Source organism: Electrona antarctica, assembly GCF_951216825.1.
Source record: "Electrona antarctica genome assembly, contig: scaffold_89, whole genome shotgun sequence".
Taxonomy (NCBI): domain Eukaryota; kingdom Metazoa; phylum Chordata; class Actinopteri; order Myctophiformes; family Myctophidae; genus Electrona; species Electrona antarctica.
In genome coordinates, this window is record NW_027638359.1 from 17,690 (window position 1) to 161,868 (window position 144,179).

Below are 144,179 nucleotides of genomic sequence, written 5' to 3' on the forward strand. Positions count from 1 at the left end.
AACACCTAGAAGGCAAAAGTTAGTTTTGTGGTATCTGAGCCAGAGACCTGATCATGTACTGTACTGTATGTCTTAAAGTGCATGACAAGTGCACATAAAAGATATCTGCCTGATACAAGTGATTGCATTTATCGAGGATAACATGTTAGCCTTTAAGAACCTTCTTTAGGCCTAACACAGGCTAACAAGCAGTCACTGTTTGGCAAATAGGAATAGTGTGACGATGTTCGATTTGGTGACATCTTTTGCGAGGATCTGAGAAATTCAGATTAATTGAAATATGGACAATTTAGGCATTTAGCAGATGCTCTTAATCCAGGGCGATTTACATTAAGTAAGAACAAAAAAGCATGGAAATATATCACATATATGAATATAATTATTAGAGTAATAGCAGCTATAATTGTGATAATTTAGAATAGTTGTTTGCGGTTGTGCAAAACATATGCATCAGTCAAAGTAAGCCTACTCTTGATCCGTTACCTTGAGAGAGGGGTACAGGCTACAAGCCACAAGCCACATATACTGGGTTGATTTTTTTCCAGTGTGGCCGCGGGCACCACTGTGGGAAGTGTGGATGATGCAATGAACTTTGGGACACTTATTGACACTGAACTGTACGGAGACGCGACTGCGTGATGGGGCTGGGCACCCCATGTTACTGGCAGCGTGAAAAGGAACTGTGTTCAATACAAGGCGTGGCTGTTCCTGACTTCTGTAACGAAATGGAGTATATGTTTGGACATCTGATTTTGTGACTACACCGTGGAAACTATGCAGATTTTTGTGGCTAGCAAGAAGCTGTATTTTCTCTCTCTGTAGTGATGGAGAGAGGTGTTGGTAAAAATTGACAGATGCATATTGACAAAAAAATAGAAAATTATAGCTGCTATGTAAAGAAATGGGTGGTTGGTCTAGTAAACCTAAAATGGGTTTTGACTTGTGCCCCAGGATCTGATCTTATCTCGACCTTATCTTGACAAAGCTAAGGAAAACAGCTGGCCTAGTGCTATTTGAATGTTTATGACTTTACGACATGGTAAAGGCATAACAAAACCCCCTTGTCTTTCTGAGGAGATCGCATTCTGTTTACCTCAGAACAGAATGCACCTAAAGTGAATAGTTTATTTAGGCTGTGCTACAGGTGTTAGCCACATGGGCTGAATGTAAATACATACTATGATCAGCTGCTCGGGTCAGATACTACAATACTAATAAATTGGTGGAGTTCAATAGTAGGCCTATAGTACTAGATAAGTGAGATAGATCATTGAATCACTTCAGCATGTGTGTGCAGTAATTACGCTCACTCAAATAAGAAGGACAGTTAAGATAGAATAATTCTTAAAGAATGTCCTGTAGTCATGAAGGTCATGATGCAAGTACAGTATATTGCAGGCATAGTTTTGTTAAATAACAATTGATTTGAGTAGTATTTGTAATGATGCATGACAGTTTGGTTGACACTATATTGTGCTATAGTCTTCAAGACTGAATTTATATTGATAAATGGAATGTGTGTCACAGATGAGATGAGATGAGATTCAATGTATTGTCAGTGTACAATACAAGTAAAGTACAGCGGAAAGTATTTTCGCATCTCACCAATAGTGCGAACATATCAGTAGGGTGATACATTAATAAATAGGCTACAGTAGTAAGAGCAGGTATGAGCTGAGCAGTCGTCATTTAAATATTAAATAAATAAGGATTTGAGCAGGAAGAGGAAGACCCATTGACAACTTTGAGTAACATGTTAACAAAAGTGTCTATTGTTTAAATGGCTGCTATTATTTTATTGGCTGTATGAGTTACGTTATTAAGACATACTGTAGATGGATTAGATGGTAATACCCCAAGCTGGAGTAGCCTGGGCTTACTACATAAAGGAGACGGATGGATCATATTGATGAGTCATCACACATTGTTCAATGATCTAAAAATCTGGTAAGAGGCTGTACACCGATGGTGGAATGGAACATAGGACAGGGATTTTTTTTTTGTACACTTATATGACAGCTTTGTTTGATACAGAAATAGAAGTATATGGTGTATTTTAAATCAGGACAAAGAATGGGGTTTGTTTTCGAGGGACGCCTTGAAACAAACAAAAGTATGTAAGAGTGTACTAAAATTGTTATGTTTCCTGTATGAATATTCTGATCCAAGTTTTCTTAGGTTCATGGTGGAGCGATCCAGATTTGCATGGTGTTACTAACGAAATTGACTAATCTCTGACGGAAATTGAAATTGTGCATGTGTGCATGTGCGCCGAATATCTTGCTGTGTTTGCAGAAGTCATTGGATTTGGAAGTCAAAATCTGTGAGTATTACGTGGGTAAGTTATGCAACAACTTGATGTTTCCTGGTGGAATAATTGAGCATAGGAGGATGTTCTAAATCATGTTCTGTTGCAGTTATGCGATTAGTTCTGAACAACGGTATTGTTTGATGATGCCATACTAAAGAGACATATAAGAATGTGTTCAGAGATAAGATATCTGTGCAATAGATAGTTGCACAAACACACATATGCTTACTGAGAGTTAGAGTTGTACGTTAGAGCTGAGCATAGCTGCCTGGTTGAGTCAGAAAGGGCATTGAGAAGTGGTGGACTAGCAGTAAATGAAATTCGATAATACATGTTTATTGCTGCTGTAGCTACGTAGTATTGAGTCCACCATCAACATTCAAATTAGTAGTAATGTGACTGTATCTGAGCTGGATATGACATAGCGAAGGAAATGTGATCCAGGTAGAATAGGGTTTTTTTCAATGGTGTTGTAGTTTTTTCTTTCAGCTCCATAATAATGAGAAGAGTCGTGTTGGAATAACATGACGAATGATGAAGTGGATCTGATGATATGGCTAAGTATCGTTTGGGGATGATATGGAATATGTGTTGATGAGAAGTTGTCAACTAAGTCAACTAACTAAGGTCAACTTAGATGCGGAGTCGGGTTGAATGAATGATAGTATGTATAGACTGGTTTATGAATGAATAGTTAATTTTGGTACTTACATTCCCGTGTTTAAAAGACAGTTGTGTTACATGATCAAGCCAGAGCTTATTATGCCTATCCATGTTGAGATAACACAAGGTAATAATGTGCCAGCTGATTGTTGTGGACAGGAGATAAGTACGATTGATTAATGCAGGTTGGGTTCAAGACCCGACTTAAACTACCCATAATATAATTGACGAAATAGACCAGGGGTTGCTGTGACTGCTCCTGCAGGCTGGGTGCTTAAATGCAGGCATGCCCACGGAGCGGGACCCGTGATTTATATAAGGTCAGGGGCCATCTCGAATGAATGCCCGGCTCCGGTTAGGTGTGGTTAATGGCATATTACTCACATTGGTTTTCTTTCCTTTTCAGAAATGAGTGGTTAGTCTGCTGTCCGCGACGCTCTGGACTCTGAATCCTGCGATCATGTGCTCGGGAGCCGTTTCTGAATGATGTTGCATCACCTGTGCGGTGACAATTTCTGGTCTTTGGAAAGCTGTGACGTGTGCAGCTGTTTTGTCAAAATGGCCAATCTGCAAGCTCACAACATATCTGGAGCTTGTGGATGAGATGCACGGTAGTGCTTTGTGCTTGGCTCTGTGCAGGTGCTAAAGAGACTTCCGGTTATTGCTCTGTGCAGTTTTAACCACGTGATACCTGCGGTACACTGTCGAGTGTGCAAGTGGACAGTTCTGAACGGACATTTTCTGGTGCTGTTATTTTTTTTTTCTCGAGTCTGATGACTGCGATGTTTGATGTATGTTATTTTGGCTTTGCCTTGTTATGGTTGTGACGCTGTGTAACGTAGGCCCGAGGGCGGTTGCTCTGAAAGACTTACAGAGAGCCATGTGGGAATTTTTTACCTGATTGTGAATTCAGGGTCGTTTTGCCTACTTCTACGTTCAGTGGGGTGTGATATGGGTGTTTGTGTTCTTAAATGAATAAATGGGGGAAATGTCGAGGAAATGTGAAATACACTGAGTTATACATTTAAGAGATCATTTCACCCATGGGAAACTAAGCTATGGGAAGCTGTTAACTATCTATTATTATCTTTTATTACTTGACCTATGACTTGTGGTCTGAGGGAAGGGTCTTCCCATTGTCTCAGCTGTTAAGACCCACCTACTCCTGAGGGGGGGTCGGACATGTATATAAGCTGAAATCTGACTGAGTTGCTGGAAGTCAGGATGGACGTTCCTTTGCTAATGCTTAATCTGACTCCGTATTCGAATACAAGATTCTAATACTGTTAAACTCTGAATTGTGTCTGTCTCATTATTTTGTTTAACTGTTATGAGTGCTCTCCAAACAGATTTCTATGACACATTACCTTGAAGTGGCATCACTTCACTGACGTCTCACTGTTAATGACCTTGAAGTGTCACTTCACTGACGCCTCACTGTTAATGACCTTGAAGTGGCATCACTTCACTGACGTCTCACTGTTGATGACCTTGAAGTGGCATCACTTCACTGACGTCTCACTGTTGATGACCTTGAAGTGGCATCTCTTCACTGACGTCTCAATGTTAATGACCTTGAAGTGTCGTCACTTCACTGACGCCTCACTGTTAATGACCTTGAAGTATCACATCACTGACGTCTCACTGTTTCGCAACAAACAGTGTTTGGTTCTCAAACTCTTTAAACACCTTTTTGATGTTTTTTATACGTTTGTACTTTTACTCAAGTTAACTTAGAATCCCGGACTTTTATTTGTAACATAATATTTATACATTGCAGTATTGATACTTTTACTATTTCCACCACTGCTTGTTGGCTTTGTGTGGCTCCGGCGGTAGACTGGAACTCACCTATGCTTTCTATGGCATAGGCAGGTCCCGGCAGGATCCGAAACTAGACACAGCTGCAGGACATGAGACTAATTAATTAGAGTGACAGAGAGAGAGAGGAGTATGTGTGTGTACGTATGTGCGTGTCTGCGTCAATTTAACACCCCTATCACCCAGGACTAAGTTATTTGTCCTTTCTATTAGTAACGCCCGACGCCCAAGACGACGTTTGATCCAAAAGACGAAGTTTATTGATATGAAAACGGATCACATCGCTCCACAGCCTGGAAGCGCCTGTTGTGCAATCCTCGATGTTGCGCAACAGTGAGACGTCATCGAAAATGTCCCTCCCGTTTAGCCGACGACAACGAAAATCTTAATAACTCGCAATCTAAATCATCCCGTTTAATTATTAAAAAAAACATCCTGTGTTAGACGGCCCTCCGCTGAGGAGGCTACTCCGGTGGAAGCTTGTGTTGAAAAACACAACAGTCATACACACGTCGCGTAGCGTTTCAGAATCGTCACAGCCTGATCGTAACATCTTTGCAAACTCTGCTGCTCCATGTGTGTAGGTTTAGCTCAACTACAGCTTAACCTACACTTAGCCATCAGAATGGAATATGGGAAATGGTGCAGATCTGTGTTGATCACATGAATATGGAGATAGGGTATACTGAATTGCGTGATGTATGGATAAAATGTATACGAGTAATCTACAGAAATGTGTTTAGCCAAAATTGGCCTCATGGTGGCGCTATAACAGGCTGTTGTGGAATATTTGGGGCAGAGGTTCGTTGTTGGCATCCAGGGAGTGTGTGTGTGCACAGTTTGGCATGGATAGGGACAACCGTGCCATGGACCATGGCAAATTAGGCTACCAATAATCGCCTCCCGCTGGCGCGGATTGTTTTATTGAATAGCACTTTATTAAGAGTTTGCAACTTTGCACGAACACGCTGTGTGGATTAAATATTGCCAATGCAGAATTGCCGATGTCAAATCAATCATCAATGCTGGTAAGACTGTACGTGTGTGTGTGTGTGTGTGTGTGTGTGTGTGTGTGTGTGTGTGTGTGTGTGTGTGTGTGTGTGTGTGTGTGTGTGTGTGTGTGTGTGTGTGTGTGTGTGTGTGTGTGTGTGTGTATGTAAAGTCCCTGTATGGTCCACAAAGGCAAAACATTGTTCCAGTAAGATCTGCAGACGGTTCTGTGCTGCTCAAGGACAAACAGCAGATACTTGAGCGCTGGGCTGAGCATTTCGACTCCCTGTTGAACAAAATAAACCCTTCTGATCCATCTGTCCTTGATGCCCTCCCAGAATTCCACCAGTTCCCTCCCTCGATGAACCTCCTACGTTCACCGAGGTCAGCTCCGCAGTCAGGAGTCTTAAAAATAACAAAAGCGCTGGTCTTAATGCGACAGCTATTCCATCTCATCTGCAACATCTGGCAAAATGAGACACTTCCTCAAGAATGGAAAGACAGCAACATTGTCACCATCTATAAAGGAAAGGGAGACAAGTCATCCTGTGGCAATAGCCGTGGCATCTCTCTGCTCTCTGTTGCTGGCAAGGTTCTTGCAAAGGTAATGCTGTTTCGCCTAACAGCGCACATTACAGAGGATATCCTCCCAGAGACACAGTGTGGCTTCAGGAAGGACCGAAGCACTCTGGATATGATCTTTGCTGCACGTCTAGTCCAGGAGAAATGCAGGGAACAAAACAAGGACCTCTACATCACCTTCATCGACCTCACTAAGGCCTTTGATACAGTCGACCGGGAAATCCTTTGGAATGTGCTGCAGAAGTTTCGCGTCCCGCCCAAATTTCTCAACATCCTCAAGCAGTTCCACAGTGGCATGAATGCATCTGTACTTGCTGGTGGCCAGCAATCTCCTCCTTTCCCTGTGAAAGTTGGAGTGAAACAGGGTTGTGTACTGGCTTCGGTGATATTTAATCTTTTCCTGACGGCAGCCACACTCCTCTTCCACAAATCCATCCAGGAAGACGGTGTGCAAATACAGTTCCGCCTTGATGGGAGCTTGTTCAACATCAGACGCCTACAGGCCAAGACTAAAACCCTGGTCAAAAACATCCACAAGCTACAATATGCAGATGATTGTGCTCTCCTGGCCCACAGCCCAGCTGCTATGCAACATGCCCTGGACATCATGTCCTCTGTGTACCACTCATTAGGTCTTGTGATCAACATCCACAAAACAGAGGTCATGACGCAAGAGAGATCTCCACCCCTCGCGTTCTACATCAGCGGCACTCCCCTCAAGGTCGTCCAGCAGTTCAGCTACCTCGGCAGCATACTGACACCCTCCTGCCAGATTGATGATGACATCCAGGCCCGTATCAACAAATTCTCCTATGCCTTTGGTAGACTGCGCTCCCGTGTGTTTGAAAACAACCACCTAAGAAAACTAACGAAAGTTGCAGTCTACAGGGCAGTGTGCGTGTCTACACTGCTATATGGGTCAGAAGCGTGGACCGTCTATCGACGCCACATCAGACGCCTTGATGCATTTAACATCAGATGCCTCCAACGCATTCTTGGCATCACCTGGCAGGACCGTGTCCCACACACTGACATTCTCCAACGCACTGATTCCATCAGCATCGAGGCAACGTTAGCACAGAGGCAACTCCGGTGGGTTGGCCATGTCATCCGGATGCCCGGCTGCCGCTTGCCTCGTCAGGTGTTTTATGGGCAGATATTGTCAGCCAACAGGAAGCCTGGTGGTCCAAAGCTGCGATATAAAGACCAGTTGAAACAGACGCTGAATAGGTGTAACATCAAACCCAATGATCTGGAGTCAGCCGCAGCAAATCGCCCACTCTGGCGTTCCTTATGCTATGAAGGGGTCACACACCTTGAGGAAAACCGCACGCAGCAAAGGATGGCACGGCGCCAGCAAAGACACCTCCGTGCTGTTCCAGTACCACCTCAGCCTCCTGATCCAAGCCTCACACTGTGGCATGGTGTGTGGCGCCAGAATCGGGCTTCATAGTCATCTACAGTGGCATCGTCGCCAGCAACGATGACCACTGCCAAACCCACAGCACAAGGAAGCTACGTCATCTTCGACAACCAAGGAGGAGGAGGAGGAGGAGGAGGAGGAGGTGTGTGTGTGTGTGTGTGTGTGTGTGTGTGTGTGTGTGTGTGTGTGTGTGTGTGTGTGTGTGTGTGTTGTGAGCGTGTGCGGTGCGACGTGTTATACTATCATAGCAACAGTCATGTAACAGTCAGGCAAGGCAAGCTGTAGCCTACATTATAACAATAACATGCTTGCTGTCAGTGCCTTCCTCAAATAAAAATGAAGGGGAGGGGGGCTCGTTTCGGTTCGGACACAAAGCTGTCGGTGTCGTGCCACAAGGAGCGATCACGAGTCGCGTAAACACATTGATTTGTATCTGCACCGCATAAGCGTCGTTTAGTTTCCCATTGACATACAATGGGTAGGCGACGCGTGACCGTGTCGCGTAACTTTTGACCTACACGACTACGCATAATTGTATGCGTCTGTAGCGAACGCACGCATTAACGCACGCATTAAGGTTTTGGCCACACAACTACACGAGGCGAGCGAGGAGCTCATTGACACTGTGCAATTCATCATTTATCCAGTAGATGGTGTCAGTGAGCCAATACACAATTCAAGGATTAGTCTTTTAATTCTTAATAGTCACCGTGTGTAATTCAATTAGGGGAATATGACCATACTCGTTGGATATAATTAGTCCATTGGTACGATTTTACAATGAATGGTGAATGACCTTTCCTTTGAGTAAAGAGGAGTACAGACGTTGTTATTATACTGTCCGATAAAGAAGTAATAAAGAGAGAATCCTATCCTGTACACTACGTCTCTGCCTCCGGTTCCTGGGATCGCTACACTGGTGTCAGAAGAAAACTAAAAACTAAAGACGGATTGTCGTACGGAGACGTAAGTTGCGTGCATTGTTTACTAGCTAGCTTAGCTTCAGTTAGCGTGTTAGCTAGACCGGCAGGATAACATGGAGAGCTCCGGTGGAATGAAGATAAAGAAAGAGCCGCAGAACGAAGCAGATTATGGGCTGCCTGGACCGTCAGACATGCCCCAGCTAGAGTTGGCCACAAGACAGATGGCTGACCACCGTGTGAGTCGCGCTGCGGGGGACACCACGGACAGCGCAGCCGCCGCCGCCTCCTCCTCCTCCCGCCATTTTCCCGCATCTGCTGCCTCGGTGAAGACGCCCAAATACACTGGTGGCTCGGACTGGGAGGCGTTTCATGCTCAGTTTGAACTGCTGGCAGATGCTAGAAGGTGGGAATCAAGGGACAAGGCACTGCAGTTGGCTTTGTGTCTTGAGGGGGACGCTCTGTCATGTCTCCTGCTGCTGGACCCGGTGCAGCGGCGGTGCTACGATGCCCTTGTGGGGGAGCTCAAGAGGCGGTTTGGAACGTGGTCCCAGCCGGCACTCTTGAAAAATGAACTGAGAGGAAGATGCAGGAAGCCTTCGTTGTAAGGACGGACCACTCAGCTCTCCAGTGGTTAATGACTTTCAAGGAGCCAGAGGGGCAGGTTGCCAGGTGGTTGGAGGAGCTGCAGGAATACGACTTCAAGATAGAGCACCGGCCAGGGGCTCGCCACTCCAACGCAGATGCCCTGTCACGCCGGCCGTGTGCGGAAGGTTGCCGCTACTGCGAGAGGAGAGAAGCACGGGAGCTAGAACGGCGTGCGGAGGGGGAGGAGTGTGCAGCCGTCAGGAGGATCGAGGAGGTCGTCTGCAGGGAGCTGCAAACGGTGACAGACGCCGAATGGAGAGACAAACAGGAGGAAGACCCGGACCTGCAGCCCGTCTTGTGGTGGGTGGAGGCCCATCAGCGCGTGCCATGGGAGGCGGTGGCGCCCCTCGACCAAGGGTCTGTGGACCATGTTCGACACACTGCGGCTGTCCGGAGGAGTACTACAGCGGGCGTTCAAGGCGGTGGCCACCGGGGAGGAGCAGTGGCAAGTGGTGGTTCCTAAGGACCTGCAGGAGGCGGTACTGAAAGCCATGCACAGAGCAGGTGGGTCGGGACACTTTGGGGTCACCAAAACACTTCAAACTTTTTTCCTATGCTACGTAGATACTAATATACACTGAAAAGCTGTTATGCCAACCGCTTCGTAGCGTAATAGTCTAGTGACTCGACTTTCAATCCACACGACCACAACCCCCGTGTTCGAATCCTGCTTGCGCCACCGTTTGTGCCAACCACAAACAACCTTTTTTTGGCAATGAATTATAAAGTTTTAGACCTGAACCCTTTTGGCAATGAATTCGTTTTAGACCTGGACCGTCTGGACACAGTCTGTGAGGTTAGCGTTAGCTCTGGTCCATAGTTCTGATGGACTTTGCAAGAGTGACATGAATCCATTCATGGAGGAGCCTTTGAAATGAGAGCTTCCATGAGAGCTTCCTCTCAAGGGTCTCCCCTGATTAAATAAGGTTAAAAAAGCCACCCATGCTCTCTCTTTTTTAATCCATGTTAAAAAAAGAAACAAATTAACACATTATCATGAAGGAATGAGCCTTTGAAATGCAATACATGTACGTAATGACTACAATGAACCTTGTTTTGGATAAACAATGCCCAGCAGGTGTCAAGTCTGCATTCAAAAAGTTTACACCAGTAACTTTATAACCAATTTAAAATAAAACATCTGCATTGAGGGGGGGTCAGATCAACATGAATGAATTCTGTACTGGACATAAAAGAACATGTCTTGGGTGTACAGGGTTTGATGAGGTCAGAATAACATATGGAATGTCAGGTCAGCTCCATATATGGAGATCTATGGGTGTTAGTGGGGACATTTCTTAAAGGACCACTTCACCACTTTTCAACATCTTTCCATCACATTATCAAATGAAATAGTGTTGTATAAAGTACTGAACTTTATTCCTACAAAATCACGACCGTACGTTCACAGTGAATGAGTTTCTGCCGACCGGAAGCGTTCCGGCGGCCCAAAGCGGAAGTGTTGGCTGCATAGAGCCCATTGGGCCTGTTGAGAACTCTAGTTTTTGCCGGCTGCACTATTGGGGCAGGCCTGTCTAGAATTTGAATGGACAGGCATCTGTAAAAAGGGAGTAATTTGCACCACATTCAATATTTTTTAAATAGCAGATCTACAAGCATGTAGCGTGGCACTCGGTGCCGCGATATGAGCTTGTAGATCTGATTAGACTGTCTCAGAATTATTTAGAACATCAATAAAATTATTTAAAAAAAATCAAATTCTTGCCAGGTCGGGAGGCAACAGGGGGTGCATGGCCAAAACGGTTTGGGAAAGAATCAAGACATGGGGCCTGGATGATTCCAGAAATAATATTGTCACTGAAATTGTCAATTGTCAATTGCAGTGGCAATTTCAGGACAAGGCCACATGTGTTGGCCTCTGGAAACAGCCGTGCTCCGTCATGCAGGAAGTGCAGTGCCGGCCGTGGGTTGAAGCCAAGGGGTGGGATCTTCTCTGTGCCTGTTGAAAAACGTAACACGTCCTCCAACGACACAGAAACTGGCTCCATTTCCTCCACGTTCAGGACTTCCCCATCTGTAAAGGTAAAGATGTGATGTTTTAGTGAACTGAAGTGCCCAAGACAATAAAGGTCATACAAAGTGACACATTGATTGTGAATTATGCTTCAGTAGCCCTTTTGTAAATGCAGTAACCAAAATGTGACACATCCAGACAGCCAGTCCCAAAAATATGCAACCGCCCTCTGCTCTGCAGCTCTTCTGGAGCTCCCTGCCACAGAATATTTCACCCTGAATAGCCGTTTGAGTGACGCTGGGGGGCCTCCACAGAACATTCCTTCTAATGCAGGACTGCCTTGGAGTGCCTTCAAAACACCCAAGTCCTCCATGCCGTCACAGACCCTTAACACATTAGATAAGATCATAGCAGTCATTAATATGTGGGCATACAACAAGTGTCTAATTTGTAAAAGTATTAAATCCCAAACTACAGTCCAATGGAAATGTTAGTATTGCTTTGTGCTACCAATTTATCTATTGCAGGTGAACACGGATCATTAATAGCCACTAGAATCCTAAACAGAATCAATATCAATTAATGTTCCACAGGCACCAGTGTGACACACAAACTTGTTCAAGAGGTTTATGCAGCCTGCCATTAAAATGCCAGTCCAGCACCGACACCACCAGCTCGTCACGGTCACTCATTTTCCTGACCACTCTTCCCAGACCTCCGGTACTATTGGACAGTTCATTGACCGCATCATTGACGTCCACTATTGTCTGTGCCTCTTGTATCTGTAATAAATCCAAAAATGTATTTTCAGAACTAATGTAACACTGCAAAGTAAAAGCAGGATTATAAGCAACTTTTGTCTTGAGGAACACCAAATTGCAAAAATGTTGTGACACTAAGGCCCCTTGTCCACCGGTTCAGTTCCTTTTGGTTCTTAGTCCATGAGCCAGAGCTCCAAAATAGGAAAATTAAGTGTGAAAAACCATACATATATTAAATCGTTATGAAACTTCCCAAGTTGATTACTTACAAATATTCAAAATGTAAATATGCAAGTTAGGCATAATATAGGAAAATATGCAAAAGATACTACTGTTGCAGAGTTATCATATATTAATTTACTTATATTGATCCCATTTAATATGGTATGGTTTTGCCCACTCATTTCATAATTAACGTTCCAATTTAAGGTCTGGCTCATTGACTAAAAACTGGTTCTGAACCGGTTCCCAACCGGTGGAAAGGGGTTCTAAGTGAGGTTGTTCATTTGAAAGCCATTTACCGACTACATTCCTCCAAAATGTGATAATTCTCTGGGTCTCCCGACAGTACGAGCTCAGAATGGTTGTATGTAAAACTCAATAGTTAGCTTAATTAACGTCATAAGGTTTGTCTTAATTTATTAAAGGCACAATTACTACATTTCACAGGAGCAGGTAAAGTATTTCAAGGTAAGTGTTCATTCATTAACCATTTCTTTTTCAGGGGGGTTTGGGGGCCCAGGATGGAGTCATTGACTGTAAACACCAAATTGATGAAGTGCACTGCATAGACAACATAAATAAGCTTTATCAGGTATCAACCATACCAACGTGAATGTCTTTTGACGTCAAGTGAGCATTGTTGATCCCTGTCACAAAGACTGTCATGTCAGCAGGTAGGCCAATACATTAGTTTCTTAGTCAGCAAATTAACTCAATAAATTGCCACATGTTTACGTGCCTATGGGTAAGACGTCTTCCCTAGTTATTTTGTGAAATATACTTCCTCTTATCTTCTATACATTTAGTACAAGTGGGAGAAAATGCATTATGAAACTTGCCTTCTGCAAGCCAGCTTTCAGAGTTTCATCTTGAACCTCTTCCATCTGAACAGGATGCCGCCCAATAAGCTGACAGAGAAGGCGCTCTGAGAACACGTATGGCCCCACTTCCCCATGGACAAGGCACATGGAGAGCATTCTGCCGATGGTTTTGTAGTCACACTTTGTGGTTGCTGAAACGGAAACAGACATTTTTTAGTTTTTACAGGATAAGTTAATGGTACAATACAGTACATGGGGGATACGGGATATGTAGTTGATGCAGACTTAACATAGACATTTCCCAATAAGGACCGCAATGGACACAAGCCCCCAGGGCTTTGTCTTAACATTTGTATCGTCATCTATTGTATGTTAGTACCTTGCTGTAATAATTGCAAAACATTAAGTGTACAATCACATTTCAAAACAGTTTAGTCCCGTCTATGCACACATTTCTTGACAGTGCATCTGCTGCCAAGTTCAGCCTACTAGCTGTTAAAAAAACTGTGTACCGTCTGTACATACCAACTAGGTCCAGGTTAAGGCTCTTGCTCTCCGTAGAACCCATGAAGTAGTGCCTTCATTAATAGGTTCAGAAATTCCCGCGTTGGTCTTCCTGTGTCTACAGAGCCTTCCCCCAAGCCACAGGTGTCCACACATACGACATCCAACTTCTTTTGGGGGTTGAATTTCTTCCTCTTAAATGCTCTTAAAGCACTCCCCAGAACGTCAGTTCTCATCACATGAACACCGTTTGCCGGTGGTGCTGGTGTTATGACATCAACCTGCAATTGCAGTGTCCTCAGGGTGGCTTTAAGTTGGTCCTCTGGAGTAGATGAGGAAGAAGCTGGCACCACAGGGAGAGCAGATGCTGGTGGCGAAGCTGTCCTCAGGGTGGCTTCAGGTTCTTGGGCCTCTGACAATGTGGTAGAAGCTGGCACAGGGAGAGGAGGAGGAGATGCTGGTGGTGAAGGAGAAACTGGTGGAGGATCCGACCTGGGTGACTCTGTATGAAGCCAGGGTAACGCTGTACGAAGCCAATCGGGCCAATCGGATGTATCCTGAAATGGGAGATAAAGATAGTTTTGGGGAATTGATCAACAGACATACGTCATTCATGATTCTTTTGGGATTCCACAGTAAAAGTTAACATTCTGTTAGAAAAAGAGCTACAGGTTTAATAGTATCATTCAGTGAAACCTTAACTCCAAATACACAATTTGTCATTTACTATAATTTAAGTAAACATACGTGGTCAAGCCACTGAACAAACAGCGTTGTTGGCTGAATTAATCCACAGCCCTTTTTTGAAAATAATGCATCTCCATATTTACAGATCATTACATCAATTCTGATTTGAGAGGTTACTTTATCTTGCAGCATACTGTGAATGAGAGTTTGAATTCCCTCTGAAGATTCTCTGACTGGAATAAGTTGTGAGGAAGCCTTTTGAACTCTTGTTCTTTTGCCTTTCTCCCTTTCCCCAGGTCTTCTCATGTCTCCAGAGTTCAGTCCTCTTGAACATTGCGTAACAGTGTTGGCATGGAAGGTAATCCTTCACATCTGCCTTCTTAGAGGGCTGTTTCTATGTTACTATCTCCCCATTTCCTTCTTCTAAGACCTTAAGGTTATGTTGCCAGTCACCCTTATTTTGAAGGGATTCTAACAGGGTCTTCCTTTGTCTGGAGCCAAGTGGTAAACTGAAGGCATGGGCAACATCTGTTTCATCAATGTGCTTTCTTTCTAAATGTCTTGCGATCTTCAAATTTGACTTTTTACAATATAAACAGTAATGGGGTTTGTCCCAAGCCCCTTTGCCATCCTTTTTATTGCTGGTTTTAATAGTAACTTCCGGTTTCTTTGTATTGCCTCCCTTCCTTCCTCCTTTCAATTGGAGGGAGGGCGAAATCCATTCCAGCCGACCGACGCGTCGGTCGGTAGTCCGACGCGGCGGTCGGTAAGTCCGACGGTCGGTCCGTAAGTCCGACGGTCGGTAGTCCGACGGTCGGTCGGCAAATCCGACGGTCGGTCGGCAAGTCCGACGGTCGGTCGGTAAGTCCGACGGTCGGTCGGCAAGTCCGACGGTCGGTCGGCAAGTCCGACGGTCGGTCGGTAAGTCCGACGGTCGGTCGGTAAGTCCGACGGTCGGTCGGTAAGTCCGACGGTCGGTCGGCAAGTCCGACGGTCGGTCGGCAAGTCCGACGGTCGGTCGGCAAGTCCGACGGTCCGTCGCTAAGTCTGACGGTCGGTCGGTAAGTCCGACGGTCGGTGGGTAAGTCCGACGGGCCGTCGGTAAGTCCGACGGGCCGTCGGTAAGTCCGACGGTCCGTCGGGCGGTCGGTAAGTCCGACGGTCGGTCAGTCGGCTATTTCACATCCGTTTTGGACGGGGGTGAGCTCGTTGGAATCGTGCCGCCCCCCTGGGGGCGTTTTTGGGGGTCTCAAGGTTCGGGGACCCCTGGGGACCCCCCAGGGACCCCCCCATGGTAACTCTGTCATTTGTCAACCGTTTTGGATGGAGGTGGGCTCATTGGAAACGTGTCGCCCCCCTGGGGGTGTTTGTGGGGGTCTCAACGTTCCGGGACCCCTGGGGACCCCCCAGGGACCCCCCCATGGTAACTCTCCCATTTCTCAACCGTTTTGTGGGGGTCTCAAGGTTCGGGGACCCGCTCCAATAACATAATAATATAGGCCTACCTGCAATTAACTAATAATATAGGCCTTTAGGCATTTATTTCAGCAGGTGGCACTAAAGTTATTGTTGCTTCCCACTTACATGAAATTGTATTATTTTATACTTCATGGAAGTACATGAACTACATACAATACAATACAACAATTAAAAAGTTCAACAACGGCCACAAACCATTGGATTGTTGTGGATTAACTTCACGTTAACTACAGTTGGTAAGTTTGGCATATTACTACATTAAATACTCAATATATGTCTGCGAATGTAACCGTTAAGTCAGTTATTTGCACACTATTATATTAGAGTAAAATCCTCAATGTACATTTAAATCAGTGTAAAAATGTAACCTTGCATGTCAGTTTGGTTGCATTTGTACAGTAGTTATATTAAAATGGAAGATTTCACTGTGTACTAATCTGACCCTACACTGAATTTTATACCTTACTTTCCTTACCGAGTCCAGTCTGACATTGCAAAACCATAGCTACAGTAACAGTATACATTATGCCTACCTGTTCTTCCATAAAATACATTTAATATACATCGTCTTGGGTGCATTTCTTTTTGTTTCATAATCAGTGATGACATCAGCCCGGGGTTCAGGATGCAGCAGCTTCAGATCAACATCAGATTTGGAGAATTCAACCAATGCTCAAACAAATGTTCTCTGTTGACTGTTTGGTCCATCTCACACACACACATGTAAACCAAGACACTTTCACAATATTTGACTTTACAATAGCCAGGCCTTACATTATTCAATGCCATTTCCCTAAAATACAAGACGCTACATTGAGTACTATACATTCTATTGTTTCCTGGTGACACAATTAACATATTAAAGCCAACATTTACATCTGCAGTTTCGGTAGGCTAATGTGTGGCTATTGTTCTCAGGTTTCACCACCAATAGTTATTCATCCAGTTCACACTTCACCCTTTACATGACTGTCAGTAGTGTGAAAAACTGATTTCAATGAACGACTCATCATTTGAAAGCTTACATTCTGTGAGTAGTTTCATAATCTGCAAAAAGATGAAAAAGACCAATGCCCCTTGTGTCCTAAAGCACTGTAGGCCTACTTTGTCACAAATAAATACATTGCTAATTACACGTGAGATATTTACATGTGAGGTATTACCTGTATTGTCTGAATGTATTAATAAAGATGACAATTGACAGACATTCATGTGTTTTAATTGAAAAGATGAACATTACTGCAGAATATATGTAAAAGTTGAAAACAAATAGCAAAAGCAGCACAATGAATTCGTCTTGATGTACATCCTTGTCCTTGATCTGAAATAGTAAGACAAAGCAGAATGTTATTTTTTTTCCATTGGAAGATTGTGATGAAATATGACTGACATGTTCTGGTATGTTAGCTCTATCATTACCAAGTTTTCTATACCAACAGGAAGAGTGGGCACTTAAACATTGTGGGCACCTCAATGTTAAATTGGCAAAGTGCAAGCTTGACCATTTGACATTTAAGGGGCCAAGGGCTAGACATATTTCTACATTAAATTTGGAAGTTGAGGGAAACATTTAGGTCTGATAATGATGTACTGTGGGTGTTTATATCATAGCCTACTTTATTACTTAAGGCCATTTTCATATATTGACCAGATTCCTAGCTCTCTACAGCACATCCACGTGATTCAGAATAGCCTATTTACTGATTTCCCCCACAGGATAATAAAAGGTATCTATATACAGTATATACACATCTATTGTTAGCTAATATAGACCTTTAAGCCAAGGGTCCATTCGGTTACGTTTTGTACACTAGTTTGTAGTATTATATAGCTACTTGCACTCCTAGTTTGTAGACATTTTTACATTTCATTTGAACGTTAGCCATTTAGAGCCATGTAAGCCTGATTTATAGTATTTATATTACGGTAGTTCCCATGGTTGTGAGGATAATGGGATATGCTATTTTCGGAAAGCAGAATACTGTAAACACAAAAATAAATAAACACTCAAGAGTGACACTCAATGTCACTTAAAAATGCAAATGTCAATAACAGTCGATAGCGCCGCCAAGTGGCCACTCTGTGCCAACACACTCCTTCCTGACTCACCGTACTTTCCTTTTTGACGTTTGATTGATTGATTGAAAATTGTATTAACAGTTTGCAGAATTACAGTACATTTCAAGCACAAACTCAATACAAAGGCTGTTAACTGTGAGTGGACGACCCAATTAAGCATTACAATTGTTTACAACAGGGTCCACCATGTTTAAATCATCAAAACATTTAGAGACGTACAAATAGACACTTCTATATAGACAAAGAACAGTAGGCCAACAGGAATTCATCATCAGGTCTTCTTGTTTACGTTAACGACACTGTGCAACGGCAAAAAAAAGCACTAAATAGCTGGTAGCAATGTTAGCACTTAGCAACTAGTTCTCCTTGATGTTAGCCAGTTAGCCAGAAATGAACAATGTTATCATTCTCAACAATGCAAAGCACAGTCAATGTCACAACACACACACAGTTACTAAAGGATTCGGCTCATGAGAACGTCCGACCCTCTCAAACAATAATGTGTGGTGCGGTTGCAGACGCTCCACTGTGCCACTACGTCCTTCACTCGAGGATGCGGTGTTAGCATCGACGTCCTTCCTCGTTGTTGTCGCCGACCTGTCACTTCTCAGCAAGCGACGAAACGGATTGGTAGCCTCTTGCTTCTGATCTGAAGAGTTGGGAAGTCGTAAAATTACTGTTCAGATATGGACATGTAACCAAGCGATTTCCCTGACAAGGCTCGCTGTTACCCGACAACACTGTGCAATTAGCCTACTCAACTTCAACGCATGTAATTTGACTGTAAACACAAAAAGAAACAGACGAAACACACCATCTACAGCAGAATATAAAAGCGACTAAAATAATCAATATAAAACTAGTACAATAAGGATGTTTCACATCATAATAATAACTTTTACAGGCACATTTGTATACTAACCGACAGACCGTCGAGGTTCACAGTGACACAAATAAAAACAGAAGCACGAACGGACGGAGCCAGCATCCAGTCAGCTAGGATAAGACTTCCGGTTCACTTCCGCGTTGGAGCTAGCTAGGATACGGCCTTCAGAATAAGAGGTTGAGACCTCGTAATTAAATTACATTTATTTGAAAAATGCATGTATGATGTGTCTTTTATAATGACGTATACTACAGTACTTATATGTGCCCTACAAGTTTAAAAAAAATAGCTAATCATTTTTGTTTAATTTAGCGGGTACTTTTATTTTGAGACCACCGAGGTCTTATTTTAGCTGCCTTATCCTAGCTGACTGGACGCAGCTACGAACGGGTCTTCGCTCTTCGCCGATGCGCACATATGTGTGCGTACCATGTTGAATGTACATTCCTCCTTCATCATACACTTAAATATAAATCCCAACAGCTATAGCCTATGTACACCCACGCTCTAAACCCAATAAATCACACCTGCATATACAAATAATTACCCATCATGTTACAAAGCTCTAACACTAAGTATAAGAAAATCAACGTAATTACTTTGCAAGATTACGCAAGAGATGTTGTGATACACTTTCTCACCGCTAGAGAACATCACTGTTCCACTATGGGTTTTGATGTGGTCCTTGGACCTCTTTTTTTGGACCCCCAGCAGCCCTTTGACCGGCCTGAAGCTGGCCATATTTGTGTTGACTATAAAAATCAAGTTGTAAAATCAACAGGAAGTTAACATTTTTATGAAAAAATAAAACCACATGAGTTTGGGTGATGCTCTATATTCAGCGGCGCACACAAGCGGCGCGCCAGTGCGCATGCGTCGTCAAAACGGAAAGAGAAAGTTATGGGCCAGTGCGCATGCATCGTCAAAACGGAAATGGAAAGTTATTGTGAGCTCAACTTGAAACCACGTTAGCGACATAATATGAACACAATAATATGAACACAGTTACACACAATTAAACATGGATCCTGCATTAGGTGCAGCATTATGTGCAGCATTAGGTGCAGCATTAGGTGAGTAATTCATTGTACATGTGGTGGACGTTTGTATGTGATAAACGGACGGCCGTTCCAAGCACCAAGCTCCAAGCACCCCCCCCCCCCCTCCCTGTGCGCACCAAACTAAATTGACAGACAGGTGCTCCTTTGAGTACTAGCCGATCTACAAGCTTCCAGTGTGAGCTTGCATTTTGTGTGTGTCTGCGGCCTATCGTGGTCATAACCAATTACCTCAAATTCTAGTCTAAATAATAACAACAACAATAATAATAATAATAATAATAATATTATAATAATGATGTATTTTAATTAGATGAAGCCAGGGTGTGTGTTACCCTGGAGGAGCTGAAAACTCTTTCAAACGAAGACAAAGATTGTGCATTCTGTGAGTCACTCTCTACTGCAAAGCAGACCGAGGACCACCTCAAGCAGAGACATCTAAAGGAATGCATTGTCTTCAAAGACTGTGCATTAGACGGTAAGTACGAAGGAGAAATTGTTGGCATTTTGCTTTAACAAAATCTGTGCAGCTGTAGGAAATCAACTTTATGACTTTTTGAAGTTATTAGTGTAATTCTAAGACCAGTTTTGATTATAAAATGATTCCTTATAGCTGGGGGCAAACTCGTAAAAAAATCACCACAATTTGGCTTTTGGTGACTAGTTTTTGAATTTTGGCGTGGCAAAAAGCTGTGCAAACACGTTGGGCGCGCCCCCTAGTGGGCTGTTTGCACAGACTCAAATATTAGATACTTACACGTATCCCTTTTCACTGCATACTTACAGAAAAGAGCTGGCAGCAGCTGTTCTTTTTGCAAACTGTAATTTTAGTTACAGTTTCCTCCTGTATTTTATAATTACAATAGATTACTGAAAATAATGTTACAGTTAATGATTGAATTCCTGCTCAAAGTTTTTCAGTAGCTTACTGTATTCCTGCTCAAAGTTGCTCAGTAACTTACTGTATATTTATAGTATTTAAACTCAATCTACAGTATGTGCACTGTTTTCATACTACTAGTACAGATAATAATAATAATAATAATAATAATAATAATATATCTTGAAAACGATACCTTTCTCGTTTTTCCTAAAGTTTAAGTATGATATTTAGCACACCCAATAGAAACAGAATCCAAAAAGCTATTTTATCAATTATTTTGTTTTACAAACATCGCTATACGTATCTAATATTTGAGTCTGTGCAAATGTCAATTTTGGATAGGAAGAATGTCATTGTATTTGTGGATATCTGAAAAGTTAGTTTTGACTAGGAAGAACTGGATTACAGATATCTGTAATACATATCCAGTCTAGCTATTAAATGTTGAAACGGCTTGCAATGTAATTGACCTTATAATTTCCAATATGTTTTGTCTCTACAGGGAAAATACTACTAGCATGTTTTTGTGCAGCCAAATCAGATCGTCAAAGATGCCACTATCACTGTCCTGTCCCGAACTGTGTTTTTGTTAAAAACCGTTATTCAGGGTTTCGTGCGCATCTGACAAACCAGAATTTTGGTAGGTTTAACTATTACATGCAACTCACCTTTAAAGTTTATGTAGTCTGTAATTGTTAGTATGAAAATGACGGTTCTGAGACATGTAGCGCAAATCAAATTATATAATTGAATATGACTGACAACTAATGGTTTTGAATAATTAAAATTACATTAGTACTCACCCTCAACTTGTAATATTTTTTTATCTATCCCCTTTAACCTGTGAAATTTTCATGTTGTCATTTTCTAGTCGAAAATACCCACTTCGCCAAAAAAGGTAAAACTTAATTAAATGTGTTTTCTATTACGATTCTGTAAAGTCTCCTATGAATGCTAATGTACGTACTTTATAATAAAATACGTAAATTATTTTAAGCAAAGCCTATTTTAATTTGAAAGTCAATTATTAACTCTCTTTCAGATTTGAGGAAAGACATTGGAATTCAAGACAGTTCCGACGACGATGGCAACAATCAACCTTGTAGTTCATCCAGTTCCAATGTTACCTCTGCTAGGGCTACCCAAAAATCCAAATCAAAAACCCAGACAGCCACAAATATCAAGACAGGCACGTCAAAAACCCAGACACCCCAATCATTTGACTGTGACAAATGTTCCAAAACATACATCAACCACTCTGGTTTGCACAAACACAGGAAAAAAGAACATGGTGAAGATTTGCCAAAATTTTGTGTAGACAATGTTCGAGGAATTTATGTAACGCCTAGAAACCGGACTGGTGGGCCACTTTTTCCAACACACGTGCAACAAGGCCGTACTGTTTTCCCTGACTGTGAGAATGCAGACTGCAGAGCCTTCATGAACCTAAAAGTGTCATCTAACAATCCAGGGTCTATGTGCGTCCACCTAGCTAGAGAATGCCTACCTTACGTAGAACCAAAGTCACTTGATGTAGACAGTTTGCAACAAATGCACAACTCTGATCTCATGTCAAAAGAGTCCATGACGCTATGTACAACATTACTTAGTTTGGCCGAGGAAAAAGAGATTCCATGTGCTATTTTTCCCATCCTGTACGAGAGACTTGGATATTCCAAAAATCATGTATTCTTCTCCGTGTACACGGGAGTAGAGGAGGATAACTGGTGCAAATTTGGGCGTACATTTGTCACATTCAATTCAGAGGTGGGTACGTGGCACTGTGATTGCAGGTTTAAAGGATCACGCTGTGTACACATGTTATTGTGTGGAGGATGGCTATTTCAGGAACGTCCAGATTTGATCAGAACTCTATACAAAGCAAATGATGGGGAAGACATCGTTGAGGATTTTGATTCAGAAATGCATGTTCAAAACGAAACAAGCTCTGAAAAGACTTCAAATGTAGATGTCTTACTTGCTATGACAGAATACATGTTCAGATGCAAAAGAATCCCACATTTGGACGACTTGCCAGATGATCTGTGTGTAATTGAGAAAGAGATCCCAGTTTCCTTTGTGCCAGCGGAATCAATTTGTCCACACTGTAATTCTGATTTGGCACCTTCGATGGAAATAACGAAGGCTACTGTTTATGGAATTCATGCAGTCCATAAAGGCAAGTATCTTTACAAACATAAAACACATATAAAGGGGTTATAATAGTATAATTTTAAAATGTATATGTTCTGAATCAATGATCAAAGTAATTTAATCTAAGTAACAACAATGCGTTCTGTTCTTAACAGGTATACCTGTTCACACAAAGCTGTGCACGAACCCAGAGTGTGATTTTCAAGTCCGATTCCAGGAGTTCCGGTCAGGCTTTCACAATTACAATAATTCCGTGATTGCAACTTTTCCTCTAATGTGCCTGATGGTCTCGTTTCTGGGGGTAAGTATTATTGTTTAGCAAATAAGATGCAAAAGTATAAACAATATTTCTTTAGTTAATACATTTGATTAAACAATTCCATTGTTGATGTGTTTGTCGAGACATTTAAAAAGGTTTTCATATAGACAACATAACATTCATTATAATTTTTCCGTAGTGTGACACAGCTCCAGGGAGGACACTTATGGCATTGATGGGTTGGAATGCCACGAAAATGCATTTGACGACTATCCGGAAAGCGTTCTACCACTTTATGGCTTTAGTTGAGTTCAAATTTGAATTCACATGTCTACAATGTGGTCATTTTCCTGCTATGCTGTTTGCTGATGGCAATTGGAAATTGTGTTTCAATTGTCCAGGTAGGACATACTGTCTATATCTTAAGTAAAAACACAATACACATAATCTTTATTATGTAAATGCATTGACTATGCCCAAAAGTGTAACGGTTAAGGATTAACCTGTGTTGTCATAATGGCCATAACTTTCTTTCACGATGTTTCCGGCAGAGCAGGCCTCTCATTCTGTGGACCTTAATGACAAAATGAATAAAAAAAACACAAATAAATAGTACGGCATGACATAACATGTCCTGTAAAATGTTGGGCCTGTGGCTATTGTGAATCAATGTATTTTCCAAATTAATTGAAATTGTAATATTGTGATGTAATGTAAAAGACAGTACTCAGAAAGAGAATATTGAAATTTGACCAGTAGAATTGTCATTAATCGATTATATTTAAAAAGAATATATGGTAACACTTTATATTAAGGTCGTCTTTATAATGCATTATTGCACATTTATAATGCATTATAATGTGCTTATATGGCATTATAACACTCGTTATAAATGTTTGTAATCATGTATAACAACTTAGAACCCTGTTTATAACGTATTATAAGTGCTGGTCATAATGCATTATTATGCTCAGTGGAACATCACATTATAACTATTATAATTGTGGTGGTTATAAAGGCACATAGAGAAGTGCTGTAATGTCTGTGTCATAATGCATTATAACCAATGTGTATTACATGGAATAATGTCTTATAAACATCAATAATATATAGCATATTATTGATGTTTATAAGACATTATTCCATTTAATAAACACATTGGTTATAATGCATTATGACACAGACATTACAGCACTTCTCTATGTGCCTTTATAGCCACCTAAGTTATAATAGTTATAATGTGGTGTTCCACTGAGCATAATAATGCATTATGACCAGCACTTATATGTTATAAACGTGGTTATAAGTTTTTATACATGATTACAAACATTTATAACGAGTGTTATAATGCCTTATAAGCACATTATAATGCATTATAAATGTGCTATAATGCATTATAAAGGCGACCTTAATATAAAGTGTTACCGAATATATATATATATATATATATATATATATATATATATATATATATATATTCGGTAACACTTTATAGCGAGAGATTTATGTATTGTTAAAGGTAATTAAATACAGCTATTAGTTCAATTGTATTTCTAATCCCAATGGTTTCTTACATTTACAGTTGACGAATTTCATCGTGACGACATCGTTCAGTTGGTGGAAAATGAACATCTCAGTGTAAACATTGACAAATCTTGGAAAGATTTACACAAGGCGAAGATTGCAGAATCATTTATCAAAAGTTAGTAATAAGTCAAATGTAATAATTATAAAAGACATCTGATGGATATTAATACTAATGCAATTTTTTTTTCTATATCAAAATGGATAGCCAAAAACCAAAAGAATCCATACAAAGAGAATAAGAAATATTCGATTCTGGCACCTTGGATGGGGGAAAAAGTCAGGGACAGCGATGTACTCCCGAAAACAGAACTCCAGAAAGGTCACAAAAAGAAGGGATGTCCTAATAGCCAGCCAAAAAACCCAGTCGACGAAGATTCAATTGTGGAGCTCATTGAAGATCCAAACGTACTTATACAATTTTATTTTTATTTTTTTGTCAATGTTATTATCGTGAAGTAAATTATTAAATATTTCCATTATGCTCCACAGACCAGTTTGGACAAGCTAAGAGATGCCTGCATTCACCTGGGTGTGAATGACACTGGTTCAAGGACTGATCTTGTCCTCAGACTGAATGAGATGTGCAACTTCAAAAAAACATTTCCAAAACTGTTTTTCAATTTGGAGAAGACATCAGGTGGGTGGTTACACATACACAATACTTGTAATTATTATTTCTAATGCCTAATTTCTTAAGCAGATACATTTCATTTTTTGTCAAACTAAATGTAAAAAATAATTCTATTCAACTTTTACCATAAATTAACTTTTTTTTTTGGTCAATAGGTGGAGTTCTCCATTTCAGCTGCGTTCATGGTGTCGTCTACTATCTGAACTTCTTGAGATTCCAGGAATCAGCAAGGGATTATATAGATGGATTGCTTAGTTTGAAGCGTTTTCCAACAGTTTTTGTTTGTGACATAGCGTCTCAAGTTGCACTCCACATGTCAAATCGCACGGGAGGAAATTACTTTCAGGATGACCTTGTTGGTAGGCTTTGCACAGCCACAGATGAGAATGTCAATGCAGCTGTAAACAAAACTTTGAAGGTTCCAGCAGAATGGATCACGTCTTTAAAGGTACAAAACGCATCCGGCAAGGTGGATCAGGATGATGACCGTTTCACCGTGACGCACCCAATCACAAAAACCAACCAGCGTCTTGTATTCTATGACAGATTCCATCAAAGAAATCAAAAAAGACCAGCCGAACGTCTTCGTAGTTTGGATACGTGTCCCACGTTAAGGGCATTAGTTAACTCTTCACTTCCAGAACAGTTTAACAGGCAGTTAAAAAATGTTCTTTATTCCTTTAACGAAATGAAAGAAGATCAATTCAAATTCGTCATGAGAATATATGTTGACCTTCACAACAAAAAAATAAACGATTCTTTCGTGAAGAGAATGCGAGAGGTCTGCGTCCGAGAACTGGCACCTGGACCACTAGGTGTGTTGATGGAGAAAGAAGAAGGTAATGTGGATTTTGAAATTCCTACTATAGACAGCTAGAATAACTCATCTCACTTTAAATGAAGATTTAAATTGTTCATATTGAAAATGTCAATAATTAATATACGTTTTTTAGTTGAAATTGGTCTCGATGTTCAGCCCGGAAGATGGAAAAGTGACCAGAGAACTTTGATTGATGACGTTCCTGTCAAGATTCATTACCGAACTCCTTTTAAATCTGTCCGTGTCGAAGAGTTTGACTTCAGCAGCTACGAAATTGAGCCAATGTTGGAGGTAAGACATAACTAAATAACAGTTATATTTTCGGATTTTATAAAAATTAACACATGAATGGTGTGTATATAATATATATATATATATACACAAACATAATATATTCTTTTAATAGGACCGGCTGAAAGTGTACGCCGCCAACACATCTGATGACAACTTTGTGATAACGGAGCTTGGCCACTTAGTTGTACGCCTTAAGGATCTACAAAGCATCGCTCCAAACTCACTGCTGAATCCTACACCTGGATCATTGGATGTTCGTCCATGGTTGACAACAGAAGTGAGTGTTTGAATTACAACATTATTTTCTTGAACTGTTTATATTCTTATTCAATCATTTCGAAATAATTTAAAATGTCAAAAATAATTTTTGTATTATATTATTTCCAAAAAGATTGTGAACTACAGAACGTGCCAAATCGTTTCTAAACACAAGGATGTAAGTTTATTTAATTACTTCATTTTCTGATCTTTTTAATTGATTACTAAAATTAAAGTTTAAATTATCAATCAATACAGGATATTTATTGGCCCGGTTTCTCAAAGGACACTTCTGCACATGGTCAGTTGCTCCTCTAGGCCGCACAAAGAAGCCTTTTGTCTTGTTTTTTGTTTTGTTATGTTTTGCTTTTGTTTGTTCTTTGTTTGGTTTTTTTCTGTTGTATTTTCATACTTGACCAAAAGGGAATGTTGGCAGAAGCCTCAGTTTATAATCCCTGCCCTTTTAATATTCAAAAAAGCTATAAAGTATGAAAATACAACAGAAAAAAAACAAACAAAGAACAAACAAAGAACAAACAAAAGCAAAACAAGACAAAACATAACAAAACAAAAAACTAAACATACAGACAAATATATATATATATATATGACAGCTGACAGTAGGCTCTCTTTACTCTTAAAAAAATAATATATATATATATATATATATATATATATAAATAATATATATATATATATATATTTTTAAGAGTAAAGAGAGCCTACTGTCAGCTGTCCAGCAGTCCAAATATTATTAAATTAAATTTCAGAATGGTAGACCTGAGGCCCTACCATACCAGGCCTCAAGCCTGAGGCCTGAGGCCTATACCAGGCCTGAGGCCTACCATTGCGTGGCACATCTATGCACGAAATGTCTATGTTCACAGGCTTCTGTGTGCGGCCTAGAGGAGCTACTGAGCATGTGCAGCACCACTTCTTACACCATGGTGTAAGAAGTGTCCTTTGAGAAACCGGGCCATTGACTATTTCATGAGTAATATTTTCTTATGTATTTGACACATCAGTATGAGTGTATCCCAGATCATCAATGGATTGTTTGGAAAAGACAGTTTGACCGTCAGAAGTTTGTCTCAGAGAGAGCTATCGTTCATTTGAAAGTAAGTACACAAAGTAGTGTTCAAAATTATTTATAATTAAATTATAATGGAACAGACACAATTTACTATATTGCATTATTCCATCATCAGGCAGCTAAAAGGTACTACATCTCACTCTTGGTTGGGAGAACGTCTTATGCCGAAAGGGGACACCACTTTGTGCTTTGGGTATGTACTGTTTCTAATACTCTTAATGATTAATACTAATTATTATAATTAAGGGTCCAAGAAGGCAAGAAATCACAAAGTGACTTTTTAAGGGACTTCTTCTCCTTCTTCTTCCGCCAAAAATATCAGTTCTGGCTGAACCGTGCAGTCGGTTTTCGCGAAATGCGGGAATCTGGTATAGGGCCATGCCAAACGGTGACTATGCGAAGCCCATGAACATTGGCCAAAGGGTGGCGCTATAGTACTCAATTGAAAATGCAAACTTTGTACGTGCACAGCTCATGAACCTTTTGGCCGTTGGCAATGACACTTTAATACACATATGTGTCTCCTCATGCAGAACAACTTTCGTGTTTTGACTTTTGACCTCTGACCTTTAGATCCGCCGCCATTTTTAATTATATGAAAAACTGTTAAAATGTATCTCCTACCAGGATCTTTGATGAAAATGCACGAAAACTTCTACACGTGAACTTTGGACCCGTGTGTTCAAATCCGGCTACTGACAACTCAGCCCATGGGTCTTATTTGTGCATATTGTTCTTATTGCGTATTGTCTTGTCTTTCTTGGTCCCGCCTTATCGCTGCCTGCAGCTATATTTATTATTATTATTATTATTGATGCCTACATTTTTTGTATTGGATTAATATTATTTTTGTACACATAGGTTGTGGACTTTGAGAGCGAAGAGATCCGGTTGTATGACTCTATTGGCAATTACCCTGTCAGAAGTCAACAAATGGCCGTACTAGCGTAAGTTTGATTGAGAAATATGTTTAATTTTGTTATTGCTAAAGTAATACAAACTCTCACACACACACACACACACACACACACACACACACACACACACACACACACACACACACACACACACACACACCTGTGTAAAACATGAAGCTAATGTAATTTTGAAACCTAATGAACTTCGAAAATATCTTTAATAGGAGTGCATTCAGGAATTTCACATCAGATCTCCGAACATGGCCTGTAGTCCAACCAATGCAGTGGCGCCAGAGCGATTCCTATAACTGTGGCGTTTTTGTCTGCCAGGTGAGTGAAATAATATTTTGAATTTCAAATTGAAGAAAATGACAGAAAAATTACAATTATACAAAATATGCACCCTACAGGCCGCAATGCATGACGTGCAGGATGAAACCGTCATGGATTTGACCTTGAATGGTCCCCATTTGGACAGTTTGAGGAGGTTCCATGCTAGCAAGGTCATTGACAAAAACGAGAATCATCAAAGGGATTATTTTCACGTCATTGACCTGGTTTGTATTTTGTTCTATAATTATTGCAATGACGTACTATTTAATAATGGCATTAGATATTTATGGCATTAGATATTTATTTAAACCAACCTTTTAATTCCAGGTAAGTGATGAGGAACAGGACAGCAATCCTGATGGAACACCTGCTTTGACAGCCTCATCTCCAGGATCGGAAAATCAGGTAAAAAAAAAAAACTCTGAAAACTGAGGCTGTTAAAAAGATTTTTAATTAGAAATCTAAATTAAATATATAAAAGTGTAAAGCTAAATATGCAATTAACCACACATACCAACAAACCCAAACATGTTATTGTACTTAGACTGCAGCTGGTGAAGAAGAGATGGACATCCTACTAGCTGGAAGTACACAAACAAAAAGAAAGGTAATATACGGTTACAAAATGTTACAGTTGAAATTGTATCAACAGTGTTGTAACTACTGCAGTATTTTGTTTCCATTCATATAAGGTTGTTGGTGTTCGTCATACGCCTGTGCAAACAAGAACTCTGGCAAAACTAGGGGTAAGAATACAATACATTGTAATTGATTCACTGAACAATAGTGCACATTCATTGTTTAATATAACAGTATATAAATAAATGTTTTAAAGGTATAGTTCAGAATTTTTAAACGTAAGCTGTATGAAATAATTCCACTCCACTATTAACATAGTGGATGCAACTGTATTCATTGATTGCCAGAGTCACCTGGTGGGAGTTCTGCTCTGGTTTTGGTCAATATTAAGTAAGGGGGGGGGGGGTAAATTAAGAGTAAATTAATCCACAAAACTAGCGTCATTGTTATTGGTGACTTACTTGTAAATCAACAATACAAATGACATTAGTTTTGTGAATTATGTACTTTAAATATGTGGCCCCCTGTTCCCCAAACATTGACAGGAACTACTTAATATTTCACTAAAACCACAGCAGAACACCCACCACGGGACTCGGGCAATCAATTAATGAAGTTGCAACCACTACATTAATGACAAGTATTTCATACAGCTTTGGTGAAAATATTCGGAAGTATCCCTTTAATCTTTTGAACACCCATCACATTAAAAAAAAGAAACAGGCACAGGCTGCAAAACAGAAGAAAGAAGAGACCATGTCACCTAAAAAGGTGAGAACATTTTAACAAAAGAAATGAAAGAAAAAATTACCTGATGTGCTGAAAACATTGCTGTGGGAATAATACATATATTGTAACGTGTCATGAATTACATTAGGATAATACAGTTGTCTGTAGTGAATATTAGATTTTAATATGTATATATGTATATTAACATTTTCAATTCACTTTTACTTTCAATGAACACTTTAGCAAAAAGTGGACCTCAAATAATCTGACTCCGCAAGATGGGGCAGCAGAGAGTACACTGGGTTCCCCCCTCCTGCTCCCATCTCAGGCAGACTTGATAGAGACACACGGGGACTACAAATGTCACGCCCCCAAATGAGACAGCGGCCCCACTTCTGGTCCGTTTCAACTGTGTACTGCAGCTGCCAATGCAATCCCTATGAGAGGCATCATAAAATGCCCTAATTTCACTGGTTCATTACTGAGGTGATTTCTTTTTGTGTTCTAATAAAGTGTCCCATATGTTTGATTTGTCCTTTTCAATGTCACATACCTGCCATCTCAATATACACCCTACAATGTACTATAATATACTCCATCAGTTTGTGAAAAGTGCTAGCATTGTAAATCTCAAGTCAAAGTGGTCGCACGGTATATACGTCACGGATGCATCCCTTGAGGTTTTCAATACCCAGATATATTTGTTGTATTTCGTTTTATATGCTATGTATTTGTTGAAAATGATCTAAACAGCATCTTGCAAGACTATTATTAATACTCATCTGGAGAATTCACTAGGTAGTTGAAAATGTCAGGATGTCACTCCTCCATTTAGCTGGGTTATTTTCCCATGCAACTATTCAGCAAAGTTAATTATACAACAAGTTGACAGCTGTAAAACACACCGTCGGAGCTCCGTGGTAGGTAGAACATATATGTGACCAGATTCGACTGAGAGCCTGCCATCGCGCAAATTCCAGCTTTTCACCAGAGGAGAAAACCTTTTTTTTGTTTTTTTTCCAAAAATGAGTTAATAGCCCAGGCAGACTCTTCACATACTAGAGCATGTCTGAAATAAGTGTCAGAGCTGAAATCGACATGTAAATATGAAATAAATGCTTAAACATGTAGCTAGGTGTAATGTTAGAGACCACAGAAGTGAACCTTTCAAGCCTGTTTTCTCAACTGGCTGTTTTCTGAAAGACATTACTCTATAAGCCACATCTCCAAAACTGGTGGGTCAAACTGAACAACCAATATGTCAATTTGAAGCTATGATTCCCTGCTTTCATATGACGTGAAAAAACGAAAATACAAAAAAATCCAATGGCAGTCCCTCAGTCAAATTTAGTCACATATAGTAAGCATGTGACTTGCCGACCGACCGTCGGACTTGCCGACCGACCGTCGGACTAACGACCGACCGTCGGACTTACCGACCGACCGTCGGACTTACCGACCGACCGTCGGACTTGCCGACCGACCGTCGGACTAACGACCGACCGTCGGACTAACGACCGACCGTCGGACTAACGACCGACCGTCGGACTTACCGACCGTCGGACTTACCGACCGACCGTCGGACTTACCGACCGACCGTCGGACTTACCGACCGACCGTCGGACTTGCCGCCGACCGACCGTCGGACTAACGACCGACGTCGGACTTACCGACCGTCGGACTTACCGACCGCCGCGTCGGACTTACCGACCGCCGCGTCGGACTACCGACCGACGCGTCGGTCGGCTGGAATGGATATCGTCCTTACTGTTCAATTGCTTGTCAGGCTGAATTGACTTGTCCTTTCTGTGTCCTTTCTCTGGTACACTGTGGCTGGATGACTTAGACTTCTCTGGGAGCATCTCATCTTCACTGGATGATAACTGACAGTGTCCTTTCTCTGGTACACTGTGGCTGGATGACTTAGACTTCTCTGGGAGCATCTCATCTTCACTGGGTGATGGTGTTGCTGAAGGGCAGTAGTCTTTGTCAGATCCACTGTGGCTGGATGACTGACGCCTCTGGGAACACCTCATCTTCACTGGATGAAGAATGGGATACCTCTGACACGACTGCGTCTTGTGTTCGATGGATGATGATGGTCTTGGTGCGGAGTGTTGGTCTTCGTGAGATCCACTCATGAGCACATCATGTGTACCTGTTGAGGGGTGTTGGTCTTTTTTGGATACACAGTTGGATAACTGGATAACACGTTTAATGTCTGCATTTGAATGTATTTTATATAGTGAATGAAGCATCAGCCATCATCATTTAGCGTGTTTTAACCTGGGAAAGAATGTGGGTTTTGTTCACTATTTAGCATTTAATTTATTTTTTAAATAAAGTGCAGCCACAAGCCTATTGAAACTAATTCCACGATTCCCTCAGAGCAACACAAACTGAACAATGACTTGACTTGTTTCCCATGAATATAGGATATGAGTATTATAAGAATGACTTATCCTGATTTATCCTGACTTATCCTGATCAAAAATTAAAACCTTACACAGGCCTACACATTACACAATGGGATTTCACTGTAAATATAGATAAGAAATAAAATGAGAACAATAAAGCAGAGTAGACTTTCGATCGGAAAAGACGGAAAGCAGCCAGAACACATCGAAACTTGAACACAGAGGCGTTTTTTGCATGTCTATGGGAGGGTCGCGAGTCGCGCCACATAATGAACACGCCCGGGCCGTGATGAATGGGCGAGGGGTGAAATGGGTGAATGGACGAACAATTTGGAGCAACACATTGCTCTCAGTTTGGACACGCGAGATTGAGACTTGGACAGGCGGCCGCCTGCCCTCGCCTTATTGTAGATACGCCTCTGTGCGGTAGTATACTTGTTACTTGGATGTGATGGCTTGTGTACTATTTACTGACTGTTTGCAATCCTTTTAGGGGGTGGGGGGCAGTTTGGCCTAACAGTTGTTTTGTGGAATGTGGATAAATCCTCTTAATGCCTCGATCTGCTGCAGTAACAATTAATTAATATCCACTTATTCAATATTGTTGACTGTACATATATTATCCAGATATCAGTCCATACAGTACTTGGATATATATTCATATATTAAATATGAAGCTTACAAAGCAATCTCACAGTAGTTTCTTTCTAGAATGTTGCATAGAGCATGGCCTGGGGGAGGAGCTAGAGAGGGGTGGAATACATGCAGCAGTTTGTTAGGTTGTGATTGGTGGAGAGAATGAAGCATCAGCCATCAGCATTTTAGCCTGTTTACATTTTAACCTGGGGAAAGAATGTGGGGTTTGTTCATTACACCCCTATTGAAACTAATTCCACACACCTGAGTTGTTGAGATGTGATCTTTATTATATTGTATATGCTCTTATTCTGAAGTGACCAATGCTTAACAGGAAGTGCCAATTAACCTGTGTGTATATATTGGCTGAATAAACGCCTCTCGTCAGTTCTGTTGTGTGTCAACAAGCTGACGAGTGGATGTGAACTGACGCTGCTGCCTACTCGTGTGTGTTATTTATTTCCTCTGTATATTCCGACCAGTCTCCATAGCTATCTAGACTCTTCCAATCACTGCAATGGTAGCTCTGCTAACAGGTTATGGGACCCAGCAGGAAGAATATTGGAAGCCGTGGAGTAGGTTATGTTTGTTTGACGGAGACGGATGCCATTTCCAGGTATGGCAGACCAGATTTCTCGCCTACCTGAAGCTGCGAGGGCTGAAGAGCACCATATTGAATGCATATTGAAGTTTGTCTTTGATTGTGCGCGATGCAGCAGATGATGGGAGGAAGGCTTTGAAGATTCTGAACGATCACTATGCTGGTAAGGGAAAACCAAGAGTGGTTAGTTTGTACCCAGAGCTTACGTCGCTCCAGAAAGCTGCTAATGCGAAACAATCACTGACTATTTTATACGAGCAGAAACTGCTATCACAGCACTGAGGAAATTGAAGAATGCGGAAGAGACTATAAGTGACGGCTTATTGACAGCTATGATTCTTAAGGGGCTGCCACAATCATACAAGCCATTTTCTATCCACATTACACAAAGTGATGACAAGATGACCTTCGCTGAGTTTAAAACCAAGCTGAGGAGTTAAGAGCGCTGATAAGTTCAGTGGCAAGTGCAACTCCGTCGGTGAAGACAGCGTGATGAAAGGCAAAGACATGAAACTGTCCTGTTACAACTGCGGCCAGAGGGGGCATAAAGCTTTCGAGTGCGAGGATGCTGCTGGTCAGAGGGAACGGAGACGGTGGTGCAGTTTTTGCAAAAGTTCCACGCACAACGATACCAACTGCAGGCGGAGAAGACGGAGAGACAACGTCAACGTGATGCAGGATGAAGAGGAGCACACGTTCGCCTTCAAGGTGGGCCAGGTGAACCGCGACTTAGAAGGCACCGGGGGACCGAAGCAGAGACTCTGTCAGGGCATTGCTCTGAGCAGAGGGCTGATGGTCGACACCGGGGCTACGTCACACATTGTGACCGACGTGAAGAAGTTCTGAAACTTCGACGAGAGTTTCGAGCCACGGAAGCATGTTCTGGAGTTGGCTGATGGAGTGAGGGCCTCTGGCATAGCGCTGAAGAGAGGTGCTGCAATAGTTTGCCTGAGAGATAACAAGGGTCGTGAGGTGGAAACGATGCTGAAGGGGGCGCTCTACGTTCCATCCTTTCCCCAATACATTTTCTCAGTCAATGCAGCTACAGCTAACGGAGCCACAGTCATATTCAAAGAGGGACAGAACATGGGGCGGCGGTGGTTCAGGGGTAGAGTGTCTGGATGGTAACCGTAAGGTTGCCAGTTCAAACCCGGGCTCCCCCAGAGTTACTGTCGAAGTGTCCTTGAGCAAGACACTGAACCCCTAATTGCTCCCGATGTGCTAGTTGGTGCCTTGCATGGTTTCCGCTGCCATCGGTGTATGAAAGTGTGTTTGAATGGGTGAATGTAATGCACAATCTCTGTAAAGCGCCTTGGACAAAGGCCCTATATAAATGCACCATTTACCATTTACCATTTAACAAGCTCAAAACGGTACGACATTCAACATTAAGGTACATGACAGATTGTTTTATTTAAACACTGTAGAGAGAAATTCTGATGTTGATGAATGTCATGGGTAACCTGACTCCGCCAGATGGGGCAGCAGAGAGTACACTGGGTTCCCCCCTCCTGCTCCCATCTGGGAACTCTCAGGCAGACTTGATGCTCCGGCCACAAAACGGCCTGGCCAATCAGCGGCAGCTAGAGGTGGGATCAACGCATACACAGTGCTGCCTTGATCCCGCCTCTAGCTGCCGCTGATTGGCCAGGCCGTTTTGAACAAAAACTGTGTTTTTTGTGGAATGTGGATAAATCCTCTTAATGGCTCGATCTGCTGCAGTAACAATTAATTAATATCCACTTATTCAATATTGTTGACTGTACATATATTATCCAGATATCAGTCCATACAGTACTTGGATATATATTCATATATTAAATATGAAGCTTACAAAGCAATCTCACAGTTAGTAGTTTCTTTCTAGAATGTTGCATAGAGCATGGCATGTGCAAAAAAAAAAAAAAAAAAAAAATTAAATGGAGTTGGTACAACATATGTTCAGGAGGAAGGCCATGCTTTCAAGCTAAGATCGTTGACCTCCTCTGCCACCATGCCATGCTAATTCTATTCCTAGCCTCAGGTATCTAGCTCACCTCCTTCCCCACAGCTACAATCAACTCCACCACTTACCTGCCATGACTACCGATGCCAGCTCCACCCTCGCCACTCACCGAGGCCCTGCTGCCATGGCAACTGCCTAGCTCTCTGCCCTATCACCACCCTCGCTCCATTAAAGGGAAGAGTATATATGCCAGCCTGTTTCACCAGCCACTCGTGCATCGTATCTCGTACTAGCTCGTACCATACACCGCACAAACCGAACGACACGCTCGTTAAAAGCAACTTCGTTCACTCACGCGTCACCATGGATAGTCTCGACCTCCATCCCCCCGACTCCGATGACGACTTCCAGGACCTTCCTGAAACGCCGCTCGTCCAGAGGATACTGCCGGCCGGCGTGCTGCCTCGGTCCGCTCCCAGCTTCATCAGGGCATCGCAGGCAACCCGGCTGGAACCGAGATCCCCCCGTTTCTCTTCCTCTCGTCGCCGCGTTCTCCCCCCTCTCCCTCCGCCTCTCCAACGCCGGTCACGCATCGACCCCCCACCTCCACCCCCTCCTCATCGCGAGTCCCTGACAGCGTCCGCCACATCGGCTCCGCACTCCTCCGCCGCGCCACCCAGGCCGGCCATTCGTCCTTATAATGAGTGGACCGTCGCCGGGCTCAAAAGGGCGCTCCTCGAGAGGAACGAGCCGCATTGCAGGACCGCAAACAAAGGCCAACTCTTCACGTTGTTGATACAATGCTCCACTCCAGCACGTCCGGCAACAACATCGTCGCGGTCGGATGACGCCATCCCGGGTCCTTCCCCCAGCAGACGACGCAACGCCAGGAGAGAGGGCTCTGCGCTGCCTGTCCAGAACCGCTGAGGTGAGCAAGCCATCCACAACAATAACAATGACCAAAATAATAACAATAATGATAATATCCAACACATTTCAAATGCTCGTCATCATACCATTACTGGTCAACACCTCCTACCTGTACCTCCAGGCCGGTCCATATTAAGCCGCCTCGGACCTCCAGCCACACAGTCCAGACTACCAATGCCTCCCCCTCAGCATACCTCTCACCCCCCTGTGCCTGCTCCCCCCTCCTTCCCCTCTTTCAACCCCCCCCCCCTCCCAAGCCTTCCTCGGAAGGCTTACATCCCAGTCAATGCAGGCTTCACTGTCATCCAACCCCCCTGCACACTCCTCTCACCACCACCCCCCAGCTCTCTCCTTCTCCCCCTCAGTCCCCCAGGCCGCTAGCCAGCCCTACGCTCCCAGGGCCACCGATCCGAGCCGGCTAGCACCTCCCCCACCTCAGGGTGCCCAGTTGCCCCAGAGCACCCTTCCCCCCTTCCTCCCCCTCCCTCCCCTCCTCCCCCATGTCTCTCCCCCACCCCTTTTCTCTCTCCTCCGCAACCGCCGCCGTGATGCCACCGAACGCGCTCGCACTCAACCCACCTCCAGTGTCTACCCACCTCCGCCATCAGATCCTGCAGGGTAACGATATCGATCTCGCCTCCATCCTCAAACCCTCCTCTCACTCATTCCAGCCACGAGCAGTAGACTGCGGAGGGTTCTCAATAACCCTCCGCGACCTCACATCCTCCTCAGCCCACTCCCCCCTCACCCACACAGAATTCACTCTAGCCTTCTCCATATTCACTGATGTCATCTGCGCTCAGTTTCCGCACAGGAGGCAAGAATTAGACCACTATCTTTACATACCTCGCAGCGTGCTTCAGCGGCTCTTTATTCTATGAGTATCACAGGCAATTCGCAGCGAGAGCAGCAGCCCGTCTAGAGCAGTGGAACGTCTCCACCTACTGGGGCGCCCTCGACGTCGAGCTCTACTGCCGGCTCTTCGCCGGCAGTAGAGCTCTCGCCTGCACCATCTGCGGCTGCCCCTCCCACCCCACCACCGAGTGCGTCCTCTCAGCCACGAAACCACCACCCAGACCCGCCGCATCCGCCCCAGCTCCCACGCACACGCCGCACTCCCAACCAGCCCCTGCCAAACAGCAAAAACACAACCGCCCCACTGGCCCGACCACTTTCCCCTCCTCCTCCCAAGCCCTGGACAAGCGGGGCCGAAAAATCATGTTCATCGGTTCCCGCATGTTATGCAACAACTTCAACGACATGGGATGCAGCCAGAACACGTGCAAAATGCTCCACGTCTGCTCCTACTGCGGCGGAGCGCACAACCGGCCCAGCTGCCCCCACAACCGCCCCAAACCAGCCAATGCTGGATCCTCCTTAACACCAACCACATCCCCCACCTAGTCCACCTCCCGGATGATTTCCTCACTATCGACCCGCCATCAGCCCCCCCCGCTCGCAGCCTAACATGCCTCAAGGCATGCGCTGCGCATGCGCAGCGCTCGGCATCCCCCTCGCCAATGAAAAAACCATGGGGCCTCTGACAAAAATAGAGTTCCTGGGCACCAATCTAGACTCAGCCACCTTCCAAGCCTCACTACCCCAGAGAAACTAGACCGCATCTCACTCCTCATCTCCAACTTCCTCGAAATTCCGTCATGAATTGTACCCCGTTATAGTCGCGGCCTCTCTTTGGGGTCACGAATGGACCAGCCGCTCAGTCCTCATCCACTCAGACAACCAAGCCACTGTCCAAATAATCAATAAAGGTCACTCCTCCTCACTACCCCCCATGGCTCTCCTCAGACGCCTCACATGGATTTCGGTCACCCATAACTTCATAATTCAAGCAGCTCACGTCCCCGGCCACCACAACGAAATAGCAGATTCACTCTCACACCTCATCACCTCATCACACTCAACTCCTACATCAGCCTGCCATTCATCACGGGCCATGCTTCCATCCACCATCCGAGTCTACATAGCAGGCTCTCTTCCCGTGCCTCTCCTCTCGATCCTCTGTTTACTACAGATACCGGCACCACAGCCACCAGACACCGGTTCCTCTACCATCTCCGCCAGATCCTGACCAAGGCCGGATACTCAGCATCCGACTTCTCCGGCCACTCATTCCGGATCGGTCCAACTCCTAGGGCGCCGTTCATCTCAAGCGTACCACGCTTACATCCGAACGAGCGTTCAGGACCTCAGAGCCGCTCACGGATCTCTGGTCCAGTAAATGCTCCACGATCGATTCTCGATCATTATCTATCCTTTTGGGGTCTCGGATTGGGGGCGTGTCCTCGTACGATCAGGACGCCCGCTACTCAGACCCCATGACAAAAACTCAGGGTATCCTACTGTTACGACCCCGGGTCTATATGTGTATGGGAGGTTGGAATATCAATATTCCTTACTCCAATATAACCCTCTTTTCCCTGGTATGTGGTGGCTTGATGAGAGAGTGATGTGTGCCAGGTGTGTCTGTGGAGGTGGGCAGAGAGTGAGAGAGTTAAGTGACTGCTTTGGAAAGTAGGTGGCGACTTGGAGCCTGGAGGCGGTGATTGGTCTTCGGCGGGTGGTGGAGGAGGATAAAAGGCCACCTCTGTTCAGTGCCAGGCGTCCTCTCTTCACTCTCATGTGGACTACCAGCAAATGCACTACTCACCCTGTGCTCTATAATGTATTCCTCTAGTGCCACTGTGTATCACCTAATGATAAGATAACCATCACAATGATCTAACCAGTCGGGTATTGCTAAGGGTGGGGGGGGGGTCTTTATTTTGGGGCCCCGTTTTCTGATGTTTTGTTGAGTAGGAGTTAGGGTAGTGATTGTATTTTCCTTTGTTGATTCCGGACAGTTTAGTTAGGGTTAGAATAGTAGTGTTGGGTTTATGTTGTTTTGCTGCTCAGATTCCCCCCTCCCTAAAGACGAAATAAAACCCATGGAAAGACTGTGCTCCTGTTTGCTGGTGGTTCATTCGAGAGGTTTTAAGAGGGGTCCATCGCATTCATGTTGCAGTCCAGTTCCCCTAGGCTGTGGCTGTAACACTACCCCCCCGGAACCCGGCCTTCGTCCAACACCTCCCCCATACAGAGCTTGCTCTCATCCTTCACCTCCCCCAGGGGCCTAGTCTTCACCATCATCCTCCCCCCCCCTCACCCCCTCCCCCCCTATAACGCCAACTCATCCATGTCTCCCTCACCCCTCGACCCTCCCCCCCCCCCCCCTTTCACCATTCACCCAGGCCCCTCGGAACCTCCTACATCCTCACTCCCCCCTCCTTCCCCTATTCCCAACCTATCATCCTCCTCCCCTCCCCCCTCATCCCACACGGACAGTCCAAGGCCATCCCACGCATATCAATATGCACGCATATCAACATGCATCTCATTTCTACCATTCCTTTTCATGTTCCACTTCTCTTCTAAATAAACGCTAAACCATGTCAAACGATGTTCGATTGAATGTGTGGTCTGTACTAGTGAAATGAAATAAAATTAAATGAACTCAGTCTGGCTTTCCTGTTCTACCAGTGGTGAATGAACAAAGAAGCTTGGCTATGCAAAAACACCACTGCTGTGATCAGTGTGGTAAACGCTTCCCTACAATGTCCAAACTTAAAATACACCAGATAATCCACACTGGAGAGAAAGCCTATGGATGTGTTCAGTGTGGACAACATTTCTCTCGAATGGACAGCCTTAAAAGCCACCAGAGAATTCACAATGGAGAGAAACCATATGGATGTGAACAGTGTGGTAAACGCTGCCCTACAATGCCCAGACTTAAAATACACCAGATAATCCACACTGGAGAGAACCCCTATGGATGTGATGAGTGTGGGCAACACTTCTCTCAATTGTCCAACCTTAAAAGCCATCAAAAAAATCATACTGGAGAGAAACCCTATGAATGTGATCAGTGTGGACAACACTTCTCTCAAATTACAAACCTTAAAAGCCACCAGAAGATTCATACTGGAGAGAAACCATATGGATGTGATGAGTGTGGACAACACTTCTCTCAGATGGCACGCCTTAAAACACACCAGATAATTCACACTGGAGTGAAACCGTATGGATGTGATCAGTGTGGAAAACGCTTCTCTGCATTGGGAGACCTTAAAGAACACAAGAGAATTCATACTGGAGAGAAACCCTATGGATGTGATCAGTGTGGACAACATTTCTCTCGAATGGACAGCCTTAAAAAAACACCAGATAATTCACACTGGAGAGAAACCCTATGGATGTGATCAGTGTGGACAACATTTCTCTCGAATGGACAGCCTTAAAAGCCACCAGAGAATTCACACTGGAGAGAAACCATATGGATGTGAACAGTGTGGTAAACTCTTCCCTACAATGCCCAGACTTAAAATACACCAGATAATCCACACTGGAGAGAACCCCTATGGATGTGATGAGTGTGGGCAACACTTCTCTTATTGTCCAACCTTAAAAGCCATCAAATAATTCATACTGGAGAGAAACCCTATGAATGTGATCAGTGTGGACAACACTTCTCTCAAATTACAAACCTTAAAAGCCACCAGAAGATTCATACTGGAGAGAAACCATATGGATGTGATGAGTGTGGACAACACTTCTCTCAGATGGCACGCCTTAAAACACACCAGATAATTCACACTGGAGTGAAACCGTATGGATGTGATCAGTGTGGAAAACGCTTCTCTGCATTGGGAGACCTTAAAAAACACAAGAGAATTCATACTGGTGAGAAAGCCTATGGATGTGATCAGTGTGGTAAACTGTCCCTTCACTAGAACAGCTTGTATTGTTCTGAAGGAATTTGGTAGCTGGGTCCCAATTCGTTATAATCGTGCATGTTCTGTTCCCAATGTGTGTGGATGGTACACAGATAAACAGACAGCTAACAGTTGTCTTGAAGGGACGGTCAGAGGCAGAGTAAAGTTTTGAAGGCGTTTTTACTTACAAAGCACTAATTAAATAATGCCTAATTATACAAAGATTCAAAGAAATAATAAACAGCATGAAAAACATACAATTACGTGTCTACAAGCAGTAAGTGTATTTCACAGTAGGCCTAACTCCTTTTTAAGTGACATGAAATGACTGCATATAAAATGTAAATGGCTTGTAGATATATGTAAATAGTTTTTAACCCTTTTTATAACACTGCACATTATTGAAATATGAATTGGAATTATGAACTGAACCAAGAAATACCAAACAGCATTACTGTCCTAATAATATTGTTGTGAACTGTATCATAAAATGCAATCATGAATTGCTGTACCATACATGAATTGACAAAAAGTCAGAAAGGCTCACAAGAGCTTGAATAAAGCTAATAAAGTTGACCAAACAGTGAAATTGTCACATATCAATGCACAGTGACACACTGAAATTAGCATTAGCTTAGCAAACAACGTGGATGCTAGCATAGGCTCAGCACCAAACACAACTTGCAATGAAGAAATGAAGATAAACCAAAAGGCTACAAAATCACCAAACATGTCAGAAATGGTTGCAATCAAAGTTACTTACAGACAATTCTTTCCAAGGCATGAACATACAGTTAGAAGGAATACTGTTAAGCAGTTGCACAGTGACCGCATGATCTGATGTCTAGCTTGAGAATGGACTAGTTTGCAAGGAAACCTACAGTTACCCAGCGTCCACCAGAGGGCGCAAAAACACAGAAAATAAAGGCAGTTCTGAATAGAACATGACAGTGCACTTGGTGTTTTTGATTTTTGGCATGGTGTTAGGTATGTTTATAAGGTTTTCAAAAAGCATCGCAAACGAGTTGGGCTCGCCCCCTAGTGGTCCGTTTGCAATGAATCTAATATTAAATGGGCCAGTTATGGTTAAAAACCATAATAAGGGATACAATAAAAAGTTAAATCGATTCTATTAGTATTGGGTATGCTAAATAACATACTAAAAATGGTAACACTTTACTTTAAGGGACGAATTCATACACGTAAATAAGGCTTAATTAAGCCTTAATTAAGGCTTAATTAAGGCTTAATCAAGCCTTAATTAACCCTTTGGTGATTCATTAGTTATCATGAACTATCATTAAATCATCATTAATTCCTCGTCTTCTTCAATCAATTAATGTGTAAGTAACCCATTACTTAACCATTACTTAACCTCCGTTAATCTATCAGTAGTTAAGCCTGTTACTTAATGTGGTGTGTTTGTAGATCTGTTATTATCGGTCAGTTCTATGCCCAGGATGAGTGCTCATAGGCGGGTAGGATTAGTGACCTGACTCGGTCTCCGAAACTGGTTCCAAAACTCCCGGGGGTTTCACATGTTGGACTGGCCCACCTGGGGGTCGCAGGATGACCCAGGGGTCATCTTTCATCCATTAACTACCACTTAATTAACGTTTAGTTAAGGTTTAGTTACTAGATGCTTGTCCTCCAAAGTAAAGTCATTTTCATTTTATCATTAACTACCAGTTTATTAATGTTTAGTTAAGGTTTAGTTACTAGATGCTTGTCCTCCAAAGTAAAGTCACATTCATTTCAGCATTAACTACTTGTTAATTAACAATTATGTGATGTTTAGTAAATACTGAAAACACAACAAATCAAGCATATTTTTTTTATTCCAAACTGTCTCAATGCATACCAACAAAACACAAAATGCATGGATGCACACCCACATACACACACACACACACACACACACACACACACACACACACACACACACACACACACACACACACACACACACACACACACACACACACACACTTTAGTTTTGTCGCAAACAGGATTAACTTCTGAAATAGCTGCTTGATTATTTTGTTACTGAACAAGGCTGTAAAAAGGTCTGCTACACACACACATATCCGACCAAATGTTTCAACCACAGTGCTTGTAACAAACCGACATTCAAACAAAAAATGGCACCAAATTTTCACAAAATGCATGGATGCACACCCACATACACACACACAATTTTTTGTTTTGGTCCCAAACCGCTCAGTTTGTAGAAATAGCTGCTTCATTCAATATGGTCTAGACTATTACACTATTACAGGCTACTGTAACACAAAACTATTATTTGTTTTGTTCCTGAACAAGGCTGTAACAAGGCTCAATATGGTCTGTTACACACACACATATATCCGACCAAAGGTCTCTTCAACTCGCTTGTAACAAACTGACATTATTATTGAAAGGAATACAATTAAATAAAATACCTCTGGTTAAAAAAAAAAGGAAAAAAAGGGCACAAAAAATACACAGAATGCATGGATGCACACCCACATACACACACACACACTTGTGTTTTGTTTGTCCCAAAACCGTGCAGTTTGTACATCATTAAGTTCTGAAATAGCTGCATGTTTCAAGGATTGATTAAATATGGTCTAGTCTATTACACACTACTGTAAAACAAAATGATTATTTTTTTGGTTCCTGAACAAGGCTGTAACAAAATGCATGGATGCACACCCACATACACACACACACACACACACACACACACACACACACACACACACATTTGTTTGTTTTGTTCCAAACTGTGCATCTTGAATTAAGCAGCTATTCCAGAATATAATGGTCTATTACACACTACTGTAAAACAATTATAATCTTTGTTCCTGCACAATGCGCGACCAAAGGTTTCTTCAACTACAGTGCTTGCAACAAACTGACAATTATTAAAAGGAATAAAATTAAATAAAAAAGCACATTTGGCTTACTGGCACAAGTTCACAATAACACACAAGAAATTACTTCTTGTTATTACATGGCTTGGTTGAATGCTTGATTCTGATTGGTCAATCGCTTAATTCAGCGGTGAGTTATCTCATGATAATGACCGCTCCGCTGTATAATGACCGCTGCCTAATCAAACCCTCTGAGCACCACCAGCTGCGTGGCTGCGCCCCGTTTGATTTATTGCCGTTTCCAACATAACAGCCATGTAAACACACACACTAGTGACACACAATGTAATTTACAGCTGAACATTGCTCTTAAAAATGTTTTTGAAAACATTTGAGCGAGAAATAGACGAAGCAGGACCCGAAAATGGATTCTATTTGATCAACTCACTTCCTTGTTTTCTGACAGTGTTGGCAGACGCAGCCAGCGCGAACTTATGGAATACTTTTTTTGTTGTGTTTTGGGTCAATGTATTAATTTATGTTAGTTAGCCATGTAATAAGCGGGATAATATCTGGCTAGGTGGTCATTGTCGGGATATAATTCACCTTCAGGGAGTGTAACCACCTCGGCTTCGCCTCGGTGGTTAAATTCCCTGTCGGTGAATTATCTCCCGACAATGACCACCTAGCCAGATATTATCCCTTACTTAATGCCAAGAAGTATATTTTTCTGCTTTAAATGGTAAATGGTGCATTTATATAGCGCCTTTATCCAAGGCACTTTACAGAGATTGTGCATTACATTCACCCATTCACACACACATACATTTAGATCCAAAATACTGCTAGCGTCTGGTTCGAGTACACAGAAAGTGTGGCAGAGCTGAGCAAAGACTTTAAGACTATCATTGGGTTTGAATTTGCTTCTTAAATGATTGTATTTTTCCGGGTTTACCATTTTAAGCTCTGCAATAGCTGCCTGACTCACGATGGTATTGCGATCAACATTTGTTCTCTGGTAAGCCTCTGCCATGTTTCTTCCTTTCTGAACAAGCTCCAACACCGCCCGGTACCGCTCAATGCATGCTTCTGGGGTTTTCACTGTGAAAAGAAAGCACACATTCAGTACATGTACTTGTCGCCAAGCCCTCATGCCTCCAAAGTTTTTGTATCCACAAGTTTCCAGTGTCCCATATGAGCATGAAAGTTGCACATCACATCCAGTTCCTGTGCTGTAACCAGTGTTACAGCACCAGATTTTGTAAGAGAAACAAGTGTCCAAGTCTATGAAAACAAGCCCAAAATAAGCAACTAGGCTGTTTTACCACTTTACATCAGCTATTTGAAAATAGCAGATCTACAAGCTCACAGCGACACAAGGTTGTAGATCTATTATTTAAAACAAAATAAAGTGACATTTATTTATTTATTTAACTTTTTTTCATAAATTTGTTGTATGGGTGGGGTGGGGGGGGGTTCCTAGGAGGCACAAAATCTCAGATGGACACACACACACACACACACACACACACACACACACACACACACACACACACACACACACACACACACACACACACACACACACACACACACACACACACACATACACCTGCAAAGATTTACACTTTACAGAAAAATAACAAACATTGCATATAATAAGCAGACATGGCAACACTGGCTGTGGCACCTGGATTTCGGCATGGTGATTACTTGGAGGAAGTGAACGCATTATTTCGTAAGATCCTTGGGAAACTTTTGGGTACATTTTCTTTCATAACATCATTCTAACCCCATAACCCCGTAATAGATGATAACATCTATTACTTAATCAAATAATATAACATTAGCTAAGGCTCACATGTGGTGGTTTTGTCGATCGTGGCTTCTATGTCCAGGATGAGTGCTCGTAGGGTAGGGTATGAGTATCAAGGAGAGTGGGTCACTGGTAGTAGTTGTTAAAAAGAATCCATGTGGTGCATTGATGTGTGTTAGGTTGACGGGGGTCTCCCAAGTTGGACTGGCTCACTGTTTAGGCTGGGTGGTCCCAAGAAGGCCCCCAGGTTGGTCATGGAATTCATGACCCACAACTAACACCAGAGACTGACTCTACACATAAATAAGACTTAATTAATGATTACCTCATACATTAACTTAATCATTCATTTATCAGGAATTCATTGTTAATAAATGATAATTAACTAGACTTCAGTGCCCTGCCGGGCACAGGTCTCCGCCAGGTCTGGTAGGTTATTGTGGCCTCCTGGTGGCGCTATAATAGGACAATGTGGAAAGTGTGCCATGTCTTCTTCGGCCTTACACAGCAATAGTGACTTAATCATTGATGATCGTTTATTAACAATGAATGAATGATACATTAATGATGTGTTAATGTATAAGTTAATCATTACTTAAGCATTATTATGTGTATCTTTGAGACAGTCTTGGAGACATAATTATCCAAGACTGAGATTTCTTGTAAGCATCGGGCATTCGTGGAAATAGCAGCACATCTAAGCGTGTGGGTAGCGCGCCCCAAAAGAAAATTGCCAAAATGGCCTGCAATGCTGTTCTGGTGGTATTCACCTTTTTTGCTTGGTGCATTCAATTATACATAATATATATTGCAATAAAGAAAATGAAAAACACTTATTGGCCATTTTTAAACTTTGTGAATTTTACACTCTGCAGTGTCAGGGACCTCAGTAGCGAGTGGAAGATTCAGACTCAGCCACAACAGCTTGGCACCTCATGCGATAAAAAAGTTTCCGAACTTTTTGTGGGCAGGTTATATACACAAATGCCATAATCTACGTATCAAATAACTTTGTCTAAGGCTAATACCTCTGTGCTTAGACACCTGTTTTGATGACTTGTGTTTTCTCTTTTTCTTCTTCTTCTTCTTCTTTTCTTCCTCGGATGAGGAGTAAGAAGTTGAAGAGACTGAGGTGGACAAAGTGTAGGAGACTGGAGCTGTCTTTTCAGTCTTCTTTGGTGCTTGATCCGATGTTGAGGGTGCATCGCCAGGTCTCTTACTCAGGGCTGCAATAATAGAATATTTTTATTAAAATAAGTATGCATAGTTGCAGTCCACTGCAAGCATGAAAAACACAATATATACAGATCAATCAGAAAATGTGAATATTGTGGAAAAGTTTATTTTCTTCTGCAATATAATTAAAACAGAGCTAAAACTACCAGTACCTGGTGTACTAACCATTGCATTACTGTGCTTTACTGACCAGCTAAATGGCCTGACCTGAAAACCACAGTTGTATCGTCAAGAGGAAGATGAGCCCTACAATTACTATTTTAATTATTTTGTGTAAAAACTGGTTCCGGTTGGGTTGTTCCAGCCAACACCAATGACTACAACATGACGTAGGTTATTTCCTGACCGGAACTCACACCCGAAAATGATAACTGATTCGAGTCTAATCAGGGCTCAGTATTGGTCTGGTCTAACTAATTGTGTCCAGAGCCATTTTAACCCATGCCTTGGAAAATGAACTTCGGTAGCACTTTATAATAACTATAATAACTATTAACCATTAGTTAAAGGGATAGTTAAGATTTTTTGAACTTAAGTTGTATGAAATACTTGCCATTAATATAGTGGTTGCAACTGTATTAATTGATTGCCAGAGTCCCGTGGTGGGAGTTCTGCTCTGGTTTTGGTCAATATTAAGTAGTTCCGGTCATTTTGTGGGGGGCACTGGGGCCACGCAGTAAAAGTAAATGAATCCACAAAACGAACGTAATTTGTATTGTTGACCTATTTCTAAAATATTAGCGCAACTTTCGTTCAACTTTGACCCCTCTATCACATGGAACTATTTTTTGGGCATAGTGATATGGACACAAAAAACATAGTTCTGTGTGATAGAGGGGTAAAAAAAGAACGGAAGTTGCACTAATATTTTAGAAATAGGTCAACAATACAAATGACGTTAGTTTTGTGGATTCATTTACTTTTACTGCGTGGCCCCCAGTGCCCCCCACAAAATGACCGGAACTACTTGATATTTCACCAAAACCATGTGGGGACCCAGCTAAAGTGAGGACTATCTATGCTTTATAAAGCATGTACAAATGAGAAAGAAGCAAAGTTCTTTGCACAGATTTGATGACATTTTATATTTTATAGGTTTTTCAGCCATGTTTACATGTTTTATTTATTTTTCATTGTTAGATAGTCCTCACTTCTTATTTATAAAGCATTTATTACCCACACATTAACCATGTATAAATCTATGTGTTAACTCATACATAACTGGTTTGTAAATTGATAAAACACTTATTTGTAAAGGGCTGAATCTATCATTTACAAAAATATGAGAATAGAATGATTAAACACATTCACGAGTAGGTTATCAGTGTGCAATACAATGCTTAGTAATGTATGAATAATGCTTTACTAATGATGGCTTAAGTATTCTATTAATGCCTAACAAATGCTTAATAGTGTACAGATGAAATGCTTATAAGTGTGTTCACTAATGCTTAGTAATGTATGAACCATGCTTTACTAATGATGAATTCATGATTAATTAAGCATTAACTAATGGTTAATAATGTATAGTTATTATAAAGTGCTACCGAAACCATATAGAAGTACCAGAAGCATATCCAGGCAGTTATGTAGTCTGGCGACGCAAGGCTACAGCACCATAGGCTGATCACTTTCATGCCACGCCCCATTTATGAAGTAATTTGTTAAAAAGTATTCCATACCAAGTATTACATTTATATAATATATAGGCCTATGGTTATTTTAGGTGGTCTTGTGTAATATTCAAATGTTTATTTATTTATTTTTTTACATGAGCTGTATGCCATAAAAATTATAGAATATACGGAAATCTCACTTTCTGAATTATGTTATTATATTGTATTTTTCTGAGATTGATCTGTATATACAGTATATACTGTATGATATGATGAAGTGAATGATTTTGAGGATCTCCAATTTAAATAAGTTCAGCGTAAGCAAGAGCTTCCTTCGACTTCCTAGCTAGCTTTCTTGAATTCTGATAATGATTATAATGCTTAACAGTAGAACATCTGAATTTGAATTACCACTCTTAAGCTGGTCCTTCAAGTAGTCTTTGTCATCCTTGACTTCTTTCAGCATAGTCTTCAAGTGCTGGATCTGTTGTTCTTGAAGCTGTACAGTCGATCGTGCTTTCTGCAGGGCCATCTCCAAAGTGGGAGCAGCTGGAACAAGCCAAGAAAGTAACAATTAAATTACACATAAGTGTTGACCACTTGCCTGGTCTAAAGCTATTCTACCAAGCATATGCTCTGTATTTTACAAATTACACCTTTATGCATGTTTCACGAACCCAACAGTCTGGTCAGCCAATTGGTAGAGCACATTTTAATTCAAAATTTCTTATTGAAAACATGCTGAATTGAATCTGTACCATTTGGTGTTATTACAAATTGTGTGATGTATGGATAAAATGTGTATGAGTAATCTACAGAAATGTGTTTTGCCTAAATCGGCCTCATGGTGGCGCTATAACAGGCCGTTGTGGAATATTTGGGGCAGAGGTTCGTCGTTGGCATCCAGGGAGTGTGTGTGCAATTTGGCATGGATCGGGCCAACGGTGCCGGAGATTAGCTGGTAACGGACGGACGGAAGGACGGACACACACACACACGGACGGAGTGCAAAACATACTCTCTCCCCATGCTTTCGGCCTGGTGGAGACAATAATGGTCTATTTTTCTAATAACATGCTCTTCCAAACTGTTTACATTATGGTAAAAGTAGTGAATATAAACAAAATGTATCAAAATGTACTATTTGCTAAGGAGAACTCAAGCTTCATCTTATTGGTGCTGACAAATATCTAGAAAAAATATGTGGCTATAAAAATACAGTCGGTAAAATACTACTAGCATTTGTGTAGTTCATGGTTTGCAATTTTCCCTTTTCAAGACTTTCCACTGCTTTTTAATGATCTAATTTATTTTTAAATAAATAAATAAATGTATCATTCAGTAAATCAACACCCCGCTGTTGTGGTCTCAACAGTTGTCTCTGCCATTTCTGCCTCTGATGAGCTGACAGTTTCGTGTTGAACACTTGAGGACTCTGTGACTGAAACACAAATTAGAAGATGCTGGTCACATCAACATACATGTTGAATTCTGTGATGCACAGAGCCTGATGACATATTAGGCTACATGATTGAAGCTTTGTTAATCTTGTCACCTGGAGACTCACCTAATGAAAGTCCACTTTTGAAACTGGTGGAATTCGAGAACCGCACTTCTGCTTGAGAAACAGTCAAAGTGACACATTGTCAATATTGATCTATTTGACTCACTTTAGCTTTGCCTCACACCACAAGTATGTCTTTGCAATAACAGCCTATTCTGTTTAAAGCTACACATTAATCAATAGCTATAAGTTTGTATAAACCATCCAAATTTAAATACATTATAAAGGCTATAACTTCACAGTGATGTTTGAGCAACTCATCAATACATGGAAAAAGTCTACAATTATTTTATTCTATGTAATGTGGCTTGATTTAGTCAACAACTTGGGCAAGCATACCCTTTCGAGTCTTGCCGGAAATATGGGTCCACCCTGTTCGAAATCAGTGTCTGAACCGACAGTCTCTGTAATGAAAACACAAACAAATATGCACTGACAACATTGTTTATCCAACCATTTGTGTGGGCTCCAAAACAAAAATATGCATAATGTCCCATTTTACAATTAACATGCATATGAATTAAATGTAGCTTGTAGATCTGCTAATAAAAAAACCTAATTGTTATAAGTTTCCCCCCAAAAATGATTTAAAAACAAACCATCAAATAGGGGTCCATGGCCTAATGCAGTGGTTCTCAACCTTTTCAGGTCGTGAACCCGCAAAATAAATCATATTTGAACTGGAGACCCCCTACGCTGGCAAGCACTTGAGGCGTTACATTTAGTTTGATTTGGTCCACAGATAAATATTGTGAAAATAGCCTATCTACAAGCTCACAATGCCTCACAATTGTGAGCTACAGTGTATTTGACAATTTGTCCAATGTTTGACCAGTTTCATAGTATAGTTTGTTGATTACTTTTGATGCAGTAAAGGCCTATTTTCATTTAATTTCACCCCCCTCCAAATCATGTGGGGACACACAGGTTGAGAACCCCTGGCCTAATGCATATCAAACTGGTGGTCCTTGAAATTAAAATGGTAGATATGTACTGCTATAGTTGTAAAAGTCTTCTTATATGGGTGTGTCTGCTGCATTAGTAACACCTGTGTGTTAAGGAGATTGACTTGCCTGCACGATGCACCATTAGTGATCCACTATCTGATCCATTATCTTCGCCAGCGATGTCTATGAAGAGAAATACAAAACATATACATTATTATTCTAGATTAGAATATGATAGCTTTTGATTGATTGAATACTTTCTTAGAAGTTTGCATATGAAAAGTACAGGACAGTACAGATCAAAAGCATGATGGCGTGTTTACATTGGGGTCATTAGGTACTGAATTCATACAAACATTAAATGACAGACAAATACAGTAGGCCTACTATGCAAAAAAAAAAGGATAGGCTTTGAATCAAATCCTTACCTCCCCTGACAAAATATGTGTAATTGTTTTTATTTTTACAGCCATTATGCATGGCAATTAAAGATATGTAGAAAAATGCACATACTGTGGCACAAAAGCAAAAATAAATAAGGCAACCTAATTGGTAAAATGCTATTGACTTCATGGTCAGTTCTCCCAGCTGCAGCATTGTCTATAAGAGAAAGATACAAAGCATGCATGCAAAATGTAAAATGTTAATTGTGGCATCTAGTTACATTTCAACAATTATTTGAGCTAGTACAGTGATTAGTAGTACAGGCTTAGTACATTATTAGTACAGGCTGCTAGAGCAGTGTCAATGCCTGTCAAGTCTCCTGCTTTTCGCAGGAGTCTACTTTTGGACCATTTCTCCTGGGGGATTTTCACCCTTTTTGCGTGGCAACTCATGTGTCAAAGGCCCACGTGATAATGCAAATCGCCATGGCAGTATTTAAAGGGACACTTCACCCCCGAGACAACAACATCTTATTTTAATGTTGTTTGCAACACAAGAAACACAATCCTGGGTTGTTTTTAGATATTTTAGTATTTCAAGTGTCCAATGTCATGCTGTGTTCGACTGCATATACTCCAACTACCAGAATGCCTTGATAACAGATCTGCAAACCATATGAAGTAACAGGCTTAACTAGTTTTAACTAGTGATAGATTAACTTACGTTAAATAATGGTTAAGTAATGGTTACTTAAGCATTAATTGATTGAAGAAGACAATTCATTAATGATAAATTAATGATTAGGTGATGCATTAGTTAATCATGAACTAAGCCTTAATTACCTGTATGAAATTACCCCTTAGGATAGTGTTTCTGAATGAATGCTTTGGTCATGTAAACAATTGAGGAATAGGAATACTTGTATTCAGGTTCCATGTAAACAGTTGGGTATGAATCTCTGTTCGGAATGAATTAATTCATTCTGAATACATTTTGTGCATGTAACTGAGGCCACTGATTCTGACCTTTGTTGCCCCACATACTATGTGTATGTATCTATGTAAGTGATAAATAGTAATTAAATGCAATTTTCAATTCAATTCAATTTTATTAAAGTGTCAAATCACAACAAGTTGTCTCAAGACACTTTACAACCAACAAAGATCCACCCAGAGCAAGCAATATTGCGACAATGGTAACGAAAAACTCCCCTTTAGGAAGAAACGTCAGGCAGAACCCGACTCTAGGGTGGGCGGCCATCTGCCTCGACGTGTCGGGGGGGGGGGGGGGGGGGGGGGGGGGAGTAGAGGGGGAATAGGAAGAAAGAATAGAAGAGAGATAGACAGGGTGGGCTCCATGGAGGGGCCTGGTCCACATCTGGTCCAGGTCGTGCACTGTGAGGCCGGGTCCACGGTCACACTTCCGGTGGGCTCCATGAAGTGGCCTGGTCCACGGTCGCACTCGGCAGTCAGTTGGGGGTTAATATTAGAGGTCCACGGAACTGCGAAGTGGAGGACGAAAAGAGACTCCGGGGAGGGATTCCCCAGATGTTGGGTTAGTGGCAGGCCTTACTGGAGCCTATACAGTGTATATTACAAGAACTGCTGGTCCAGGTCGTGCACTGTGAGGCCGGGTCCACGGTCACACTTCTGGTGGGCTCCATGAAGTGGCCTGGTCCACGGTCACAATCGGCAGTCAGTTGGGGGTTAATATTGGAGGTCCACGGAACTGCGAAGTGGAGGACAAAAAGAGACTCCGGGGAGGGATTCCCCGGATGTTGGGTTAGTGGCAGGCCTTACTGGAGCCTATACAGTGTATATTACAAGCACTGCTGGGAGACAAACCCACACAAACAATGTACAATAAGGTATTTAGCAGACACACAACACAGGTGCGGGGTTTGGTGGGAGGTTCCCCTTACTCAGTTCTCACCCTTATGACTTTATCGGGTGAGCGAGTACTGGAGACAAGTCTAGCAATAGGCTTTGTCGTAGAGAAAGGTTTTTAACCTAGTTTTGAATGTGCAGAGCGTGTCAGCCCCACGGACCGAAGCCGGGAGAAGGTTCCACAGCTGAGGTGCCTGGGACCTAAACGCCCTGCCTCCTATTGTAACTTTTGATATTTTTGGGACAGTAAGCATTTTTGCATACTGTAAACGCACTGGTATTCTATTTGGTTTGTAGGGATCGATGAGTTCTTTGAGATATTGTGGTGCCTGACCATTGAGAGCTTAGGTGAGGAGAAGAATTTTGAACTCTATTCTGTATTTAACCGGGAGCCAGTGTAGAGAGGCCAGTGAAGGAGTGATATGGTCTCTTCTTCTGGTACCTGTCAGCACACGTGCCGCAGCATTTTGAACTAGCTGTAGGCTTTTCAGAGACTTACTTGGGCAGCCTGACAATAGCGAGTTGCAGTAGTCCAGCCTTGAGGTAACAAATGCGTGGACAAGTTTTTCTGCGTCATTTTTGGACATGATGTGCCTAACCTTTGCAATATTACGCAGGTGAAAAAAGGCAGTCTTTGAGATTTGTTTGATGTGAGATTTGAAGGACATATCTTGATCAAAGGTAACTCCCAGATTCTTTGCAGTGGCCTTGGAGGCCAAGGTAATGCCATCTAGGGACAAGTTCTCGTCGGATAGTTTGTCTCTTAGGGGCTTAGGGCCAATAACGATAACTTCCGTTTTGTCAGAGTTGAGGAGTAGGTAATTACGGGTCATCCAACTCTTTATGTCTTTAAGACATGCTTGAAGTTTGACTAGTTGGTCCGTTTCGTTCGGTTTCATCGATAGATATAGTTGAGTGTCGTCCGCGTAACAGTGGAAATCTATAGAGTGTTCCCTGATGATGTTACCCAGAGGGAGCATATATAAAGAGTATTGGTCCAATCACAGAGCCTTGTGGAACTCCGTATTTGACCTTTTCAAGTGTTGAGGATCCATCATTGACATTAACAAACTGAAATCGGTCAGACAGATAGGACTCAAACCATTTCAGTGCGACATCCTTGATGCCAACCAGGTGCTCCAGTCTCTGTAGCAGAATGTGGTGGTCAATAGTGTCGAATGCAGCACTAAGGTCCAGCAACACCAGTACAGAGAGGAGGTTATTAACTGCTGCAGTCAGGAGGTCATTTGAAACTCTCAGCAATGCCGTCTCAGTGCTATGGTTAGCTCTGAAGCCCGACTGAAAGCCTTCGAATATATTGTTGTTATGTAGAAAGTCACATAACTGTTTGGCGACTGCTTTCTCGAGGATTTTGGAGAGAAATGGAAGGTTTGATATGGGTCTATAGTTAGCTAGAATGCCTGAGTCAAGAGTAGGCTTTTTGAGGAGAGGTTTGATTACAGCTACCTTAAAGGATTGTGGCACGTAGCCTGTCACCAGGGACAAATTGATCATATTGAGCAGGGATGTACCAGCCAGGGGCAGGACCTCTTTGAGTAATCTAGTTGGAACTGGATCCAGGGGACATGTCGTTGATTTTGAGGAAGTTATCATTGAAGTGAAATCAGAGAGCTCGATTGGGGAGAAACTGTCCATATATATATTTGGATATGCGGCCATCTCTGGGACCACCATATTTGGGGGCAGTCCAGTGGGGGCCGAGAGTAGTTGTAGATCAATTTGATCTCTGATAGTTCCTATTTTGCCATTGAAGAAACTCATGAAATCGTTACTATTGAGAGTTGTAGGGATACGTGGATCAGTGGAATCATTACTTTTTGTCAGTTTTGCCAGAGTGTCAAAAAGGAACTTGGGGTTACTTTTGTTTTCCTCTATTAGGGATGAATAATAGGTGGCTCTGGCATTGTCGAGGGCCTTTTTGTATATTTTGAGGCTATTCTGCCAGACTATACACGATTCTTTCAGTTTGGTTGAGCGCCATATTTTTTAAGTTTGCGAGACGTTCGCTTGAGATTTCTAGTTTCCGAGTTGTACCATGGGGCTAGCCTTTGTTGCTTTATTACTTTCCTTTTCAGGGGAGCGACAGAGTCAAGTGTCATTTGAAATGAGCTTGTGACACTATCAACAAGGTGATCGATTTGAGAAGGACTATAGGTGTGCGGGTCTTCTATTTTGTTGAAATGTACCGAGTTGATGGCTGATGGAATTGTTTCCTTGAACTTATTTACAGCGCTCTCGGATATACTTCTGCCGAGGACATTTTTGTCCAGTGGTGTATAATCCATCAATGTAAAATTGAAAGTTATCAGATAATGGTCAGAGATGTCACGATTTTGTGGGAAAACTATGAGGTGCTCTATTGTAATACCATAGACCAGAATGAGGTCAAGGGTATGGTTGAGAATGTGGGTAGGTTTATCTACACACTGAGAGAAACCGATTGAATCAATCAATGAGATGAATGCTCTATTTAGGCTATCAGTTCCTATGTCCGCGTGAATATTTACATCACCAATTACGATGATTTTATTAGACTCAAGGACTAGACTTGATAAAAATTCAGAGAACTCAGATAGAAATTGTGTGTAGGCGCCGGGAGGGCGGTACACTGTAATGACTATTAGGGGCTGTATTGATTTCCAGCTTGGGTGTGAAAGGTTGAGAATCAAGCTTTCAAATGATTTGTAGGTGGCTTTGGCTCTAGGACTAATTGTTAGGCTTGAATTGAAGATGGCAGCAACTCCACCTCCAATTTTACCATTGTCTCTGGGGGTATGGGCATTGGTGTGACTTGGTGGGGTGGCTGTATTTAAACTGACATATTCTTGCTCACCCAGCCACGTTTCAGTCAGACAAAATAAGTCAAGACAATTGTCTGATATGATTTAATTTACCAGTGTTCCTTTTTTACGTAGAGATCTAATATTTAGAAATCCACATTTGATATTTGTATTTTGTGGTACTACTGTATTGATCTTGATTTGTATCAAGTTTGTATGTACAGCTCCTATTTCCTTTGGTTTGTTCAGCCTATATGGTTTGTTCAGCCTGTACAGAGACTGTATAGTTTGTATAGACTGTATAGTTTGTATAGACTGTATAGTTTGTATAGTTCTATTTTGTATAGTTTGTATAGTTCTATTTTGTAGGATAGGTGGGGTAGGTGGCTGCACTGGAGGAAGCACAGAGAGCTGTGTAGGACTGCAACTCTGCTTCCTGGTCCCAACTCTGGGTGGTCATAAATTATTTATAAAATCGTCCATATTTCTAGAGATGAGCTTTGCACCGTCCCAAGTTGGATGTATGCCGTCTCTCTCTATCAGACCAGTATTCCCCTCAAAGGTTTCCCAATGATTTATAAAGCTCACGTTATTATCTGGACACCACCTAGACAACCAGCGGTTGAATTGTCTCATACGGCTAAACATGTCATCATTAATCATGTTTGGCAGGGGACCAGAGAAAATTACGGAGTCCGACATTGTCTTTGAGTATGTGCAAACTGACTCAACATTTATCTTCGTAATCTCAGATTTCCGAAGTCGTGTGTCGTTGCCTCCGCAGTGAATTACAATCCTATCATAACGATTACATTTACTTTTAGCAATAAGTTTCAGATTTGATTCGATGTCGCCCGCTCTGGCCCCGGGGATGCATTTGACTATGGTTCCTGGAGTCTTTAATTTCACGTTTCTCATTATAGAGCTACCGATAACCAGAGTTGTGTTCTTAATGACACGACGCCGTTGCGTGCCTTCAAGTGGAACTGAAGTCTCACTGTCACACTCAACGGGTGTAGCAGCGAGTGGGGAAAAACTGTTTGAAACGTGAAGTGGTTGGTGTCCCGTGTGCTTTTGTTTACTTCTACGCTTCCGACCAGTAGCAACCACCCAGCCGTCCTGGTCCTGTTTGTGGGAGCCCCGACCAGCCGCGGTCGGTGACCGCGGATGGTGGTGTGCTCCCCGTGGCTGTGTGTGTACACCTTAAAACACACCAGAGAATTCACACTGGAGAGAAACCCTATGGTTGTGATCTGTGTGGACAACACTTCTCTCAAATGTCCAGCCTTAAAAGCCACCAGAGAATTCACACTGGAGAGAAACCCTATGGGTGTGATCATTGTGGGAAACACTTCTCTCAAATGCCAAACCTTAAAAGCCACCAGATAATTCACACTGTAGAGAAACCCAAATAATTGTGATATCTGTGGAAAAGCTTTTAGTAATTCTATTAATTTAGAAGTTCACAGGGTTGTACACACTGGATTTAAACTTCCCTTGTGGTCAGTCTAGGAACAAATTTACTAATTCAAGCCACCAAAAACGTAATGAACTTATGAACGATGTTTAGTGACACAGAATAAACAGAAAATAAGGTCTTTCTTCCATCCTCAGCCAGTATACAGTAGTGTTCAAAGGGCTATTCTCGCTTTCATGATCATGTTTCCAAATGGCCAGTTCTCTGGTTACCATTTCAGATTTGTCTGCATTCCAACTGAGAGAAGAAGAAAAAAGGCACATTTTCTAGTGATATATGTTGTAAGCACACGTGAGAATCTTTCAAATAAAACCTGTTAAATAAATATTGTCTAGACATAATACGTTCTTAAATATTGTAGACCAATGGCCTCTCCTCCTTCATATTACCTTCATATATCAATTGTATTATTAACACATTTCACATTATGAAATCATAATAATGATGTTAGTGAACTAGGTATGGAGACATGGGAAGAATCAATATAGAAATGATTACTAGAGCTATTTTAACAAAACATCCCGTACAACACAACTCATAAACCAACTACTAGGTAGAAAGTCTTGCAGTCATGTTTCATTCCATGTCCTATAATATGAGTCCTATAATTTAAAATAATACATATCTAAATAATATCCAGATAACCTTTATGTGGGTAAAACACACAGGTCTATTGATAAGTAGTCTAATGGAAACATTAGTAATTTACTAATTTTGTTTTGGCTTTTGTATAGGCTTTTTTTTATATCCCATGATTTTCAACCCATTTTTTCACCCAGTGTCAATTATTTAATGTAATCCTGGGTGCTACAACTCCTCTGCCAACCTGGGGGGGCAGCGGACTGACCTCATGCTTCCTTCTATGCATGAGGAGCCCCCTCCCTCCCCCCCCCCCTGCTATGTCCACTTGTTTGTGTTCCAGGCAAATGTCTAATCTCTCTTTTCGGTCTTGACCTGAAAATGTTGGGAACCACCCATTAAAAAGACTGCTATCAATAGTAGAGTGAAGGACATTGATCGTATAATGAACACTTGTGTTTATCTTATGTATAGTTCATATTTTCATATTATATATATATATATATATATATATATATATTGAGGGGTCTCGCTAGCGACCCCCCCGAGATGGTAAGTGCGTTGCCAGGGCAACCAAACACGCTGTCAGACAGAAGACAGAAGCTGTCCGTGGTGTCTGTTCCAAACAAACCAGTCAGATCCGGTCTAGAGCCCGCCCACTACATCCGGTACTGTGAACACTTCCACATTGCACGCGCACACCGTTTCCGTATCCACTCTTCGCAGAGGAGCAGCAGAGTGTAAACATTAACAAACACAGAGTCTAATAAAAGCCATTAGGACAAGTTACAACTAATGGAACCAAAGCATTGACTGATTAGGACAAGTTACAACTAATGGAACCAAAGCATTGACTGATTAGGACAAGTTACAACTAACGGAACCAAAGCATTGACTGCTAGGGAAACAATGGCTGCTCTTCAAACCAGGTGAGGTTCAGTTGACTTTTATCTGTTGTGTGTCTAAAGTTTAGTCACAAACGGATTGATTGTGTCAGCCAGGTGTGTGTTCGTCCCTCGGTGTGTTGTGTTTGTGGCAGAGAGTGAAACACTAACTAAATGGATAGTGACATCCATAGATATGTCTATGGTCAGTATGGTGATCTCAATGCAGCGTTGCTAAACTTCTGTGAAAGTTTTGCCTCCACTGAAAAGTATTTTTGTGTTTTTTACAAACACAAAAAGAGAGACACCTGCGTGTCTTCTTTTAGTGGTGTTGATGATAGTTCACCACTAGGTGGTGGCATTGTAACACCGTGTTTAGTGACAGGTGTGTGTGTGTGTGTGTGTGTGTGTGTGTGTGTGTGTGTGTGTGTGTGTGTGTGTGTGTGTGTGTGTGTGTGTGTGTGTGTGTGTGTGTGAGAGATTGCTCTGCTGTACCAAGTGTCAAGAGGATGGATTGAATATGCAGAAAAAACACAGACTATTTCAAACATTGCTAGTATTTCATATTCAACTTCAACTTCAAACTTCAAATAACTTTATTTTTCCTTTCGGAAACTTCTTTTGTGCAGTGGTAAAGACAACAGAATCTTTCCATATTCATATTCCATATAACAGTCTCATTCTAACTTAAATCCAGATCTACATGGTTATGTTAGTGCTGTACTGTGTGTTTTTCTCAGGTTAGAATCACATTTCATTTCTAATCAGACTTCTAATCATGTTGGGCTCTATTGCTCTATTGCTCTTATTTGCAATGTGTGTAGTTGTAAGCCGGTGGAGTTTTTTCAGGAAATGAAGAAAACCTTATATATTTTTTAAACGATGCAATACTGCCTCTGTTGGTGTTGTGACTTTAGATATATAGTGTAAATTACTTGCATCGGGGCAGCGGTGGCCGAACGGTTTGCGGAGTGGTCTTGTTATCGGAAGGTCGCCAATTCGAATCCCCGGACAGGCACGTTAAAATTACCACCGCTGAAGTGCCCTTGAGCAAGGCATTGAACCCCTACCATGAAATGTTCTATGAGCAGGGTCTGGCTGTAAACACGCATCTCAAGCTTAGTCCATTCACCCTGGGTAAACAAAGAACTTTGCTTTACTTTGCTTTGCATGAGAAGGAGAGGTGGCGGAGTGAGCTGGTTTAGACAGTTTGAGGGTGCAATGGAGTTAAGAGGTTTTGTCCAATGTGTTTTTTATTACTTTCCATTTTATTGAGGTGCGATGTAAGTTGAATTTGTTTCCACTTTAGTATAGAAGACAGTGGTCTGGTTTATCTACAAGACTGGTGAAGACCTATAACAACAAATTAGTATATTGTCAAATCCTCAGTCTCATATCCTATTGTGCTCTATTGTTCTCATTTTATTTCTTATCTATATTCACAGTGAAATCCCATTGTGTAATGTGTAGGCCTGTGTGCAGAAACATGTGTCCGTAGTGTAAGGCATTACGTGCTGCGGCGCGATAGCTTGGCTGACAACACTGCAGATCTCAAGAACCTGATGTTGGATAGGAAATTGGGGAGGGCAGCGATCCAGGAATTCTGAGTTGGTGTTGGCTATAGACCTCACTCTCGCAGTAACTAACTAACTAATAATTCATGATCAGGATAAGTCAGGATAAGTCATTATCCTTATAATACACATATCCTATATTCACAGTTACATTGTCATTAACAACAGAGACACAATAACAGCAACAACTGTATTTGTGTAAACCTGGAAATCTGGACAACTTTAAGTCATTGTTCAGGTTGCTCTGAGGGAATGAGGAGCACTCAGGTGTGTGGAATTAGTTTCAATAGGGTTGTTGTGACTGTACTTTTATTCAATGTTAGTTAACACAGACTTCATTATATTTCTGGCCACAGGTTTCACATTTCAAATTGTGCTACTGCTACTGTTATTGATTACAAATTAGTTATGCACCGAATATTCGGCCGCAGAAAATATTCGGCAGAAAATGGCTTAAGTTTTTATTTGGTTTCGGCCCAAATAGGCAGAACATATATCACCGAATAGTGTATGCAATTAATGCATTCAAAAGAGCTGAATAAATATTTTATGAACCCATAATATTGATTGATGTTTAAGTTACTATTAACATTGAGTGACTGCAGTTTCTTCCAGCTGTGAAATGTCTCTTTAAGGATCACATTATGAATTAACTGAGACTATTTTACACCTCTCTGACTCTGATGAGTTTCAGCAGAACTACAGTGATAGGCCTATCATTACCAACGTATTATTATTATCCCTTGTGAAATCTTAAAGGTGCTGTAGTGTAAGGGATGTTTTGTTAAAATGGCTGTAGTAATCAGTCCTATATTGTTCAGTAAAAGAGGTCTGTAAGGATGTTTTGTTAAAATGGCTGTAGTAATAATAATAATAATAATAATAATAATAATAATGCTTACAACATGTAGCCTATCACTAGAAAATACATACAAAAATATTCTCTCTTAGTTAGAATGCAGACAAATCTGAGATGGTAAAAGAGAACTGGCTATTTGAAACATGATACATGAAAGAGAGACATGTCATTTGAACACTACTGTATACTGGCTGAGGATGGAAGATTTTCTGTGTCACTGACAATATCACAAAACTCACTTCTGCCACAAAACACAAACAAATGTGTTAAGTTTTAATGATATAGGGCCTACTAAGAAACAAACCGTGTCAACAATGCCCATTTTGGACAAGAAAAAACTTCCATACAATTTTAAAAATCCATTGTATGACAAAATAATGGAGTGTTCTCCATAGGGTTTCTCTCCAGTGTGAATTCTCTTGTGTGTTTATTTTGGGATGCAGCTTTTTTCATTTAGTTGGATTATGAGTTATGTTGTAAGGGATATGTTTGGTTAAAATAGCTCTAGTAATTGATATATTTGTTCAGTAACAAATGTCTCCATACCTACTTCACTAACATCATTATTACGCTTTGAAGGAGGAAAGACAATATTGCTTTAACAGGTTTTATTTGTTTTATTTGTTCTCACGTGTGCTTACAACATATATCACTAGAAAATTAATTTTATAGAAAAAACATGTGCTTTTCTTTCTTCTTCTTCTATCTCAGTTGGAATGCAGACAAATCTGAAATGGTAAACAGAGAACTGGCCATTTGAAACATGATCTACATGAAAGTGAGAATAGGCCTACATGTCAATCGAACACTACTGTGTCACTTTCTGTGTCACTAATCATACATCAACAACATTCACTTGTGCCACAATGTTTAATGTTTAATTACCATCATATTCATCTTGATCATCATGCTTGATTGATTGATTGATGAATTTATTAACAGTTTGCAGAATTACAGTACATTTCAAGCACAAACTCAATACAAAGGCTGTTAACTGTGAGTGGACGACCCAATTAAGCATTACACTTGTTTCCAATAGGGTCCACCATGTTCAAATCATCAAAACATTTAGAGACGTACAAATAGACACTTCTATAGACAGAATTCAGGAATTCATCATAAAGGAGGTAAAAAGGGAAAAGAAACATATACAGTGAGGGGGAAAAAAGGGGTGGGCGGTGGGGGGGATTCACGTTCAGCTCCGTTAATTTGTTTTCCTTGGAGGAGCTGCGTTGGGTCCCCAAGTCGGCTCCGTGGCCGTACCTTGAGTTGGCTGTGTGGCCGTGACCGTCTCTTGTGTTGTCCTTGCGTTGGGTCCCCAAGTCGGCTCAGTGGCCATACCTTGAGTTGGCTGTGTGGCCGCGACCGTCTCTTGTGTTGTCCTTGCGTTCGTGTTTGAGGGATTCCGATTTTACAGGGGCCAGTTTCGAATTGCAGCCGTCCGTAGGTGCCCTTTGAGAGTGGTTTTGAAAGAGTCAAGGGATTCGCATGTCTTAATGACAGTTGGTAGGGCGTTCCACATTTTGGTGGCATAGGAGCGAAAATAATTTAGTCCCTTGTTTGTGCCGAATCTGGGTTGTACATGGTTCGTTGCACTCCCTCTGGTGTTGTGGGTGTGGACTTCGTTAACATTAAGGAAGTATCTAGACAGGTACATGGGTATCTTGGTGGTGTATCGAATCTTGTGGACCAGACCCATTGCAAGATGCTGTACTCTGTCGTCGACCCTAAGCCATTCCAGCCTGTCGAAGTGGGCAGGGGTGAGGTGGGTTCGGGGGGCTAGGTCAAGTAGGAGCCTGACCAGTTTGTTTTGGGAAGTTTTGGTTATTCTGATTTGCTGATGTTTCTCATCCGCTCTAATGACATAATGTTCAGACTAAACAGATCCACAAGTTCATGACGTTTTCGGTGGCTTGAATTAGTAAAATTATTCCCACACTGACCACAAGGGAACCGTTTAAATCATCACAATTATTTGGGTTTCTCTCTGGTGTGAATTCTCTGGTGCCTTTTTAGGCTTGACATTTGAGAGAAGTGTTTTCCACAATGATCACATCCATAGGGTTTCTCCCCAGTGTGAATTCTCTGGTGTGTTTTAAGGATGTTCATTTGAGAGAAGTGTTGTCCACACTGATCACATCCATAGAGTTTCTCTCCAGTGTGAATTATATGGTGTGTTTTAAAGCTGGACATTGTAGAGAAGTGGTGGCCACACTGATCACATCCATAGGGTTTCTCTCCAGTGTGAATTCTCTGGTGTGTTTTAAGGATGTTCATTTGAGAGAAGTGTTGTCCACACTGATCACATCCATAGAGTTTCTCTCCAGTGTGAATTATCTGGTGTGTTTTAAGGCTGGACATTGTAGGGAAGCGTTTACCACACTGATCACAGCAGTGGCATTCTTGCTTAGCCAAGCTTCTTTGTTCATTCACCTCTGGTAGAACAGGGAAACCAGACTGATGATGCAACACTGAATTGGAAACAAAGACAAAGGACTTAAAATAGCAAAAACTAGTGTGAAGTTAATGTACCCAATTATCAATTTAGCATCCATTTATATTTCGATTCCACAATCATTTTATATTCTAGAAAAGACAAACAACAGGTAGTCAATGCTAAAATAAATCAAAACAAACAAATGACTAGATAAAAAAACATCCTTATGCCATGCTGTATATCCATATAAGTAAGTAACTTACAAAGGTCTTGATGATCATTGGGTCCTCCCTGTTGAGCAGAATCGTTTGAAGTGGCACTGAGAGAGTCCATCTTCGCTTCGAGCCTGGAGTAGTCAGATGTGATCAGAAAGTATTGATATCCTGGAGGAGTTGTGGAGAACTGACAACTACAAACTCTTCTTATACTAGAGAGTCTGAGGTGGAACCACTAACTGCTTGGTGTTGATTGGCCAAAGAGTGGAACAATAGAATCATCAGCCACCAATCACAACCTAAGAAACTGCTGCATGTCCTCCACCCCTCTGTGACTCCTCCCCCAGGTCGTGCTCTATGCAACATTCTAGAAATAAACTGCTAACTGTGAGATTGCTTTTTAAGCTTCATATTTAATATATGAATATATCCAAGTACTGTATGGACTGAGTATCTGGATAATATATGTACAGTCAACAATATTGAATAAGTGGATATTATTGTTACTGCAGCAGATCAATCATTAAGAGGATTTATCCACATTCCACAAAAAAAAAAAAATCTGGGTCTGGGTTCTGTACAGGACTGGTCAATGCCTGACAATAAATTAGTATATTGTCAAATCCTCAAAGTCTACTGTGCTCTATTGTTCTCATTTTATTTCTTATCTATATTTACAGTAAAATCCCATTATATGGTGGACTTGTCAAAGAAGTGTTGTCCACACTGATCACATCCATATGGTTTCTCTCCAGTATGGACTGTCTGGTGGATTTTCAGGGTGAACTTGTCAGAGAAGTGTTGTCCACACTGATCACATCCATGGGGTTTCTCTCCAGTATGAATTATCTGGTGTCTGGTAAGTGTAGACATTGTAGGGAAGCGTTTACCACACTGATCACAACAGTGGTGTTTTTGCTTAGCCAAGCTTCTTTGTTCATTCACCTCTGGTAGAACAGGAAAACCAGACTGATGATGCAACACTGCATTTGAAACAAAGACAAAGGAAATGTGTTTTAGACTAGAGGACACTATTACTGGAATGAATATAGCAAAAACCAATTAACACAATACATGATACCTTCTTTTTAGACAATTCTAATAATAAAACAAAACAAATAAACATGACTAGAATAAAAAGGCATCCTTATTCCATATGTGACCAGATGGACACTGATGATACTTTTGGAATAAGAACCAAAGTTCATAGACTAGGACTACGCAACACATTCTCACACATGTCATAATGTTACCTCGCCTTCTGACGTTTGGCAAAATACTTAAATTACCTCAATGCTTGACGTATTTCGGAAAAATAATACGTCATGGCGTGACGCATTATTTGTAAAAAGGTCACGCTCTGACGTTTTTTATTTTTCTGTCTAAAATAATCTGAAGCTATATTATTATTCATGTCATGTTAGAGCAGGTCTGAAATAAATGTCAGAGCTGATAGACATATAAATATGAAATAAATGCTTAAACATGTCACCATGTCTAATGCTATAACCATTGGGTTAACCAATGCTAACAGCTTCCCTGCTAAAGTATGCAAATTCCGCTAAAATCCGCCTTTTTGTACACAATCGTTTTGGAAGATAATACTAGTCTTTTACTAACTGGCTAACAGAAATAGCAGATAAAGAAGTATTAACACTGATAGTTTGTAAAAAGTGTTTATTTTGGTCCGCCTAAAGCTAATTCATGCTAATGTTCCAGCTGGGGGCACTGGTGGAAAATGCGGAAATAAGAGGACTTATAATAAGAGGACTTGGCAACCCTCGCAACAGGAAGTTAAGTCATTTGACACTACTCGGTGAATATAAATAATAATAAAAACATGTAGGACCAACTTCCTGTAGCGAGGGTTGCCAAGTCCTCTTATTATAAGCGACTTTGAGCTTATTGGTAGTTGCAGCCTTGCAGGTTGCGTTTTTGGGGGGCTTGGGCTTGTTTTCATATGCCGGGCGGGTTGCTTATTTCTCTCGCAGAAACTGGCAACGCCGCAACGATCGCCGTTAGCTACATTATTTAGGCGGACCAACATAAACACACTTTTTACAAACTATCAGTGTTAATACTTCTTTATCTGCTATTTCTGTTAGCCAGTTAGTAAAAGACTAGTATTATCTTCCAAAACGATTGTGTACAAAAAGGCGGATTTTAGCGGAATTTGAATACTTTAGCAGGGAAGCTGTTAGCATTGGTTAACCCAATGGTTATAACATTAGACATAGTGACATGTTTAAGCATTTATTTCATATTTATATGTCGATATCAGCTCTGACATTTATTTCAGACCTGCTCTAACATGACATGAATAATAATATAGCTTCAGATTATTTTAGACAGAAAAATAAAAAACGTCAGAGCGTGACCTTTTTACACTTAAGTCACGCCATGACGTAATATTTTTCCGAAATACGTCAAGAATTGAGGTAATTGAAGTATTTTGCCAAACGTCAGAAGGTGAGGTAATCATGATGAGACAATGTTGGACTACGCCACTCTCAATGGGTGAGAGACCCTAGTAACCAAAATCCCCATGCAAGGTACTTTATAGACGACAGAGGCTTTTCTGTGTACAATCACTAGATCAACTTTTATTCACAATTTCACATAATACAGATAGCAATTATTATTTCAATTACTTGACCGGAGGGACAATATAGCACTTCTCATAATATAACACTGCAAACTGTTAAGATAAGATATAAATCACTGCAAACTGTTACGAGAATAAGATATAAATCACTGCACCTGTTATGAGAATAAGATATAAATCACTGCAACTATCATGGCACTGCGACTTATGTTGCGCAAACAAAACACTCGCTGACTGTTAGTCAAAAGGTAAAATCACACTAGAAGTGGGGAAGGGGGGTAACAACGGTCATTCAGTAAAAGATACAGTAAAGGGGGTTTCTTTCAATAATGTTGTAAAATACTGGAGGCACTGTAGAGCATGGAAACAATTAAAAACAAAATAAAACTGAGGAAAAGAGCAATGGCTGTCTGCTGACCACTCTGTGTCACCAGTTCAGCCTGCAATATACAACAGAGCAATTAGACACTGAGCACCCATCATAAGAACCAGTTATAATATAACCATATACTGGCAAGCCTAACTTCCTACCTCCTAGGCCCAAGGCACTTATACCCAGTAGGCAGGATTCAGGCTAGCCAGGTCTGGATCCGGTCTGACATTGTTCTACCATGAAATACAGAAACAATATTAATTCCCCCATCACAATACATATGTGAATTAAAAAGCATGACATGGGGTGGTTGCATGCCAAAGGGCTACCTTTGGCATGTCACCATAATCCACATTTAAGTGTGAGACTCATACCTGTGTTCTGTTAATGTGTGTGGACACAGCACCAACAGTTTCTAGAAGCACAACAACAATAAGTATCTACACCTCTAAATAACACTAAATGCAACAGACCACAATATGTAAGCCTTTGTTGTAACATACCTTGGTAAATTGATTGACACGGACACGACGGGTGCTGCTGGGCACTGACGCTACATGCACACGACAGAACGAGAACAAACGTGAGCTTCATGATCTCACGGGAGTCTTAACAGAGGCTCTGTCAAGCTACCGCTCTGCTCTGCTCTGGGCAGGCGGCTCCCAGGTCCTAATGTCCCACCTGTCACACATATAAACACAGTAAGTAACTTACAGAGGTGTTGGTGATCATTGGGTCCTCCCTGTTGAGCAGAATTGTTTGTGCTGTGGTCGAGAGAGTTCATCTTCAGCTGAAGTCTGGAGTCCACAGTCAGATGTGATCAGAAATGATTGATATCCTGGAGGAGTTGTGGAGAACTGACAACAACTACAACTGTTCTTACACTGTTCTTATACTAGAGAGCCTGAGGTGGAACCACTAACTGATTGGCCAAAGCTGAGAACAATAGAATCATCAGCCACCAATTACAACGTAACAAACTGCTGCATGTGCTCCACCCCTCACTGACTCTATGCAACATTCTAGAAATAAACTGGTATTACTGTGATATTGCTTTGTAAGCTTCATATTTAATATTATATTTAGATATTTAATTAATCTAAATAATTTCCAAATTTGTGACCAGGTAGACCTGTTCCTATTGCAGCATCAGCCAGGTGCTCCTTGGTTCAAAGTTTATTGGCAGACAGGTTTTAAAGGGGCTGGGCTACATTAATTAATTAATTCCCTGATGCACTCCCAGGTATTGGTATTGTATTTTGTGTACAGTACATGTTTGACTATGACAACGCCACAAGATGGTGATGTCGGCCAACACTGATCCAGACAGGACACTATGCTACCTAAGACACTTCAGTCAACTGAAACTGAGATCATGTGTGACCCATGGTGTGTACCATTTGTGATCATAGTATTCTTAGTAGTTATACTGTATATTCTTTAAGAACACATGCACTATCACTGACTGTTACTATATGACTATATACTATACACATGTGTGATATTATCTGCTGCTAACAGACTGTGATTCTATATCATGCTGCTGTTCATTTCTGCTGCAAATGTTTCTCTACTTGGAGATGAGGCATTTCTGTCTCCTTTTATTTACATTATTATTGTTTTACACTTTATATTTGACATTGCACTTTGACATCGCAAGATGTATTCTCTCTCTTTCCTACTCAGGTCATGTTCTCAAATGGCCAATTCTCTGGTTACCATTTCAGATTTGTCTGCATTCCAACTGAGAGAAGAAATTAGCACACATATTTGTATATAGGCCTGATGTATTTTATAGTGATAGCCTATGTGGTAAGCACATGTGAGCAGTTTTCAAATAAAACCAGGCCTTTCCTCCTTCATATTACTGTTGATTCATTGTATTATTTTCACATTTCACATTATGAAAGCATAATAATGATGTTAGTGAAGTAGGTATGGAGACATGGGAAGACTTCTGTTACTGAACAAACAACATAGCCTATCAATTAGAGTTCTCAATCTCTGCCCGAACCGGCCCGGCCCGACCCGGCCCGACATTTTCGGGTAGGGCCGGGCCCAAAATGCACGATAATTAGTCGGGCCGGGCCGAGCCTCGGGCTCTGTGATTTTTTTTTTTTTATATATATAATTTTATTATAACAAAAATAACAATTCTGTTGTTTGTGTAATGTATTTATTTAATATGAAGAGGGCTGAGCTGGTGAATGTTGGCGATTAACTTTTACAGTTTAGGCTATTATACTATATACTATAGAATAGAACGGTGGTTGTTGAACTTGTTACCGCTGGCTGGCCTCTGGTTTGCCAACCAAATGAGCTGCTTACTGCTCAGCATCAACTATATAACTTAAGTCAACTTGCCATATGCTTAAATATTTTATAAGACCATCGATTTATCCGCAATAGCTCGTTTTGGAAACGTCGGGGCTTAACGAGACACTGCTGTGCTGTCTCGTTGAACCCAGCTGGGTGAATAAGCTAAATTAGGCTACCTAATCAACGGCAAATACTCCATATAGCTATGAAAGCGCCTGCACGTAATATAGTTACATGATGACCAAGCAATGTTACAGTCACACTGTAACATGCACCATTTACCATATAGGCTACAGCTATTTGGTTTACAAATCGTATCGCAGCGCGCTGTAGCCTACAGCTATTTAATTTCCCCATCGTAGCGCAGCGCGCCTCGTTGTGTGCCCACTGCCCAAAATAAAAGATCTGCAAGCTGTCGACAGACTCGACACGCCATCGAGCGGCATGTTGATGGTTTGTATGTCTGTTCTTTTGGTTAGGCAACGCACATTACGCGTGGTATGTGGGTTTGAGAGGCAATGATTAATGTAAACTATACAGTAACCTAGTAGATTATAGCCAAGTTGACAATTGTCATAATATTGCCAGTAGCCTATTGGACATAATTAACTGCGTCACTTCAGAGGATCGCTGCTACTTTGATTCAGAAGATGTTTACTCACCCCTGGAAATTGCTGGAAACCATTAGAATGTTGAAAATGGAACATTATCAGCCAATTGACGTGAGTTACATAAATCCTTTATTTCGGCGACTAGACTATAAGTGCGTTCTCTCTTTGCGTTCTCTCTTTTTTTTTCACTCAGGCTTTTTCGGGTTTTCGGGCCTGACATTATGGTAATTGTTAGGGTCGGGCCGGGCCTCGGGCGACCCAGTTAGGGTAGGGTAGGGCCGGGCCTTAATTTTCAGGCCCGATGAGAACTCTACTATCAATGATTAATAGAGCTATTTTAACAAAACATATCCCTTACAAAACCATTAACATTTCACAAAGGATAATAATAAGTTACATGTGATGATAGACCTATGTCTGTAGTTCTGTTGAAACTCATCAGAGTCAAAGAGGTGTAAAATGGTCTCAGTTCATCCATAATGTGATCATTAACAGGTGATCTGTCAGACAACCAGTGACCACTAACACGTTTAATATCTGCATTTGAATGCATTGTCTATAGTGAATGAAGCATCAGCCATCATCATTTAGCGTTTTTTAACCTGGGAAAGAATGTGGGTTTTGTTCACTATTTAGGCCACAACCCTATTGAAACTAATTGCTAAGTGCTCAGTTGACTTGTTTCCCATGAATATAGGATATGAGTATTATAAGAATGACTTATGACACACAGGCTTACACATTACACAATGTAATTTCACTGTAAATATAGATAATATATAAAATGAGAACAATAGAGCACAGTAGACTTTGAGGATTTGACAATATACTAATTTCTTGTCAGGCATTGACCAGTCCTGTACAGAACCCAGACCACTGTCTTCTATACTAAAGTGGAAACAAATTGAACTTACATTGCAACCTAATACAATAACAAATAAAACTACAGGGAATGCTGTAGTATACTTGTTACTTAGATGTGAAGGCTTGTGTACTATATGAAGACTGTTTGCAATCATTTTAGGGGGTGGGTGGCAGTTTGTTTTTTTGTGGACTGTGGAGAAATCCTCTTAATGGCTCAATCTGCTGCAGTAACAATTACTTAATATCCACTTGTTCAATATTGTTGATTGTACATATATTATCCAGATACTCAGTCCATACAGTACTTGGATATATATTCATATATTAAATATGATTCATAGTTTAGAGTTAGAGTTAGAGTTTAGATTTAGATTGAGTTTAGATTTAGAATAATTAAATATGAAGCTTACAAGCTCACAGGTAGCAGGTAATAAAAGGTAATACAAATAAAGGTAACTGTGTAATAAAAGGGTGATTGTAATAATAATATCCACACTGATCGTCCACGGTTAAAAGTTAGTTGTATTTAGTTGTGCTTGAAATGTACTGTAATTCTCCAATCTGTTAAATACAAACTTCAATTGTGATGGTAGAATTCAGAGACTTCAGCTATTTCACTATAAGCTATAACACACAGAAAGGTAATATATAGCTAGGTTTGTTTGTTTTAGTCGTCGAGTAACACTAAATTAACTTGTAGTCATATTGTATATTTTTGTATGAAGCACAAACAAACTCTGATTGATTGACATTTTTATTCAGTTTGTAGAATGGGTACATTTCAAGTCAATATAAAAATCTGAATCCTCAAGTCAAATTACAAAGATTAAGATTGAGAATAAATTGATTATTGAGACCGTAGCTGGATATATCCCACAAAGACATCACACTACGATATACCAAAAGGCAGAACTGTACATTTGGTTACACAAGACAAAAGCATATAATCATTTGCCTGAAAACTATTGACTCAGTCAATGAGAAGTACCACTAAATCGCACTGTAAGCGACTGCAGGAGATTAAACTATAAATCGCTGAGAGGCGATCATATTACTTATGACTTGTCAGACGCTCCGCTCCGCAAACAAAAGGAATTTGCTGGGTCCAAGAACTGTGTTTAAGGGGTTTATTAAAGCAGTGTAAAAACTCATAAGGGTGCTCAGACATAGCAAAAGTAACCACAGAATCAACGTAAATAAAATAAAGTGGTGTAAAGCGGTCAACAAAAGGTATGGCGTCCCACACACCCCCTCTCTTTCTGTGTCCACAGCAGGTGAACAGGTGATGTTAAAGGTAACCTTGGGTCCGCCCCTATGCCCATCAATCATCCACATCTCACCCGCTCTAAAAGTTCATGACGTTTACGGTGTCTTGAATTAGTAAAATTCTTCCCACATTGACCACAAGGGCCAGTTTAAATCCAGTGTGTGAATTGATTGAATTACTAAAAGCTTTTCCACACATATCACAATTATTTGGGTTTCTCTCCTGGGTGAATTATCTGGTGTGTTTTAAGGCCCTCCATTCTAGAGAAATGTTGTCCACACTGATCACATCCATAGGGTTTCTCTCCCGTGTGAATTCTCTGGTGTGTTTTAAGGCTGGTCATGTGAGAGAAATGTTGTCCACACTGATCACATCCATAGGGTTTTTCCCCTGTATGAATTCTCTGGTGTGTTTTAAGGTTGGACATTTGAGAGAAGTGTTGTCCACACTGATCACATCCATAGGGTTTCTCTCCAGTGTGAATTACTTGGTGTGTTTTAAGGTTTGCCATTGTAGAGAAGTGTTTTCCACACTGATCACATCCATAGGGTTTCTCTCCAGTGTGAATTCTCTGGTGTGTTTTAAGGCTTACCTTGTGAGAGAAGTGTTGTCCACACTGATCACATCCATATGGTTTCTCCCCAGTATGAATTATCTGGTGTGTTTTAAGGATGAACATTCTAGAGAAGCGTTGTCCACACTGATCACATCCATAGTTTTTTTCTCCAGTGTGAATTATCTGGTGTGTTTTAAGGTTTGCCATTGTAGAGAAGTGTTGTCCACACTGATCACATCCATAGGGTTTCTCTCCAGTGTGAATTCTCTGGTGTGTTTTAAGGTTGGACATTGTAAGGAAGCGTTTACCACACTGATCACATCCATGTTGTTTCTCTCCAGTGTGAATTCTCTGGTGTGTTTTAAGGCTGGACATTTGAGAGAAGTGTTTCCCACACGCTTCACATCCATAGGGTTTCTCTCCAGTGTGAATTCTCTGGTGCGTTTTAAGGTTTCCCATTGTAGAGAAGTGTTGTCCACACTGAACACATCCATAGGGTTTCTCTCCAGTGTGAATTTTCTGGTGGCTTTTAAGGCTGGACATTTGAGAGAAGTGTTTCCCACACTGATCACATCCATAGGGTTTCTCTCCAGTGTGAACTCTCTGGTGGATTTTCAGGGTGGACTTGTCAAAGAAGTGTTGTCCACACTGATCACATCCATAGGGTTTTTCCCCTGTATGAATTCTCTGGTGTGTTTTAAGGTTGGACATTTGAGAGAAGTGTTGTCCACACTGATCACATCCATAGGGTTTCTCTCCAGTGTGAATTACTTGGTGTGTTTTAAGGTTTGCCATTGTAGAGAAGTGTTTTCCACACTGATCACATCCATAGGGTTTCTCTCCAGTGTGAATTCTCTGGTGTGTTTTAAGGCTTACCTTGTGAGAGAAGTGTTGTCCACACTGATCACATCCATATGGTTTCTCCCCAGTATGAATTATCTGGTGTGTTTTAAGGATGAACATTCTAGAGAAGCGTTGTCCACACTGATCACATCCATAGTTTTTTTCTCCAGTGTGAATTATCTGGTGTGTTTTAAGGTTTGCCATTGTAGAGAAGTGTTGTCCACACTGATCACATCCATAGGGTTTCTCTCCAGTGTGAATTCTCTGGTGTGTTTTAAGGTTGGACATTGTAAGGAAGCGTTTACCACACTGATCACATCCATGTTGTTTCTCTCCAGTGTGAATTCTCTGGTGTGTTTTAAGGCTGGACATTTGAGAGAAGTGTTTCCCACACGCTTCACATCCATAGGGTTTCTCTCCAGTGTGAATTCTCTGGTGCGTTTTAAGGTTTCCCATTGTAGAGAAGTGTTGTCCACACTGAACACATCCATAGGGTTTCTCTCCAGTGTGAATTTTCTGGTGGCTTTTAAGGCTGGACATTTGAGAGAAGTGTTTCCCACACTGATCACATCCATAGGGTTTCTCTCCAGTGTGAACTCTCTGGTGGATTTTCAGGGTGGACTTGTCAAAGAAGTGTTGTCCACACTGATCACATCCATATGGTTTCTCTCCAGTATGGACTGTCTGGTGGATTTTCAGGGTGGACTTGTCAGAGAAGTGTTGTCCACACTGATCACATCCATGGGGTTTCTCTCCAGTATGAATTATCTGGTGTCTGGTAAGTGTAGACATTGTAGGGAAGCGTTTACCACACTGATCACAACAGTGGTGTTTTTGCTTAGCCAAGCTTCTTTGTTCATTCACCTCTGGTAGAACAGGAAAACCAGACTGATGATGCAACACTGCATTTGAAACAAAGACAAAGGAAATGTGTTTTAGACTAGAGGACACTATTACTGGAATGAATATAGCAAAAACCAATTAACACAATACATGATACCTTATTTTTAGACAATTCTAATAATAAAACAAAACAAATAAACATGACTAGAATAAAAAGGCATCCTTATTCCATATGTGACCAGATGGACACTGGTGATACTTTTGGAATAAGAACCAAAGTTCATAGACTAGGACTACGCAACACATTCTCACACATAATTTTACCTCGCCTTCTGACGTTTGGCAAAATACTTCAATTACCTCAATTCTTGACGTATTTCGGAAAAATACGTCATGGCGTGACGTATTATTTGTAAAAAGGTCACGCTCTGACGTTTTTTATTTTTCTGTCTAAAATAATCTGAAGCTATATTATTATTCATGTCATGTTAGAGCAGGTCTGAAATAAATATCAGAGCTGATAGACATATAAATATGAAATAAATGCTTAAACATGTCACTATGTCTAATGCTATAACCATTGGGTTAACCAATGCTAACAGCTTCCCTGCTAAAGTATGCAAATTCCGCTAAAATCCGCCTTTTTGTACACAATCGTTTTGGAAGATAATACTAGTCTTTTACTAACTGGCTAACAGAAATAGCAGATAAAGAAGTATTAACACTGATAGTTTGTAAAAAGTGTGTTTATTTTGGTCCGCCTAAAGCTAATTCATGCTAATGTTCCAGCTGGGGGCACTGGTGGAAAATGCGGAAATGGCTTCCTATTTCCAATAGCAGAAGAAGACTTGAACGAATTTAGTGTAAACATTGTAACATTATGTCACCATAACGTGGTTATTATTAGTTGCTTTGGAATGTACCTGCCATGAAAATTAAGGTCATAATAACGCAGATCGCATCGATATGTAATATAGTGCGATAATGCACTTGTTTAGCTACAGGATTGATATCAATATATTAGCTAAATGTAGCTAACGGCTATCGTTGCGGCGTTGCCAGTTTCTGCAAGAGAAATAAGCAACCCGCCCGGTATATGAAAACAAGACCAAAATAAGCGAAAATAGCCGATCTACAAGCAATTAACAACACAAATCTTGTCCAAATCTGATATGGGGTCCCAGTCCCTGGCACAAAATACATTTTTTGATGTAGGGTTCTTGGACAATACATAATTCTGGGGGTCCTTGACATGGAAATGTGTGAAAATCACTGGAAACTTTAGAAACAAGCCCCCCAAAAACGCAACCTGCAAGGCTGCAACTACCAATAAGCTCAAAGTCGCTTATAATAAGAGGACTTGGCAACCCTCGCAACAGGAAGTTAAGTCATTTGACACTACTCGGTGAATATAAATAATAATAAAAACATGTAGGACCAACTTCCTGTAGCGAGGGTTGCCAAGTCCTCTTATTATAAGCGACTTTGAGCTTATTGGTAGTTGCAGCCTTGCAGGTTGCGTTTTTGGGGGGCTTGGGCTTGTTTTCATATGCCGGGCGGGTTGCTTATTTCTCTCGCAGAAACTGGCAACGCCGCAACGATCGCCGTTAGCTACATTATTTAGGCGGACCAACATAAACACACTTTTTACAAACTATCAGTGTTAATACTTCTTTATCTGCCATTTCTGTTAGCCAGTTAGTAAAAGACTAGTATTATCTTCCAAAACGATTGTGTACAAAAAGGCGGATTTTAGCGGAATTTGAATACTTTAGCAGGGAAGCTGTTAGCATTGGTTAACCCAATGGTTATAACATTAGACATAGTGACATGTTTAAGCATTTATTTCATATTTATATGTCGATATCAGCTCTGACATTTATTTCAGACCTGCTCTAACATGACATGAATAATAATATAGCTTCAGATTATTTTAGACAGAAAAATAAAAAACGTCAGAGCGTGACCTTTTTACACTTAAGTCACGCCATGACGTAATATTTTTCCGAAATACGTCAAGAATTGAGGTAATTGAAGTATTTTGCCAAACGTCAGAAGGTGAGGTAATCATGATGAGACAATGTTGGACTACGCCACTCTCAATGGGTGAGAGACCCGTATTCAGTATTTACTCTTGTAACCAAAATCCCCATGCAAGGTACTTTATAGACGACATAGGCTTTTCTGTGTACAATCACTAGATCAACTTTTATTCACAATTTCACATAATACAGATAGCAAAACCTTCATAAGTGTTGTATTTCAATTACTTGACCGGAGGGACAATATAGCACTTCTCATAATATAACACTGCAAACTGTTAAGATAAGATATAAATCACTGCAAACTGTTACGAGAATAAGATATAAATCACTGCAACTGTTATGAGAATAAGATATAAATCACTGCAACTATCATGGCACTGCGACTTATGTTGCGCAAACAAAACACTCGCTGACTCTTAGTCAAAAGGTAAAATCACACTAGAAGTGGGGAAGGGGGGTAACAACGGTCATTCAGTAAAAGATACAGTAAAGGGGGTTTCTTTCAATAATGTTATAAAATACTGGAGGCACTGTAGGCTAGAGCATGGAAACAATTAAAAACAAAATAAAACTGAGGAAAAGAGCAATGGCTGTCTGCTGACCACTCTGTGTCACCAGTTCAGCCTGCAATATACAACAGAGCAATTAGACACTGAGCACCCATCATAAGAACCAGTTATAATATAACCATATACTGGCAAGCCTAACTTCCTACCTCCTAGGCCCAAGGCACTTATACCCAGTAGGCAGGATTCAGGCTAGCCAGGTCTGGATCCGGTCTGACATTGTTCTACCATGAAATACAGAAACAATATTAATTCCCCCATCACAATACATATGTGAATTAAAAAGCATGACATAGGGTGGTTGCATGCCAAAGGGCTACCTTTGGCATGTCACCATAATCCACATTTAAGTGTGAGACTCATACCTGTGTTCTGTTAATGTGTGTGGACACAGCACCAACAGTTTCTAGAAGCACAACAACAATAAGTATCTACACCTCTAAATAACACTAAATGCAACAGACCACAATATGTAAGCCTTTGTTGTAACATACCTTGGTAAATTGATTGACACGGACACGACGGGTGCTGCTGGGCACTGACGCTACATGCACACGACAGAACGAGAACAAACGTGAGCTTCATGATCTCACGGGAGTCTTAACAGAGGCTCTGTCAAGCTACCGCTCTGCTCTGCTCTGGGCAGGCGGCTCCCAGGTCCTAATGTCCCACCTGTCACACATATAAACACAGTAAGTAACTTACAGAGGTGTTGGTGATCATTGGGTCCTCCCTGTTGAGCAGAATTGTTTGTGCTGTGGTCGAGAGAGTTCATCTTCAGCTGAAGTCTGGAGTCCACAGTCAGATGTGATCAGAAATGATTGATATCCTGGAGGAGTTGTGGAGAACTGACAACAACTACAACTGTTCTTACACTGTTCTTATACTAGAGAGCCTGAGGTGGAACCACTAACTGATTGGCCAAAGCTGAGAACAATAGAATCATCAGCCACCAATTACAACGTAACAAACTGCTGCATGTGCTCCACCCCTCACTGACTCTATGCAACATTCTAGAAATAAACTGGTATTACTGTGATATTGCTTTGTAAGCTTCATATTTAATATTATATTTAGATATTTAATTAATCTAAATAATTTCCAAATTTGTGACCAGGTAGACCTGTTCCTATTGCAGCATCAGCCAGGTGCTCCTTGGTTCAAAGTTTATTGGCAGACAGGTTTTAAAGGGGCTGGGCTACATTAATTAATTCATTCCCTGATGCACTCCCAGGTATTGGTATTGTATTTTGTGTACAGTAGGGGTAATGTGAGACACTGGGTAAACTGAGACACCCCCTGTATCACATGACCACAACACATTTGTGCCATGTGACCATTATATGTTGAAGCCCCTCCCATTTCCTACCTGCCATGGAGGAGAGGACCTTATTGTGCTGTGGTAAGCATGTTTTTTCACAAAAAAATGTAAAAGTAAATTTTCTTGTCGTCAACATAATCAGCTGTTGTGTCAAAGCAAATTAATTCAGGTAGAAAAACTTAAATCATACACGTTGATGAACTACCAACATAACATCCATGAGATTGCTGCTAGCTGAAGATTAGCCTGAATTGCTAAAAGAGGTCCTGTTTACCAAAATGTGGGTGTGGGGTAAAGTGAGACAAATGCTTCGGGGTAAAGCGAGACACTGTCTCACATTACCCCACCAGGGACAAATTAGCCATTCCTTCCTTCGGGGGAATTGGACCGTGAGGTACTATGGTTGACGCCTTGAAAAGGGCTCCTGGGGCCCTCCATTGGTCATTGATTTTGTTAAATTTAGGTTAAAAAGATGATAAAAACTCGAAAAAGTTTTTAGTAGGCCTAGTTGTAGCTATAGCTGTTCTAGCTGGTTCTGATGGTGCTGTGTTCTGAGCCCCTACTAGCTGGCTCTAAGGGTCATGTTTTTTCCGAACCCAATTGCTGTCTACTATGCTAAAGTGACACAGATACGTTCCCGGTCTTAATGGGTTAAATGAGGGGGGAACTTCGACCGAGAGAGACGTTTATCTCTTTTTGCAAGTGTTGCTTTTTGTAGAGACGTGAGGTGTGAGCGTGTGTGTAGTTTTCTAATCGTTTGAATGTTAATTAAAATATTTTGAATTACAGAATGTTGTCTTGTTCAGAGTTACTTTCAAGTGTTTAGAAAAAATGTGCTTAATGACCAATTCCCATGATTCTGTTACTAGTCTGACATTAGTTCTGGAATGTGTGGTTGTCAAGCTAGCTGTCAGTATTCTAACTGTTACAACATGTGTTTTTATGGTAGTTTTAAAGTGAAAAAGGTAAGTGGATCAGTTTACCCCTGCCTGGTTCACTTTACCCCATTGATTTTTTCTGGTCTGTCTCAGTTTACCCCTGCCCTGGGGTAAAGTGAGACACCTGACCACTTTTTTTAAAACAACCATATTGTCACTGCCCTTTGTCTTGAATTCATTCTGATAATTTCCATTGTTAGGAAACATCCCAAATGAATGGGAAATGTGTACATTTGACTGATATATAATTTTAGCTCGCCTACAGGGGAGCAAATGTAAAAAGTGTCTCACATTACCCCCGTCTCCCCTACATGTTTGACTATGACAACGCCACAAGATGGTGATGTCGGCCAACACTGATCCAGACAGGACACTATGCTACCTAAGACACTTCAGTCAACTGAAACTGAGATCATGTGTGACCCATGGTGTGTACCATTTGTGATCATAGTATTCTTAGTAGTTATACTGTATATTCTTTAAGAACACATGCACTATCACTGACTGTTACTATATGACTATATACTATACACACGTGTGATATTATCTGCTGCTAACAGACTGTGATTCTATATCATGCTGCTGTTCATTTCTGCTGCAAATGTTTCTCTACTTGGAGATGAGGCATTTCTGTCTCCTTTTATTTACATTATTATTGTTTTACACTTTATATTTGACATTGCACTTTGACATCGCAAGATGTATTCTCTTTCCTACTCAGGTCATGTTCTCAAATGGCCAATTCTCTGGTTACCGTTTCAGATTTGTCTGCATTCCAACCGAGAGAAGAAATTAGCACACATATTTGTATATAGGCCTGATGTATTTTATAGTGATAGCCTATGTGGTAAGCACATGTGAGCAGTTTTCAAATAAAACCAGGCCTTTCCTCCTTCATATTACTGTTGATTCATTGTATTATTTTCACATTTCACATTATGAAAGCATAATAATGATGTTAGTGAAGTAGGTATGGAGACATGGGAAGACTTCTGTTACTGAACAAACAACACAGCCTATCAATTAGAGTTCTCAATCTCTGCCCGAACCCGGCCCGGCCCGACCCGGCCCGACATTTTCGGGTAGGGCCGGGCCCAAAATGCACGATAATTAGTCGGGCCGGGCCGAGCCTCGGGCTCTGTGATTTTTTTTTTTTTATATATATAATTTTATTATAACAAAAATAACAATTCTGTTGTTTGTGTAATGTATTTATTTAATATGAAGAGGGCTGAGCTGGTGAATGTTGGCGATTAACTTTTACAGTTTAGGCTATTATACTATATGTGACTGAAGGAGGAGGCGGCGATGATCAGCAGCAGGCAGCAGCGCACCAAAGTGACAGAATAGAACGGTGGTTGTTGAACTTGTTACCGCTGGCTGGCCTCTGGTTTGCCAACCAAGTGTGTGGAAATATTAAAAAGTCCCCCCATTCTGTGTTTCCTAGAACTGTAATTATGGAAAAAATCATTAACATGGTGAAACACATCTTGATGACATCATCAAGATGTGTTTCACCATGTTAATGATATTTTTCAGACCTCTAGTTCTAGGACACACAGAATGGGGGGACTTTTTTATTATTTCCACACAACAGCTCTAAGGTATATTAATGACATAGTAAAATGTTGAAAATGAGTGGAATGCCCCTTTAAGGATAAATGGGATAAATAATTCAGATTATACAAGGAAATGAGTGGAATCTGAGGTTTAAAGACATTTTCAACAATTTAAGATCTCCATTTGGCAGGAATATGCTTGGAAGATGGAAACAATGTTGCACATTCATCTAATCATATGGGTAGCCTACTGGGTAGCCTACATACAAACAATAATGTTTGTATTTGTAAGGTTTATTAAATGTATGAATTTAATAAACAGGGGGGATAGCACTCATTTTCGACATTTCACTGTGTCATAAATATATTTACATCTGTAGCCTATATTGTGATTGTGCTATCATGCCTTGACTTAATTATACTTATATATTATTGTAGAAATTGTTGTTGTTGTTGTAAAGTTCTGAAAATAGACTACTTCAATATCCAATAGGAATTATGTCACCATTAGTTCTAAATTCACGCCTTTTTTCCATTACTGGATACATTTTTCCCTTTATTTATTTAGTTCTTTATATGATGATTTCCTGTTTTAATTTCATAGAAGTGTATATCTTTACGTCTGTAAATGTTTCGATAAATTGAAACCGAAAGACCCTAATGTAAACAAGTCTTAGTGCTTTTTGGTCTGCTTTTGTTTGAAAGTATTGAAGTATTATTGTGCAATATTCAGTAAAGTATATAAAAGAGCTCAAAGGCTACATATTCAGTCAGACAACTCACCCCGAAAGTGAAGACAACTCACCCCGAAAGTGGCCGAAAGTGAAGACATCTCACCCCCGAAAGTGAAGACATCTCACCCCTGGTGAGTTGTCCGGACGTTCGGGGTGAGTTGTCCTCCTGACAACTCACCAAAAGTGGCAAAAGGGGTGAGTTGTCTTGTTACCCTCTCCATTGGTGTGCAGTGTGACATTCTCTTGGACGAGCAAGATAATGTAATAGAGTTGTATGAGGAGGAGGAGGAGGAGGAGGAGGAATCCATTGACATGGAGGATGAGGAATATCTCCCAGATGAAGATGAAGAGGATATGGAGATGACATTGTCTGGGTCAGTGGCCATGTTGCACTGTAGATGGTATTTTTGCCTTTAAAAAAAAATAGTACTACTACAAATACTACTGCTGCTGCTAGTACTATTACCAATTATAACAATACTTACTAATAGTAATAACTAATAATACTATTTATTATGATTAATCATTGCAAGTGACTTTCACAGATGTGCACCACAATTGCCCACATAACTCGGGCCGGGTAAATTATGTGTAGGCTATGCTGTGTTGACATTCAATTAATATTTCCCACGTTGTAAATGACATGTTCAAGTATAATGAAACCCAGATCAAGGAGTCAACTAAACTAAACTATGTGTGTATTATTTTTTCCAGAGAGCCAGAAATGGCTGACCCAGGTCCTGTGAAGGACAGGAAATATATCGTCTTTCGGTCACAGCTAATGACCCTGTTCCAAAACTGTGTGATGTGTCTTGCCGAAACACCTGGCACAGTCAGAGAATGTGGAACCGCCATGTACGTCACGCAAATCTGTAAGTCCTGTGGACATGTCAGGAAGTGGGAGAGCCAGCTGAAGATTGGGAGTGTAGCTGCTGGGAATTTGCTGTTGTCTGCTGCAATTCTGTCTTCGGGAAGCATGCCAACAAAATCCCTGCGTATGCTCAATATATTGGGAGTGGCGACCATCCACCGCAGCACCTTTTTTAGGCATCAGAGAGCACACCTTGAGCCTGCCATTCAACAGGTCTGGAAAAATGAGCAAAGTGACATCCTGGCGTCACTCAAGGATATGGGTGAACCACTGGTCTTGGCAGCAGATGGAAGGAGTGACAGCCCAGGACACTCTGCTAAATACGGCACGGTCAGTGTTATTGAGCAGAGGATCAACAAGATTCTCCATGTTGAAATCGTTCAGGTATGTGATGCATGTCTTTTTTCCATTTGTTATGACATCTTGTCTATCTTTTACAAGTCAATTGTTTTTTCTTTCTTTTTTTCTTCTTTTTTCATTTTAGAGTAATGAGGTGAAGAGCTCGTCGTGGTGTGAGCTGGAGGGGCTGATAAGGATCAAGAACTTCCTGGATGGTGTTGGACTGGTAGTGGGAACCCTTATCAGCGACAGAAATCGCCAAGTAGCCAAATGGATTCGAGAGCAGTGGCTAGGAGTCAAACATCGTTTTGACATTTGGCATATTGCAAAAGGTATGTCCTAGTGACTAGTGTGCATTTACACTTTGGAATTATTGAAGCAATGCACAGGGGGAACAAAGATTTTATAGACAACTTGATAATGATCAATCTTTTTCTGATTATTTTAATTAGGTAACGAACTGTATAATGTCATAACGTTTAAGATAATTGTTTTGTTAGTAGACTAAGAGAAATATGTATACTTTGACTAGGCATCAGCAAGAAGATCGACTTGCTGGCCTCTAAGAAAGAGACCAGAGCTGTGGGTCTGTGGCGCAAATCCATCACGAACCATCTCTACTGGTGTGCTGGATCGTGCACAGAAGCCAACAGGGAGATGATTCTTGCAAAATGGCAGGTTGTGCTCTTCCATTTGCAAAACCAGCACACAGACCTGCCAATTCCCCTGATGCCTTCATGTCCCCATGGCGAATTGAAAGAGCATGAAAGAAACAGAATGGCTGGCACCATGTAAGTGACCATTTCATTGTGTCTATAGTATAGACAAAATGAAAGTATATAGTAAATTATATTTTAGAATGTTGTATATCTTTATCCCATTCAGGAGGGGAACCCCTTTTGGTGTTTAAGATTATGTTATACTTTTGAAATAGCAGATCTACAAGCTCATAGTGCAGTGCCGCGCTACGTGCTTGTAGATCTGCTATTTTTGAAAAATCGTGAAAATGTGGCGCAAATCTTTGAATATATATTCTTTCAAAGCGAACATTTTTAACTCAAATCCTTGTTCTGTCCCTGGAACAACATTTTCATATGGGGGTCCGCGGCCAAATACAGACTTTTTGGGATCCTTGACATTATAGTATAGTAACAATAGTTTGAGAACCACTGACATATAAACAGAGGTTTTTCTGAAAACTGTCATGATTTAGAAGACATTTTGTAGAACCTGGTGTCAGGTCTAAATGGGTTAAAACCAGGCAACCATCTCTGGGTCATTTTAGATGTTTCTATGTATATAGCAACATGGTTATTTATTGATTAAAAAATAAATCAAATAACATTTCTAATGTGTCTGAAATCGGCTGCAGGTATAAATGGGCTAATGCATGCCTTGAATTCAATATAATGGGATTCATGCTTTTTGTGTTTGAACACTGCTTCCCCAGGCTCTGCTAGCTCAGTTGGTCTGGAGAAGATCCTGCATGGGACTTTGATCTCCAAGGACATCGCACAGCTCTCCACTAACCACCAAACATCCAGTCTTGAGGCCTACCACGCACTGATCCTGCACTTCCTTCCGAAGCACACATGCTTTTCCTACACAGGAATGCATGCCAGGTAAGCATTACATTTAAAACATGTTATTGTATCTCTTGATTATGTGTTGCATTACTATTCAGGGACATGCTCTGTTTCTGCTCTGTATGTTTTCTAGAACATACCTTGCAGTGATGCATTACAATGAAAACAGTGTGCGCATGCAGGCTGTGCGGAAGGAGGATGGTATGGTACGGTGGTCGGTAGTCTACCCAAAGGCGAAGAAGGGAGATTACACGATTCGCCCGGTGAAGACCGTAGCCACTTACGGTGACTGTCTACACTAGTATTGTGCAGCCTTGGTACAGTCCTCTGCCTACTCTTCTCTCACACCAACTAACTTCATGTCTCTCATGTACAGTATACACACTATCCGTTCTCTGCACCAAACCATCGAAGTCTGTCTGTTCCTGGTCCTATCGATCCTTGTTACTCCCAGAGAGAACGTCAAAATTTTAGTCTCTGCTACCTCCAGCTCTGCTTCGTCTTTTCCTCAGTGCGACTGTCTCTAAACCATACAATATATCTGGTCTCACCACAGTGTTGTGCACTTTCCCTTTCATTCTCGCTGATATTTTCATATCACACATCACATCGGACAATTTTCTTTCTTCCACACTCTCCATTTCTCATGGCATAACACTGCCTAATATACCATATATACAGTGTATACTATATACAAAAGAACACTTGTGCGTGTCTCTAGACCCCAGCAGGAGGTGCGTGTTGCAAGAAAAAATACAAAAATTAACCTTCAAAGGAAGAGACCGCACGCACACTCCTGAAATGCAGGATGACTTGATTTATTGTTATCCTGCATTTGAGCAATATATACTGCATCATTACTTTTCTAATTATTTATTTTTTTGGTTACAGAATACACAACGAAGGTCATGGAGATGGTATCTTCAAAAGTGTGTGAAGACAGTGACTGCCTGCCGATGCCGATTGCCCCACCTCCGTTGTGCCACAATGCAAACCGCCCAGAGTTGAGCGTTGCAGTTGCCTCATATGTCAGCCGCTTCAAAAAGTAATAATCGGCAACATACACCTATGGTAAGTTTCTTTTTACAATATCTATATGTTGGCTCATTCAGTTATTAAACAATGAAACCCTCCACCAAATATTTCCTAAGCATGTTGTATGTTTAGAATTTCTTTCAACGGTAGTGGAAGTGTCGTTGAGCAACACTGAGTAGGTTGTTGCCTTTCATATTTTCCTTCTGACTGAGTGTGTGTAAATAGGTTAAGAAAAATGTAGCCGGTATCATTGCAATAAGGCAAGAATTGTAAATGCATGATGCAAATAGAATGATTTACTCTATGATTATGAAGGGGCACATAGCAGTCATGTAAGTCAAATGAAAGAACCTGAATCCAAACATGGAAAAGAGTTATTTATTTTCTTTCCATTTTAAAAGTTACAACTGTTTTTTGTTGTGTTTTTTTTTATCATGGCAGCTTGAATCCAGTGTATGGCATCCCCGCATCATTTGGGAATCTGGCTCGGACTGCTTTGACCGAACAAGAAGGATTCAGGATTCTGTTGTACCTCCCAAGTCTTCCCCAGTTCCAAAAAACGTATTGCCTATATGCTGTGTACCGGAACTTTCTGTGGAAGAAAAAGTAAAACTGGTTAAATACATCTTGTTTTTGTGATCCTTTTTTGACATACAGTAATATTTTTCAGTGTGACTGCCAAAACAAAGCTCAATGTGTACTTTTCACAGCACTGTACATGTATATTATAGAATGTGTTCCTTTAGTGCAGTCTAGTGGTTCTCATCATTTCATAGATCAGGTCACCTCTGTAAATGGCACTGGCAATGAATTACACTGTTACTTTTATAGCCCATTTCATGTATGCTTTTTCAATAAGGAACATTTAAAATATCTTTTAACTTGACATGTAATAACCACTTTACAAGCTATTCTGGGGGGAACTTTGGCCAAAAATAGCATATCTGCAAACAAGTTGCTTTGCTACACATTGTGAAGTTGAATATTAGCAATTTGATATAGATGGAAAAATAAGGTGCAGCACAGTGCAACTCAAATCAGTTTGACATAGAGGTTGTAAACTGAAGTGATATTGATGAATCACACATCAATGTGTTCTGCCTGTAGTTTTGTCATGCCACCAACTTGAGAAAACAATTTGTTGCAAAGTTAATCATATAATACATGCAATGTTCATAACATACAGTAAGCTACTTTAAGTGGTTTAGTGAAAACATTGATTGAAACTTACTCATGCTCTGTGGGTATTTCATCTGCATCTTGTGCATGTTCTTGGTGGTACTGGTGGTAGGCTGTTCGGAGCACATGCACATCCAAGCAGACAGTTGAGAAGCCTGGATGTGCAGTAATAGCCTGGTTAATAAACCAGACCGAATCAGCCGTTGGCAAAAAAAAGTTGCCTACCAGCGGATTCCGGTCTGGCGAGGCTCAGTAGCACGCCTCTTTCCTACAGCAGAGAACAGGTCGGACCAATCGGGACACGGTATGCAATATAGGCGGGCTTTGGTACAGTGACGTTCAATGCTTGAGACCTTTGACTGACAGTAGCTCTGACCAATTGCGTCGAAGAGAAAATGTTCCCCGGGAAATGAAATCCAAGTGGAGCCAGCCCAGACTGATATACCGCGACAGTGTTGTGTGATATTAGTCTGGCTTATTAGCCAGGCTAGTGCAGTAATGCACTGAATTGGTTCCTCGTTCTCCAATATGGTGCCGAGTGTCTCCCCATAGCCACGGCAGCAGACACATTCGACATGTGTGGTCTTCACCTCACAATTTCCACAGGTGCACCTACAACATAGATATATCTACCTTATTTCTTAAAATGACTCATTAATAATGCTAAAAATATACATGTTTATGATCTCAAAATTGTGGAGGCTTTTTTTTTTTTACCTGCTGCTGCTCCAGGTGCCTGCTGTGATTCAGGTTCAAACCTGAAAGGTTGCAGTAAACCAGCCAGCTCAACTTCTTCATCTTCGTCCTCTTCATCTTCAAAATCCAACAAATCTTCATCTTCATCTTCAAACCCCACATCTTCATTCTCTTCCTCTTCAACATCTACTTCATCTTCATTCTCCACTATTTCCTCTTCATCATCATCATCATCATCATGGATGGAGGCCTGGGACCTGAGGTTTCTCGACTCACTGTCAGCCATTTTCAATTATTATGCCGGTGCGTGGGACACCCGTGATACAGGTACACGTCGCGCAGTTGTGACGCAGTCAGTCACACCTAAAATCTCATGATCTACAAGCTCATAAGTAAAGTGAGCTTTTTGATCAGAAAGTATCAAAGTGCATCCTGATAGCCCATTCAATAACATTTTCCATTTTTGTAAAATCTCGATTTTTCCAAGTCTGGAATGAGATAGGTCTGCATAGTAGCAATCATACTTCATAATCATATAGAACTATATAGGCAACAAAATGTGGATGGCTGTAGCTGTAGGATAGCCCGCTGGTATGCATACATAAATCAATATACCGGTATTAGAATTAAAATGTTTAGAAAAGCGGTTAATTATGGTTCACAACAATCAGCTGCTTAGATGTCATCAGCAGGTCAAATGTGCGTTGATGCATACAAGACGTGTCATAGCGTTTGTGATCGACCTTATTTTTTAGATTTAATTCCAGTGGAAAACATTTCATTATAGGCTACCTTGTTGGGTGAGTTTGTTGCTTCTATTTAATTGTGTCCACCGGGACAGCTATTTATTTTTTCTTCCTCTGGAGTGATGTAGCGAGTTGCGACGATAGGCCTAATTTATTAGCCTGGTATCCAGCCTGCTTCGCTACGTTCGGCGGATTTTTTTTTCTCTCTTCGCTTATCAGTCTGGAAAGCCTCCCATTGGGAGGTTTTGCAGAACTACACTAGAACTACATATGTTACGTAGTCAACGTCGTTGCTGATTGGATGTTGTTCCAACGAATGAGAGTAGCGTTAGGCAACCTACGTCATCAGCCAGCGCCACCCTCCATGCTTTTCTGTCTGCAGTAGCTGCGCTTTGCTATGACGTCTCACTGGTGCTTTGTCCCGCCCCGCACCACAGACCAATCAGAAGCCACGTTAGGTTTCGAAGCTTTTGGCATGTCCCGCCTCCCTTGGAGATAGGAGGCTTTCCAGACTGATAAGCGAAGAGAGAAAAAAAAATCCGCCGAACGTAGCGAAGCAGGCTGGATACCAGGCTACTAATTTATGGACCCTAATATTCTTCCAATATTCAGAACGTACGCTCAGTCATATAGGCAATTCTGGTTGTGAGGCTGTAATCAACACAACAGGACAATTAACATAACACTTATAATATTATGGTTGGTTCAGGTTCTCTGGTTGGAAAAGTTACAGGAGAATTATTTTTAGGCAGAAGTTACCACTTTGTGCATGCATGCTTTGGGCATACTTTTAGCCCTGAAACATGACTCATAAGCGTCATCTCATCTCTGCTCAAAATTATTCTATTCAATTTCTGACTGACTGAATTATTCCATTCTGAGTTTTCTGACTGAAGCTAACTGAATCTAACTCCCCGCCGGCGGTGCTCACATTGAAGACAGACGATTGGCTATTTAGCGTACAAATATACATTATATTATATATAATATATTAACTGTAGCCGCGGCGGGGACAGTGAGAGGAGAGGTGGATGATACACCAGTCGCGGAGCTCCCGTGCAGTCTGCACAGGGCATACGTTTTTCTATCTAACACTTAATTCATTTGTTTTTTAATTAACAGTCTATCTGTCCACTATTAATCTAATGTGGTGTCATTGATTGTTTAGTAGTACAGGGAGTAGACAGAAGTCACATAACACAAACATCGCGACTTTGCGAGAGAGGGAGTAGGAAGAAAAAAAAACCTCCATAACCACACCGAGTCGACTCACTCGTTAACCCCACAGATGAGACGTTATCTTGGGCAGGCTGATCGAGCGTGGCCCGCTGGGCCCGCTGGAACAGCCTGCTCGCGAGTCAAGAAAGACACGCCCCTAAGCAATTGTTAGCTGTATTTCCCTGTGGATAATGCAAAAACGGCCGGCGGATTATTTACAAAAAATATCTAGTGTATAGCAGACATGTCATTGGTCATGTTAATCAAAAAAGTAATTTATTTACTTTATTAAAAGTACGCTAAAATAGTGCAATCCCAAGGGGCTTTTAACATGGGAATCAATGGGATGACGTAGGTGAGATACTATCGATGGCACGCTGTTTTGGCTCGGCCCTCTCCGACGCGGTGGGAGGGATTTTTCATAGCAGTGGCCACTAGCCCGCCCCGACTTCACACAGCATTGAACAGGCTGTATAGAGCCCTATAGTTGCATTTTCGAATATTTTCACAACTTTTTCATAATTAAACTGAGACAAAGTAGATGCCAGCGTGATACCCTGCCTTTAATGACAGTGTAATCATGGATATGGGCTATTGTACAGAGAAAAATAGGTAATATATATATATATATAGTGGTAGTAATAATAATAGAACAGAAACCGTAGTAATAATAATCTCACAATGAATTATTCTGATTTATCCTGATCATTAATTAATAATGGCTTACTCTATGGACACATGTTTCAGTACACAGGCCTACACATTAACTGTTTTTCTTGTTTCTTCACCAGAGCTGGTTCTATGTTACTGAAATAATGTGGAGCAATCCTTTTAATGGCTGCAGTAACACTTCATTAATATCCACTTATTCAATATTGTTAGACTGTACATATATTATCCAGATAGTCAAATACTCTATATTGGATATAGATAGATTAATATATTAAATATGAAGCTTACAAAGCAATCTCACAGTTAGCAGTTTATTTCTAGAATGTTGCATAGAGCATGACCTGGGGGAGGAGTCAGAGAGCAGCAGTTTGTTAGGTTGTGATTGGTGGCTGATGATTCTATTGTTCCACTCTTTGGCCAATCACCTAGTAAACATATAGATCATAATCATATTGTTTGTTCAGTAACAGAGGTATTCCCATGTCTCCACCTCCAGTCATAATAACTCTAAAACACAAGCTGATAAATCTTTGCAGGAACTACAGAACTTCCTTTGTGAAATGTTAAAGGTGATGTACGGGATATGTTTTGTTAAAATGGATATAGTAAATCATTGATATATTGTTTGTTCAGTAACAGAGGGCTTTCCATGTCTCCATACTTACTTCACTAACATCATTATTACTGTTTCAGTACAATTGCTCATCAGTAATATGAAGGGGAAATTAAGGCCTGGGCTCTACTGTATTTAAGAACATATTAGCCTACTTTACTTACATACGCCTTGACTTCTGGGCCATAGGCTGTGAACAAGCAATCTCTGTTTGTCAGTAAGAACATATGTCTATACAATATTTCTTTCAAAGGTTTTATTTATAAAATGCACACGTGTGCTTACAACATATATGTTTCAGTAGAAAATACATTATATACAAAAACGCGTTAATTTCTTCTCTCTCAGTTGGAGTGATAATGCACAACCATTATTTACATTTATCAAAGAAATAAACACAAAACACTACTACATAGACCAATTGTTTTTATACTAAGAAACAAACGTGGCAAAAATGTCCATTCCAAGCATTCACGAACCGAGACAAAATAATAAATCATCTAAATGTAAATGACAGCAAATCTACAGGTCAAATTAGAGTGAAACAAAGACAGTACTGTGTAATAAAAGGATGATGGTAATAATAATATCCACACTGATCACACACTGATCGTCCACGGTTAAAAGTTTTGTATTTAGTTGTGCTTGAAATGTACTGTAATTCTCCAATCTGTTAAATACAAACTTCAATTGTGATTGGTAGAATTCAGAGAGTTCAGCTATTTTACTATAAGCTATAACACACAGAAAGGTAATATATAGGCTAGGTTTGTTTGTTTGTTTGTTTGTTTTAGTCGTTGAGTAACACTAAATTAACTTGTAGTCATATTGTACTGTATATATTGTGCCTTCAATGGTGACACACACCTCAGAGCCGGAAAGGGCGTCTACGTATATATGTCTATGGATCCCCTAGCTTGCTGTGAGGTTGGCGTATCTGAGGAGGACAAGAGTTTGAAGGCATGGCTTTCCTAAATGTATCAGCATACTGGCTGCCTGGTGAATTAGTAAGTAGAAATGTATCAGCATACTGGCTGCCTGGTGAATTGGTAAGTAGAAATGTATCAGCATACTGGCTGCCTATTAGTACGTAGAAATGCCCTTATTCCATGCTGCTGTGCTCCTCCGCCAGCCAAATGTATGGTATAGTATGGCTTGGATTGTTTATATGATGTGGAGTTTTAATGAGTATTTTAAAAGAGTTACTTGGTAACCTTTGTTCTCTGAGTGAAGAGACTACCTCTCCACCCAACATATTTCATATGTAAGGGGAATGACCCCACCTCACTTGTGACGTGGATATCTCTTTAAGACACACCAGTTGTACTGGCACGCACGGGTATATAAGGCCCAGGTGAGCGTGATTACACTGGTTTACTTGATCGACACCGCTTCTGAGCGACATCGTGGTGGAGAGGTAGTCTCTTCACTCAGAGAACAAAGGTTACCAAGTAACCATACGTTCTCTATCGTATCGAGACTACCTCTCCACCCAACATATTTCATATGTAAGGGGAACTCTGTAAGACACCTCGTGAGGAAGCGAAGCAGTCCCAGAACCCCGAAGACACCGCCAGTGGGCTCCGACCCAGCACATACTAAATTTTGAATTATTTATCATGTATGTTCAATGTAATGTATTTACAACCCCTGGAACGGCCGGACAGCCACGCCATCCGCCGCCAAATACTCAGGTGCTAGATGCCACCCAGAGCCCGGCCCCGCAAGGCACTAAGGCCAGAGACCGCAGGGGTGAAGGGCCGCCCAAGCCAGCCCACCAGACGCAAGGCTGGCTTGACTGGTGAAGGTGACAATGACACCCGCCACTGAGTACTTCAACTTCAACTTCAAAGAACTTTATTTTTCCTTTCGGAAACTTCTTTTGTGCAGTGGTAAAAAGACAACAGAAATCACAGTACACACAAACACAGTCACTATATAAAAGATCATAAAACCATTTTTCAGAGAGACTACTTAAAAGCATAATATATTAAAAATCTGTTCTATAAGTACTAATAATTAAAAATCTAAATATTTACTGTATGCAACCTGTGCGTTCACTATATAGTCCATCAGGTGGGAAGGGGGGGGGGGGTTGTTTGTTAGGGATTCCAACGAGGGGGGGGGGGGGGGGGGGTTCAGCCTAGGCGTTCAAGAGTCTGATGGAGGTGGGCACAAAGCTAGCTGAGCCCCTTTTTGTAAATTTTGATGCTCTGTATCGCAGGCCTGAGGGCATTAGTTCGTAGTGGTTATGGAGGGTGTGTGTGTTGTCCTCAACTATTTGAGAGGCCTTCTTTATTGTCCGTTTTTTATGGATGCTGCTGAGTGACTCCTGGTCCCTCCCAATGATCTTGCCGCTGATCCTAACCACCCTATCGAGAGGGTTCCGGTTGATGGCACGCATCACACCAAACCATGATGTGATGTTGAAGGTCATTATGGATTCTACAAAGGACTTGTAGAAGGCCTGCAGGATCGATGGTCGGACCTGAAGCTTCCTCATCTTCCTGAGGAAGAACAGCCTTTGTTGACACTTGGAGTGAATGTTCTCCGCGTTGGTCTTAAATGTGAGCTTATGGTCGATGGTGGTGCCGAGGTATTTGTATTCTTCGACACGTTATATTGCCTGGCCATTTATCTCTAGGACCGGAGGTGGAGTGGGCGGGCCCTGCCTAAAGTCCACCAGCAGCTCCTTAGTTTTGCTGGGGTTTAGGTCCAGGAAATTGTTGAGTAGCATGCGAGACCAACTCCCCGAAGGGAGCGAATGCTGCATGTTCAGCCGGTATAACCGGGTGAATGTAGACGGAGTAGACTAAGTCGCCGCTGTGCAGATCTCTGTCAGAGACGCACCTTTCCGCAGCGTACCCAGGTGGAGTGTGCCTGCCCTCCAGGCGGCACTGGTACTCCTGCCTGTTTGTGTGCTGGATAACCTCTGTGATCCATGCACTCTCACTCGAAGCACTCAAAGAGTTGGTCCGTTATTCTGTGGGCCCTGACGTCCGACTCTAGTGCTCCGATAGGGCAGAGTGGGGACCGACTCCATCTCTGTTCGTCGACTGTATGACGACGGTAGGGCAGAGCTCAACCACCTGATTGAGACATGCCCTTTTGAAAACATTGGGGAGAAAGGCCGGTTTGGGGCATAAGACTATACCATCATCCATAGGCCTGCAGAGCTCAATATGGATTGACAGCTCGCAACTCCCCCGTTTCTCCTTGCAGATGTGACGCCGACAAGACTGCTGTCTTGAGCATGTCAGGCTCACTGACTAAGGGTCGTAGAGCCTCCAGGGCTATCCCCAGATGGGCCTGATTGGGTCCCTAGCCTGGGCCCCTCTGAGCCTCAGGGCACCCTTCAGGAAATGCTCTTCTTTTCTTTGTAACGAGGTTACTGCAGTCTGCAGGGCCTGCGCTCCCGCTCAAGTCAGCCTGCCGAACACTCGGTCAGCTGACTGTTGAAGCCCTGTTCTCAGAACCAGAACGATCCTTATTGTCGCATCACAGTTTTACAAGTAAAAAGTGGATGGCCTTCGTTTTTGTGCATAGTTCCCATCGCGTTTATGCTGCGGAGCTAAGCACACACACAGTGAGAAGGGTGCTGGCCGCCACACTGATACCACATACGGTAGAACCTGATAAATGCTGACGGCGTCGATCAAGAGGCTGTCCCACAGATCTCAGATTGGAGGGCACCTCAAAGCCCATGTGGCAGCGAGGCCCTGTGTGGAATGTGTACATGTTCCTGTTGGGGCTGGCCTGCCTGCCCACCTATATGCCTGCTGGATTGTTTCACAAGCCAGTGAGTGGAGTCCAGTCTTGGAGACTATCTGCCTAAGACAGTTAGGCCCATTAAGGCCCTGAGAAGAACACTGAGGAAGGCCCTGCTTCACCGCCCTGCTTAGGAGGGTGGGAAGGGTGAAAATCAATAGACTGGATGGCTCACACTCCGATCAGGCCGTAGGGCAAAATGCAGGGATTGGTGCCGACGACACCTAAGCATTGCCATGTAGGAAGCGGCAGCACCCCTCACTGACAGGGACATTCTTATGGCCGCTAACGGCAAGAATGCTGTCCTGTGAGAAGCCATTGCAGCCCAAGTCTCCACGGGCTTAATTGGCTCTCTAACACCGTTCAAGTCCGTCACACGTTCGAGACCCTGAGGCCAATTTGTGTGGAAGCAAAAACTGGCTGTTTCTAGCCACGGGTAATTTATAGTAGAACTACAACACTAGCTAGGGCCGCGCCAGGCCACTATGCAAAGCTAAATTACCCACCAAGTTAGTGTTAACCCGGTAAAAGAAAGCGGACTTACCGTCTTTCTTCGACTTGAAGCCTCGGGGAAAGGTAGTTTCTGCGGCACCGAGAAACCTTCTCGTCCTTATGGAAATAATCAGATACCAATCGGGAGACTTCGCTGCGGTGTGTGTTACACATGAGAAGAACGTATGGTTACTTGGTAACCTTTGTTCTCTGAGTGAAGCGACTACCTCTCCACCCAACATATTTCATATGTAAGGGGGAATACCTCTGGATGAGGAGGGAGCTCACTCCGTGGCTTCGGTAGCCGGTCTCCAACAGACAGAATTACACCCAGGTGTTTACACAGCCATGCCGTAATACAACCGTATGGTGGTTCTGCTCACCCCTGACAGTCACATTCTGCTGTGTGAACAGACAGAATTATTCGCTGGAACAACGTGGAACGTGTGAACTGACGCTGTCAACGATACGCCCGCGTAGTGCATGACTGTGAATGACAGATAATGCACTGGCCGCATGTTCAGAAGAGCCGGAGACACCAAGTGCACCGTGACTGCCCTCGGCCCTAATGGGCGGAGGCACAGCCTGAGGGTGGCCCGACTCACTAGAGCAAGGGACCGAGTCCCTGCTTTGCCCTCCACACATGCCGAGGAGCGCTGTGGACTGTGAGAGTTGACGCCTGCAAGGCCTCTTGTCGAGGTGCCGGCCTAGGTGCCCAAAGTGCTGCAGGTGCCTGGCCACATCGTTGTGGCACTGCACCTCTGAGCGAGCACACACCATTCAGTTATCCAATTTAGGATGCAAAGGCCCTCCCGCCAAGGACTGCGTCCAATCGGGGGGCTAGACATATGCCGAATGGGAGGATACGGGACTCAAAGGTTCCGTCGTCTAAGACAAGCCGGTCAGTGCGTCAGTGTGTCCGACCCGGGATCTGAGTATAAACATCCCCGGTCGAGCATGGCAAGCCAGTCGTCTTGGAGGATGGCTTGCCAGACCCTCAGCCCTTCCTTGCCAGGAGAGTGCTGTAAGCAGCACACAACCCCCCGAAGACATAGTGGAACCCACCCAGGGGTCCACCTGAATTAGCGGGTGGGGTCTGGGGCCTTAACTGTCAGGACTGAGGGATGGGCTTAGCCCGCCGAGCACATTTTAGCCATACCCCGCCGGTTGGCCTGTAACCGGACACGTAGGTCCCTGGAACTGCCAAACCTGACTGGGGTTGCACAGCCTGAGGGCAACCGAGGCAAGCTGCTCACGGCTGCTTGTGGAGGTGCACATCCTGTACACCTCCACAGCCTCCTTAGGATGCTGTAGCAAAGCACTGGCCTTTTGGCCGAACATGGCCGACGGCTCAATAGGCAGCGTCATTGGGGGAGCTTGGTCCTCCTATCGCAGCTTGGATTGGGGCCGCCACAGATGGCGCCTCATCAAAGGGTATCGATAGCATTGCCCGCTGCTGCTGCCTGGGGAGCCTGGAAGCCAGTAGCTGCAGCTCCTAAAGGTCCGGGCCATTATGGTCACATAAGCGCCGCGTATAAGCCGGTGCTGAAGTAGTGACAAAATAGGCCTGTGTTGACTAGCTGCGCCTAGATAGCCATAGTGCATTCTCGGGATGAGAAGGAGCTTACTTTGTGGTTTCGAACCGGTAACCGGATTATACCATGCAAGTTTACACCTATAGGTGCGTGAAGGGCCTTGCCGTGATACACCGTACAGTGTACTCCGCCCGACAGCCACGGCACACTCCGCTGTGTTACCGAAATTGGCGAAACTACATCGCGGACGCGTGAGCTGACCCCGTCAGCAATACGCCGTATATACAGTAGTGTGCAAAGGGCTGTGATTTCAGGGCTTGCTCCTGGCAGACTCAGACTCAACGCAGACGATGGCTGCCACGGCAGCCATACACTCGTGTGGTGTTTGAATAGACTGTCTGCTCTGATCCCAAGGGATTTGGTAGTTTTAACTACAAACGAGCCACGATCGAACCCCGAGAGGGACGACTCAGCGTCAGCTTTCTGAACTGCAAAGTGCAGTGGCTCAATTCGGAGGGAAACTTGCTCCGTGGCTTCCCCCGTCCGCACGGGTTCTACCACGCAGTCTACACCGGAGTGCGTGAACGTTTTTTGCCGCAATACACACCCGGGAGCTCTCTCTCACGAGGCGAGGCAAAAAGACACAGCCCTACAGACGCGGAAGTCGCCCCAGCGACAATCCACCTGTATAGTGTGCTGTGTTCAATGCTAGCCTGGCAGGACTGTTGTTTCGCTGCGCCGCCGCAGGTCAACTCCAGCCCACGGAATATGCCCCACGGATGCGTGAATTGACGCTACGCCAACAATACACCCGTATAGAGCTTTATTCCACTGCCTTTATCAAGGATTGCCGCGCCACTTGTCCTGTCTGTGTCCCTGCCCACAGGTCGACAGACAGGCTATACACCACAGGACGCGTGAGCTAACGCTACGTCAACAATACGCCTGTAATGGTGTTTTTTTGGCTGGTTACCCTGTTTTTGTTTGTTGTATACCTACAAACGAGCTGTGTGACAGCAACCCAGAGAGGAGCACCATGCCAGCTCTCTAAAACCGCATCCTGCAGTAGGTCAATCCGGCTGCCAGAACTCGTGAGTAGCTGCTTTTTAAAATGTCTAAAAAATGCAGTTATTGTTGATAACTTGCTCTGCACTTCTGTCGAGGAGACCACGTCTTGGACTGCTCGGTGGAGATCAAAAAATCAGTGTAATCACGCACACCTGGGCCTTATATACCCGTGCGTGCCAGTACAACTGGTGTGTCTTAAAGAGATATCCATGTCACAAGTGAGGTGGGGTCATTCCCCTTACATATGAAATATGTTGGGTGGAGAGGTAGTCTCGATACGATAGAGAACACATTTTACCATGGGCATGTCTCTTGTTAGACTGACACCACTCTAAACGTGGACACCAGTGTTATTCAATGAGGCTCCGCCCACTAACCAATAAGAAATGGCATTACTGATGGAGCAAGTGGAACCCACTAAACTCTGTTACACTAACAACTGAAGAAAAAACAAAATGGCTAAATTGTACTACAGAGGGTTAAGATGAAAACAAATGCCATTTTGTCAACTCCGTCAGACACAAAACCTGACGGAGTTGACAAAAGTGTTCCCAAAACAATAAAATTATAGTTTTTGAATAATGGGAAGTATTCTAATTTTGCACACAGTTAGAGCATGCCTTAAGGAACATTTTTGGCTATAGGGCCATCACAGATTTGTCTCGTGGTGACCATGGCAGCCATTTTCCAAAATGGCCACCACCTGATGTTATTTTACAATAACTCATGTTCTACACCACCTAGGAGCTTGATTCTGGTGACTAATACTACATTTTCAAGGATGAGGGATACAGTGGTACAATTTAGATTTTCCCTGTGACCATGGCAGCCATTTTTAAAAATGGCCGCCACCTGCTGTTATTTTACAATAACTCAAGTTTTAGACCACCTAGGATCTTGATTCTGGCGACTAATCAATGTAATCGTACATTTTAAAAGATGAGGAATACAGTGGTACTATTTAGATTTGTCCTGTGACCATGGCATCCATTGTTTTTCAAAATGGCCACCAACCTGCTGTTATTTTACCAATAATTCAAGTTATAGACCACCTAGGATCTTGATTCTGGTGACTAATCAATGTAATCATACATTTTAAAAGATGAGGAATACAGTGGTACTATTTAGATTTGTCCTGTGAACATGGCATCCATTGTTTTTCAAAATGGCCACCAACCTGCTGTTATTTTACCAATAACTCTTTATTTTAGACCACCAAGAATCTTGGATCTGGCGACTAATCATTACATTTTCAAGGATGAACTTTCTCTGGGAGGGGTCAGGGCTTATTTCAGGTGCAGGTTGAGTTGCTACTGACAGGACATTACAGGAGGTGGGCTTTATGGCCTTTGAATTGTCCCTTTCAGGCACATACGCACAGTTTGACTTCACTGGCCACTGCAGGGAACTGTGGGGGAGAAACTTTGGTCTCTTGACACCCCGATTAGGTTCAGGGGTTTTTTGGTGGAGACTTGCCTTTCATGACATCGTTGCTGCAGCAGTTGATCTCCTTACTGCGAGCGGTGGCACACTCTGGTTCTCTTGGGCATTGTATCTTGGTGGCCTCCTGCCAGTGTTTCTCCGTCCTCATGAGCTCTGTGTTCTGGGGCTCTGTTATAGTCAACTTACATTGTCTTGGCTGGAGATTGCTTTCCTGCAGGGTCCAGCCCAGTCTTGTGCAGATGGCTGATGGCCCACCTGGAGGCCCCAACCTCACTTGTTCGGATGGTATGATTAGGTGGGGTGGTCTTCCCCAATCAGGATGAGGGGTTTGACCCTTTCAAACCGTTGTAGCGGCAGTCTGGCCAAGTGTCTGTATTTAGTTGTGAGGCTAGATACAGGATACGATTGCTCACCCAGCCCCAGGTGACTTGAGGTGAAGGCTCCTTTGATTTTTAACATTGCTTTGGTTGACATGCTGCATGGGGACACAGAGAACGACACTGATGCCTTCAGTGTCTGCACATCCTGCCTGATAGTTCTGAAGGCAGATCTTCAGGTTTTCCGTTGAGGCAGAGTCTTTCGCTCACTGTTCACCTCAAGCAGGACTTCAAGGTGTTTGCCTTTGCACAGGCTATATGGCTAGGACTCGTGCTTCAACCACTCCGAGAACAGGGTGTTGGTTGCTCCTGGGCCGCAGAGCATTGTGCGGCGGAATTCAACTCTTATCTCTGGTGGCAGCTTGTTGAGTAGTCGTGCAACTTGTGAGCCGCATCTACGTTCTGTGTCTCCCTCTGGGCCTAGGGTTGTTAGCATGCCTACCAGCGACTGTACTTGAAGCGCAAACTTCTCAAAGGCCACCCCATCGCCTCGACAGATGTCGGCTGCCTCCAAGACACTTGCTATTTTCCGTAACACTAATTGGTGGGGCTGTCCAAACTTGTTGTTTAGGTGTCACTCGGGTCTCTGTTGGTGAAGTCGGGTCTAAGTGGTCTAGAACATGAGTTATTTAGTATGGGGATATTAATAAAATCTGGTAATAAATTCCTTACCAAGAATTTTCTTCACCAATGTGTTTGGAAGGGTGTCTACTAACATATCCCACATTGCTTTATATTCAACCACCCTAGGGGAACTTTTGACAGCTGCTGAAAGTTGGGGTACCATCAACAACCAATATAAGGCAAAATGTTCATTATGCTTATAGCATGTGACATGTCAAACTATGGGGTTATCATGATTCTGAATGCATTCCAAGCATTAGCTATGCACGAAAAACACTCATTGGGCTGAAAACGGCCATAGCCGTCATCACAAATGTGATGAGGTCAGCACATTTGGGCAAGTGGATATGGCCGAATTTAGCCCAAGGAGTTTGATCTCTAGTTTGGCCATAGACCCCCTAGTTTGGCCATAGCCACTTGCCCAAATGTGCTGACCTCATCACATCTGTGATGATGGCTATGGCCGTTTTTAGCCCAAGGAGTATTTTCCGTGCAAAACTAACGCTTGGAATGGATTCAGAATCATGAAAACCCCCTCGTTTGACATGCCACATGCTACTTAAAGCATAATGAAATTTAGAACATTTAGCCTGTTATTGGTTGTTGATGGTACCCAACTTTCAGCAGCTGTCAAAAATTCCCCTAGGGTGGTTCAATAGAAACCAATGTGGGATATGTTAGTAGACACCTTTACAAACACATTGGTGAAGACAATTCTTGGTAAGAAATGTATTCCCAGATTTGACATTATTCTGATAATATTCCCTGACTAATTGGTAAAATAATAGCAGGTGTGCCATTTTTGAAAATGGCTGCCATTGTCACAGGATAAATCTAAATAGTACTACTATATTCCTCATCCTTGAAAATGTAGTATTAGTCACCATAGTCAAGATTTTGAAAAATCTTGAAAAATGGCTGCCATGGTCACAGGGCAAATCTAAATAGTACCACTGTATTCCTCATCCTTGAAAATGTGGGATTAGTTACCAGAATCAAGATCCTAGGTGGTCTAGAACCTAAATCAGTTCAACTTGTCAACTCCGTCAGATGTTCGTCAACTCCATCAGACGTTGGTCACATGATGTTTTTGTTAATTTCCAAAGAAATAGATGATTCGATGTCAAATATTTTGTGCTTATGTATTGAAACACCAACTGAAATACAACGTAATGATGCTTTTTTTTTTTTTTACATGATTTTTATGTTGTAATATTGAAAGTAAAGGTTGCAAATGAAGGATTTGAGAAATGGGATATTTCATAATAGTGTGATATTGGAATAAAATAATATTAAATTAATTGTATTACTTAACTTGACTACTAAAAGCCATTATAAGATAACTGAGGACTTTATAGTATTGTTGAAATCAAATTAAAATAAAAGGGATTTTAGTGTGTCTGACGGAGTTGACGGAGTTGTTATGCGAAAAACCTGTTCCTTCTCAAGATTGGTAGTTGAGACCTGTGTACTATACATCCATTTCATTTGAATGTTTCTTAAAAAAAAAAATCTGATTTGAAAAAAGTTTTGTCCCTTATCTCAAGAATGAGTGAACTATATTACGTGTATGCAGTGAACATTAACATTAGCGCTTTCATAGTTATATGGAGCATTTACCGTGGTGACGTTGATTAGGTAGCCTAATTTATCTTATTCACCCAGCTGGGTTCAACGAGACAGCAGTGTCTCGTTAAGCCCCGACGTTTCCAAAACAAGCTATTGCGGATGAATCGATGGTCGTATAGAACATTTAAGCATATGGCAAGTAAACTTAAGTTATATACTGATGCTGAGCACTAAGCAACTCATTTGGTTCGCAAACCAGAGGCCAGACAGCGGTAGCAAGTTCAACAACCACCGTTCTATTCTGTCACTTCTCTGGTGCGCTGCTGCTGCCGCCTCCTCCACCATGCAGTCCGGTCACATAGCCTAAACTGTAAAAGTTAATCGCCAACATTCACCAGCTCAGCCCTCTTCATAAATACATTACAAAAACAACAATTGTTATTTTTATTATAATAAAATTAAAAAAAATACAAATAAAATAATAATAATACAAAATAAAATCACAGAGCCCGAGGCTCGGCCCGGCCCGATATTTTCGGGTAGGGTCGGGCCCAAAATGCACGATAATTAGTCGGGCCAGGCCGAGCCTCGGGCTCTGTGATTTTCCGTGATTTTCATTTTTATTATTATTATTTTATTTGTATTTCTTTTTTAAATTTATTATAATAAAAATAACAATTATGTTGTTTGTGTAATGTATTTATGAAGAGGGCTGAGCTGGTGAATGTTGGGTCAGGTAGGGTCGGGTTCGGGCAGAGATTGAGAACTCTAAGTCCCTGTACAGAAGACGTACTCATCAGTCCCTAAGCCACTGTTTAAAGCGGTGAAGGAGTATATACAGGAACTGTTAATGAAAGGCTGGGTAGTCAAGTCCAAGTCCCCATATTCTGCCCCAGTTGTCTGTGTCAGGAAGAAGGACGGCAGCCTGCGTTTGTGTATTGACCTCCTGAATAAGAAGACTGTCCCTGATCGTCCGTTGCCTAGGATACAAGACCTGACAGACACCCTTGGGGGCTACACCTGGTTTAGTATTTTAGATCAAGGGAAGGCCTACCACCAGGGCTTTGTCGCAGATGGTTCGCGTCCCTTCACTGCCTTCATCACTCCGTGGGGTCTCTATGAGTGGGTCCGCATCCCATTCGGGCTCTCAAATGCCCCAGCAGCATTCCAGCGGAGCATGGAGGAGATGCTAGGTCCCCTCAGGGATGAATGCTGCATTCCTTATCTGGACGACTGTCTTTGTTATGTAAAAACATTTGAAGAACATGTTGAGACCCTCCGGAAAGTCCTCCAGGCCGTTCAACGTCACAGAGTGAAGTTAAGACCTGAGAAATGTGAATTATTCAAACAAGAAGTCAGGTACGTGGGTCGCCTCGTGTCAGCAGAATGAGTCAAAGTAGACCCACGAGACCTCGAAGCTGTGAGAACCCTGACAAGTAAGACTCCAAGAACGGTCGGTGAGGTGAGGAAAATAACTGGATTTCTAGGGTATTTCCGTTCCTACATCCAGGATTTTTCCCGGATTGCCAGACCCATCTATGAGCTGCTCCAGAACAAGCCAGGGCAGGCCCAAATCCCAACACGTGGGAAAAACCCCTAAACGCCCACAGTTATCATCCAGAGAGCCCATAGAATGGCGCACTGAACACCCGAAAGCCCTTGAACAACTCGTAGACCTCCTCACAAGTCCCCCTGTCTTGGTGTATCCTGACCCACCCCTTTAGGCTGCACACTGACGCCTCAGACCAGGGTCTAGGAGCTGTTTTGTATAAGCATCAGAATGGAAAATTAAGAGTCATCGGATATGGATAAAGGACATTGTCACCAGCCGAACGCAATTACCATCTGCACAGTGGAAAACTAGAGTTCCTTGCATTAAAATGGCGGTGTGTGAGAAATTCCGCGATTACCTGTACTATGCGCCGCACTACACCGACAACAACCCGTTGACCTATGTCATGAGTACAGCCAAGCTCAATACGGTCGGTCATCGGTGGGTGGGGGAACTCGCAGATTTCCGTTTTGATGTGAAATACAGGCCCGGAAAGTCAAACATAGACGCAGACACCATATCCCGCCTACCCCTGGATATGGAGAGGTATGAAAGGACCTGTACAGAGGAGTTCTCCAGTGAAGCAGTACGGGCGACGTGGGACGGAAGTCAGGCAGCAGAAAGGAAAGACGTGGCATGGGTTGCAGCACTCAACATCTCCTCCCCAGACTCTAATCAACAGTCTCATCCCCCCCTGCAAACCATCAGTCACGACGAGCTGGCAAAGGCCCAAAGAGAGGATCAAGCCATAAGTGCCATCATGGAGTTGAAAGAGTCGAACACAAAGTTGACAGATGAAGTGCGCAAAACTGTAAGTGGAGCGACCCGGAAGCTACTTCATGAGTGGAGCAGACTGTACCTTGACAATGACCTCCTTTACAGAAAGACCAACCAGCACAAGCAGTTAGTCCTCCCTGTCAAATACAGAACACTCGCCCTCAAACATCTACATAATGAGATGGGCCATGTAGGGACGGAAAGAGTGCTCCACCTTGCAAGGGAGAGATTCTACTGGCCGTTTATGTCCAAAGAGATTGAGAAATATGTGACCCGAAAATGTCCATGCATTAAGTCTAAGAAGCCTGTCACACATGTTCGAGCTCCCATGGGCGACTGTGGCTCAGGAGGTAGAGCAGGTCGTCCAATGATCCATGGGTCGGTGGTTCGAATCCCGGCTCCTCCTGTCTACATGTCGAAGTGTCCTTGGGCAAGACACTGAACCCCAAATTGCTCCCGATGTGCTGGTTGGCACCTTGCATGGCTTCTGCCGCAATCGGTGTATGAATGTGTGAGTGAATGGGTGAATGTAATGCACAATCTATGTAAAGCGCCTTGGATAAAGGCGCTATATAAATGCACCATTTACCATTTATGGGCAGTATCATGTCCAACTTCCCTTTAGAGCTTGTGTGTATTTATTACCTACATCTGGAAACCAGTCATGATCAGGGAAAATTATTTGAAAACAAACTGTTCCAAACACTGCAGAAGCTGTCTGGGGTCGGCCACTCTAGAACATCACCCTACCACCCACAGAGCAATCCAGTTGAGCGGCTCAATAGGACCATACTCATACAGATGTTGAGGACACTGACTGAAAGTGAGAAACTGCGGTGGAAGGATCACCTCCTGCATGTCGTACACGCTTACAACTGCACCAAACATGAATCTACTGGCTACTCACCCTTTTCCCTCCTCTACGGTCGTCATCCACACCTCCCAGTTACATAATGTATTCTCACTTTATATTTGCAGGCTATGACAGTGTAATGCACAATCTATGTAAAGCGCCTTGGATAAAGGCGCTATATAAATGCACCATTTACCATTTATGGGCAGTATCATGTCCAACTTCCCTTTAGAGCTTGTGTGTATTTATTACCTACATCTGGAAACCAGTCATGATCAGGGAAAATTATTTGAAAACAAACTGTTCCAAACACTGCAGAAGCTGTCTGGGGTCGGCCACTCTAGAACATCACCCTACCACCCACAGAGCAATCCAGTTGAGCGGCTCAATAGGACCATACTCATACAGATGTTGAGGACACTGACTGAAAGTGAGAAACTGCGGTGGAAGGATCACCTCCTGCATGTCGTACACGCTTACAACTGCACCAAACATGAATCTACTGGCTACTCACCCTTTTCCCTCCTCTACGGTCGTCATCCACACCTCCCAGTTACATAATGTATTCTCACTTTATATTTGCAGGCTATGACAGTGACACAGTGACAGTGACACAACTGAAGATTTCGAACCAAGACCGAAACGGACTAAATATAATGTAAGTTTCAATGTAAGTTTATCCATCATATGGGGAAACACAACATAGATTTAAAAGGAGTTCGTTTTTTACTTTCAAGGGGGAAAAAAGAAAGGATTGTCAGCTCACCATTAAAGGAGTCCATTATGAGAGAGCATATATACAAAAGGGAGCCACTGATGCACTGTACCTCTAGGCAAAAACATTTGACACAATGTTTTAAGATGTGTGAAAACAGAGGTTGGTAAGATAGAAAGGAATGTTTATTATGAGGTTGTTCTCTCTGACTTTTTGTGCATGCGGGCATGCATCTCCTCTGGGAGATACTGTCTGCATAATTGTTCACTCGTTTTATATTGTATAAAGTTTACCTTATAACTGTTGGGTTCTTATATCATATTCTGAAATGTTGTTTTACTAAATGTATTACAGATGACCAGCATCACAGCTAATGACGTGGCTTCAGATGACCCTTGTCCTTCCCTATCTATGAACCAGATGGATGCTGCTGCTTTTCCAAGCAAGGCTCAACAGGTATATCCATATCCATCACTTTTTCAAGTTATGTTTTTCTCTATATCTGAGCATGATGATTGACATTAATTTTCATGATAATATGTCGTGCATAAGCACAGCAGGCAATTACATGTAATGCATTCAGAATGTTAGTGTTAGCGGTGCATATTTCAGGCAGATTAAATTTACACAGGGATTATTGTCTTGTTTAGTTATCGCTCTATTCTGGACACTCGCGATTTCCCCTAATTGTGAGTGACACTAAGGCGCGATTCATACTCCTATTTTAGAGCCGAATAAAAGTCGGTTCGGCTCTGTATCGCCTACAATGTGACGTCATTTTTGAGGTTCGGGGGGGCGGGCACCGTCCTAAAGTCGGCTCTTCGGTGCTACAGAAAACTTCTGATGAGCCGAAATCATTTCGGCACTACAGCGCCGAAACAGCGGTAAAATAGGAGTATGAATCGGCCCTTAGTGTTTGAGTGTTGGGTATTTGAGTAAAAACTGTGTCAAATATTTGAATATGGTCCCCATAAGGAAAACCAGACGACTGGTAGTCTGGTCCCCATGAGAAACTGGTAGTCTGGTCCCCATGAGAAACTAACACATTGTGTGTAAAAGCCTGTTTGATTTTAAGATGTGTGAAAACAGAGGTTGGCAAGATAGAAAGGAATGTTTATTATGAGGTTGTTCTCTCTGACTTTTTGTGCATGCTGGCATGCATCTCCTCTGGGAGATACTGTCAGCATATTTGTTCACTCGTTTTATATTGTATAAAGTTGACCTTATAACTGTTGGGTTCTTATATCATAGATGTGGCTCGCACTCTGAGCTTTCCAATAAAATCTAAGGAAAGAAAAAGACTGTTAGATTCTATTCGAAACAAAGGAAACTATGTTCATAATGCCTCTGTTATGAGGTCAGGAAAGGACACAGGGAGAGCACTTTATGCACTGTGCATACTGTCAAGCACTTTTCACACGCAAAGCCCTGTGGCGACACATGCGTATATGTCCAGACAAACCTGGATCAGTAGCCCCCAAGCCAGGCAAGAACCGTGTTCAATCTATGTGTACATACACAGGGCCCATGCCAACAAACACGACTGAAAAGTTGTGGGAGGTAATTACTTCCATGATTCCTCACCCGATCTCAAACATAATAACAAATGACCAAGTCATTATTGATTTTGGGCAACACTTGCTGAATAAAAGAGGAACATCAGCAAAGAATAAACAGCAAGTCAGAGAGAAGATGCGAGAATTGGGAAGGTTGATTCAAGGTGCCAGGAGAGTGACCTCCTTGAAAAATATGGAAGATTTCATTAATCCAAAAAAGTACATGGATACTGTTAAAGCTGTCAAGTTTACATGCGGGTATGAGAGTGAATCAAACAAGTTCTTGATTCCATCACTAGCAAACAAACTTGGGAACTCCTTAGTTAAAATAAGCAAACTCTTAAAAGCTACGGGTTTAATCTCAAACGATGAAAGGCTTGTTAAGAATACCAGCGACTTTGAAGCGGTCCATCGGGAAAAGTGGCCTGAGCTGATCTCAGCTACAGCACTGAGGAACCTCAGGGAAGCAAAGTGGGATGTGCCCTGTGTCATACCAAAGATGTCCAAAAACTGCACCAATATCTCACTCAAGAGCAAGATAAATGCTACGAATGCCTCTCTGAATGTCCCCCTGAAAAAGTCTGGAGGGAGCTGGCAAAGGTGTGTCTCGTCCAGCTCATCGTCTTTAACCGGCGCAGGGAGGGAGAGGTGTCAAGCATGCCCGTATCTGCGTTTCTATCAAGAGACACTTCTGATCCACATGGTGATCTGGATTGGGCACTCTCCGAACTGGAGAAGAATCTCTGCAGACATTTCACGAGGATTGTTGTCAGAGGAAAGCGTAATCTCCCAGTGCCAATTCTTTTCACTCCTAAAATGCTGAATGCCATCGAACTCCTTGTGTCACAGAGAGAAGCTTGTGGGGTTCTGAAAGACAACGAACACATGTTTGCACTACCAGGGGCCATGACGCACTTCCGAGGGTCAGCATGCTTCCATGTCTTTGCAAAGCAATGTGGTGCTGAGTGTCCCGAGCCACTGACATCGACCAGGCCTCGAAAGCATGCCGCAACCTTGTCAACAGTGCTAAACATGTCAAATACAGAGATTGACCAGTTGGCCAAATTTCTCGGCCATGACATCAGAGTCCACAGAGAATATTACCGCCTGCCTGAGAAGACCTTGCAGCTTGAAAAGGTCAGCAAGATCCTGATGGCTCTCGAGCAGGGAAGGCTGGCGGAGTTTCATGGGAAATCTTTGGATCAAATAGAGATAGGCCCTGATGGTATGCCATTTAGATTTTCTGTATTTGCCATCTATTCCTTTTTGTACGATTAAAAGGGCAGAAAAACCTGTGGACAGTGACAAAGATGACAAGAACATGCACGAGGGAAATCCTCCATCTACTGGTGATGGTATGTACTGTGTTGTCAGAAGGTTACATACTTTTTTTCTTCTATTTTAATACTCACACTAGGTGACTTTTGTTGAAGTCACGACGTGTAAAAGTACATAAATTAGTTTTAGCACTGGCAATTTAGCTGGCAATTTTTTCACTTATACAGTAATGGGTAGGGGGTTGTCAGTGGTGGACAGTAACTGAGTAAATGTATTTGATACCGTACTTGCGCACAACACAACACAACAAGCATCCAACGAGCACGAGAATTGCATGAAAGGTGTGAGCTCAGCCCTAGGCTGAGCTCACACCTTTAATGCAATTCTCGTGCTCGTTGGATCATATCAGGTGCCTGGCCCGGTGTCTTCTGCTGAAAGACGTGTGCAGCTCCACCGGTCCAGATACCAGCCCTACAGTGACAGTGGTAAGATAATTAATTATGCATATTAGTAATAGGAAGACTATATACAATTTCAACATCAAGCCATAACGCTGTACACAATAACATGTTGACTCTTACTTAATAGATGACACTCAGCTTTCACAAGGCTCCAGGCAGGACCATTTTGCTGTTGAAAGGGGTAAGATTAAGATATGCATATTAATCAGAACTACCGTTTACAAGAACAAATACAAAAAATGTTTGAACCTTACTTCATAGAAGGAAGCAGCTCCTCAGACGCTCTACATGGTAACACATGAAACCTTACTTTAGACTAATCGGCAACATACAATTTCAGAGCCCACTCATCATCACCACCAAGCTGCCTTTGACCTGGAGGATGAACAGGTCATTGAGTTTGGGTGCCTGAATCTACCAGGTAACATATTGTGATGACATATCCAAACTAAATTACACTTTGCTAGAGTTTTAGGTTGTGTAGTAACATAGCCATGACGGAACTCCAAACATTTGAGAGTTAAAGTTCCTCTGTTGCTAGAGAACCAAGCATCATCTCCCCATTTACAGAAAGAGGTCTCAAATGCAAACTTTTCACACAAGCAACATTGCAAAAAAGATTCCACCAATGTATCCAAAATGTAGTTGTGCTTTAGCGTTTACAAATCCAATAGAAAGGTCTACTGACATTACCCAATAGAAGACGAGCCCAGTGAGTCCATGCTGTCAGCGCCAGCCAGGGAGCGTGCTCCACAGCCTGCTGAACGTGGTAAGATGTACAGACAAGTCATTGACATTTACAAATCAAACAATAACAATTCAAGGTCTACGTCATATTATGATAAAATCTTACTTCATAGCGGCCAGTCAGACCAGCCCAGCTGCCAGAGGCAGCATATCTGCGAGAGGGAGAGGGAAAGGGAAGTTGTCCAGTGTGGTCGAGCAGAGGCATGGTCTGCCATCAGCTACTGGGAATGGTAAGATATTTAGACAACTCATTATCATTTAAAAAAAACAAGCTCTATATGACAGATTAAATCTTACTTCATAGTGGCGCTAGGTGCCACCGTGCCACCGTGGCTTCTGGACTTGAGCCTGCCGTGCCCAGCTGCAGAAAGTGGTAAGACATTCAGACAAGTCATTAGTTCAAATCGGATACAAGAACATTGCAAGCTCGATATTTGCATAACCATATTTCACACAGACAGTCACACTAGCACCAGCTCCGTGAGAGGAAGAGGGGGAGTGCGAATGAGAGGGCGAACACCATCATGCACTGAACCGAGGCCGCCGCCACCACTCAGTGTGGCTGGTCAGACGGTTGTGCTGCCATCAGCTACTGCGAATGGTAAGATATTTAGACAACTCATTATCATTACAAATAAATAAATAAATAAAGCACTATATGACAGATTAAATCTTACTTCATAGTGGCGCTAGGTGCCACCGTGCCGATCCCTGCGTGGCTTCTGGACTTGGGCCTGCCAGTCGCACCACCACCTGGATCCAGAACCACCGTTCTTCGGATGCCGTGCCCAGCTGCAGAAAGTGGTAAGACATTCAGACAAGTCATTAGTTCAAATCGGATACAAGAACATTGCCAGCTCAATATTTGCATAACCATATTTCACACAGGCAGTCACACTAGCACCAGCTCCGTGAGAGGAAGAGTGCAAATGAGAGGGCGAACACCCACTGAACAGAGGCCGCCGCCACCACTCAATGTGGCTGTTCAGACATCATCGCATGATGAAAGTGGTAAGATATTCAGAAAAGTCATTAACATGTGCAAAGCCAAGACAAAAACAACTCAAAGTAATATATGACTTTAACATTGTGTTATTATAGCCAGATTTGATGTGATGGTTCTGTAATCCAATACAAAACCATTTCAGCTCAATGTAATAAATGGTTGAACCTTTGTTGAATAGGATCCAGTCAGCAGCAGCAGACCTCTGGGTCTGAGCCAGGTGCAGGAGAAACGCAGAACAAAGTGCGATTGGCTTTTCTGAAGACACTTATGGAGGCGCAACTCGGCGACCAAAACCCCACCAACTCCTCACCACCCTAATGGGTCACCCAGCTCCGAAGGAGGATTTATGTTTGTAAATAATTTTTATGTTAATTTATGTTCTTCGCAGATACCGTCGAGGGACCTTTGACGCCACAGTGTGGCCAACGGACTCCTCATAAATAAAAGAGGCTGCGCACCTCAATCGTGAAACTTCTCCACTGTCTCCGTCTCCCACTTCAGTCTGTCACAATATATATTCAAATATTTGCACCACATTTACATGAATTTTCAAAAGAGAGCAGATTTTTTCCCCATTCATTCTTTCATTTATTCATGTATTCATTCATTAATTCCTAAGTTCTGATTATGAATTAAATATAATTGATGTGCTGTTACTTGAGCTTGAGATATTGAAGTTAAATCACGTATGTGTTGCATTTCTTCATTTTAATGGGTTACACAGCAGGCAACTGTAAATAGAGCATTTCCTTTAGCCATTGCTGATTAATTTGTCATAAATTACTTTGCATTAACGATTATGAAATGTTTTTTTAAATGGCCATCTCCTATTTGATAATGTTGTTGGGTCACATGACAGTGAGCATTGTCCAAGTACTTCACTATGGGAGACCATTTGGACCAAGTGTTACAATATCGTAATTACCAAGTGACTCAGGGATGGCCGTCTTGGAATTGGAAGGTTCCACGTTCCATTCCTCTTGCTGGCTGTCGTGTCAACTGTCTCTGCTGAACGTGCTCACTACGTGACAGCAGTGGTGAGGGACTCTGTTACGAGGAAGCTTTTGGAAATGGAGTGATAGGAATTACCTGTAAGAGAGTTACCCAATCAACATTAAAGGAATTACCTGTGTAAGAGAGTTATCCAATCAACGTTAACAAGCGTGGTTTATAATTACATTTCATGGATTAAATACATGGATTAAAGCCAAAATAAAATGCCAGTGAAAAAGTGTAAAATGGAGCCCCCCACATACTAGTGCTCTTTCCTAAACAATTAACAATATTCACAATGATGGTGTGTGTGTGTCAAGAATGGACATTTCAGGGTTCATCAGGACCTGTTGAAGCCCTTGTTGGGAAAAAGAGTGTCACATCACCGATGAACAAGTGTAAAACAGTATGTGAATTTGGTCGTTTTGATTGTTTCCAGAAAAGAGAAACAAGAGAGAAAAGGGGGCAAGGGAAGGGAAATAAAAAAATAAAAAAAGACAATGCATCTGTGTATTTGCACATAGCATATATAAAAGGTACTCGACAGATTTTCTGAATACATTTAACAGGGCTTTTTAACTTCTCTTGTATATGACAGACAGATACATGTGGATTCCAAATCCATGTGATCACTATGGCCCTGTGCCTATACAACATACACCAACATGTTGAGCAGGCAGGAAGTCCTGAAAACCGAATTATTCAGTTATACACAACCAATATAAATGTTTTGTCCATGTTATTGGGCAGTTTACTGCTCATGTATGACTTATTTTAGTCACACAGTGTAGGGGAGGCATGACAGGAAGTCATGACAAATGGGAATTGAGATCAGATCGGTGAACCAATATTTGGTCCATGCACGCGCTCCCTCTAGACCAGAAAGCACGCTGGCTAGGCCAGGCTTCAGTAACTGTAGTTAGGCTAACAATAAGGAAGTGGAGGAAATGACACCAGCGCAGCAGGCCTGTGTACCAATAGTTACATCCACCTACTGTGACAAGGCTAGTAGGAGTGGGAAACCAGGTTGATATTGTGAATTTGAAAGGAGTGCACATATCAGAAGTAAAGTATCACTGCATCTCACCGAGGCATGGCCAGCTGTGTGGCCTCCAGGCTGTGGAGAAAGCTGTCTGGTACTGGGAGAATCACGGGTCCAGGTCAGGCCCGGATGGCCTACACACATTCCTTTATATAATCACAGGAATATAATATAACTACAATAGCATATCTGCGGTGGCTGAGGAGGTGTATCCAACCACAGCACTATATCCAATCTTTCAGTAACAGAGCTACACAGACAGAGACATCGTTTTCTGACCTTTGCTCTAGAGATGAGGTGGTCTGGACCCTCTTTGAGCAGCTTGGCCTGCAACTTCTCCGCTTGGCACAGCACTTCCTGCATGGCCAGGTACTCCTCCACTGACGCCAACATTCTGCAGAGATAGGTGGACATTAAGCAAATACAGCAGATGTACAAGCTCAGTGTGAGCAATGTTTGCACTGAGCAATGACAGTGGGGAAACTTAGAATACAGATGATCACATGGTGCTACTGCTTTAACAGGGACCTTACCTGGGATGATAGTTTCTTCTGTCGCTGCACTAGCGATTCCTTTTGTTGGTCAGGGTGATTGTGGAACAGTGTGTACTCAACTGTAGCTTCTACATGTGTTCATTGCTCATGGTGACACTGCTCAATGTCAGCAGTGACTGAGGTCACCATCACTTTCTTTATGTTCAATGCATTTGAGAACAATAGCAAGTAAGACCATATATTTCCATTGGCCACTCATACGGTTCACTGCAGTTCACCAGCCATTGTGAGGGGTGGTCAGGAGATACAGTATAGTCAGTGTGAGGGGTGGTCAGGAGATATAGTATAGTCAGTGTGAGGGGTGGTCAGGAGATATAGTATAGTCAGTGTGAGGGGTGGTCAGGAGATATAGTCAGTGTGAAGGGGGGTCAGGAGATGTCCATGAACTCTGTTCCAAGAATAGAAGGGGCTCAATGCTGCTGCAGCCTTCAGATCCTCATTCCCAGCTGTTGTGATGCTCCTGGAAAGTCAGCATGTGTCTGGTCCTCCGTAGAGGTGTTCGTTGGATCGCACTTTGTCTGGAACCTCCCCCTTGAGCTTTCCGCCATGGGTGACCCTACCAGGAGCAAAGCTCCAGGCGGCATAGCTCTCAGGTTCATTGGAACTCACAAGCTTCTCCACCACATCAAGGTGACGACCCAAGGAGAAGACAAATTAAATGGAGAAGAAAATGGAACCTCCCCCTTGACCTTACCGCCATGGGTGACCCTGGACGGCATCGCTCTCAGGTTCTTCGGAACTCACAATCTTCTCCTAACAAAAAAGGAAAAAAATAAAAAGAAGAAGAAAATGGAACCTCCCCCTTGACCTTACCGCCATGGGTGACCCTGGACGGCATCGCTCTCAGGTTCTTCGGAACACACAATCTTCTCCTGACAAAATAATAATAATAAATTAAATAAATAAAGTCACACAGAAAAGGAAAAAAAAAAGAAAAGACACAGGGGATTACACACGGTCATACTGCCACGACACAGCACCGGCTGGTGAGTTGAAATACTCCGTGAAAGTGTTTTGCACAGCTTGACCATCCAAGTGCCTCCTTACTGCTCCCCCTGCAGCATGTGGAGGCTCCACTGGAGGCATGTGGGCTGCGGCCTGCTGGCCCCATTTGATAAAGTTGTGGGGGACGGTGGTAGCCTTCACAACCTTGCCAGCGTGGTCAGGGGTGAGCTCCATGACTCCGTGGTACACCCTGAACTTCGCCACCAGCACACCAAAGGCATTCTCCACAACATGCCGTGCACGGGACAGGCGGTAGTTGTACATGCGGTGGGAGTCCGTGCGGAGAGACTGACGTGTGTATGGGCGAAGCAGGTTCCGGCGCAGAGGGAAAGCCAAATCCGCCACAAACGCGTACGGAAGTGGCCCTAGGTGCTCAGCATTTTGGAGTGGGGCATCATCGGGAAGGTCCAGTGTACCCCCCCCGTCAGAGCCAGACCAAAATGAGACACTGAAAGGACTCCACCGTCACTGCCACCCCCATACGCACCTACGTCCACCACACGGAACAGGCCAAGAGCATCCACCACAGCCAGCAGGACAATTGAAAAGTGGCCTTTGTAATTGTGGAAGAGCGATCCTGACCTGCTGGGTGCCTTGATAGCAATGTGTTTGCCATCTATGGCACCCACACAGTGAGGAAAGTGCCACTTCTCACAAAATACATTGGATATAGCTTTCCAATCATCCTTCTTTGGCACAGGCATGAAGTCCTCAACCATGGTGTCCCAGATGGCAGCTGCCACAGTGGGCACAATGCCAACCACAGTGGAGTGGCCAACCCGGAAGCTTTTGGAGATGGAGTGGTAGTCTTTCCCAGTGGCAAGATATCTGAAAAAATAGGACAATAATGGCAATGTTAACACACAAGCTGAACTGACAAGTGTGGTTGATAATAGTAGCTCTGCTTTATTATTTGTGTAATCATAATGGCACTTTAATAGTGGCCCTGGAGAAGAATGACATGGCTGAATGATGAATTAATTTGTTTTTTTCCCATGCCCCGTATCATCAACATTAAACCTTTTATTTTAAATATATTTCGGTTTATGCACAATGCATCTGTAATATATGATAGTTTAAAAAAAAAATTATGTATTACAGAAGCAAATGGGCTTGTCCACGACAGTCAAATGTTTGGATTAGGATCTGTATGCGAATACAACTGCTTTTTAAAGTGGTGGTTCTCAAGGGAGAAGTGCATTTACTTTCAAACTGTGTTAATATAGGCTATATTAACACATTTTATAATGATGCTATATATTACCGTATATAGCATCAGAATCACCTGAACCCCTTTAACCCTATATCGGCTATTCAAACAGAGGCGATCTACAACTCAGCTCACAAAGCATTGCTTTTAAACATTTAAACAACACAAATCTTGAAGTTCCAAACACATCTTTACACATGGGGATCCTCGGCACAAATTCATATTAATGTGTGATCCATGACATGAACAAGTTTGATAACTGCTGCTTTACATTAACAATAATTATATAAAAAGCCAGTTAAACAGCCGAGCTACACCAGGCTTTTCAAAGCGTGCGTAATGTTGCACGCGTACAGCGCGTTTGGAAAGATCCAATTGATATCAGTGATAGCAGCTGCACCAGGGTGACCAGGCGCACGGATACGCGAGCCCCGCACACTTTAAAATAGCCCTAACTTTAAAATAGGACTGGGTCTAAAAATGTGTGTGTGCGTATAAGTTAGGAAGGAAGGGTTTAAGTTAGGAAGTATGGAAGGGTTTGGTGCTCTCTCCAACATGCATGATCTCCACATCAATAGTCTATGTACTAATCACATATTACAGAATCTGATCTTTCATCCTCTCATCCATTTACATTCCTGTTGCTATTGTTATTTCCAGTTTACAGTAACACATTTAAATCAACCTGGCATTCCTTGCTGCACATCTTAGCTGAATGGTGAGTTTGCTATCTAGCGATTAATTAGCTCCGCATTAGAGCTATGGATCAGAGCTAGCGATTAATTTACTAGGTGGGTAAGCAACGTAAAGGACATAACATTTTGTAGTCCACATTTTGGACTACAAGCTGTTGTATGGCTTTCGGCTGTGTTTCGACTGCGCCCCTCTCCCTCATACAACACAAATGTTGTGTCAAAACATGTGACTCCCATTGGAAATGCATTGGGGCGGCCATGACACTACACAACATTCATCCAACAAGCATACAGCAATGCAGTAAAGGTCTGAGTGAGGCCTTAAGTTCATTTAAAAGCAAGTACTTTTTTACTCTTACTCGAGTAACAATGGAACCAAGATACTTTTACTTGTAACAGAGTAAATTTTGATCATGATTATTTGTTCTGGGGTCTAGTACTCTGTCAAACACACATAACTGTAATTCATTGTGTTCTGAAATCAAACATACTGTACTCAAGTAGAGATCTAACGATATTGAAATGTCATATCACCATTATTGTGACCAAAATGATCATATGATCAGTATTATTGATATTATTGTTACAATGTGTCTAAACTGTCCACGAAGCAAGATTTAGACAATCTTGTATTTATTTATGTTGGTTTCTCTATTACATAGGGTTGGGTTATAGGCTATAGGTTAAATACACATTTTACAATTTTACTGTCAAGATGCTGTCAAGATGAGACTCTGAAATGGTTACTTTCCATATGACCACCAACAGAAGAGACACTTCCTCCTCCTGAGAGGAATGAAACGCCTACGTCATCAGATGATGAGATACCAGCAAGCCAGATGGTCAGAGTCAGAGCAAAGAAGCGTTCCTCCAAAGGTTGGTTGTATTTAAAATGCACTTTGTGTTAGAATTTGGACTAAAATCAGTAACTATTTTGATGATATAAATATTAGGAATAATTGGCTCCTATACCACAGAAAGAATGTGTGGAGTAGCTTAAGAAATGAAACTAAGAAAAGAGTACATTTGTTTTTCTTCTCCTAGGTCTCTCCACCTGCGGTTATTCAGCTGACTATTGACAACGTGGATCGAGCGGTCAGTCCACACAGAATGACAATGGAAAGGCAAAAACAAGACTGGTCACTGGATGATCATAGTTGGAAATGAAAAGCGGGTTGGTAGCAATCACCTATCTCAAGACACGTCACGGCCAGTCATTGATGTCCCATTTCAGAACATATACTTCCCAACCACGAGGATCAGCATAACCTCCGCCATGAATTCAAGGAGCTGATAGCCAGAGTGATGGTGAACAATATCCCTGCCTTTGGGCATTTCAGAGAGAATGTGACATGGCATCTGCCACATGAATACAGTGAAGCAATGTCCCAAAAAAGTAAGATAACTCCTCTCGGGCAGTGATTGTGGTAGTGAAGCCTACTTCTGTTCGGCATGCGTCCAGAAAGTTCACCAGAGCACTGCTGTTGTGCATGTACTAGAAAGATGGGAGGTTTGTATCACTCAGAAATGAGAAACAACTTTGTTGTCACACACAGGTTTTCAGGTGTAAAGAATAGGTTGTTATTTTCAGAAAGACTGGTGGTAGGGAGAGCAATATCTGAATTGTGACAAAATGTTGTCTAATAAGCAAAAGGCCTTCATTAGGTATTATTTTCTTTCTGCGCTCGCATGAAATGCTGACCAGCCTCTTGTCTGTTGCAAAAATAAAGAGTTTTCGCTACTCGCCAATAGTGGACGCACTCTTTTCCACTGGAAGGAAAAATCTTGTCGATCGAGTGTACAGAAGAGTAACAAGTATTTTTCTTCCGTTGTAGGCTTTCTGATAACACAAGCCAATAACACAAGTCGCAACAGAGGAAAAGCAACAACACCACACCTGTTCTGTGTTATACATTGTAGGACGGTGCCATGATGTTTCCATCCAGTTCTGTCCATGTGAAACAGAAGTTGCAACACTGCTTCGTTACAGCCTTTGGCCGGCCATTGTAAAGAGGCCCAAAAGCGCCATTTCAATTAAGTTGATGGTCATGATCTGCAGGTTGCAACTAGAGTGTGGTGTGTCACTGAAGGCTATATGTGCAGCGATTCAGCATTCATCGGTGTCTTCCAAGGTTTGCTTAATTTAATAGTGTTTGGAATAGCTTGTAAGCATGAACATCCACAACGCTTTCTAAGTCTTAAGAAAGGCGAGAGGTACAGTGCCATGGCACATCCAAATTGCATCCAAAGTTCATTAAAATATCCAGATTCAGCTCACATTTCTCTTTTCTCTAGCCTTTCGAATGAGGTCTACCTCATCAAAGAGCTGCAAGAAGATCTGGGGGAAAATAAAATACTAGTCTTCATGTATGACATAGCATTCAAGTTAAAGCCACATTTGAAGGTAATCTGTTCTGCATGTTTTGATCTTTCCTTGTAATGGCTAAACATAACTGAAACACAGTTAGACTCTAGTCAAAACCTCTACAATACATTTAGTGTAAGGCTTAAAGGACCACTTCCCCACTTTTCAACCTATCTTCATGTAATAGGTCCTCACTAATAATCATGAAGACATTTTTTCTACTTGGTGTGTGTCTCATAGGAGGGCTGTGAGCAGTTCAGAAACCGTCCTCCAGTGACAACATCAATGGGGAATACAAGCTAATAGAAACTGCAGGCTTTCTAGTCCTGAAAAGTTGCAATGCGAAAATGGAAGCCATCGTTCACACGATAATGGAAATCTAGACATTTTTGTAAAAAAGATCTTGTTTAAAAAAGATCGTGCCATTTTATCATGATTATTAGTGAGGACCTATTATGAAGATAGGTTGAAAAGTGGTGAAGTGGTCCTTTAAGTAATACAGTATTCCCATTTCACATTGTTTTTCTTTCAGAGGTATTTCCCAGATCTTCTGGACAAAACCACATGTGCTCTACCTGCATTCCATGCTTATGCATTCCATAGTGTTTATTTTGTTCTATTGCAATTTGTCAGACGGTAATAACTAAGTTGAATATTTACTTTGTGCTTTGGTTCAATCTTTTCTAGATTTCCCACGCTTGTAGGAATGTTGAGGGTGCCGGCCTTTGTGATGGGGAGCAGTTGGAGAGGTTATGGTCATTCCTATGTCGCTTCGGTAAAGTGACAAAGAAAATGACCCCGTCACACCAAATTGACCTGCTAACCGACGCCCTGCTGCACTACAGTGCAAAGATAAGAAAAAGCCAAGGTGATGAAGGATTGTGTATGTGTTTTTCTCTCTGGTCTTAGATCCAGTATTCACATAATTTACTAAAATTGTACATTTCAAATGTTGGCATAATGTTTGAAAGGATTGTGTGGCATTTCTCAGCAAATGTGCCACAGGTCAGATGCAGTAACATTTACGACCAGTCTGAATTAAATGCATTGAATTAACAAAGTGGCTACAACAGCATGATGTTAAAGAGAGAGGGGTCACTTCTTAAGCCTCAGTTCTGTACTCAACATGATAATAATCAGAAACCTGGATCAACTCCTTACCAGATTGTAACTGTCGCACATGTATTACACCTGTGACAATCGTGCAATGTTTGGCTAGTAAATGTCCTCCTTTTTCTCATTTTTAAAGCCAAAGCCCTGTGTTCCAAAGCTGAAAAAAACAATTCAGTTGAAGAGGAAGCAAAAAAAGAAATTGCTGACATCATGAAAGAAATAGGTACAATGTTTTCTTCAAACTTTTATATTGTCAAGGGCATGGGATTTGGGGCTGCTTTTTGTCAATTTAGAACAAAACCCAATTATTATACTGTGAAGCTGACTGTTCACATTCCAAAATAACACTTTTTAATCAAGGGATGCTGCATCTGTTGTTCAGATTACTAGCGTTGTAGTTCTCGAGACATGGTCTCATCTCGAGACCGGTCTCGAGACCACATTTTCGTTGTCTCGGTCTTGTCTCGGTCTCGCGCCTCTCGCCTTTTTTGTCTTGCGGTCTCGTCTTGGTCTCGCCCCTCATTTGTCTTGGTCTCGGTCTCGCGCTTTCATACCTTTTTTGTCTTGCGGTCTCGTCTTGGTCTCGCCCTTCATTTGTCTTGGTCTCGTCTCGGTCTCGGACCAATTGTCTCGGGTCTCTTCCCCCACCGAGACCACTCGAGACGAGACAATGCAAAACGTTCTATCAACCTGATCGCAAGGACTGATCCCATTCATATTAACATTAAAGACAGCTGTAGGAGCGCAGCGCAGCGCTGAATTAGAGCACACGTAATCTTAAATCTATTGAAATTGGGTTAGAACATGTTCTGATTGTATGAAATGATATCAGGCTGGCATAAATAAAGTGTCGGCCGGGTGGCGGAGAGTTACACATACTTTTTTGGTATAGTGCGAACGGCGTCGGTGCGGCTTGCGAGGCCTCGCGCTAGACAGCTTTTTTGTATTCTTTGAAATGGGAACGGGGCTAGCTCTCTCTCTCTCTCTCCCCCCGTCTGTGTGTCTGTCTGTCTGTGTCTCTCTCTCTCACTCTCTCTCTCTCTCTCCGTCTGCCTGTCTGTGTCTCTCTCTCTCTCTCTCTCTCCGTCTGTGTGTCTGTCTGTCTGTCTCTCTCTCTCTCTCTCTCTCTCTCTCTCTCTCTCTCTCTCCGTCTGCCTCTCTCTCTCTCTCTCTCTCTCTATTAACTATTTAATTACATATTTCCATTTTGCACCAATATTATACTACCATGTCTTAATACAGTGTTGCTTTTTACAAATAAAATAAGCAAATTAAGGTTGATCACAAAGTTAGTGTGGGTATCAGCAGGCTACTTTGATGGGAATGCGACGGGTTGAAGAACAACCGCTGCAGGGTTTGACTGTGAACAGTGAATCATTCTAGTTTCTTACCTTGTGGCTCATGCTAGTCATTTGAATAATTTTATAATCCAATAATTATATAATCCAAGGTTTGTTTGTCTGGAGATCCAACACTATGTCATATTATTAAAGTAAGTAAACTTTAAGAAGCGCTGGTCATTGTGCTGCAGTCAGTGAGAAGCTGGTCCGCTCTGCTAATTGATCTGACCTATATATTTGCGCAACTGACTGGCATGAGGGTAATTACTTATTTGGCAGCACCTGCAATTCCAATAGGACATTTGAAAAGGCTTTCATATATTAATATTTTTTTCTAATAAGGTTTGGCCTTATAGATTTTGTATAGTTTTGGATATTGATTCATTAATTAACACAAAAATGTTTCTCATGTTTCATGAGATGAAATTGTCAATCTATTATTGTGAAGGAATGTGCAGCACTCACTCCCACTCAGGTATGTGAAATGACTTTCAATAGGGTTATTGTTATTGTCCATCCACAATGTGACCATTAACCGGTGATCATCATCGTTTAAGCTATGTGCCTTGTAACCTGAATGTGTTTCTTCTCAATTTACATTCAAAAGGCCTTGCAAATTTGAAAGACAATCACAACCCTATTGGAGGGAATTCCACACCTGAGTGCTGCTCATTCCTTCAGAACAATAGAAGCTGGTGTTCTATGGAGGAACAACAGCTTGCTACACTATGTGAGGAGACTCTTCAATGAGCTCTGTTATTTTACCACAATAGTAAAATGTTCAGAGGTCAACATGTGTCCATAAAATACACTGATCCCTGACGCGTGTGTATTTTATAATCAAGTCCAACCTTATAACACACCAGAGAATTCACACTGGAGAGGATCCCTATGGATGTGATGAGTGTGGACAACACGTCTCTCATTTGGCCCACCTTAAAACACACCAGAGAATTCACACTGGAGAGAAACCCTATGGATGTGATCAGTGTGGACAACATTTCTCTAGAATGGACAACCTTAAAAGCCACATCAAAATTCACACTGGAGAGAAACCCTACAAATGTGATCAGTGTGGGAAACACTTCTCTCAGTCGTCAAGCCTTAAAAGACACCAGATAATTCACACTGGAGAGAAACCCAAATAATTGTGATGTGTTTATAGCTTATAGTAAAATGTAGCTTTTAGTAATTCAAATGTAGTTGTCAGTTATCCACAACTCCTCCAGGATATCAATCGTTTCTGATCACATCTGACTGTGGACTCCAGACTTCAGCTGAAGTGGAACTCTTCTTCCATCCTCAGTCAGTATACAGTAGTGTCCAAATGAGACACTCTCTTTCATGTAGAATAGATGTTTCAAATGGCCAGTTATCTGGTTACATTTCATATTTTCTAGTGATATATGTGCTCAAATGAGCATTTCAAATAAAACCTGTTAAAGGAATATTTTCTACACATATCCGTTCTTAAATATTGTAGAGCCCAGGCCTTTCCTCCTTCATATTAATGTTGATCAATTGTATTATTATCAGATTTCATTCACATTATGAAAGCGTAATAATGATGTTAGTGAAGTAGGTGTGGAGACATGGGAAGACCTCTGTTACTGAACAATATAGGACTGATTACTACAGCAATTTTAACAAAACATCCCTTATACAGCACCTTTAGGATTTCACAAGGGATAATAATAATAATACGTTGGTAATGATAGGCCTATCACTGTAGTTCTACTGAAACTCATCAGAGTCAGAGAGGTGTAAAATGGTTTCAGTTCATCCATAATGTGATCATTATAGAGACATTTTACAGCTGGAAGAAACTGCAGTCACTCAATGTTAATAGTAATTGTAGTCAATAACAGTAGCACAGTTTGAAATTTGAACCCTATATGGCCAGAAAAAAATAATTAAGTCTGTGTGTTTGGCTAGGGTTTGACTGGATCGCTGAATTCCTACAACGCCCATAATGCTTTAGTGCACTTCCCCTCCTTGTGGAGAGGGGGAGGCTGCATAGAGGTGTGACTTTGTATTCCAGGAAGGAAGTGAGACCGCATTGTCATGACAGGTTTTTGGTCATGAACATGTTTAGTGTGACCAGTATGACAAGAGTATTTTTTATTTGACTTTTTATATTAGACACATCATTGTCTGACAGAAGAAATTAGCACATAATCACAATTTGTACATAACATTTTTCTAGTGATATATGTTGTAATCATGGATGAAATAAAACTGTTACATTGAAATACATATTGTGTACGTTCTATATATTATGGCTACAACCCATCACATCACTGTTGGGGGTCATTTTAACAGACGTTGATATATAAGCTTCCAATTGTAATTTCAAACTCCATTTACATTAATTGAAAGCACCAATTACTTCAGTCACCAGAACTAAGGACATGTGTTTTCTCAAAGAATCCAACATGGTTAAAAGTTGTTTAAAGTTACAATGAGTTTGTATAGGAAGGGGGTGTGACAGCTACAATGAATATCAACTATCTAAATAGTGTACAATCAACTTAAAACCCATCTCACAATCTCTTAAACAGAAATACATGTACGTGTGGGCCACAAATTAAATCCTAAAAGGAGAGAGAACCCTGCAAAGATGTATCAGTTTATGTTTTAATTCAATGTATTTTCATTCAATCCCTTCCAGTTTCACTATGACTTATATGACTGGATATGGAGACAGTAACCTCTGTTACTGAACAAACAATATAGCAGTGATTACAAGAGCGATTTTAACAAAAAATATCCCTTGCATTTCACAAAGGTTTCTGTAGTTCTGCTGAAACTCATCAGAGTCAAAGAGGTGTAAATCTCAGTTCATCCATAATGTGATCATTAACAGGTTAGCTGTTTAATAACAATGTAATGAATATATAGGATATAATTATAAAATAATAATGACTTATCCTGATTTATCTTGACTTATCCTGATCATTAATTAATAATACCTTACACTATGGACACATGTTTCTGCACACAGGCCTACACATTACACAATGGGATTTCACTGTAAATATAGATAAGAAATAAAATGAAACCAATAGAGCACAATAGGATATGAGACTTTGATTTGACAATATACTTATTTGTTGTTAGGCCTTGACCAGTCCTGTATAGAAACCAGACCACTGTCTTCTATACTAAAGTGGAAACAAATTTAACTTACATTACAACTAAAGTAAAGGGGGAGCAGTATATAATAGACAGAAGGCTTGTGTACTATTTATGAAGATGGTGCAATCATTTTAGTCCGTGGGTCGCAGCAAACAAATAGGCCTAACTGTTTTTGTTCTGTTCTATTCTTGTTTTTAATAAATGTTTAAAGTCAAGATTTGTTTTTTATCTGTGGTTTGTAAGTGTTCAAAGATAAATTAAGATAAATGAAGACCACTTGGTTCTGATGTTACTGCAAAAATGTGGAGAAATCCTCTTAATGGCTCTGCTGCAGTAACAATTAATTCATATCCACTTATTCAATAGTTAGATTGTACATATTTATCCAGATACTCAGTGCATGTACATAATATCCATACCATATAGTTTGATAACATCAGTCTCCAGTAGGAGTCCCAATGGAGAGTGTTTTGTAGAAAATAAGTCATTTTTGGATGAACTACTATACTGATTTTTAAGGTTTATTATAAACCAGCAGTTTTTATGCACCACATGTGGAAGAACTCCCATAAAACAGCAGGTATGGTAAATCACAATTAAATACTGTTATGTGTACTGCATTTGATTGAGTTTTTAATCTTTCTTTCTCTTCTGCGCTGTAATGTTTGATTACTTTATTATTTTTGTTTTAGTTATGATTGTATAGCCTATATGTGACCCCTCACAGTATTTTCAACCACAAGTCGGCTCTAATGAAACTCCACAATAGACCAAAATAGCTTTTTTTTTTTTTTTTTGTGGTTTTCGTTTTTTGCCACATTAACACAGTTGGAATGTTAAAGAATGTTTTTATTCCATCAGAAAGTTGTTTTAGTGTCATTAAGTCGTTGTAATTACATTGCAAAAATGTCTCTGTAATGAAAGATTATTTGCGTATTTTGGGGGTGTGAACATTCCTGCACGTATTTACATAGAGTTGTTTCGATTGGCCATACCTATGTATTGTTCTCCAGTTTCACGTAGCCGTCGTCGTCCACTGAAGAAAAAAAAGTCGCTGCCAGTTTTGTGTTTGTGGTCTCCACACTACACACAGCTGTGCGTTCTGACGAGATTGTTGTAGTTACTTGTAATCCATTATTTTGCCCTTTATATCAGTGAACACGTGTAGCTATGTGTGGTTTAGCACTGTGTTTAAATCTTTGTAACTTTATTACCGTTGGATGCTGCTGCCTGATGATCAATACTGAAAGAATAACATTGCGTGTCCGCGTGGTGTGACAATTTAACTTGTTTCCAAGTCAAGTGGATCCCGACTGGTTTTGCGCGTTCACGAGCCGTCTTTCACAGATGTTGTTTCAGGAAGGGGCGGAGCTATTGTAGGGCCGGCCGCAGCTAGAAGAATATACAAACCAAACGATCCCCGAGCCTACACTATCTTCTCCTGCTCTTTTCAATAAAGATCATTAAATACCCATCCGATTGTTTGTGGAATCTCACTTGTATGACACAGTGACAACATGCACTTATACACAACACAACAGTTAGAATGATGAAAATAAAAAATAAATGAAAATATCACAGTGTGTGTGGGATTCGAACCATCTTCGCAATGAACCAAAAAGTACTTGGGGGGCTGTGCTCTACCCATCACGCTATGATGCACTGATAACTGCCGTAGGAAATGGTGTATTTGATCTTATATATGTGTGTCTGTCCAGGTGTTAACGACTCGTGTTTTTTTAATATAAGCGCTCCGTTGAACTGAACGGTAGTCACACCATGAAACAAACTCTTCTGTGAAGTCTGACAAATGCACAATAGCATATTAACGCTTATATTATTTGTTTGAAAACAGCGGAACACAGACAGTCACAACTTGACATGTTGCACTGCCTGCTAGACAACAGCAGGTGGTGCTGTTTTATGCTCTGCACATTGTACTCGGTTATTTGCACGAGATTTACAAATTAAAATATTAATACGCTATTCTGCATTTGTCAGTCTCCACAGAAGAGTTTGTTTTTCATGGTGTGACTATACCAACATCATTGACTTGTTTCTACAGCTATTCATTGATCAGTTCAACGGAGTGCTTATATTTGTTAAAAAAAACCAGAGTCACAACTCAACATGGCATGTTGTGACTATACTGTTCCCATGAGTTCACACCTGGACAGACACACATAAGATCAAATAGATCGTGTCCTACAGCAGTTTTCAGCTTATCATAGCGCGATGGGTAGAGCACAGCTCCCCTGGTTTTTTTGGTTCATTGCAAAGACGGTTCGAATCCCACTTCCCACACTGATATTTTCATTTATTTTTTATTTTCATCATTCTAACTGTTGTGTTGTGTATAAGTGCATGTTGTCACTGTGTCATACAAGTGAGATTCCACAAACAATCGGATGGGTATTTAATGATCTTTATTGAAAAGAGCAGGAGAAGATAGTAGGCTCGGGGATCGTTTGGTTTGTATATTCTTCTAGCTGCGGCCGGCCCTACAATAGCCCCGCCCCTTCCTGAAACAACATCTGTGAAAGACGGCTCGTGAACGCGCAAAACCAGTCGGGATCCACTTGACTTGGAAACAAGTTAAATTGTCACAGTGGTCGCGCATCGCGGTGAAATCCGTCTTTTATATAATTTGTTCAATCCATGACATTGTTGTTGTTAGAAGAACAGCTCAAATATTGAATGTGATGACATGTGTAGTACAAATCCTGGTCTGATCTTCTTAAAACGTGGAAAGGATCATAACAAACGTCTAAGGTATTTTTTCCCCTGACTTTCTGTTGAAAAGATTTTAACTCTTTCACATCAGTGCACGGCTGATTTAAGCCATGCATTTAGGGGTAAAAAAGGTACCTTTGTACGTATTAATAATAATGTAATGTAAACATACAGCATTTTTAAATTTAGCAATTAAAAGCATGGGTCTAAAACTACAAGGCTGCAAATAGTTTTACTCCACATGTATTTATTTGAAAACTCAGTTAGCCTACTAGTTACTTTTTAGATTGTATTATTACAAAACATACAATAAACAACGTCAGTCCTATATTTCTATATTGCAATATTGATACTTTAACTTAAGTAAAACAACATGTACTTTAGCACACTGCCTACTAAGTGTTCACTGACAGCTAGCCTAGTGGGGGAGTGGTTAGTGGGTGGGGGAGTGATTATGCAAGCCATTAGGGGTGGAGACAAGTATCTATTGTCACACCCATTCCTGGGGCCCAGAGGTGCTAACATCTTTGAAATCTTTGCAGGGGAAATTCTCTGCTTTGGGGTTTCCAGTTCAACAAGTTTCAGATGGTCATATTTCAATGAACAATACATCATATGAAAGCTTACATTATGTAGTTTCATAATATGTAAAAAACTGAAAAATGACCATGGCCCCCTTGTATATCAAACTACTGTGAGGGGTCACATATGTTTCCTGATTTGTGCAAAGCACATTTAAATGCCTTGTTGGAATTTGCTATACCAATAACTATGTTAATAATCATGTTTTCTATTATATGCTTTGACTCTGACAGTGACTGTTCTTTTATATTTATACTGACTCCTGCTTTGACTTTAAGAAACTCCTCAATGGATCACTAAACTAGTAGACTAAATATTGTTCAATCAAAGTGGACTGTTATGTTCAAGTGGACTCTGTTTTCAGCAATATAATTTTATTTTTCTCCAGATGAAGTGGAAAACCTGTTCTTAATTGAAATCCAGCTTTTAGCAGTGCTTCAGTTGTGCCAATAAAATTGTTTGTAACAAAACAAAATAATAATACACAAAACCAAAACTAATAGCACATCAACAACAACAGGGGACAACTAGCTCTTTCATGTAGGCTAATAGGGGCCCAATACCCCCCCCCCCCACCCTCCCTGCCTCCCCCTTTCCCCTCAACAACACACACTGTGTGAAAGGTGTTACCTGATTGGCCAGAGAGGGCCATGCTACTCTGACCAACCAGGTTACATCTTCACTAAGTACCCTGACTAGACTGCATATATAGTGTGGGATCAGTGTGTTCTTCAGAGCAGATCATTTGAACCTAGAGAAAGCAGCAGGAGAAAGATGACTACATTAATGACCAGGAGACAACAGGAGAGCAAAGGATTACAACTCAAAGTAGGAGGTCTGAAAAAGCATCGCGTTGAACCATACCAGTGCTCTTCAAGAACATGTACAGGTAAGGATCAATGACCACACAGTACACTTCTCTTCTTATCTTATCTTGAAATAAAATGTATTAGATTGAAGCAACTTGAGTAAATACATGTGAATTACACATGTTTCCATTTACCTGCATTTCTATATATTACTGCTATAGTTTTTGATTTGTGAAACTATTAGCCTGCTAGTCAAACTTGTACATTATATCATCGTAGCTTGATGAATTCATTGTTATGGACTGTGTTAGTGATACAATTAATGTGTAACTCAGCTCATGTATGTGTTGAGCCGAGCGTATCAATCACAGATTTAATAGTTCACAGCTTTAATTGATCGTGTTTGGGGAGTATTATTTTGTGTATGATATTCCATGAGTCACTCACAAGGGGCTAAAATTATCTCTCTTCTCTCTGTAGGTGCTCAGAAGAAGCAGTTGCCTTTTCAAAAACCTTCCGTGGGCAAATCCATCGAGGTCACCACCCCAATGGCCGACGTCCTGACTATGATCGTCCCCCGACACTCCATCATGTCCTTCCCCACTAGCTCTGATCCAGAGTGGGACAGATTTGAGCAGGACGCAATAAACTCTGAGGATGTCCCTATCGATGTCCTGACCACCCCCTCCTCCCAACGCTCTGTGACAGAGTGGTGCCTGGTTGGGCACAACTTGTTCAAATATGTCGACGTCCCGCCCCAGACCGCCCCAGGGCCCGGCATCATGTCCTGCTCGTTTAGCTCGGATCCAGAGTGGGGCAGAGTCGAGCTGGATGGCGTGTTCAACTCTGTTGACATCCCATCCCCAACACCACTGGTCATGGTGACCTCCAGCTCCTCCCAACACTCGGACGGTCCAGAGAGTTACATGGTGTCTGAGATGGACCTGCTGGACAGAGGCCAGTATCTGGTCCAGAGCTTCATGGGGGAAGGAAGCTTTGGGACGGTGGCCAAAGCCATCAGCACGTTCACCGGTGACACAGTGGCCATCAAGATATTGAAGAATTGCCACGATCATGATGAATTGGCAGCACGTGAGGTAAGCAATAGCATAGTTCTTGAAGATTTTAATATTTTGCTCTGATTTATCATTAAGTTATCTAATCTAAATCTTTCTTGTGTTCCTAGATGGCCGTGTTGCAAATGATGAAAGTCCTGGACCCTGACACGTGTGGAACAGTGAGATTTCACGACAGCTTTGTGCATAAAGGATTGAGATGCATGGTGTTTGAGTCTCTGGATGTTAATCTCCTGGAATTCTTGAACAAAAGACATGTCCCTATGTCCATGATGGAGACGAGATGCATCATACAGCAGGTATGGCTTTGACAATTACATCTTAACGTGATGGCAACATTTTTGATACAAAGGTTAAATTTCTGAATTTCTGATCATGCTCTTTATTCTTGTCTTGCAGCTTGCCATTGCACTCCAGGCCCTGAAGGGAATAGGCCTGATCCATACAGACATCAAACTAGACAACATCATGCTGGTGAACCAACGAGAACAACCCCTCAAAGTCAAACTCATTGACTTTGGTCTGGCCGTTCCTGTCTCTGAGACCAAGCAACGGAGGATCAGACCGCCTCTTGAGTATATGTGAGTTCTATTGAGCTGTTATTATTTTATTCATCATTGCCTTATTATCTGCTTTACTGAAAGCTCAATGCAAGCAAATATTGAAATGGTGCAATTGAGAACTTGAAAAAACTTGAAAGTTGCTAACGTTATCCTTTTCTTTTACAACCCACAGATCACCAGAACTCTTCCTGGGCCTCCCGATCACAGAGGCACTTGACATGTGGTCAATGGGCTGTATGGTGGTTAATGGGATGCTGTTCCGTGATCTCTTCAGTGGGAAGACTGAATATGATGTGGTGAGTATTGTGCTGATGCACTGCACATTAATACATGCATTCTGACTGTACTTTGAATAAAACCATGCAGTAATTACATGTGCATCTTTAATCCATACTTATATCCACTGTTTATGTTTTTCTGCAGGTTCAATCCATCCTCTTGACACTTGGAATGCCAGAGCAATCTCTCTTGGATGCTGGACAAACAACCTGCAGCTTTTTCATTCAGGATGACGATACATGGAGATTTAAGGTATGACTGCAACTAATACTGGAGTAACAACTTAATCTCTGAAATGTTTGATTATACGCTATCTTTGCATGTCATTCAATAAGATCACAAAAAATAAATCGTTTTGTGTTTTCCAGGAACCAGAGGAGTATTACATAGTGCCTGAGTTCAACGCAGAAGATGAAGACCTCTTCTTGGACGAGGCCTGCTCACTGGAAGAAGTGTTCTCCTCCCTGCGTTACGATGCTGATGAAACATCTTGTGACGTCTTCATGGACCTGTTGAAACAAATGCTTCATCTGGATCCAGAGGAGAGGATAACACCTGACCAGGTGTTGGACCATCCCTTCATCACCATGTCTCACCTATGACCGTCTCAAGGTGTTTGTGGGGTCAACCATTGCAAATGTAATGAACTCCCAGTTATTGGTATTGGATTTGGTTTACAGTACATGTTTGACTATGACAACGCCACAAGATGGTGATGTCGGCTAACACAGATCCAGACAGGACACTATGCTACCTAAGACACTTCAGTCAACTGAAACTGAGATCATGTGTGTTCCATGGTGTGTACCATTTGGGTTACATGCCGGCATTTCGACATACCCCCATTTCGAGTGCACTTCCCCTCCTTGTGGAGAGGGGGAGGCTGCATGGAGGTGTGACTTTGTATTCCAGGAAGGAAGTGAGACCACATTGTCATGACAGGTTTTTGGTCATGAACATGTTTAGTGTGACCAGTATGACAAGAGTATTTTTTGACTTTTTATATTAGACACATCATTGTCTGACAGAAGAAATTAGCACATAATCACAATTTGTACATAACATTTTTCTAGTGATATATGTTGTAATCATGGATGAAATAAAACTGTTACATTGAAATACATATTGTGTACGTTCTATATATTATGGTTACAGCCCATCACATCACTGTTGGGGGTCATTTTAACAGACGTTGATATATAAGCTTCCAATTGTAATTTCAAACTCCATTTAGATTAATTGAAAGCACCAATTACTTCAGTCACCAGAACTAAGGACATGTGTTTTCTCAAAGAATCCAACATGGTTAAAAGTTGTTTAAAGTTACAATGAGTTTGTATAGGAAGGGGGTGTGGCAGCTACAATGAATATCAACTATCTAAATAGTGTACAATCAACTTAAAACAGAGTACCCATCTCACAATCTCTTAAACAGAAATACATGTACGTGTGGGCCACAAATTCAATCCTAAAAGGAGAGAGAACCCTGCAAATATGTATCAGTTTATGACTTATATGACTGGATATGGAGACAGTAACCTCTGTTACTGAACAAACAATATAGCAGTGATTACAAGAGCGATTTTAACAAAAAATATCCCTTGCATTTCACAAAGGTTTCTGTAGTTCTGCTGAAACTCATCAGAGTCAAAGAGGTGTAAAATGGTCTCAGTTCATCCATAATGTGATCATTAACAGGTTATCTGTTTAATAACAATGTAATGAATATATAGGATATAATTATAAAAGGATAATGACTTATCCTGATTTATCTTGACTTAGTTGTCAGTTCTCCACAACTCTCCAGGATAATCATTTCTGATCACATCTGACTGTGGACTCCAGACTTCAGCTGAAGATTAACTCTCTGGTCCACAGCACAAACAATTCTGCTCAACAGGGAGGACCCAATGATCACCAACACCTCTGTAAGTTACTTACTGTGTTTATATGGAATAAGGGTGCTTTTTTAATCTAGTCATGTTTATTTTACTCTGACAAGTCCACCCTGAAAAACCACCAGATAATTCACACTGGAGAGAAACCCTATGAATGTGATAATTGTGGACAACACTTCTCTAGAATGTCAAGCCTTAAAGTCCACAAGAGAGTTCATACTGGAGAGAAACCCTATGGATGTGATCAGTGTGGACAACACTTCTCTCACATGAACAGACTTAAAATACACCAGCAAAATCACACTGGAGAGAAACCCTATGGATGTGATCAGTGTGGACAACACTTCTCTACAATGGCAATTCTTAAAACACACCAGATAATTCACACTGGAGAGGATCCCTATGGATGTGATGAGTGTGGACAACACTTCTCTCATTTGGCCCACCTTAAAAGCCACAACAAAATTCACACTGGAGAGAAGCCCTACAGATGTGATCAGTGTGGGAAACACTTCTCTCAGTCGTCAAGCCTTAAAAGACACCAGATAATTCACACTGGAGAGAAACCCAAATAATTGTGATGTGTTTATAGCTTATAGTAAAATGTAGCTTTTAGTAATTCAAATGTAGTTGTCAGTTATCCACAACTCCTCCTGGATATCAATCGTTTCTGATCACATCTGACTGTGGACTCCAGACTTCAGCTGAAGTGGAACTCTTCTTCCATCCTCAGTCAGTATACAGTAGTGTCCAAATGAGATGTACATTCTCATACAGACATCAAACTAGACGCCATAGGTGTTCCTCGGCAACGACGGCACGTCACTTTGATTCGACCATAAATATGTGAATTAATTCTGTCAATTCAATTATCTACAATATAATAAACTGTCGGGCTTGCCGTCTCTCTCTCTCTCTCCCTCTCTCTCTCTCTCGCTCTCTTGCCCGGTAGCCTATATGACATTTTGCCTATAGGCCTATATGTATTTGTTTATGTTATTGTTATGAGGTCTCCTCCATCTGCTGTCAAAAGCCTACTCCTGTATAGGAAGATAATGACGCGGACTGTTCGGCTGTTAGTAGCCATGTAGCCTATATTTATTTGTTTTGAACATAGTTAAACTCATAAGAAAATGATGCGCTGGATCCAAAAATCGAGTGGGGGGCATTTCATTAATACGCAGCCCATTGGCTCATATTGACTGTAGCCTGGCTACTACATGACTTGGAAACAAATGGCTTTGAGTTTGAACATGAACTTGGATTTTCCACCCCTCTTCCCCTCCAGTCTCCAGAAGTTGATCATCCCGTTGAAGAGCACAAACTAAAGTAGCCTACTTTATTAAAAGCCAGAAATGGCTGTGAAAATATAGGTAGCAGCGCACGCCGCACACACAACTTGTCTGTCTGTATGTGTGTTGTGCGTTGCGCAGTGCAGTCTAACAGCAGAGCAGTAGATTCATGACGGTATAACAGGTACAGTCGGCCCTTTTCCAACTCGCCCCCGCGAAAAGTGAAGAACGGTCGCCCCGAAATTTCAAAACTCGCCCAAAGCTGTGGATAACTCGCCCCGAAAGCGTGGATATCTCGCCCCATGTTTATTTTACCTTATTTCTCATATTAGAACATTTAGAACCAGTTTAGCCATTGCACTGAGCATTGTTGTATACCATTTCCATAGACAGCTGCTGTTCTGGTTGTTGTTGTCCTGGAAATTCCCCCCCATCAACTGATGAATGGGTAATGAATGGCTCATCCCCCTCCATTGTTCTGGAGATTTCCCCCCATCACCTGATGCATGGTGGATGAATGGCCCCTCTCCCTCCATTTCCATAGATAGCTGTTGTTGTTGTATACCATTTTCATATATCTATTGCATTCTATGTTCTGCTATGTATGTCTAAAAGTACAGTACTTAGTATCTATCTAGCCATTTATTTTACACTGGCAAGAGTTAAAGATCTATAAGGTCCCTCATTTAGCTGGGGACCACCTGGAACCCCCTCAAGGACCACTGTTGTAACCACTGTTGTACTGGTACTAATGCACTTTTTCTATATTTGTTTGTGCTATAAAATAAAGCAGCAGCAATAAATGGTAAATGGTGCATTTATATAGTGCCTTTATCCAAGGCGCTTTACATAGATTGTGCATTACATTCACACATACATTCATACACCGATGGTGGTGGAAACCATGCAAGGCACCAATTAGGGTGCAATTAGGGGTTCAGTGTCTTGCTCAAGGACACTTCAACACCAACTCTGGGGGAGCCCAGGTTCGAACTGGCAACCTTGTGTTTACCATCCAGCCACTACCCCTGAGCCACCGCCGCCCCTCCGCCGCTCCACCGCCGCCCCCTCGTAATCTCCTGACCTTTTAAATGAAATGTGTTGTGTAATATGTAATGTTGTGTATTATATTGACAGAGTAGCTTACACTACTCGTTACTGGATAAAGTAATGATAGAAATATATTAGCCTACTACTAGTTACTGAATTGATGAATAACAAATTATCTTAGCCCCAATGTCTGCATGCAAGAACATGAACTGTAGAAACAACAATTAGCTGGCTAATGAATGTGTGATGAATGGCTTATCCCATAGACACTTGTGCTTTCTAGGGTATGATTTGGGTCTGTAAAGATGATTACAAAAAACCTCTGTGTTATAAATAGACACTAGTGCTTTCTAGGGTAAAGAAAACACATCGTAATTACTGTAATACTTTATGACAGGCAGTTACTGCCATCAAAATATGACCCCTCCAGTCAAAAAATAAATAAATAAATGGTAACACTTGCTATGCATCCCAAATAAGCTTTATAATGTGTTATGATAAAGTTAATGATTGTTTTTTATAATCATGAACTTTTAATAATAATTTAACATTTATAATAATTTATTATAAATGTTTGAGAAAATTATATTGAAGAAGAAAGCAAAAGCAAGCACTCGGTTGAGTATTTCCACGTCATAATGTCACGGGTGCACGGTTCTGGAAGATACAGTCTATAGAAAAGAATACCAGCACTCACGTAGTCACCTGGAAGGATTCAAGTTTTATTTTGTTTCCCCCCAGCAGCAAACAACAGAAAGGACGTTTCGGCCCGAGAGCCTTATTCAGCGTAAATCTAGAGAACAATATGTAGGTGTCACTTATAAAGAGGACCTAGGTAAAACTATGTAACAGCAAAAATGATGATGTCTTGTATGAGGTAAACTGAGATAACTTGAGGTGCACCCGGACCGCTATGTGCGTGACACCTAGGTCCTCTTTATAAGTGACACCTACATAGTGTTCTCTAGATTTACGCTGAAGAAGGCTCTCTCCTTCCAGGAGACTACGTGAGTGCTGGTATTCTTTTTTATAGACTGTCTATATATTGTCTTGTAATATTTTTTATAATGCGTTATAAATATGGAATACATAGCAAGTTATGAAGTATTATAATACTTGATATTACAAGTAGGCATGTAACGATATATCGTATATCGATATTAATCCCGACGATATGAATCGATTCATTGAAATATATATTCCATCATATTCAAGTGCTTTTGGAGAGAAATACTTTCAGTAGTAGGCTAGAGCACTGTAGAGGGGAGCTGTGTGTGTCTGTGACGCTCATCAAGGAAGGCAATTATGTTTCTGCACTGTCAAAAGTAATGCTACTTCTTTTGCAATGTAGTTAAATAAAAAATCTCAGGGGGGAAGATAAATTATATAACATTTAAAAAACGGTAATTTTTCTTTTAAATATATATATTTTTAATATCGTGAAAAATCGTATCGTGAACCTCATATCGTGATATGAATCGTATCGTGAGTTGAGTGAATTGTTACATGCCTAATTACAAGTCATTATAATACAGCTTATAATGTGTTATAATATGATTATTTATGAGCGCTTATGAATATAATTATACATGGTTATGACTTATGAGAAGATTTTAATATCTTATAAGTGTGTTCATAATGCGTGGGATGCATAGCAAGTGTAGCAAGATAATATCTTGTACGGACAAGATAATATCTTGTACGGACAAGATAATATCTTGTACGGACGAGATATTATCTTGTACGGACGAGATATTATCTTGTACGGACAAGATAAAATATATTTTGAATGCATGGCCATTCAGGGGCTCCGTAGTATTCTGTCTTTCTTTCTTTTCTTTTTTCCCATTGTATTTGCAATGTCCATATTTTAACCTTGAATGGGGGATGAGCCATTCATCACCCATTCATCAGGTGATGAATGGTTGGGAATTTCCAGAACGACAGCCAGCTAATTGTTGTTGTTTCTACAGTTCATGATTCATGCATATGTAGCAGTATGGGCGTTGACTTCTACTCCGCCCATCCTCCTCCCAGTAATCAGTGAGCTGATTGCTTCCAGTATTTAAGCAGCACACACTCTGCCTGTGTTAGATTCTCCTCAGTTGGTGTGTTCCTGAACAGAGCTGGCCCTTTGGGCTTCAGCATGCCATGCAGTCCCACAGCGTGTGTGTGTCATGAAGGACCCTTCATGACAATCCCTCAAACAAGGCTGGCCTAATTAGTCCGGTAGCTTAGCGAAATTATGTGGACGCGGCGGACAAAAGCGCCAAAAAAATTCCACATGCTCTCCATAACCATACATTTCATTTTGGAAGGGGGGCCACGTCATCAAGATGTCAGAAGGCGGCCATCTTGGCGTTCAAAGATGGCCGCCATGTAATATCTATAAGTGCCGCTATCTCGGCTTCTAAGCCACTTAGAAGGTCAATCTTGGTGTCAAAATATACATTATCTGGGTCAAGGAATGCAATAAGGTCATTGAGAATATCACTAGATGTTTATTTGTGCCAATATCAAATAACGGTCATTCTAGCAACATATTTACATAATCTTCAACTTCAAATTATCTGTCACAGTTACAACTGCAAAGAGCTGTGCAATTCCAGTGTGCCTTCTGACATGAGCATCTTGCACCACAACCCTTTTTACAACCGCACTTTACCAGTTCATTGCAGGCTTTTGACGCCATAGGTAGAGTGCTCCACACAGGAAGCCAGACCTGGTTGTCGACATCCAATGTCCATCCCCATCCTTCTGGACTGGGTGTTGGCTGCTGGGCCAGTTCAGACGTGGCCCAGATCCCAGACTGGTATACAACTCGCTTCACGTGCTGCAGCAGTGAATCTTGTGTTGGTGGAATGTGTTCCATCGTTTTGTTCTTCTGGCCGTGCTTCATTGACAGATTCCAAATCACTTGTTTTGTCATACATGATGACTGTAAAGCGCTCAAGAAGCTGAAAGTGTTGGGCATCTATGGTCACATTAGTGTATGGATTTTCTGTCATGTAGGTGAAGGCCTGGGTGACCTCAGGGTAGGAATTCCAAGCCGCCCATGCTGACTTCTTCCCTTTCCAACAGAATGCTGATGTTGTGTCACAGCCTGTGTAACAGTGGCAGACCGGAAGTGCTGTGGACTTGTCTTTGTCCAGAGCATGGCAGATGGTGTTTATATGAACATTGGTGTAGTTTTTGGTCTTCATTACATCTGGCATCACAGTGGTTGGCACAGACATTAGCCACTACATGCTGCCATGTAACCATGAAGAGGCAGACACCAGGATAGTGATTCACCTGCTTGATGCCCTTGTACATGGCTGTTCTACCTGCTTGATACGCACTGTGGATACGGATGTTGTTGTTATCCTCATCGGTAAGTTCCATGCCCTGTTCACCAAGTATCCAGCTGCAGACATCTGGGTCGCTTTTGGCACTGGCAAAAACTACACCAATGTTCATATAAACACCATCTGCCATGCTCTGGGCAAAGATAAGTCCACAGCACTTCCGGTCTTCCACTGTTACACAGGCTGTGACACAACATCAGCATTCTGTGGGACAGGGAAGAAGTCAGCATGGGCGGCTTGGAATTCCTACCCTGAGGTCACCCAGGCCTTCACCTACATGACAGAAAATCCATACACTAATGTGACCATAGATGCCCAACACTTTCAGCTTCTTGAGCGCTTTACAGTCATCATGTATGACAAAACAAGTGATTTGGAATCTGTCAATGAAGCACGGCGATAATTGTTCTGCCAGAAGAACAAAACGATGGAACACATTCCACCAACGCAAGATTCACTGCTGCAGCACGTGAAGCGAGTTGTATACCAGTCTGGGATCTGGGCCACGTCTGAACTGGCCCAGCAGCCAACACCCAGTCCAGAAGAATGGGGATGGACATTGGATGTCGACAACCAGGTCTGGCTTCCTGTGTGGAGCACTCTACCTATGGCGTCAAAAGCCTGCAATGAACTGGTAAAGTGCGGTTGTAAAAAGGGTTGTGGTGCAAGATGCTCATGTCAGAAGGCACACTGGAATTGCACAGCTCTTTGCAGTTGTAATTGTGACAGATAATTTGAAGTTGAAGATTATGTAAATATGTTGCTAGAATGACCGTATTTATTTGATATTGGCACAAATAAACATCTAGTGATATTCTCAATGACCTTATTGCATTCCTAGACCCAGATAATGTATATTTCACCAATATTGACCTTCTAAGTGGGTTAGAAGCCATGATAGCGGCACTTATAGATATTACATGGCGGCCATCTTTGAACGCCAAGATGGCCGCCTTATGACATCTTGATGACGTGGCCCCGCTTCCAAAATGAAACGTATGGTTATGGAGAGCATGTGGAAAACTGTTGGCGCTTTTGTCCGCCGCGTCCACATTTTGCTAAAATATGGCCTTAAGCTGCCGGGCTAAATGGGCTTCAGTATTGTTTGTTTGCTCAAACAAGGTAAGCCTCTCTCGTGCCTGCAGTCAGTGTATTGTTATTGACTAGAGTTATGGTCAGGAAATTGACCGGTTGTCTCTTGATTTTTAGTCTGTGTGCTACCGTCCGTCTCTGCACGGACGGCACCCCCCCCCCCCCCCCCCCCCTTCTCGGGTTGTCTACCCCTTGTGTGCCTGGAGGCTGCCTGTGCATCCTGCCCCTAAATGAGTGGTAGGTTTGTTTGTGTATATGTTCCTTGTTGTGTAATATAATTGATTAACTTAACTTACGCGGCTTGTGTTTCCAGGGCTTGGTGAAAGGAAGCCACGCTGCTGTTTTGCCTTGCCTGAATAATGGTTCAACACTGACCAACCACTGATCCACTTATCAAAGGAAGAAACATTATATTTATTTATTACATGTGAACTGGGAATGTCCACTGTCTATGGAGACCTGTGTGTAACAGTAAAGTGTCTGGATGCTCATTAATGTGTTAATTGTTCTCTCTCTGCTAGTTCCGGTGCTGAGGCCTCCGGGTCTGGACCAGGCGACGCCCGTCCCAGTGGTATCCCCTTCCCTTTTCTGTGTGCCTTGAGTTTGTTTTGGTTGTGGTTTGGGGTGCCACTACCCTGGGCGGGTTAGCTGGTCCCCTGTCTCCCATGGTAACCCTCAGCACCAGTCCCTGAGTGTCACAATCCGTAATTCTGAAGTACTTTAATACAGTTTTTAACCTGTTTATGTCCAAGAAACATCATGATCTTTTACCTAAAGTAACTGAATAAAGCTTTGTACTTTTGTAAGCCCGTTTCTGCCTTTATTAATTAAATGTACAACAAATCTGTGAGTCATAAGTAACTCAGGTTTAAATCAGATTTTTAACTATTTCCTGGGGTGCAACTCCAGTTGGCTATATATCAATTCATACCGCCATGCCACACGTATACTTGCATGCATTGGGGCTAAGCTAATTTGTTATTTATCCATTCAATGCATCTTTCAGATTTGCAAATCTGTATGCTTGAATCACGTGTTGAAATCACTTGAATCAAGTGTTGGCCAATGGCCAGTAACTAGTAGTAATATATTTCTATCATTACTTTACCCAGTAACGAGTAGTGTAAGGTACTCTGCCAAAAACAGTAATATTATACCTATTTATTTTGTAAAATAGCACATATTACATATTACTCAGGATTTGTTGGCTTTTTTAATATAACATGTATTAGTCTTGACTCCAAGTAATATAATATTACTTTTTTAAGGAGTAATATGTATAATGATAAGTAACACTGATCACCTGACAAACACAGCATTTGTATTAGTTTATTTGCTTATAAAGAACAAACAAATATAGAAAAAAGTGCATTAGTATACATCGCTTTACAACAGTGGTCCTTGAGGGGGTTCCAGTTGGTCCCCAGCTAAATGATGGAGAGTTGTTAACCAAATGGACCCATATAGATCATTAACTCTTGCCAGTGTAAAATAAATGGTTTCAAAGTTGACATAATAGCAAAAAAGTAGGCTAGATATATATATTAAGTACTGTACTTTTTCAGACGGTCAATGGCAAACACCCATTCATCAGGTGATGGGGGGGGGGGGGGATTTCCAGAACAATAGCTATCTTTGGAAATGGTAGGCATATACAAGCTATCTATGGGAATTGTGGGGGATGAGCCATTCATCACCCATTCATCAGGTGATGGGGGGATTTCCATGAGAACAACCAGAACAACAGCTGTCTATGGAAATGGTAGGCTATACAACAATGCTCAGTGCAATGGCTAAACTGGTGTGTAACATGTTCTAAAATAGGAGAAATATGGTAAAATAAACATGGGGCGAGATATCCACACTTCCGGGGAGAGTTATCCATGGCTTTGGGGCGAGTTACCTTTTTTCGCGGGGGAGAGATGGAAAAGGGGCGACCGTACCTGTTCCGCTCAATTACCGCACGTTAGCTCTGGGCTGCGGGGCTTGCAAGGGCATTATAACCTGATGTCCCTAGGCTATACAAACATGACATTTACACCCAAAACCAACTGATAACATACATATACTTCATGGAGTATATAGACAACTTGGAATTATAACAATTGGTTGTGAATTTCCTGAGTATGACACGAGTTAAATATCAACTTTTTCTGATGGCAATTGCGAGGAGTCCTTGGATTCATGATGAGTTGCACGCACCAAAATAAAAAGGTCTGCAAGCTCACAACGCGCTGTGGACGCAACATGAGCTTGTAGATACACGGAATGGCAACATTTCACAATGTACATGCACGAAACTATGGTAGGCTAGATTTATTTTGGGGGTGTGGTGTGGAGGAGGACTTTGGTGTTGCACTGTTGTGAGGCCACGGTGCGTGGCGTGCTGTGCAAGCCCGACAGTTCATTATAGAGAGAATTGATTGAGCCACATGTATATAGAATAAGAACAGTTTGTTGCCACTAAATTATCCGTTCAGTTTATTATTACGGTGATTTTAGGACACTGAGGAGCCTGGAGGGGGGGGGGGGGTTGTCTACCGAATATGGAAGGAATATTCCAATCTGTGCTGCAATGTCCCGTGTCGATATGGCGGGACCCTTGAAAAAAATGTAAAGTAATATGCATGTGCACATTAGCTGGGTCTGAATTCGTTAAAATCGTGCACTTGGTGACAAGTTTTTGATTTTTGGTATGTTGGTAGGTATGGTTATAAGGTTTTCAAAAACCATCGCAAACGAGTTGGGAGCGCCCCCTAGTGGTCCGTTTGCAATGAATCTAATATTAAACGGATCAGTATATGGTTATAAATCAAAATAATTGATAAAAGAGATTTTCCAATGGATTCTATTAGTATTGGGTGTGCTAAATAACATACTAAAAAATTAGGAAAAAATAACTTCTGGAAAGGCATCATTTTCAAGATGGCGTCCACGATGGCTGCCGGGGGGTTAAAATGCCTATAAACTGGGATTTAATACATACAAAATCATAACAATTATGCACTTGGTGACAAGTTCTTGATTTTTGGTATGGTGTTAGGGATGGGCATAAGGTTTTCAAAAACAATCGCAAACGAGTTGGGCTCGCCCCCTAGTGTTCCGTTTGCAATTAATCTAATATTAAATGGGCCAGTATATGGTTAAAAACCATAATGGATAAAAGAAAAAAATCAATGGATTCTATTAGTATTGGGTGTGCTAAATAACATACTACAAATGTAGGAAAAAATAACTTTTGGAAAGGCATCATTTTCAAGATTGCGTCCACAATAGCTGCAAAATGCCTATAAAGCTTGGATTTAATATGTAAAAAATAAATAATAATAATTGATAAAATAGATTTTCCAATGGATTCTATTAGTATTGGGTATGCTAAATAACATATAAACAATTTGGGTGAACTTCTGGAAAGGCATAATTTTCAAGATGGCGTCCACTGTGGCCTCAGTAAGCTTAAAATGCCTATAAACTGGGATTTAATACATAAAAAATCATAACAATTATGCACTTGGTGACAAGTTTTAGATTTTTGGCATGGTGTTAGGTATGGGCATGAGGTTTTCAAAAACCATCGCAAACGAGTTGGGCTCGCCCCCCAGTGGTCTGTTTGCAATGAATCCAATGTTAAATAGGCCAGCATTGGATTCATTGCAAACAGACCACTAGGGGGCGAGCCCAACTTGTTTGCGATGGTTTTTGAAAACATTATGCCCATACCTAACATCATGCCAAATATCTAAAACTTGTCACCAAGTGCATAATTGTTATGATTTTTTATGTATTAAATCCCAGTTTATAGGCATTTTAAGCTTACTGAGGCCACCGTGGACGCCATCTTGAAAATTATGCCTTTCCAGAAGTTATTTTCAGCCAGAATTTGAATATGTTATTTAGCATACCCAATACTAACAGAATCCATTGGAAAATATATTTTATCAATTATTTTGGGTTTTCTTTACATATTAAATCCCAGCTTTATAAGCATTTTGCAGCTATTGTGGACGCAATCTTGAAAATGATGCCTTTCCAGACGTTATTTTTTCCTAATTCTTTAGTATGTTATTTAGCACACCCAATACTAATAGAATCCATTGAAAAATCTCTTTTATCAATTATTATGGTTTTTAACCATATACTGGCCCATTTGATATTAGATTCATTGCAAACAGATTAAATCCCAGTTTATAGGCATTTTAAGCTCCTGGCCGCCATCGTGGACGCCATCTTGAAAATGATGCCTTTCCAGAAGTTATTTTTTCCTATTTTTTTAGTATGTTATTTAGCACACCCAATACTAATGGAATCCATTGGAAAATCTCTTTTATCAATTATTTTGATTTTTAGCCATATACTGACCAATTTAATATTAGATTCATTGCAAACAGGCCATTAGGGGGCGCTCCCAACTCGTTTGCGATGGTTTTTGAAAACCTTATAACCATACCTACCATCATACCAAAAATCTAAAACTTGTCACCAAGTGCACGATCTTGTTGATTTTGGACGAATTCAGACCCAGCTACATCTGGTAATGTGAAATAAGGCTGAAAAGGCTGAGTTATTTGTGCTTTGTTCAAAGTGTGGGTGTAATATTTACTGATATGGCCCCTTCGGAAAAAAGAAAAGGTTTGGACACCCCTGCTGTACAGCAACAGCAGCGAGAGACAATGCTGCACCTGCGGAATAAAGGGCCTTGCAAACGGGGAGCGATAAAACGTGCCAATAGTTCCTTTTCAATGAGACCTGTGATTTTACTCGGAGAAGTCGCGGTGCGACAACGCAAGCGTATTTACGTGAGCGCAGTCCCGTGAATTTGTTGCACACGTGCTCGTTACGTGCACACGCCCGCGACTCACCAGACCTGGATTCGTTTTTTTTTTACGCTTGTGTTGTTGCGCCCCTCAACAGACCTGTGTTCCAGGCAACAACGCCTGCGTTCCTCGCTTCACGTTTGCAAGGCCCTTTAGGTACGCGACGGG